The 124,975-nt window shown below is 39.3% G+C and overlaps 5 protein-coding genes and 1 non-coding gene across 7 annotated transcripts; 2 read left to right on the top strand and 4 right to left on the bottom strand.

Annotated features, from left to right (window-relative positions):
• Positions 1-25,887: 25,887 nt before the first annotated feature.
• Positions 25,888-36,165, bottom strand: LOC108882496 (protein-glutamine gamma-glutamyltransferase 2-like). Its single transcript, XM_018675008.2, is given in 16 exon segments — positions 25,888-27,205; positions 29,013-29,152; positions 29,628-29,788; positions 29,990-30,214; positions 30,665-30,724; positions 31,207-31,245; positions 31,476-31,706; positions 31,949-32,052; positions 32,395-32,530; positions 33,486-33,663; positions 33,847-33,975; positions 34,061-34,179; positions 34,301-34,445; positions 34,447-34,538; positions 35,384-35,578; positions 36,050-36,165. Coding segments are annotated over 16 exon segments (2,148 nt in total). The 5' UTR covers positions 36,087-36,165; the 3' UTR covers positions 25,888-27,048.
• Positions 36,166-39,835: 3,670 nt separating this feature from the next.
• On the bottom strand, positions 39,836-46,882 carry e2f1 (E2F transcription factor 1). Its single transcript, XM_018675296.2, has 7 exons — positions 45,456-46,882; positions 45,024-45,123; positions 43,791-44,010; positions 43,400-43,552; positions 42,868-42,982; positions 42,517-42,799; positions 39,836-41,050 (listed from the first exon to the last, which is right to left on the bottom strand). Exons 1-7 carry the CDS (start codon positions 45,705-45,707, stop codon positions 40,809-40,811), a joined length of 1,365 nt encoding a protein of 454 aa, XP_018530812.1. The 5' UTR covers positions 45,708-46,882; the 3' UTR covers positions 39,836-40,808.
• A 556-nt stretch (positions 46,883-47,438) lies between these two features.
• Positions 47,439-55,602, top strand: znf341 (zinc finger protein 341). Of its 2 annotated transcripts, none has more exons than XM_018675298.1 (16): positions 47,439-47,506; positions 48,070-48,180; positions 48,587-48,777; positions 49,315-49,464; positions 49,648-49,965; positions 50,099-50,282; positions 50,525-50,615; positions 50,730-50,820; positions 51,105-51,291; positions 52,078-52,322; positions 52,742-52,950; positions 53,362-53,458; positions 53,664-53,796; positions 54,097-54,208; positions 54,458-54,528; positions 54,653-55,602. In XM_018675298.1, the coding sequence occupies exons 1-16, from the start codon at positions 47,476-47,478 to the stop codon at positions 55,219-55,221; spliced, it is 2,790 nt and encodes a 929-aa protein (XP_018530814.1). In that variant the 5' UTR covers positions 47,439-47,475; the 3' UTR covers positions 55,222-55,602. The 2 variants fall into 2 exon arrangements, with proteins under 2 accessions (XP_018530814.1, XP_018530813.1); XM_018675297.1 differs by having other exon boundaries at positions 50,522-50,615.
• Positions 55,603-57,156: 1,554 nt separating this feature from the next.
• itchb (itchy E3 ubiquitin protein ligase b) lies at positions 57,157-80,444 on the bottom strand. The gene is made up of 24 exons (XM_018675299.2): positions 80,286-80,444; positions 76,295-76,386; positions 75,482-75,623; positions 73,164-73,288; positions 71,638-71,772; positions 71,371-71,419; positions 71,076-71,257; positions 70,410-70,650; positions 69,268-69,363; positions 67,883-68,057; positions 67,557-67,626; positions 66,383-66,467; positions 66,083-66,211; positions 64,768-64,840; positions 63,535-63,606; positions 63,134-63,222; positions 62,541-62,700; positions 62,248-62,381; positions 61,941-62,081; positions 61,631-61,751; positions 61,417-61,521; positions 61,035-61,131; positions 60,303-60,375; positions 57,157-59,972 (listed from the first exon to the last, which is right to left on the bottom strand). The coding sequence occupies exons 2-24, from the start codon at positions 76,362-76,364 to the stop codon at positions 59,873-59,875; spliced, it is 2,664 nt and encodes an 887-aa protein (XP_018530815.1). The 5' UTR covers positions 76,365-76,386; positions 80,286-80,444; the 3' UTR covers positions 57,157-59,872.
• A 1,007-nt stretch (positions 80,445-81,451) lies between these two features.
• calcrl2 (calcitonin receptor-like 2) lies at positions 81,452-105,911 on the top strand. The gene is made up of 13 exons (XM_018675300.2): positions 81,452-81,604; positions 94,610-94,667; positions 94,890-95,058; positions 97,458-97,565; positions 97,883-97,995; positions 99,374-99,465; positions 99,807-99,936; positions 100,151-100,304; positions 100,988-101,048; positions 101,426-101,492; positions 102,057-102,275; positions 102,733-102,774; positions 102,963-105,911. The coding sequence occupies exons 1-13, from the start codon at positions 81,576-81,578 to the stop codon at positions 103,260-103,262; spliced, it is 1,542 nt and encodes a 513-aa protein (XP_018530816.1). The 5' UTR covers positions 81,452-81,575; the 3' UTR covers positions 103,263-105,911.
• A 574-nt stretch (positions 105,912-106,485) lies between these two features.
• Positions 106,486-106,557, bottom strand: trnaq-uug (transfer RNA glutamine (anticodon UUG)). The gene has a single exon. It is a non-coding gene; the product is annotated as a tRNA-Gln (tRNA).
• Between the last annotated feature and the right edge of the window lie 18,418 nt (positions 106,558-124,975).

Raw genomic sequence — 124,975 nt, 5'->3', positions numbered from 1 at the left:
TTTGGATTACAAGAACCATGGTCAAAACCCTGAACACTGTTTGCAGCAGCACATTTGTATTACAGACTAAATCTCCATAGATTAAATCTCCTCATGTCCCAAAAGGCAGCATGTCAGAGAACAGTGGAGGAACTGACTGCAGGTTAAATAAAACTGGTGTAGATAATATGTAATTGTGCAAACATAGTTTAACACAGTATCAAAGGTATTCCTGATATGTTGCACTCTTCGTTGTTAAAGCAGGGACTATACCTGCTATAAATGCTCTGTCATGTCAGACACCTAATATACCAGTTAAACAGCTTCCCAGCAGCACCAGCAGTTGATGGCCTGTAAATTGTTGATCAGTGGCTTGGCACAGGCAGGGTAAATTGATTCCAGGAGAATCCTCCAGGAGCGACGCTGTCTCTACAAAGGCCAAATATACAGCCATGCATCAGAATGAGATGGGGGGAGAGGAGGGCAGAGAGAGGCTCAGTAAAGGTGGAGGGGAAAAGAGAGAGCGAGAGAGAAGGAGAAAAAAGGGTGAAAATGTCAGTGATTCTGTGTGTCAGAGAGGAGATATGCACAAGAGACACAGTGGAGGGCGCAAGAAAGAGGAAGAATAATGGTGACGAATGAAAGCAATTGAGTGTGTGTGTGTGTATGAGTCAGAAGTTGAGCATAGCTGAGAGACAACAGGAGAAAAAATAATTTAAAGAAATAAAGGAAAGGAAAATATGTTGTAACCCACACTAGCAGAAATCCCTCTTTAAGTCAGTATGTCAGTAATATGTTATTTGATTTAAACTGGTATCATGAAGTCAGGATGGTTAGGCTAGCATACACAGAGAAAACAGGGGGAAACAGCTAGCTTGGCTCTGTCCGGTTAGTGATACTCCTGTAATCCCCGTGTTCTGCTGTTCTGTTTTTGTCAGTGGAGTCTGGTAGTAATATGTAGCGATGTTTCTGGTTAAACAAAAATGATCTTACTCTATCTTATTGCTGTTTGTCTCTATGTCAGCCCTGCGATAGAGTGGTGACCTGTCCAGGGTGTACCCTCGCTGACTCCAACCCCCTAATGACCCTCAAAGGATGGATCATACTACTTGATAAAAATGTTTATCTTTGTATGAATCCTATTCAAAAGTTATCCATAACGACACTTATAATAACAATCTGAGTCCATCAGTAGCAAAAACAAGCACTTTAGTGGACATATTTTGCCATGGACGGTTGTCCATCAGATTACATTGCAGCAACTGTTTGCAGTTGCAGGGTTTATTGTTCTTGCTCAATATTATACAGATTTCAAAGAAAATATGAAAATGAGGCCCAGGCTCAAAAATACCGGCGTTATCCTTCAAACCATAACCAAATCTGTTCAGCAATGGTGAACTGGGCAGAGATGTGAGGTGTTGTTTAACCCAAATTTTACATTTCTTTTCATTCACAGATTACAGTAAACAAACAAGCTTCATGTTACTCTATTTCTGCAATCCTCCAAAAGTAGAGAGAGAAGAGGCAGTGGCTTGCTATATTTACTTAATGAATATGATGCTTTTAATTGTCTATATTTTAAATCTACTGCTGATAATGAAAGTATTAATGAAGTCTCTGGTATTCAGAGAAAGAAATCAGAGCAAATCACTGCTGTGGCTGTTGCAGCGAGGCATCAAAGCTTCTCACTTTGCCAGGCCTTTGCAGCCAAGACCCCCATGTTACTTGGCTCCTCACTGTTGCTAACTGTACGTCTGTGGTGCACTTTTACAAAGACTCCTCACTAACATCATGAACATGTTAGCTGGCCGTGACAATGTGGAGCCTGAGGAGCCAAGACTGAGGTTAGCATTTGAAGCCAACGGAGTGTCGGTCCTTCCATTGACCTGTACTGGCTGCTGCAGAAGAATTTGAATGTTGGTGGAATTACTCAGTGGAATTACAAGTTATGTGCTTTGGGCATGGTTTATAGTTGTACGAGACAGCACTGGTCTGGCTTTTTTGAGTATGTATTTGCAACTGAAAAACAATTAAGTCATCAGGAAATAACTGATTGATATTTGCAGACAAAAGTTAACAATCAAACAGCCCAGCACTGTGACACAGTCACTTCATGCTTAATCCTTGTACTTCAATGCTGAACATAATGGCAGTAATATAATACTAATGCTAGATAATGCAGATAGATAGATAGATAGATAGATAGCCAGATAGCTAGATAGCTAGCTAGCTAGCTAGCTAGCTAGATAGATAGATAGATAGATAGATCAGTGTCACAACAGTGTCTCTCCTACACACCTCTGAAAAACCAATTACGATGAAACACACCAATTAAAACCTTGTGAGTTGTGGGACCTCGTTCATTACCTTGCAAAGTTTTGGAACAAAACAGAGACCAAATTCATCAAACAAAAGTTTAGAATGTTATTTCTGCCCCGCCAGTGTAATTTATCACGTTTAGGGAAGCTGTCACGAGTTAAGTGGATTGCCAGTAATTGTGGCTGGCCCACCTCTAAGCAGAACCGACTAAACCAGCTCATCAGGGACAGACTTGTGAAATGGAGGGTAGCCATCTCTTTATCCCTGGGCAGAGAATTGGAGGTGGCAATCTCTCTTTCTCTTAACTTGCCTGTCTCTTCTGTACGGTGTTTTTCTTTATTCTCTTGCTTCTCACTGTGCCTTAATAGCTCGATTCCCTGGATGTAAAACAGATGTATTGCTATGAATTTGTTTGTTTTAACCACAGCAATAAGAGCTGCTGTTGATAATGCTGCAGTGTATTACATTATTTCCTTTTAATGCTGCTTTGGATTCATAATCTTCATATGTTTTACATCAGAGGAAAATATCTTTACAGCTAATTTCACTGCAATAAGCAAATCAGAAAATTCTCCAAATGGCTTTGTTTCACTTAGTTTTTTAAGTAAGTGGTGTTCTGTGGAAATGAGCAGCAGAAATGTGATTTCTACCATTTCTCTGAGGTCTCACAGCTCTTTGTTGTCTGTGTGTTCATACAAACTCAGGATGTTTGTATAAACTCTGATGAAAATTAAGAATCCAAAGCACGTGAATCTCGTCACACAGCAGGTTCTCAGACAGGCAACCGCAGCGCTGGATTTACCCTGAACAAGCGTGTGAAGAGGAACGTCTGCGTGCCTATACTTTAAGCAAACAGATACTGAGCTTCACTCAGGTGTGCTGCCTATTCACCCAACTCAAATTTTACATGAAGCAGCAGCAGTATACAATAAGTACACCCTAATCAGACATTACGCTTAAAATTAAACATTTTTTAAGCATGCATTTTAATTTTAATCTAACACGAACGATAGATTTCCTTTTCAGAAGCAGAACAAGCTGTGAACACAACATTACAGAGAAACATTCTCATTTATTTGAAGTCATGCTTGGGCCACCTGATGACAGTAAGTCAAATATTCATTCTCATTTTAGCTCTGGTTTGGTCTCCTGAGAAAAATATCTGGCTCATTAGCTGCTTAATGCTCTGCTGCATTCACCAGCTTTTTTACTGTAGCTGTATGAGTCATGGACAGATTGATAGTACAGTGGAAACATGTCATGGCGCTCAGTGTGACTGAGGGTTGTCTTTGGGAACTGAGAAAACTGCAAAGCCTGTGTCCACACACACACACACACACACACACACAACCTCACCCCCCCTGGACCACACCAGGTCATTTCATGTCAGGGGTCCACAACAATTTCTCAGAGCCAACTGATTTTTAAGAGAGATAGATGAACTTTAGTCTTATCAGACAGACAGACAGACAGACAGACATGCCACAGAGAACTATGGGTGATTACACTGAATCCACAGCTCCCATCATTCCTGTTACCCCATGTGTGTGTGCAAAAATGGAGGATAAGGAGGAGGGGAACACTTGAAACAGTCGTGTGTCATGACTGATGAATCAATCCAAATGATCATCTCAGTATGAATTTACGCATTAACTAAAAATTCTGTTTTGTATTCTGTAAGCTGTAAGAAGTGTGATCCTCCTCCAGCGATAATCACTGACTTTTGTGTATCTACAGTATGTCCTATACCTGGGGTATATTGGTGTCTCCATACCTACCACATCCCGTTCTTTTTCAGATGTTGAACTGTGTAGAGCACTGTCACCATCTCACCTTCTATCCAAGGTGAATAAACTGGCAAAAGCTTGTGGGGAGAAATAAAGTCAAAATTTCCAGCAGCCAGTGGGTGTTACATTCAGTGGTAAACCATACTGCAGGAGCTGTGATGTGGCCAGGCTTCTTGTCAGCTCCTATTAATAAAAAGCTGACGTGATATAGATGTTGCAGGCCCAATAAAGCTGGTATTTTAATGGGTCATTTTTTAAAAAGTCCTGTCAAAGCTCTGCTCCCTTTTAACCAAAGTATTATTCATTTAATGACCAGCCTTTCTGTACTAATCCAAACCCAGTTTGATCTTGGGGTGGGGGGGTGTACTAAATGAAAAAAAAATCTTCTGTTTGTTGTTGAGACTGACTCTTTCGATTGCAAAAAAGGTACAAGCAGCAGATAGCACATGGCTTTGAGAATTGTTAGTACCAAACTGATGAATGGCGTGAAAATAAACAGTTTACACATAATTTTGCTGCGAAATAATCAGCAGTTAATGTTGTCAAATGGTTATGGATAAAAGAAACAATGCTGACTATTTCACATGGGAATCTCTCATCTCCTGTGAAAGTCTGTGTATTGTTGACCCATCCATCCACCATCCTCCTAGTGTGGACTTTGTCGCTATACTACACTGCCTAACTTCCTCCTTTGCTCCCATCATAATTAGAGGTCTCTAGAGATCGCCCAATAGTAAAACATAAAAGCTATTGGTTGTAATGAGCTGCTTGCACAGATGACCTATGAGCTTGTTCTTTACAGGACTGTCTCCCTGACTTTTACTCTCAAAAATGAAATGGCTGTATCCTACATTTCCCATAATGCATCTCAATAGTATCTTTCATTTGACTCTCTCTACCTGGAGGAAAATCATGTCTTTAAAACTCCTCTCTTCCACTTTGTAAAGCAAAGTGGGTTTTCTGTTATAAATGTTCACTCTCCCGTCTCTACTGTCAGGAAACGAGCATCTTTCAAAACAGTTCTCAAAGCTTGTGTAATGTGAATGTGTACTGTTTATCATTAACAAATGTTGCAGTTTCCTCCAAGACACTGCCTGGGTAGGATTTGTCACCATTTAAACAGCAGTGAACAGACTTTTCTGCTTGCTTTATGGGGGTACGTTGGGCTACTCTCTGTAGGAATGTCTGGTGCAATGTCAGTCACCAGGGTATGGTTTCAGATGGACAAAGGTGGTGAAGAAAATGTTTTCTGTGTGATGTCAAATGCAAACTGCATTTTGAAATTCTGAGACGAACTCTAGGCCAAAAACTGAGCAAGTAAAACGAATTGCTAGCTAGCATAAGGACTAAAAAAACAGCTGTCAGGGGATCAATCCACTGCCAGGTGGAAAGAGGAGAGAGAAAAAAAAATGTTTTGACTCTGTGGTGTCAGATTGAATTCCAGAGTTTGTTGGTTTGTTTTTTGGAGTTAGTGCAGGATGGTAATACCTTACTGCAGCTCTCCAAAGTGATTTAATTCCCTGATGTCATTACGCTGGCATCGAATGTTGATTTGCTTTGTAGTGCTTTGTTCTTGTTCAGAGAGCTGTTTGTTCATCAGTTTCTCTGCAGTCAGTTTTAACAGAAATCTGTTTTCTTTGAGTTTGTGTATAAATGTGTGTGCGTGTGTTTCTTGATGGAGGTTTATGTAAGTTAACGAACGCTAACAAAGTTCTACCAGTTGCAGATGTGAGCAAACTTTGAAGAGGGAAAAGAAAATTGCCATGAAAGACTGTTATACATATCTTGATATATGGTTTATATATGGCAAAAGCCATTTGACACCTCACAATGACATTCTAAAAAATAATTCAAGCTGTAAAATCAATAGATATAGAGGTATAGCTTAGAAAATCATTATAATTTAGGCTTCACCTAAAAATCCCATTGCACATCCATCCATCAATTATCTATACCGCTTATCCATTAAGGGTCTCAGGGGGGCTGGAGCCTATTCCAGCTGTCATTGGGTGAGAAGCCAGTCCATTGCAGGGCCAACACATAGAGAGAAACAACCATTCACACTCACATTCACACCTATGGGCAATTTAGAGTTATCAATTAACCTAAGCTGCATGTCTTTGGACTGTGGGAGGAAGCTGGAGTCCCATTGCACATATACTATATAATAAAAATTACACTCCACTTTAAAAAAGCTAGATATGCAATCACATATATGGCCCTCTCTAGATCACACTGATAAAGAGACAAGGGTTGGCTTTCAGTGGACCCAATATAGTTTGATTTACCTGCGGTCGTTTTAAAAGGGGAGCACAATATTCCCCTTAATGTGAATTGAAAAGCACTGGAGGAGAAAATCATTTCATCACTCTATCTGTGATGGTGTCAGCAGAGGGAGTGAGAATTGACTAGTATATGTGTGTGTGTGTGTGTGTGTGTGTGTGTGTGTGTGTGAGTGTGTGGCAGACAGTCGTTTCAGTGGATCCACAGAGGATAAATGATTACCTCTGTTAAGATGGAGCTTTGAGGTGAAGAGATGTGTGATGCTGTGATATTGAGGACCCGGTGTGAATCCTATCGACCACAGTGCATCACCACCCACTCAGTTTGCATTCATAAAGACCTGCTGGCTACAGTATACACCAAGTGCACAGTGCTACAGCAACACCTTCTTCTTCATTGAGTTGTAGAGCCTTATGCACAATTCATGTTTTTAGGGCTTTGAATCCTCCATTGCATTTGTCTTCATTTGCATCCCCCGTGTCAAAGGAGTGGATTTGAAGGAAATTTCCATCTTTTTAGTATTAGGCCATAATTCCTATGGGTGCATCAAAATCACTACAACGGAGACCAACAGGGCAAAAAACATGTGTTTGAGTGTTTGACAGATTATGATCAAACCCCCAGTTTTACTTCCTTGTTTTAAGAGGAAACAAAAGTAAACATCAAAATAATTACCTAATTACCTGAGTTTATTTTAAACATCATAAAGATTTGAAGACCAACTCCCGGGTCCAACTTTGAACTACCTGTCACAGTTGTAAGGTACATGCACAGTATTTTTTCTTTGCAATGACACAGGGATTTCTGGTGTTCCTGCTGTCAGTCTAAATAAAAGCATCCGATCAACCATCTATATCCCAGTATCTCATCGAGGAACTTGGTGAGTATCCTCTTTACTTTCAGGAATAATGGACAAAACTATGAGAATAAGACATAGACTGTTTCGCACTCTGTATGTGGGAGCAACTTACTGTTTTGGACTTGTACAATATTGTAGATGTGATTCATGGGTACATAGATACTGGGTTGCTTTGCTGTCATGCCAGTCTTCAGTTGCAAAGATGACAGTATAAAAAGAAAAGCCCACAGATCCTTTGGGCAAACAGCTTATTATGACCTGTAGTTAAGTTTCTGAACATTTCTTTCAAATGTGAACCACTGAATAAGTGTCAAATTGACTCAGTCAAATCACAGCTGATGAAATAAAGTGTGATGATGTGTGGTTTGATTCGTCCTTTCTGAGCGTACTGGGGGGATGCACTGTTGATTATAGCTGTCAAATAATTAGGTCATAATTAAATGTCATAAACTGAGAGATACAATAAATGTCAGACCATTTGATTTATAAAGTTACAATTTGAATGTAGGTGTTTCTCCTTTCCTCAGACAGCACTTTAGCTGGGAAGATTGTTCCATGTGTGAAATTTACATTGTAAAGGTAAAACAGCCCAAAATACAATGTGGGAAACACTATTTGATCCCTATAATGTCCGTGGTGGAATAGGAGAGGGGGATGCATTATTCAGCAGGGCTGATTTTGGAGCTGCTGAAATTTGCATCCTGTCTCTTGTTTTTAGAAGATTGTTTAAATGTGTGAACATTAAAGTTTCATAGTATCAGTATCCCATAGGATTTTTTATTTTCTCCTCTGTTTTACTGTGAACATTACTCCCACCACACATGTAGAATACTATATTTTAAACCTGGTACAAGTAATATCAGATTTAGCCATGATGCAAACTATCTATCTATATGTCAGATTCCCAGTATATTCAATTTAAAGTCATTACTCACAGTGGGTCACCTAAGTCCTCAGATCCACAGTGATGGCAGAGGTTCTCCAGTATTTCTATAAAAACTCAAAAGGAATGTTGTTTGATATTCACACTTCCTGTACCTGAAATATCTGTGGAATGAAAAGTTGGTGGTACTGCTGAGTACAAATCCGCCAGCTGTAAGATTAAACTTTTTCATAATTGTTGACAGCACTATACATACACTACACAGTACTTCAAGACACTTAGACAAGAGGTAAATGATAAACTATAAAGGAAACTTACCAGATTCACGGAGGAGGGTGGTGGAAACATCAGCTCTCATGGTGTTTACAGCGATGTGCTTATCTCACAGGTAACAGCCTTTCCCTTGAAAATACACTCAGTGAACTGATGAGAACAGATTATTAGATAAGCATCGAATAATTAGTGTTTGATTAGACAGCAAAAAACACATACCCCTTAAAAACATCAAAACATTCATTAAGAAAATCACCACTCATCAGATGTTACAAACTTTGAAACCATATATTATATACACAATGTGTAATGCTCATTTGGGCCTGCTCAAGGTTAAAAACTTGGCTGTCAGAATGATCAGTTGCTCACTTTCAAAGCAAAGACACCACATGGTATACTGTCTCTCTGACGTCAACATGGAGGAGTGCCACATTCACACCTTGATACATTACATCCTTTCTTCCACATGAATGCCCTTGAAGAAAAAATATACATTGTTACAATAATTCCATAAGGCTGTAATTCCTATGGGTGTGGCAAAATTGCTACAACATGTATTTTTTGAAATGTATATATTTAAATAACTTTAATTTTCATAACTTTCTATACCATTTTTCAATATTTGTAATTGTTTTCTTTAGCTTTTGTCACCTTGTTGTTTCCAGGCACTTTTTCATGTTTGCCTGGGATCCAGAAATGTTCTCTCCTCTGATCAACAGAGCTGCCACTCCTGCTCTGTGGGGAGGAATCAGGGAGGGGGGGGGGGGGGTTGGAAAAAGACTACACATAGAGAAAACTGATTTAGTGAACTGAAGGTCAAAACCAGGCTGAATTAGTTTTATCTTAAATGAACTGATGACATCTTTGAAGCGGTGATGATGTGATAATCACCCATCACTTGGTGATTGTGCAGAGCGTAAGCGGTGGATGCACTTGTTCTGTTATGAGCGACATCTGATCAGTCTTTACTGATTGATTTTATCATTGATTTTCAGCACAGATTCTTGTCTAGTTCCTCAGTGAACATTTCTTGTACGGCTGTTCTGTCAATTTATAACAAATTTATAACATTTTGACATGGTGGCAGCACTTGCTGTGTACATTAAATTGGAGCCTGCAAATAATAAGACAATGTAAAAGCATCACTGAGCCTAGGTGTGTGATAAGACTACATTAGTTTTGGCAAAGTGGTTCTAATAAACCTGCATCCGAGTGTGTACTCAAAAATAGTTCTATGCTTTGTCATAACCTGTTTAGAAATTTACATCTGAAGAGAATCCCCCAAAAAATATTTTCTCGCTGTACTCCAGCACTTGAAAGTATGAGCACACTCACCATCAGAAATGTGACAGAAATATCTGTAAATCTTTTCTACAGATGGAGGAGAAGTAGCCTTACAGTCCATATATTTAGTCTGCACTCTCATCCTTTCAGAAAAGTGCCTCAGGGGATGATCACTTCAAAAGGGCAGTGACCAAACAAGATGCCCAATGTTTCTCTCTACTGATGTTACTATAGCAACCCAGTCCTCTGCAGAGTGTGTGCAAGTGCATTGCTACGTCTCTGTAGTAGTGTGAGTGTACATATTGTATGTAGGCCTATATACAGCACTGCATATGTGCCTTGGTACAGTATTTATACATTACATGTGTGTGTATGTGTGTGTTTTTTGCCATCCTGAAGCCTGGTTCTATATTGAAGGTGCTGTTTGAATGAACATCTCACAGCTGTCTACATTTGGAAGTCACTGATCACTGCTACTCTGACAATTCAAAGGTGTGGAAGAGTGAGGGATTTGTGTGTGCGTGTGTGTAAGCATGACATTTGTGGTGTGTGTGCAAAAGCGTGAATGTCCTACTGTTGCTGCACTGATGCAGCTGAATCCTGCACCATGAGGAAGAAGAGAGAGGAGAATAGTAGTGAGAAGCGACGTGTGCAGGAGGGGAAATGAAGGTACACAGCTCAGATGTGACCCCCTATGTTTACAGTACCACAATTTCCATTCATTTCTCCTTAGATATTTCAAAAATCCTTCTGAATTGGACTGACTACCAGAGCTCACTGCAGTCTGACAGGCCTCATAAGATTTAAAAGGAAAAAAGTACGTGTGTGAGTAGATGCATGGCAGGTTTTTGATGTAGTGGTGTTCAGTGGAAAGTAACAAAGTAGGACATAGATAGTCTAACCCAGAATGACTGGTCCCAGGTGTGCCTGTTCACCATGATGATCCACTCACTTATTACCTGCAATGTAGAACGTAGACAAACAGTCTTTTTGTGACAGTCCCCTGGCCCGATGTTGGTGGCTTAGTGCTATTAAATAGAATAAAATAGCAATGGCTGGATGGATGGTTCTTTAGCTTTAAGTTAGTGTAGTGGACTACTACTGTATGTAATATGACTACTGTAAATATGAGTGTTCCCCCCATCATTTTCGCAATGACAGTTTGTACTAAAGCCCTACTCTGATGTGACAGCATGGTGAACTACATCAGAGGCACATTATTTGTATTAGTGAATGAAAAAAGATTTGTAATAGTACACAAAAGCTGAATGTTCATTTCAGTGTTTTTTTCATTATATGTTTGAAGGTTGAAAGTTGTACTAAAAAGGGGACACTAAAATAGTTTTTTGGAAACCTACTTCTCAGACATGAAATCTGAAACTCTTGGACATTCTCCCCCTGACTCCTGAAACAAATTTGGAAGACTCCAGAATTTGGAGAAGCCAAGATTTTTTTTTACTTAACTTTTAACACCGACCTTTTGCCTATTAGCATTCAGAAGGAACACGCCATTAAAACAGTTTCCCCTCTAGGCTGAAGTAAAATGAAATTACTGATTCAGACACATCTTTAACAAGAACAAACTGCTGAATTGTTATCATCAGAGTAAGTGATGGTGTCCTCCAGCCTATTGTGCAATCACAATGAAAACAGCTACTCCAAAGCAAAGAAACAGACTAACCTAGTCTAAATATTCAACTAGTCTAATATTCACTCTGTGACCTTTTGAATATTAACACGTGTTTAGAGCAGCTGCATTCTTTGATTGAAAGAAGTCATTTTGTGTTTTCTACATGGTGTCCTCTGGGTACTTTTGCTGGAAAATGTAAAACACAGTTAACACTAAACGCTGCTTGTCAGTGTGTCAACCTCCACAGTTCATTTGTTTGCTGGTTTTAAATACTCAGTACAATCAATGCCTGCGCTTCCTTGTCATATAAAGATGTATGTAATTTCAAGCCCTCTGAATTATTTGTATGTGTATGTGTATATTCAGTGCAGCTTGAGTAGTTAAGATATTTGAAAAAGAGACGAGTAGCGAGGGCGACACACACACACAGACTGAAGATGTTGGATGAACAAGACAGAGACCAGTGAGTTGACATTTGTGTATATATGACAATTATCTCTGCTGTAATTGCTTTCTCACTTGTGCATGTAGAACATGTTTCTTCATGCTGGACTTGGTTTATAAAGTCATCCATCATTGTCCACATATCATCACACAGTTTGTAGCACATATTACATTTTAAAATGAGCATGTGGTGAAAATAGATGAACATTCTGTTCTGATGGTCACAGTATTTCCCTGTATGTGTCAAGATAGACAGTGCGTGTGCGTGTGCGTGTGTGTGTGTGTGTGTGTCTGCAATGTGTCTAATTTGCTTGTACTATAAGCACACAGTAATGGGCTGACTGCTGAAGGCCCAGATGTTATCTATAGAATAAAATGTAGCTGCAAAATTAACAGGCTAATCGTGTGTCTTTGCGGCTTTGATCCTGCCTTTCATATCACTGCGTCATTCTGATGAGGTGAACAGTAAGATAGAAAGTGCTTATAAATATTTAATAATAAAAAAATGGTTTAAAAGTCATCAAAGCTTTCCATCAGATGAAAATGAGAATTTTTCAAAAACTTTAAATTGTCTTGTCAAAACAATGTCAGAATCAAAATCATCTATTCCTTCTCCCCCAGTCCATCGCAGGGCCAACACATACAGACAATCACTCACACTCACATTCACACCTACAGGCAATTTAGAGTCACCAGTTAACCTAAGGCATGTCTTTGGACTGTGGGAGGAAGCTGGAGTACCCAGAGAGAACCCAAACAGGCACAGGGAGAACATGCAAACTCTACACAGAAAAGCCCCGGGTGAACCAGGGTTCAATCCTGGAACCCTCTTGCTGTGAGGTGACAGTGCTAACCACTGTACCACCGGTTCTGACATGAAAAGAAAAACACAACTGACATATTCTACAGGAGTGTGTGGCAGTAGTGAGACATTTCATAATTTGCCTGTGACCATGAAACGTAAAAAGGACATAAAGCGAGGTGACCACGTGAAGGTGTAGCTGTGTGTGTAGAGCCGTGCTCTCTGCAGCCTGCTTACGTCTGCTGTGTACATGCATCTCTCACACAGAGCTGCAGAGCAGTGACTCAGCCATCACCATGGTGCAGGCTTCCTGAACAGTCACCATCTTTAGAGCATTTAAAAGCTTATCGGCTCCGTCTAGACTTAGATTTTAAAAAACACAGGGTCAGGGGGTGATCTGAGGATTACATGAGCATTTTGTCTCATACACAAGTTCTTTCAAAAACTCACTGTTGTACTTTTTTTTTTGCTGCACATCTTTTCTTTCTTTCCCTAACTACACTTCTGTCTCATCACTACAGTAGTCACATAAAGACAGTGCTGCTGTATGATAGCCTGTATTGTACTGTAATGCATTTTGTATCATAAGGCCTCTGTAGCTGCTCCTCAGCTCCATAAATAGAAGCAGCTGCTGGCAGGTACGGTAAAGCAGGCAGGAAGTTGCTGAATGCAGAGAGACCTCTGACAGAGCTAGTGAGAGTAGTGGGCTAGATTTTTGCTATTTTGAGGAGGATTTTAGTGGAGAGCTTTTTCTTTTCTTTTCTTTTTTGGTGTTTAGACAAATTACCAAGAGCTTTCTGAAGGCTGACCATGGAGTTTAGAGAAGTTGTGAAAGAAAGAATAGTCAGATGGATGCTCTGTAGTTGACGATATATTTAGAAGTTTCCACTGGGAAAAGAAATTGCCAAATAATTGTTTTTTCTGAGCGTTTCTTCTGTGGCTCTCTCTTCATAACAGCTTGACAATGGAAAGATTAGTGACTATTTTTGCAAAGCTTGTGTAAAAAGACAGCTGTTGTTTGATTAATTTAATTAGCTCCTAATATTTAGTTGGTGATGCTCAGTATTTACTCATGGTTTTACTGACACTGAAAATAACTATAATAACCCAAAAATTGCCATAGAAACACAGACAATACCTATTTCCAGGAAGGCTCAAGTAAAAACCTAGAATACCATATGCAACAAGTGTCACCCAACAGCTTTGTTTTCATTTATTCTCTTGTATTTGAGACATTTTCATGCACACACACACACGCACACACACACAAATGCATACAGTGTATGCCATCTTCTCCTCATCCATCCTAATACTTCTCAGACAATCCCTGCACCTCTGTGTGTAAGAGCTGAGGTGGTAAATGATGACATTATGTATCAGCCCACATGATAAATGAGCTGATGCAGCGACACAAAGCAGCTGTCAAAAGAGAAATACACATTCAAAACCAGTCAACCCTCAGCACAGAGGTACAACAGACGGCCAGCTCCATCAACACAATTCACTTTATACATGACAATGTATTTTCTTGCCAGGCAAGAATCTAAAACTAAAACAAGATTGACTCTGTGTTCAAACGTGAGGTGAATTTTAGTGGCGGAAGTCAACGGAAAGACAGGGATTAGACTGGGAATTGCCTGAAGCGACACAAATTGACGCAAAGATGCTTCTCCACAAGTTCAAAATGTTTCACTTTCGGGGAAAAACTCACATTTACACCCTGGGACTATGAATCTGCTTCATACACAAACAGATGAGAGGAAAAGAGAGAGAAACTGGAGAAAAATAACACTAAGAAGTGGAGTTGTTGCTGAGTTCTGAGATCAGTCGGTGGCTAAGTTGAACACAAACACAGATGTCAAGCTTTCATCCAAATGTAACGCTAATTCTGACTGAATTTCAATAGAAGACATGAATTAATGTGTATTTCAATCAGTTGGATGCATTGACAGAAGGTGGGAGTAGTTCTCCAGTTGGATGCTTAAAGCTTTGCAGAAGAAGAGGGTGCAGTGATTATTATGAGAGCGACAAACCTCAAAATTAGGAAAATGTAATGGAAATGTGACATTTATATTTATTTCATGTATTAATTTGAGAAATGTTACAATCTCCTCAACAGTCCACACATATCTGATGTTTGCACCTGCCGCATTTCTCAGCCGACATTTAAATTACAAATATGTGTATTGATATATATGTATTGATCACTTGCAGGTACACCTTTGCAATGTCACCATAGAGCAGAAGCCATTGTCATTATGCAAAGTCTTTGCACACCACAATGTTTTGTTCTATGTGAATTTACTTTATATATATAAAAAAAAAAAACTTGGAGGTAAACATTTCACATTTAATCACAAGTATATTCTTAAGTGTTTCTCTCTTTGTTCCCCTCATTTCACATAACGTTCTATTACACACAGAGCCTTCACAGCAGCAACAGCATCAACACAGTCATGTCCTGCGCCCATAACCTCTCTTTGACTCTGCTCCCAGCAACAAAATGAAGGAATTTTAAAAGCACTGCAGCACTCTTGATGATCAGCTGCACAAAGCTAAAGACAAACATCAAACACCAAACACTGAAGGAATTAAATTATTTCTAAAACAAAATTCCAATTACCTCCCCTGAATTTACATAACCTCGATATATAAACCATTCCCCCTGTCCTCTTATCTTATTTTCCCTCTCTTCCTCCTTTGTTTGTAAGTATATGAACCTTAATTCTCTTTGGTATGGTGACTTTTGGCAGAAAATTAAACTTCATATTTTCTCTCGCTACCTCTTTGTCTCTCCCTCTCTCCCTGTCCCTCTCTTTTTCCGCCCTCTTGCTGGTATCGAAATGCGTGCAGCGTGAAATTAAAGCCAATGCATTTCTGACTCTGAAATAAATTTGCCCCTCTGATGAGGTTGGAGTTGGTCCAAGGCTCTGCGATGAAAACACTTTTTACACTTATTTTCCTTCATGGTGGAATTATCCCCTGCTCATTATTGTTGGGCATATATGACCCCCTCCTCTGGGACTGTGGCTGCCATGCTGAAAAGAACTCACTGTTTTCTATGACAATTTATTCATTTTTCTGTTCTTGTGTGCAGTTAGTGTCTTGGGGGATCCTTGTTTTTCTTAGAAATTTAACCAGTTTTTCCATGAAGGGGAAGAGAATTTAATCTGAACATGCAGTTTCAAGGCCTTACTGTGGCCTGTACGTAACCAAGGGTTAGGAAGCTATAAGAGTGGATTTGGATTTTAGCCCTTAAATAGAGATTTCATGGGATCTCTAGGTTCTAACCAAGAATGCACACACACACACACACACACACAGCAAACTTAATAAGGGGCAAATGTGCAATTACCACCTCTGTGCAGAGGGGAAAGGGGGGAGCCACCCATTCAACAGTCACACCATGAGGGCTATTGGCAACGTCCAAGAATAAACAAACAACCACGGTTAAAATAAGCTGGGTGACTAATTATAACAAACACCACCAAGTTAAAACCTGGAGATAACCAGTAAAAGAAAACTGCCCATTCACTAATCACAGCACAGCAATAAAACCCAGGCAACAGCTTAAAAAAAAATCAATCATAAAGAGACCAATAATTAAAGGAATTAAACCTGGAGAACCAATTAAAGAAACAACCCAGGCAAAACAACAGTGGCCAATTTCCTAAGTAAATAAGACAAAATAATATTGTTATCTAAACTAATACATTCAAATTAGTGCTACTTATTTTATCTTTTTTTCTGTTTTACCTTTTACTTGCAATATAGCAGTGGCTTCACACCAGGTGAAGTAACACAACTCATTAAAACAACAATAAAATCAAGAAATTAAACCTAAAATACCTTTCTCTGTTGCTCAGTGGATTAAAGCTGATTCACCTGGAGTATGAGAAAATATAAGTCCATCACATGAATCCCAGGTATAATACAAGGCGAAAACAATGCAACATACCTTTTGTGGCTTCTCTCCCCACTATTCTTTTGTATGTTTAAGCATGTGGCCTTTATATGTGCAGCTTATTGCCAAATACTTCCAGGTGAAGGGGCAGCCAGAGGAGGGAAAAGGGATGGGTCTAGGGTCACTTTGGACAGATATACAGCTATAGCAAAATCACTACTAAGGTAAGTTGTGTTCTCCATCTGGGTCTCTCTCTCTGTGTAGCCAGTCAAGAGACTAGATTTCCAGTCTCCTTCCAGCTTAAACACATCTCCCTGTTTTTTAGAAAGCCACAAAAATATACAAAAAATTACAAATTCCATTTGTTTCATTTCATTTGTATTTGATACAATGTGTCCATTACAGAGCTTCAGTTACTTTACCCTCAATTAATGATCAGACCCGCACAACCACACAAGTGTTTTGAGGATTCTGATTGGTCCTCTGCTCACAGTGAAGGTGTGAATGGGGTTAGAGATGAGGAAGATGTCAGTCAAACAGTCTGTACACGCCCACACAGTCTAATCAGTAAAAACAAGTGAAAACACTTGTGTTGGTGAACCATAGCGTCTAAACATTTTATCATAAGAGGTAATGATAGATACAATATATGTGGTGTCTCGTTGAAGCTAATTTGCAGCAACCATCTCTGGTAAAGCTTTTAAAATTTCAAACAGTCAGATTTGACATTTTGACTTGTCATATTAGGAGAAGCACAGTTGTTATTAAAAACATTAACAGAAGCTCTGTTCTATTCAAGTATCTGTGTGAGTCATGACAGTATGAGCAAGCTTGAACAATACGGCAGGCATTAATTTTAATATTCACATATGTGCTTCTCTACTATGATGTATCAAAATGTCTCCCATGAAAAGGTCTACTTGTGCTATGTCCTTGCTGATTCATTATCTTTACAATTTGTCTGTAAACTGACATTATAGGCTTGATACCTGGGAGACCTAGCACCAAACCAAGATATCTGTGATAACATCATGGCACACATTAACTATTAGATTTTTCCCCACCACCAAATGTAGTTCCTTGCTTGGAGTGGGTGGTAGTGATGGTTGCTTGCCATTGTTGCATTTACAATACAAGAGTTTATAATATGCCCTCTGAGCAGAGTTACTTGACAGTGACTCGCTATTGGAAAGTAATGAGACGGGCTAAATCAGTAGAGGAAAAGAAGTGATAGAAATAGAGACAAAACAAGAGTTAACACAGTCGTTGCTTTCCACTGCTTTTAACGAGTAAAAGAATTATGTTTGATGCTGAACTCACAACTTTTTTTTCTAGACCAATAAGTAAATAGCTGTTAATGCTAATGTTAGCTTTGTAGCAATAGCAAAAATGTAAAAATAGCTCTTTCAAGCTACTTTGAGAGATACAGACACCAGCCTGGACGAAAAGGGAAAGACATTTTAACACATGTCTGAGGCATCATTTAGTGACCTGTCATTACAAGAAGCCTTCATTGAGATATGTCCCCGTGGCTATTTTCATGCAACATGCACCAAAAACTGTCTCAGAGAAAAGACAGCTGAGTGAATATAATGGCAGTTCAGCTCTGATGCTGACGCCAAGTGACAGGAATAGAAACATCTGTGTAGGTGTTAAAGGTTTGAGATTAAGAAATTACTCGTGCACTGCAAGGCTTGCTGAAGCAATATTTGGTCCACACAACAACTGTAGTCACTTCTTTCCTTTCTCACGTCTTTTATTCACAGTGTATGCAGTGTGGCTTACATGGCATCAGTATGACTGTAGAATATGAACATCATGGTTTGATGCTAACTTCTTCTAGTTTATATTAGTAGAACAGAAACAGCAGACTGAAATAATTGTTTTAGCACTGCTCCTTAAATGACTCCAGTTCACACAGAGAAGCAATGGATACAATTTCAGCACTATATACAATAACTTTTTTGAAAGGTGAAGAGGTTGGACTAAAGTTCTGGTATTAAATTTTAGTTATTGAATTTCCAGCATTGCTGCCTCTGTAATCAATCAGCTTTGATAGTCTAATAGCACTTTCCAAAACAGTAGCTCAATGATGATATATCCTGGTTCAAAAATGACCAAAAAGGAGCTGAAGTGGAAATGAAAATTACTCTCTCATAAAATATTGATTCTTAAAACATACAGTTCAGTTTTCTTTCACATAAGAGCTGCACAGCCTTTTGGAAGTGTAGAAGGAGAGCGTAAAGAATTACAGCCAGTCCTGTTTTATTCATTATTTTGTTCCTTATAGCCCCAGAGGTATCATTATTGTTCAATTGGCAAATAACTGTCTTTCAACTTCTTTCCTTCTCCACTCATTCAGAAAAATTGCCCATGGATCATCATCCTCAGAAGCTGAGAGCCAGGACCATATTTAAAATTTGAGTTTATTTCCCCTTTAATCTTTGATGATTATAACTCACGCAGCAGTGCTCCAGCACTCCGGCAGTGATTATTCATTCACCGGCCCATTTCTCTCTTGGCTGAGGTTGTTCCCAGTCCAGTCATATTAATCAACCGCCGCTCTAATTGACTGATTAAGTCATGTCTCCAAAAGCCAAAATGGCTGACTGACTCATTAAACTATGACACATATTCTGGTTGCAAAATGGCTGACTGCAATCCAATTTCCCTGACTTTTATGGGAGGTATAATCTTTTTTTCCATCAAATTTGGTGTTGGCACATAAGGAGAGCCGGGTATCTTCTGTTGGACCACACATTAACACATTCCCTCAGAGTGATATTATGAAAAAAGACCCTTAACCTGCAGGCTTCTTATAAAAGCCTGTGCATTTGCTTTTTTAATTGGTTTCCATGGGAAAAAAAACTTGTGGCACAGACGACATGATGTGTTACAAGTTTCTTGTTTCTTAATAACTACTGGGCAGCATGACAATCATCAGTCCTTTTTTTTTCCTTTTTGCCTCATCACCTGAGAATACATGTTGGTCCCCTGCCTTATCCCTGTAGCACCAACAGCAGGTAACAGTTTTCAATTATCCTGTGAAATAGCTCAATATCTTCTTGACAAATTAACACAAAATTTTGAGGAGAAATTCATGGCTCCCAGATGATATACCCTCATGACTTCAGAGATTTCCAACTTTTCCTCTAGCACAACAGTGAGTTTGACAGATTGAGATTGTGTTTTGTGAAATGTCTCAACAACTTTTGAATAGATTGCCATTAATTTGGTGAAGACCATAACTTTTTATAAAGCAACATCATCAGGTCAGTTTTTTTTTTTCTTCAATACTTTGGAATAAATACTGGCAAAACTAAAGACCTTCCTATTAGCCTCAGCTGTACTTTGTGTTTAGAGCTAATTAATGAATGTTAACATTATAGCTTTCAAAACTACCATGGTAATGTTATGTTAGCCTTACCACTGCGCCTGAGTACCACCTCACAATGTGGTTAGCAGCCATTGGCATGACTATTCCACTGAATTTATGCAAAGCTATGTACTAATGAATAAAGAGGTTGTGAGTGACTGACACATGAATAGTGTTGTTGTGTCAGGTCATAGAATAACCCTGCCTGAATGTGCTCTGTAACTCTAATCACTCAGTTGCTCTGTTAGAATTTTATTTTTCCTGCAGGCAACCAGCAACACTAAGCCTCTGATTCATTTCAGATCCAGAACTATGACCATAATACTGACATTTTATTACATTTCACAAGATTTCATTGAAGTCCCTGTCTTCTGTTCACTGGATATAAAATATGAAGAAGCTTAAAATGACCTATGCTTCTATGGTAAAATTAGCGATATGTTTTCATGAGTCTTGGTCCCAGAATGAGGATGGATTTGTCATATGGGTCCCAGGCTGAATTATAAGGCCTACATTAGAGAGAAAATGTGTTATCGGTGGGCTGCCAAGTGCCTGTGCAAGAACCTGCTGGGGCCAATTCATTTATATTAGGATGCCCCATAGGCAGCAATGGCAAGAGTTTGTCTACGGGAAAATGCAGTGACCGGGGACATCCATCTGCACTGAGCTAATGAGGCAGTGCTGGGCTAGTGAATATTGGTCATATTGGAACACACTCACACATTCTTACACATACACTCAGGATAGAGAAACAGGCCAAAATTACGGTGGCCCTGAAGTGCAAAACATAACAGCAATTTACAAATGAAATATTTCTGTCATATGATTGGATTTCCTGAAACGCCTTGTGTTCTCTGAGATGTTAGGTTTTCTGTAATGTTGTGTTTTCTTTAGTCATGTTTTTTAAAATGTCATGTTTCTGAAATGTTTTTCTAAAATGTCTTTTCTATAATGTTGTATATTCTAATGCATGTGATTGCTGAAAGTTATTTTAGGAGATGCTGTTGTCTCTCAAATATTGTATTTTCTGAAACACTGTTCAGAAATATCATGAATATTTCTAAAATGTGTTGTTTCCTTATATGTAGTGTACACACATCTTCTTGCTCATGCACACATGAGCATACACACACACACACAAACAACAACCAAAAAAAAAGACCTTCACACATGTATATAATATAATATAGAGATTTCCATTCACGTGTGTGCAGGCACTCACAATCACACAGGAACACACAGCCTCATTGTCCCTCAGTGGTAATGAAACCCACACTGATCAATGGTGAAAGACGGGCCAGTCAAGTGGCAGTTCAGCTGCTACAGCAAACAAATAGCCTGGCTGACCAGTGCACCTCCGGCAATTGTGGGCTACATCACAAAGCAGCCTTAGCCAGCGCTGCTAATGAGCTATTACACCAGTGACCTTCGGGACAAACTCATTACCAGGTGACAATAGACGGCAGACAGAAGCTAGATTCATTATCATAATTATCAGCGCCGCCTTTATTGCCACTCGCTGGGGTTGCTGGTCGAGGTGTATACTTGTGTGTGTGTGTGTTGGGGGGGGGACGAGAGTGTTACAAGCAGTTATAGACCATTACAATACAGTAAAGAATTATCTCCTTGCCCATTCGATAGCTTGGAGCATTTTGACCAGAATTCTCTCATATGTTATCTGCTGTGATGAGGAGGCCTGCGCTTTCAAATAATATTTGATCATGTGCATTTTTTTGCCCATTGATTCTTGAATGAATCTTTTCTGTTTTGGATTTTTTCTTCTACCAAAACACATCAAGCTCTAGCTCTAAATCTGGTGAACAGGCCCATTACAAATCCTGTCTCAGTTCACTCACATGAGTTTGAGGATGGACGGCCACTTCAGGGCTTTGCAGCTGTTCCATCTGCTCAGTAAAATCCATCAAATGCCCATCTATCAATCTGCTCCTTCGCTTGTTGACTTGCAGCAGGAAGTTTACAAACTTCTGCTTCGCAGGCTGCAAGACAGAGAGGGGAGTGGATTAGCAGCACAGAGCACGTCAAAAATGGAAAACAAACTTTCCACAGAAATGATGTGACATGATGAATTACTCCCTTGGGAGCAGTCATTGCTGTCACTATAAAGCTGTATGTTTGTCACACACACACACACACACACACACATATATACAATATAATAATTCCCCACTTATTTGTAGCCTGAACCTTACTTTAATATTTAATATTTATTATATAATACTTTTAATATTTCTAGTGTTTTTACAGCTTTTTACCTTAGTGCATATGACTTTCTGCTGCCGCTATAGCTGAACTTATCCATGTATATTTATTTCACATGAACACACTTGTAAGTGGATAATAAATCCCACAGTTAACAGAGCTAGTTAATACTGGTTCAGTTTTGTTTGCTTATGGCCAAAGTTTTGGTTTATATCAGTGGTGATTGGTCAGTAGATGTGTTGCACATCACCTGCAACAAAGCTATATTCAGAGTCAGCAAGCTTAATAGATACTAATGAATTTGTCTTAACTTTTTAAGCATTTTAATATAACCTCAGCATGAAATTAACTGTAAAAAATTAGTCTATTTTGTGTTCTATGCAATACACTTGAATTTAACTCCAGCTTCTTCCTGATCCTCCCATCCTCTAATAGAAGTTACTTGCTATAAAAACCCCGTTAAAAAATAATTAATTTTTTTAAATCACCCATTAAAATAATGGGATTCATAAGTGACAGCAGTTCAGTTTCAAGACAGTTTCAAATCATTCAAAATTGTGAGTTCCAAAACTCCGTAAAGGGGCCCTACAAAGAAGCAGAGTTTTTTCTTTTCTTTCTTTCTGTCTATTACAATGTAAGTTGGACTCTCTAAAGCCTGAGGCTGATAGAAAATATAGGCTGCAAGGTCCCTTAGCTATGGAAAGTACTGTATGTTAGCTGTCTGCCTGTAGCCACACACAGGTAACTAATCACCACTGGTCTGTAACATCTAAAATAAGCCTCCAATAGTCTCATGGGCTGAAATAGTCGTGACAAAATCTTCATCCAAAAACCTGTGGGTCTTCACAACTTGTCAAAGTTTACTGTAACTCCTGCACAAAGTATGGACGAATTTGTTGGCTAACTTAGTGAGCAGGAGAGGGCAGAGGATGAAGGGATGAGGAAAAACAGTGAAGAAACAGCAGGTAAGAAGGACGAAGGGATGAAAAGAGGGAGGATGGAGAGCAAGACAATGAAAAGGAAGGAGGGATGAAAAGAGGATACTCAAAAGGTGATCGAGATGAAGGAGGGAACAGTTAATGAAGAGCAGATGGATGGGAGGGAGGAAAATCAGTGAAGTCAAAAAGGAGGCAGGGAGGAGGGAAAGAAGGAGGGAGAGAAGATAGATATGGACTGAAGACAGGAGGAAGGAAGGAGGGTAGAAAAGAGAAGGTGATTGGCACAGAGGAGGAAGGAAGGATAGAGATTTTTAAAAAACGTGAGAAAGAGTCTGAAGAGGAAGAAGAAAGTGAGGAACGAAGTGTGATCAACATGGAGGAGCCGGGAGGGAGGGATGGATGAAGCAGGGGATAGCTGAAAACAGCAAGGGATGACGAGAGGTAGGCCGTGACGGGGAGCCATTAATAATTTATGATAGCCTCAGCTTTTCAAAGCAGCCCAGCGGTCCCGCTCCCTGCTTTCCCCTGACATTTAATTTGTCTGAAAATCAGCGAGCGTGGAGTCTGATTATCGTCTCCGTCTGCCAACGCCTCTGCTTCAATCTCCCTGACACAGAGGTGGGATCACAAGCTGTTCTACACACACGTCAGACTGGAATCCTTCAGGTTAAAACAATCCTCGTCTGTAAACTGCACAGACACTAAGTAAGGGCCCAATCTCACTGTAAAGTATCTCTGAACCTCTCAGAACTCCCTGAAATCAAAAACCTTTATACAGACCTGAGAATTTCTATATTATCCCATTTATAAGGCCATTATATTGACAGAGAAAAGGGTGAAATGTGCAGTTAAGTGCCTTTTTCGGAGTTTGCTGTGTATGGTTCCACAGGTTGTCTGATGAGCCTATTTCTGAACAGAGGGCAGAATATGTTGGTCTCTCACAGTGAGCCAGCTTCTCTTTCAGTGTTTCTCCAACAACAAAATGGCTTTTCAATCTCCATCGATGCCTCCCTCACCATAGAAGAGGGATAAGGTTAGGAAAACGTTGTACTAGAAATGAAGCTTCTCTCACATTAGGGAACCTGCTTCTGGAAACTGATACTGGATCATTGGAGGGTTGGGGTTAACTGATGGTAAATGTCTCTGCGACAAGTAATTGCATTTTTAAGACATTGTGCTCACTCTACAAAATATAGAAGATCAGTGGTGAAAGGTACAGTAATTATCATGACAAAAAACTGCTGATAAAAAACAACACAGTGTTAAATATTAAATTGTTTTGGCTTGTGACTGCTTAAAAAGCCGCATGGGGTTCTTCGTCCTCCCTCACATGTCTGTGGGTTGTCCCAACAAAGACATTTCTCCTCCAAAAGTTTAATTTGAACTGTTTGAAAAACAGTGGAAAGTAAAGATTAGAGAGAAGTCTGGACCCAATTTATTGTTGCAGAATTGTCTTTTTTTTGTTCCTGTCCCATTAATTTTCTCCCTCCAGTTGCTTCCAAAGTCCTGGTTTAAACTAACTGTATCTAAAGAAGTTAAAGCTAACACCACCCCAATCAGCTACAACAGTAAAATACTGTTTACATATTGATGCACAGAATTAATTATGTAGCTTATTATATATATATATTATAATAAGGTATTATAATAAGTTCATTTAACTGAAAATAGGTCTGTACTGTTACTTCAGTATGATTTTAAATGCAGTAATTGAGTGTTTTTATATTGCTGTATTGGTTCTGAATACTTCTTCCACCACTGGTCTCTCAGCATTATATTCTAATAATGCACAAAACAGATGATCTATACTACAGAGAAGAGAATGTGGCATTGTGCACCGATAAATGATTTTTTAGAAAGATTTTGGGGCTGAACTGTATTTATTTCTTGTTATTCACCTAGCTTCTCTGATGGCAGATTAGGAGTAAAGATTTACACAAGTTGGTCCCTGTGGTCCTCTAATTTCCAGATTAACATCACAGATCTGGTAGGGATCAATGACAGAACAATATCTAATAAAAAAAAGAAGAATGAGAGATGAGGCATTTCAGCATTGAAACAGAATTATTTTATGTTTTCTCAGTCTCAGTAGTTAGAGTGACAGAAAACACACAAGTGGATGCTTCAATGCTGCCACCTGATGGTGTTCCTGTGTTACAGCAATGCAGCACAGGCCAACCTGAGCTGTAAAGGGACATTCCAGCAATGTAAAAACACTCAATTACTGCACTGAAAATCATACTGAAGTAAGTAGTACAGACCTGTTTTCAGCTAAATGAACTTGAAGTTTTAAAGGTAAAGTACATAAAATATATAATAAGCTACATAATTAATATTGTGCATCAATATGTAAGCAGTATTTTACTGTTGTAGCTGTAAAGGGACATTCCACCAATTTCACCTGTCAAAGTCATGTGGAGCCTGTGGTGTAGTATCCTCTGAGACTCTGGAAAAGCTTGATAAAGTATAAAGATTACTCAATGACATCACTTGAGTAATCTGCCATTGGGTTGTGTTATGGGAAGTTTTGGGGTTTTGGGTTGGGGACTTTGGGGCAATTCATCATTCAATGGTGGGATATCGTCACTGAAACAACCCCTCAGGACACAAGCTTCTCTGGCTCTCGTAACTTTGACTTGTAAGACAAGGTCACAGGTGTCAACTCACTAACCACACTGGCAGTAAGTCAAAGGCAACAAAGTACATCTGAGGGTGTTGACAGGTCAGGCAGCTGCTTCTGACTCACTAACTGAATGTACTGTGATACTGTGTGTGCCACTGGATGGTGAGAATCTTCACTTTCAAGAAAGACAGGATATGATTATCTGATCAGTGTGATAAGATTTTGTGAGATGTGATTGCGATCATGGGTCACACCAGGCCACTTAAAGAATATACATATAATATACATATAAAAATACATTTTATTTATCATTATATTTATAACAGATTTGTGACCGTTTTCATTCTCAGTTGTCAGAATAATTCCTGGGCAAGTCTCAGGGGATAAGCAGTGGACTTAATTTCTTTTCCAGTCTGGCCCTGGTGTCAACTCACTAACCAGATAAGCAGTAAGTCAAAGGTAACTGTGATGTGGCTCACTGCAGGGCAGAAAACATCACTTGGAAGATTTACAAGAGTCTGCAGACAGTTTTCTTTTTTTAACTTTTAGAATAAAATAAAATAGAAAAACAGAGTGTATTCTTATATAAGCAATCATTATGAAGGCATATACAGTGATCTGCTACCATTAAAACCTCTTGTTGATTACATCAGAAAGAAATCAGACTTTGCCTTTAGTTTCACCCAGAGATGTGACTACTACCAACCAATAATTTGACAAAAATAACTGTAAATGCAAGGTCCACATACCTTTTCCAGAACTTTCAACCTCATCTTACTGCATCAGTGAGAAAAAAATGAAAATGTTGAAAATGTTGAAAATGTTGAATGTTGCTTTTGGTTCTTGCTCATTCCCTGTGTGTATATACCATGTTTGTTTGCAACGCTGTGACATGAGGTAATTTGACTTGTCAAACCAGGAAAACCACAGTGAAACAAGTGTTGTGAATGGGAGGGTCGCAAGAAGCCAGCACACACAATACCAGGGACTTGGAACTCAATAAGGCAACTGCTATGATGTGCCAAAATGTCTGCTATCTAAATATCTATTATCTTGACTCTATCTTGAGGTGTACACTTATCCACTTGATTGTAGAAATATTTATAGGTGTGACTTACTGGTTCAGCGTCATACACCTGAAATCTGTTTGATACCTCTGCACCTACAGAAGGGCCTATTATGACATTATTTCTATTTAAATTTAGCATATTTCAGTGTTGCATTGTATTATTTTAGTCCTCAGTGACTGATTACTATCCACTGATGCAAATATATTAGTTTAATGTATTCACAGAAAATAAAAATACAATACAGTAATTACTTAAAAAAAAACAAAAACACCTTTAATATGTCCCAGTGTGAAGAAATGAATGTGTGTTATTGGTCTAGCTGTACTCAGAAGGTAGTGGTAGGTAAGCGAAGCTAGAGGACAGACTGCCCCCTATTATGCAGCCACGACAGAGACTTTATGGAGGCTCCTGGAAATGACAGTGGGGCTGTTGCTGTGTGAGAATGTGGCCATAAGCACTTTGGTGCCAGGTGAGGTGGCCATGATAGACATCCTCTTCTCTATCTTCTTACCTGGCTGTAGAAGAGGCAGCCTGGGAGACACACACACACACAGAAAGAAACTTAATTTGGTCAATTTTCAACTCTGACAAAGGCATACACACACAGAGAGAGAGAGAGAGAGTGAGAGAGAGAGAGAGAGAGAGAGAGAGAGAGAGAGAGAGAGAGAGAGAGAGAGAGAGAGAGAGAGAGAGAGAGTGAGAGAGAGTGAGAGAGAGAGAGAGAGAGAGAGAGGAGAGAGATCTCCAGAGCAGCCCTGAAACAGTCAGGAGAGCCATTGTTTTGTACAAAAGTAGGTAATAATATTGTACAATGAATAAAAGAGGCAATTGGCAAGAGATCAGCTGCACCACAGCACAAAATGATCATAATATACAGAAAATGTGTGTGTGTGTGTGTGCGTGTCTGTGTGTGTGTGTGTGTGTGTGGTGAGTGTTGATTAATACCACCAATTATACAACCAATCCTTTGCCAGGTGCAGGCTCCCAGAACTCACTTTCTTGCCCCTTTTCAAGCCAAAGAAGTAAATGCCAAATCAGTTTTATTGTTCCAGTATTTAGCATGATGATTTATCACCTCTGTACTAGATAGTTCTGCTGAATCTCTTCTCTTGTTAGCCAGCTTATTCCTCTCTGGGGTGAAACTTTTGCTGCATTGTCTGTGCCAGTAAAAAGCCACCATGGCTCTAGGGGATATGATTAAGAGAGGAAACAGACCAAACCAGGAAACACTGGACTCAGAAGTTTCCACACTTCCATTGACAAAGTCTGTCTAGTTAAAGAGCTGGAGGAGGAGTAAAAGAAGAGGAAGTGGGAGATGAGGATCAAGTCTTCACCACAAACAGGGAAACAACAGCAAAATTCAAATATGGAATATGGACAGTTGTGATGTAGTTGTAGTAATTTGTATGTAAACTTCAGTGTTATTTAGCACTGTAGAGATGAAACCAAGTGGCAGATTAGTGGAAGCAGAAAACATAAACTACCTGAGCCTAACCATTAAGACTGGTCTACACAGTCAAAGCTGGCAACCCAGAGAAAACAGACTAACAGACTAGCCTAAATTCTGCTGACAAGAGGCAGAGACATAGAGAGACTTCCTGCTACACTGTGGCCTGTTGAAACACAGATGAGTCAAGTTCTTCACCAAAATAAAGCTCTAATACCTTGACATGGGGACAAAAAATAAAAATAAAAATGTCCAACTTTGAAAATGCACTCTAGCAAGATGCAGATTAATGTTGCACGACTACATTTGAAACTGTTTTTGCAGAGTGGATTAGATTTGTTGCTAAAAACATGTTTTTAAAATAATAATACACATTTCATTTGAAGGAGGAATGTTTTGAGGTCAGCTGTAGATTTACACACAAACCACCTGTTGTCCTTTTTTTTTCGTACATTCTGAACCACATACATTGTAACTAAAGTACAGCCTGCTTTGCCAATAAAGAAAATTTTGAAGTTGAATTTGAAATAAGCAGAAACAAAGAAGAGGAGATCATTGCATGAATATACGCTGATGGTAAATTTAACTCCCGAGGGTGATGGTTCCTCACTCTCCCCACAGACCTACTCAACCTCATTTGAAAGTAACAACATTATGTTCCAACTGCTGTAAAAACATACCTGACCACATTCCTGAGACGCTTAAACCACAAACCATGTTTTCCTCCCAGCTCAGGCATAAAGGAAAAGTATGTATGACATCACTGGAATGTGACCACACAATAAATTATACACCTCTGTTGTGCCAAGGAGCCATGCAGACAACAACTGGACACATCACTTGAGAATGATGATTTATTGTTTCTTTAAGTCCAAATTTCAACAGACTTACCTAACCTCTTGTTTGCCCTTTAACAAGCCAGATCCTTCCACAGTGAGCACAGCTCCACTCAGAGTTTTGGTGAAGTTGTTGGTGAAGGACACCTGGACTGTGTGCTCCTTCTTCATCTGGATGCTGTCCCCTCCTTCGATCTGCAGAACAGCAGATTACATGATCAGTTACCCAACAGTTAAACCACCCACTCAGTTAACATGTTAATCCACGCTGTGCTGAGTGGTAATGAAACTGTTACACAGCAAATCAAAACTGTTTCACAGCAGCACAGATGACTTTGTGTGAGGTTATATGTCATTTGACACATTTATGTGTCTTGTTTTTATTTGACTTCCACAGGAAGTGAAGGTGGAAGCTCATGTCTGTGTGCGTTCATGCTCTCAGCAGACTGAAACCCTACTGTTCTGGATGACAGGGAACGACAGGACTTAATGTTGAATGTTTCTCTGATATGAGCTCTGTCTTTGCTCTTCATCACACTAATAACAGTGACAACCATGAGAGAGATCAAAGCGAGGAAGATGAAAAATAAAAAGAAAGGAGGACAATGCTACATAATTCATTCATAATACTTTGTGAGCTGAAGAGAAGGGAGGCTGGATGCTGCCGTACCTCTATGGTTATCTGTGGTGAGCTAATGTTGAAATCCTTTGTATCCAGGACTCTTTCTTCAGTCCTCACGTCCTTTATCACCACAGCAAGATTCACAATGTCATCATCTGCCATGACTGACTCATAGTCAGAGGGAGGGATGGTGTGCTTGAGTGTCAAAACTGCAGAGAAGGTGAAGTATGTAGTAAAATTAATGTGAGAGAAAAACAAGCTAATCAGTCAGAAGATACAAATAATTCCTACTGTATGTTTTAAGTTTCTGCAGAGGTTTGATTTATCAAACAGTAATATTAACATGACAGTGCAACAGTGCACGTGAATCATGCATGTCTTTGTGCTCAGAGAGTTACGAGCCTCTTCACCTTCATGCGGCTGTATGTGCACCTCTCTGTGTGTTTTCCAGAAGCTCTTCTGTGGGTCACTGTTGTACTCTTTCAGCTGGGCATTGAGGTATTCCATCAGGACCCTGGGGTTGCTTGACTGATTTGTGACAGTCACACTCATGGAAATGCTCTCACCCACTGTTGGCACCCCATTGATGCTTAGGGACACCTCTAAGCCGGGTGACATTCCTTCTGGAGATGAAACTGAGAAATGTGTACATTGGTTCAAACAGCTACTGGATAAACTGATGGAGACTGCATTTGTGATGTTTTAACAACACGCGGTAACACAAAATGATGATGATTCATAGTTTACTGTCCACTACAGAATAAAGCATTGACGGGGAGTGGTGAATGAATGGATAACAGTGATTTCAGACACAGCATGAATATACAGTGTAAAAAGCTTTCATCCAAAGGTCCATATATGAACACATTAATAATTACTGCTTCTATTATTGATATTACTACAAATGTTATTACGACTAATTAGCATATACATCTTGGGCAGAGATAATCAGTGGGAGTAAAACACAGCTGTGACAGTCTTAGTACATTCAAACACCTAAACATGCCACATTGTGTATTGTGAAAATGAAACTAAAATAGAGACTTGACAAGATTTTTGGCAGTATGAGTAGTATTAAAGCTTACCTTCAGCACCTTCAAGTGTAACTGTGTAGGACTGCATATTAGAAGAGTGTAAAAGCATTGCTGTAAAAGTGAGAGATTTTGTCAGGAAAAGGCAACAGAATCAAATTAAAAAAGTTCATCAAGAGGTATAACTAGACTACATGCTGTGAGCTCACTGTAAAAATTAGCCTTTGTGCATGTAAGTAGGTCATGCAGTTTCATTTATGCAAACACACAGTCTATTCTCATCTCACAATTATTCACTGACTGGATTGTGGATTATAAAGGAGAAATCTGAGGTTTCAAGAACAGCTGGCGAGTTTTTCCAGGTTGGAAATACACAGTCAGTGAGTGGTGCATTTGTCCAGTCAAATGTAGAGGTGGCCCATCTGAGTGATGGAGGGAGCACCATTTTAACTTTTATTTTGGTCTTCCTGGTTCTGCATTGTCTCTCCTGTTATCCACATTAAATGGCAAAATGTATTAAATTTGAAGGTATTTATGCACACATATTTATGTTTGCAAAGGGAAAGGAGGGTGAAGATTGTTACACAGCCACTGACCGTGAGGCTGTTCTCTGTATTGGACTACCTGGTGCCTCCCTGAAAAAAGAACAGAAAATGGAGAAAAATCATAAACACACAATGACAAAACAAACCCTACTTTAGACCTCTCTACATATTGCATTTGCATCATGCTGACTCTTCTCATTACACAAACTGGCTGCTTTTAAAAGAAGATATACTGTATCTGTATCTGTATCTATCTTTTTAACAATCTTTCTGGATCTCTTCCTGGAAAGCCTCACAGACACAGGACCTAATTTTCTTACTCTTATAAGTGGATGTCAAATTCTCTGGACTGTCTGAGCCAATGCTTTTGGTGTAGATCAGCTGCCCCACAGACTCAGTATCCATCCTTCTCCCCACCACCAGGCCGTCACGCACAATTAACTGTACGATGTCAGCATCAACAGAGGCATAGAGAAACGGGGTATCATATGGGACACCAAGGCAGCGTTGCTGGACGGCACCTACTGGGCAAGGGCCACAGCAGAATATCCCTGTAGAGAAACATATGTCCATTGTTACATTTTAGTTATGTAATATTAACACATCAGCCACCCTACCTATTATTTTCCACTGATATAAATGATATCTACGGAGGAAGGAAGCTTTCATGTCACATTCAGTTTTGACCAGGTATGTCCAGTAAAGTCTTTGTTTAGCATTTCTGTCCAAACCTATAAATATAATCCAAATAGATAACAGCACTATATTGAGGCCCACTTGGGGCGGGACCCACCAGCACTCTTCTCCTGGGGTGTTGGGTCCACTATCTGCCAGCCGTCAAACTCTGCACCGAGGTCTAGTCTTCTCATCCAGCACTCCACCCACACATGGAAGTTCCTGCAGGGCATATAGGAATGAATGTGCACACACTCACACTCAGAAAATGAGTATGCAGACACCAATAAACACAGATGAATAACTAACAGGCAAACACACCAAAGTAAAAATACAATTGAAGTGTTGACATCAACCCACAGAAACGTGGACTGCTACACTTTTCATGATTCATTTTTTCATATAAAACATTTATTAAGTTAATTTTAAAACAGATATGCTGGATTAAAATAATAAGGATTCACTGAAAATTCAGTTTGAGTGTACACTGTCAGATCATACTGATAACTAATCCATTAAAATACAGATTGTTATCTTTAGGGTGTGAGATAAAATGACACTAACCAAATGCTGTCCTTCGACAGGTTGAGCTTCTCCCCTGTGCTCGAGTAAAACTCTTCAATTTTTTGGTTGGCATTACCATCATGGGCTGCATTAAAAACTGTCACAACCCTGGAGGGAATCCCCAGCACTCTCATCACTGGAAAAAAACAGTCATTCCTTATTATCACTTTTATAACCAAATCAAGGTATTAAACCTCTTTGTAAAAATATAAAGACATAAATGAAGCAGTTTTATCTTTCTACACATGATGATGATATGTCTAAAATACATAAAACAACAAAAACAACATAAATGCAACTTCTATGTTTTTGTTGTCTACTTCTAATTTAGATTTTTTCTTTTTATTGGAACTTGAACAATCTGTCCCTTAAGTGAATCAACATTTTATGATCTAATAACTTTAACATTTACTATAAACTGAACTAAAACGTGATCAATATAAATCCCACAAAAAGCAGCAAACATAAACAGCCAAATATTGCATAACAAATACGATTGCAAGTTGGTGGACTCTGGGGAGGGAGAAAAAAGTCCCACAATGCAGTTTGACAACTTCTTCTCCTTAGCCCCTCTCTGCCTGTTAACATTGTTATCTATCAAGTACATAACATGGGCTCTGTTATAAATTTGTAGTTTCCAGACTTTAGAAAACTCCTCCAGTGCCACATTGCATCCCTGTTCATGGGCTTAATGCCACATTCATTTTATAGAATATTGGAGTTATCCTAATTGAAAGTTTATAACATATGAAGTAAATAACATTCATGTCAATTACAGAGTTGTAATTATGTCTGGAAGCTGATTTTTGGGAAGTTCTAATACATTCGACTTGGGATTTACTAATACGGCATATCATGAAAACCACACAAACATGCCTCACATCATTCAGTGAAAATTAAACCCACGTGGATGTGGCGTGTATATCATCAGTGCATAGTATCACGAACATCGCAAGAAACTAAAACCTCTGATGACTGTTGGATTATGAATTCTACTGGACTCAAAAGGCCAGTTAAAATCAGATGTAGGGCAACTGTTACACATTAATGTTGGCATAAATACACTCTTGTGCCCCAGTTATTCAAAGTACCTGTGCAGAGGACGGATGCAAATACCCAGCACTGTCCATAGCGTACAGGGCTATAGTTGGATGAGACCCAGTGGTGAAGGATGTCAGCACTGCTGCTCCAATCTGTAGGCTTCACACCATCTTTGTAGCTGCCCTGCCACTTCCCCTCCAGTATACCCAGGTCATCATTACAGTTCACCTTGGACAGGAGGAGACACATTACTGACTTCACTTTCTTTCTTTCTTCACTGTGAAACTGCACAGAAAATTGTTGTTCAATAAATTCCAGTCATGATGTTAGTGGTAATAATAATAGTCACAAATTTGCCACGAGAGGAAATGCATGTGCATGTTTGCAGTGTTTGTGAATGTTCTCTCTCACCATAGCACAGACCACCCTGCTCAGATAGACAGGGTCTGCTCGTCGAATGTAGTCTTTGTCTTTGTCACTGAGGTGCTGTGGGCTGACCTGCAGGAGCCTCAGACATGCCTCTAGGACCCCAGGCTCATACTGCACATACAGAAACATCAGTGTGAATGCACTGTTTCCTCACCTGCAAACCAATTCTGTGATTATACATGGTCTATTCACATACCTGACCATACGACCAGGGACGACTCCTGACGTTTAGATTAGTGCCCATGAACACCAACCCATAATCACTCTTTATATACTCTTGTATTTGAGCATCCAGTGGCATGTAGACTGGATCATCTGAAAAGACAGTGGTGTGGGATGACTTCAAAGGGGAGCACCGCCGTGGGGCTCAGTACATTCACAAGATTATAGCAAAAGCCTGTAGAATATAAGAAGAGTGTTATCGCCATGGACTCACCTTTCAGCCAAGGGTTGCAGAGAAGCACAAATGATCCAACTGCGTAGCTCTTTCTGTTGTATTTGGTCTCTATGTGGACCAGGAGATTGTATACAGCCACAGAAGATAAGACAGGAGAACAGATGTGGACGGTGACTGACTTAGAATGCACAGTCGTCTGGGTAGATTGTGGCTGACCAGTGTTGGAGGTCGGACCACTTGTTACCGAACTGGACTGGGATCCTCTCTGACAGACTGCCTGAATGGTGAATGAAAGTTTACTTAAAGCAGGACTATGTAATGTTTGAATGACAAAATAATAACTCTTAAAAAATGAAAAATTGAATTAATAAATATCACAGAGATAATTAGGTGTCCTGGTGACTACTCTCATTGCCTCTGCTACATAGTATTAACCATTATTACCTAATTGTCAACTGTTCATCCCTCCTGTCCTCCTTATCTCTGTATTGTAGTTTACTTCCCTTCACACTTATGTCTGTGGTCTAAGTACAGAGATGGAGTCAGGACATATTTAGCCTACCATAGCATACAATTTAGAAGATTTTAGAAATCCAGTTTGTGGGTGAGTTACATGTCAGTATTTCATAGGAAACAACAGCTGGACACAGTGACTGTGCACTGTGGCTGGAGATGCTGCGCCAAAGTACAAAAGCACATAACTCTCCTTAAAACCACAAACTGCTGTGCTTTCTGGTTGTGTACAGACTCTGGGAACGTAGATGCTTCCATTGTTTTCCCGTTTCCCCTGTTTATGCTAAGCTATGCTACTTAACACACAGACACAAAAACTGATGTTGATCTTCTCATCTCACTCAAAAGCAGATAAGCAATTTAAATACCAACAGTACAGTGATAATTATTGAAAGTTTGCTAAAATTAGTCACCCTAAACTACTGGTCGTATCATGCCAAGTAAGCCTGAAGCAACAACCACCCTGAGTTTGTTGGATTAAGCAAGGGTGCTTATCATCACATATGAATGTACTTTTCTTTTGAATGAGTGAAGACGGTGTTACGCAATTTTCTTCATAAATTACAGAGCGTTCCTTTAAACATGAGCAAACAATCCTATCCCTGATACCTAGCCAAACCTCCAGGACAAGGCGCTCGGTGTGAGGATTCCACAACCGGCCACAAAACAGCAGAGAGAGTTTGAAGGGTTTCCCTCGTCGCACCACCAGCTGTTTTTCACTAAGCCCCTGTGTCTCATGGGAAGTGTGGTTGTCATGAACTTTAAAGTTGACCAACTTCAGGTGGCAATGGCCATGGTCAGTGCCTAGAAAGACAGATGACACAATATGAAAACTATACAAATCTTAAGACAGAAGGAAAAAATGAGAAAAGCAAAGCAGGAGTTAGAGTAAAAGAGGAGGGAAAGAAGGGGAGTGATGAGTTTTGTAAATAAACATTTTTTAAAAATCCAGTGGTTTCATTTTGATGCCACAATGTTAATGGAATCGTACGATTTCTGGCTGTGGCTGGATAGAACAAAATACAGAAGAATACAACGTTTAGTCCAGGAAAAATACTGGACTGAACAATTGTTATTCCTGTACATATTTTCTGTTGAGAGGTTAGAGGAGGTTAGATATCTGGGTCTTAAATGAGAACCTAGAATCTAAAGAAAGCACATCAACACTATCAAACAAAACTTCATTTTATTTTAAAGCAACCCAAAACCATGTGCATGTCTTTATCTGGAGAAGAAAAAGCTTGAAGTTAAGCATGATTCACAGAGTGAACTCACCACTGATGTTGTGTGTTGTCTGCTGCATGCAGTCCATGGTCTGACAACATGAGTAGCAAGTGACTGAAGGAATGACAAGCGTGCTCCACCTTCCCGCTGATAAATATCTCCCTGTGACCATCCACCATTGCTTTTTAAAAAAAGATATTCTGCCCAAAGTGGGAGTGGCAAACACTTAAAAACCAGGTTAATGAGTAGCAGCAGGCCAAGAGTGATTAGTGTACTCTGTGTCTGACCAGTTGTGTAACTATCCTAAACTGACAATCCTAAATTCATGCTCAAAAGGAATCAAGGTTTAAACTCCCCCCTCTCTTTTTTCATTCTTGACACAACTATTTATGTCACTTATAATGTGAACAACTGAGTCCAATACTATGAATTTCTCCTGGGGGACACTGAAAGTTTGTGCTGTTCTCCCTGTATTCACACAATACTGCATCTTTGATAATAAATCAAAATATTGGACACATTTAAATTTTGACTTGATGATGGTCCTAGATGGTTAAGTTTAAGCCTGGAGGACAGGAGCTGAATGTTTGTATTAAATATGGCTGCAAATCATAAGTTGTAGAATTTCTCTCCTCAAATGTGAAACTCATGGTGACAGCAGAGGAAAGGTCATTAGGATTCATCCTCTGGGGACCAACAATCTTATGAGAATCTATAAAGTAATTAATGAGATATTTCAGTCTTGGTCAAAGTGGTGGACATAAAAAAAACTGAACCAGTGGGACAGACACACCTTTCTCCAGAACGATGACTGATGTACTTCCAAATAAGAATCAGGGCATACACATGTAAACATTGCACACCCCATCATTTCTTAATGCCACTGATTCATGACTAAAACCACTGATTCATGACTAAAACCACTGATTCATGACTAAAACCACTTTTCAGAGAGAACTGGCTCAATTAACTACCGTGTGAATACTGATTGTCAGCTTGTCGTCTTGGGTGAAGGGCTCCCTCTAGCTGCTTAGCTAAGACAACAACATGTATGAGACAATTGACCTCTAAATGTATTTTTTCAGGTTCTTTCAAGCAGTCTCGGTCCTTTGTTTCGATGATTGTTACATAATGTGTAATAATAAATTTTCTACAAAACATTCGATTTTTTTCCACTAACAGTTCAGGTCGGACAGCCACTCAAACAACTACACAGAAACAGAAAATGACTGTAAAGAAATGCAAAACAACTACAAAGAGCCACAAAATGACTACAAAGAGACGGTCTGTGTGGGTCCTCCCCCTATAGCTTATGTGAGTTTCAACACTTTTTTACTCATTTTCAAACTGACCCCATCACTCCCTTTTATATTACAGAAAGATGTGCAAATTGTCAAATCAAAATAGTTAACTTTATTTTTGTCAAAGAAAAAGTGATACAAAAAGGCATATTGCAGCCCATCAACAGTTCACAAGTACAAACCTGTATGTTTTTTAACCCAGAATGTAGCCAGAAATAACATCTGTTATTAAAAAAACGTGATTAATTGTTAAGTTGCTGGATAAGCCACAATTTCCCTTAAAAGCACTTTGAACAGCAATGAAATCAGGGTTGGAGTCAATTCACTTTCGTTCTGTTAAACCAGCTGTTTCATTTCTTGTCAGTCAACTGAGCTTATAGATCTAAACCCCATTTTATAGATATTGATAGTGTTACATAGTTTGGATCAAATGTTATATTTCATGATGAATAAAATACAACTCTGACCCGTTATTTCAGAAAATCCCACTCCTTACACCTGCTTTAATTCCTACAATTCCCAAAGATACATTTATAGAAGATTCTTTTTGGAGTTTTAACTGAAGGTGATTTGATTTCAACCCAGGTGCAAATGTTGTATTGAACAAAACCCCTCAAAAACCTGAAAACACAGCATTCTTTCACCATGACCACACACACACACACACACACACACACACACACACACACACACACACACACACACAAATCCTGATTTGACTATTGATTTATAACACTACCCCAACAAGGCACTGCATTTATCCTGCAGATAACTGAGAACCAAAGCATGACAACTTTCACAAAGGCTGACAAAATGACCTGCTCACATTCTGTGAACAAAGTCCATCAGCTGCTGATGGAAGATGAAGGCTAAGACTGGCCCAAACTCTTCAGATGCTGTTGTAATTGTATGCTGGATTTTAAGGTTTCCACAGAGCTGAGGATACAGAAAAATGCAAGAGAACAAAAGATGGTCACAAGGCTTTCACACTTTCACACGAGAGTCCGAGGCACCCAAAGGCTACACTGATACATGTACAACCTTAGAATAACAATGTTGCCAGCAACTGCAATATTCGTAATCTAAACTGGTGTGACTGGTAAGGCCATGACATGACAAGGGTAAATAATCAAGTCAGACGTTAAGTCAGTTTGACAAATACACTGTATTTGTCATTTTCTCTTGAAATATAGTTTCTGGCATCATTAGCCAAAGCAAAGGTTGGACATGCACAAAAGGTAAGACAGGAAAATCTATTCTCCATGAGGGGAAAAAAGATGGCAAGATATAAATGTACTTACTTCTTTTCACCACTAAAGGGCACATTTAACAATGCACAGATTTACCAAGTAAAAGTCAAGTCCCTTCCTGCCAGAAAAATAAATGAAACATTTTGTACCATTTTTTCTATTCATTTTTTTTAAATAAATATCAAATTTATCAAAACAATTTGTATTTTCCCACACACATACTAAAACCCTATTCTTCAGGAATGCAAAAACATGTTAGCTTACATAACTTAGAACATGAAAAAAGACAAGTCTAACTACAACAATACAGGACAGTTTGTCATCTCACACTGAATACATGATGTGAAAACATCTGTTATTGCTGCTTAAATCAAATGGAAATCAATGTGGTTTCAACAGAAACACAACAAAGGTGTGTAGAGGCATGTGAAGCCTGGTATCACTATAGTAGAAAAACAAGAAGGAACTGATCCTTCTGGGGCTAAGATAACATGTACATACCTTTACTTGGTAAAGGGAATTGATTTAAGGCATGAACATTAACTTTCTCAACTGATCTGATGTGCATATACTGAACAATGACAGGATGTCCCTGTTGAATTCCTTTCAAGAGTTCCTCACTTCCACTTAACCCTTCCTGAAGTCATCACTGCTCTACACTGATTAGATTGGTGAAAGCAAAGATGCAGCAGTGCTTTTATTCATTAATAATGAGAAACAGACCATACTGAATACTTTCAGAAAACATGCATTAAAGAGTGAATGGTTTGTGAGCATCTATTGAACTCCTTTAACCACATTATCAGGGCTCAAGACCTGCTGCCAGCTTCGCCACGTGACCGTAACAGGTGGTTTCGGGAGTGTAAATCTACAGGCATCCGGTAAACTTTTCCCAAGTGAACCCTTGGCTGAAAAAGTTGAATGAAAAAAAACATACACCATCTTTAAGCATACACTAAACCTGTAAAAATCTAATGAATCAACCTACATGTCACCCATGAAATAGATCTAAAACAGTCACTCTCATGTTTGCATCAAAAACATTGATTTAAGACTTGCTCCGCTCCAAACACCTGAGACTATGACTAAATGCCTAGCTAACTAATAGAGAATAAGATATTCAGTATTAGTTGTTACCCGCTACCATAACTGCAGCATCGCCTGGTTTCCTGCACACAACTTTAACTGCTTATTTTAACCTCAAAACCTAATTATTTCTTAGACTGTGGAGTTGTTTTTTTACCATTATCATTTAAAATCGTCTTTTGAAGAAAAAAATGTCATGGTAACCCTTTATGTTATCATTTATTTAAAGAAAGATGAAGTCCAGTTCCCCAAAAGCATCTTAGTTCTTAGTTTGTGTTCACCTCAAGGAAACAGAGTTCAAATTAACTGAAACTGTTTATTACAAACTGTTGTTAATCTTCTGTGGGAGACCGTGGGAAATGTGCAAATCTAGTCTCTGCCTGGGATGTCACTGTCACCAACAGGGAAATCAGAGGATCCAGTTTTTCAGGTTTCCAGTGTTTTAGACACTAATTATTTTTAGGGGTAAGCCTTTTATATTTGTTTTGAGCTTACAATCAAAAAAAAAAAAGAAAAAAAAAGAGAGCGAGCGTGAAACTACACCATACCTCCAAGATGCTTTCAGAAAGCCCTGCCATGAATCTGTACTACTATTACAATAGCTCGAGCTTAAAGGTGTGGGACACAAACTTTTCCCCTGTTGGAGAAAACACTTCAGGATGAGCGGTCTAAGAAACCAGCCTTATAAGTTGTAGCATGCACACTAACCAGTGTTAAGGAAACCAGCCCAATGAGTCCATTCTCTACACACAAACACCTGCACAATCCTCTTAGATAAAACATTATCAATAACAGCAAAAACCTCACTTGATACAAAATATCAAAATAACATTCATATAAATAATTTAAATAGCTATACTAAAGCTAAAGTCTTGGTCTAAAATGTTTAAATGGCCAAAGAGAAGTGCTCATAATGTGCTGTACAATTTGGGGCACGAATCTGGGGAAGATCTTGTAGCTGGGGTGGTATTTTAGGGATAATAAACAATTACTATACAAATCATTTTCCTTCACCCCACAATTTTAAACATTAACTGTGTTTTTTTCTTTTTTTTAAACAAACAGTTGTCCATAAAATGTTGTTTTCCAGTCCTCCTTTAGAATCCACAGGGGATAGAGGGAAAGTACTAAATATAATGATTTTCCTTCGTTACTCCTCACCTCCCTTTTCATCTAAGTGTCCCCCAAAACTTGTGATAGGTCACCAAAGTCACAATCAAACAGTTCACTGATGCCTTCATGGTCCTCCAGTCCGAAGTGGTAGTCATGACTATGAGGGGGAGACAGGTTAATGAAACCGTCCAATGGGAGAGGGAGGCCCTCTCCGTTCAGGAAGTCAGAGGAGGAAAGGGGTGAGAAGTCAAAGTCGGGCATGTCTCCGAGGCTGGAGAACGGATCACCTCCAAGGAGCGACTCTGTCACACAAAGTAAAATGTGATTGAGATGGTCACAGTGGTTTGTGGTTGGTTTTAACTAATTGGCTAAAAACCTATTAATTACTCAGCTGATCGTTCAGTCAGAATCAAAGAGCTGTCAATCTTTGTCCTTTGGTCAGAATGTTTGGGAATTCTGAAAATATTCTTTTTCAAATCATTTTTTCCCACATCATTTTAAAACACAACACAGGTTATTGATTCTCACAGTACACCCAGACATTAGTGAAAAAAAAAAAAAAAAAAAAAGAGAGAGAGAAACACTGATGAAGTGATCACTATGTCCTGAAGTAATTTCATATTTTTGTGAGTGAACGTCACAAAATAATATTAGTAAAACAAGTTTTATAGTGAATAGATTTGAACTGCAATTTTTCCACAGCCATCTGACAATGTAAGCCGTTTGGTTAATCACCAAAACTTTTGTTTGGTTGATTGTCCGGGGACAGCTTGCTTTCCCAGAAGACACTAGTCAGCTAACTGACTTATTGCAGCGAGTCAAGTCCTCTCTCATAAGTATTTTCTCTGAAAGACTCTGAAAGTTAACATTTTTCAAACTTCGACGGAATTCTTGGCTGTTTGACAGATTTTACCCCCGGGTCATTTCTTGTTCTCACTCGTCATTAATTTATTTCCTCTGTAGCAGCAGAACATGTTACAGCAGCCTTCAGAAACTCCTCCAGGTTAAAATAAAACACTTTAAGGACTGACTAACTCTTAACAACACTCTATAAACAGACTGAAAGCAGATGCTAACAAAGCTACAACACTGTAAAATACTGTAGTTACACTGGCACTTGTTCTATTCAAATATCTGTTGTAATGAATTAAGGTGCAACTGTCTCGTCCTGAAATATAAGATGACTGAAATGAAAAGTAATGTAGAGTAGGGATCAGTGCTAATGTTAGCAAGTTAGGATAATTAGCTTCCACTTTCTGAGCGGAATACAAATTTAACAGCACTAGGTCCTCTCAAGTTACAAATGTTCTAAGAGAAAAACATCCTAAATCACTAACTCTTATATAACCGACACTATCATTTTTATTCCTGTGGCCATAATTTAATTCAGAAATCAATAATAAAGCTATAGAATATATAATATAATATAATCCAACTGAGGCTGGATGAGCACACTATCCACACTTTTTGCTTTTTACGCGATAAATTGTTGCCATTGGGTGAGAGCTGCTCTCATTACTGCAGAAGACCCAGCACAAGAGAAGTGGGTTATGCAGCAGGAGAGGCTTAATAAGTCTCTGTTGATTCTGTTTTCCATTGTGACTAACATAAATTCAAGTCGACCTGTTCTGCATAAAGAACAACAGATTTCGCAGCTACAGTGCTTTTAAAGATTTTGGGAAGAGTATCAATTAAACTGCCACTGAAACTTTTAACTGAGGGATTCCGATAAATGTAAATGTATTCACTGACAAATGTGAACACTCACCTGTGTCACCACCTAACACCAGTGATGAGGGCTCCTGCTGGGAGGCTGCTGTCACTGTGGACGATGTCGATGCTGGGGAGGATAAACCCACTTCTAGGGCAGTTGTGGAGGTTTTGGCTTGTGATTGGTCTGTGGGTTGCGTGGGAGGCGGGACCAGGGATGGGTCAGGATTAGGTCTTGAGGGACTACTTCCTGTCACGGGGCTACAGATGCCGGAGCTGTCCTCTGGACAGAGGAAGACATCGATTGGACCCCGCGTGCTCTTCAGTGACACCTGGTAACCCTGAGAGATGAACATGATTTTTAAAAACTTATATATGTATAATATAAACTTATTTTTAAGGCCCATACCTCGCTGGGTTCTGAAACTTGCATCTGGGTCTCTGGTGGAGCTCTGATCACCATCACCAGCTGGTCCGGGGAGTCAAATGACTTCTTCAAGTCCTGGCAGCGCACATACCCAAACGTGATGAACACAACAATTAAGGAACTACAACACAACTGCACTTGTTTCTTGCCAATACTAACAGAGTCCAAGACTGCAATGCTATTGAGTGAAGGTTTTGCTGTCTATGTCAGCTGGCAAAATTAACCAACTGATTTTTGTTTGAGGAGAAATGTGAAAAACAGCACATAAATAGATCAATACAAGAACACAGCCAGTCCCAGATATGTCTTGTCTTGGACAAGAACTTACATATGCTATACATGACCATGACATATGCAATTAGGCCTCACTGGTGCTGCTAGAATCACTTTCAGTGGTCATCATTGTGAGAACATACTACCTCACACATCTGGTGAGTCAAAGCTAATGTTGGTTTGTAACCAGCTTAGGTCTGACAGCAACAGTTAGGCCACCTGATCCTGGTCTAAAAGATATTTCTTGTTCTGCGGGTCCTCTGTGAGCAGTCGAAGCTGCAGGTTGCATTTGGAGATGAGCTCGTCCAGCTGCTCCTCAGCCTCTGTTAGATCACACACCTCCCCCTGCAACTCCTTATGGCGGGAAACCAATGCTGCGTCAAGTCGATTACCGCTGCAGGAGAAAACAGCACAAAAAAAAAAAAGAAAAAAACAGAGTGGAATATAAACATAGTAAGGAACGTTCTGCTTCATGCTTTCAGATTTGTCATTTTCCTTAGCTGTGTTTATTCTGTTTTTTCCCCACACGCCAGTTTGATGTAGACATATTTAGTCTTAGTTTGTACTCTTCTGCTTTGCACCCGTTTCCTCACAGTCATATTATTAAGTCTGGTGAAGCATTTTGAACTCACAGCCATTGGATGTTGTTCTTGGACTTCTTGGAGATGAGCTGGATTCCCTCCAGGACGTTGGTTATGTCGTAGATCCGTCTCTTCTGGACATCCAGGACCTGTGAGGCCCAGTTCAGATCCACCACACCGTCAGCTGACTGCGACAACAGGTTCAGGAAGCGTTTGGTGGTCAGGTTCAAGGAGGTGTCATAACGTGACTTCTCCGCTGTGTTTCGAGGAACTGGAAAGAAAGGGAGAGGGAACATATATGTTTAATTAATTAATATTTCTGCTAATAACCACAGAGGGTTGTTTCTTTACTCATAAAACCACACTTACAGATTTTTATATATGCAAGACCTTCCACTCTATTAGAAAACAGTAGATCTTTAGTGCTTCTTAACACACGGGTGATTCCCATCCTATATAATGCCCTTTGATAACATCATGTTTTGAGGCAGGTTATATTACACATGCATGATTCTTTTACTCTTTACATTTACTCCCAATCTGTTCCAACTGTACCATTTTTGTGTGTGGTGGAACTGCATTTCATGTTACTTTTTTAATGTCATTACAGCACAAATTACAGCTTACTGCATTAGAATTAGCTGAAAAATGAACTCCTCTCCTGGCCCAGTGTGATACTGGGATGTGCTGTGCTGCTCCAGGTGTGTCTCAGTATCAGTTGAGTATTTTAAGCCTTTCCACAGAGGACTGGTATACTGTCTGTCTGTCTGATTTTAATCCTGTGCAGATCTGATAAATTATTGCACTGTCAAATATTCCAGAAATAATATGCCATCATTGTTGAACTGAGCAGAGGTCTCTTGATTTTTCTCTTGACCTGGGAAAGATGTGGAATGTGCAATGGCTACAATGTGTTCTTGTTTTCTTTTTGGTGCATGAAGTGAAGTGTGATTCCCATAAGCAACCATTCAATTTTCCTCCCTTATGCTTTGAACTCCTGCACCACAACAATTGATCAAAGTCAACGGGAAGGAGAAAACAGCATGAATTAATTAATAAATGATAACACCCACTGTCTTCCTGGAAGCTTAAAACGTATGCTTTATCACTTGAACAGACCAATAGTTTTAATTTAGTGTGAATTAGTTCTGCTAGTAGTCAGTCTAGTGAAGACAAAGACAGGTTGGCAGATTGCAGCTACGAGTATGATGGATGGATGGAGCGCTCACTCACAGCTGTGAAAATCAGCAGATTAAGAAGTGAGTATGTTTAGTGTGTGTGTACCTCTGGGAGGGGCAGGTGTGGAGGGTGGTGCTTGGCCTATGGACGGTCGGGTGGTGCTGACATACTGATGATCGCTATCCAGGTCTAACTTTCTTTTTACCTGAGGAAATACAAATGGTTGCAGAAAAAACATTGACTTATAACAAAAAAAAGAAACTACCATAATAATTAAGTACATGCAATTCTATACTCTATGTATTAAGAAGAGGAAATGAAAGTGAACATGACTCAAAAAGAAACCCCCTACTGAACGGAAAGCAACTCTTCCAGCAACAAGTGGATGCTATGCAGGCAGAAGCACGTTCATGTAAACATTTCAAAATATTATGTCAAGGGACAGCTCCTCAGCTAACCACTTCCCTTCTTGCTCTTTCACTTTCTCCCACATCTGTCTCTGGGTCTTCTACCCGCACCACAACCCTCTCTCCTCACCGGGGGTCTTCCCAGAGCTGGTCGTCTCTTGTCCTGGAGCCCCACGTCAGCAGGGCCCTGAGGTGTGGCAAAAAGCAGGATTTCCCCAGTGCTGGTGGGGGCGGCAGCTGGGTGGAGTCCCTCATTGCTGGGGCTGGTGATGATCACTATCTGGTGGTCCTCGCCCAGGTCAATACTCCCAGAGTTCAGCAGAGTCTCAAAGTCGGCCAACAGATCCTCCGATGTCTGCCCCGTTATCAGAGTCTCTGACATTGCAGTGTGTCACTGAGTATCCCTTTCCTCGACTTTGGGGGTTTTGGGGGGGTGGGGTCACAAACTAAGATGCTGCGGTCAGACAGAGGATCAACGCCTACTTGCATTTGCTGTACTCAGTGAATTTACGGAACAATGGTGAAACCTCCTGAAAGTTTTCTTGCAGGTGTTCACAGGCAGCTCTAACATCTCCATACAACGTCTCTCTTTCTCTGTTATCTTTCTTTTCATATATAATCAAGTAAATACACATATTTTAACTGACAATATAACTTTAACAGATAACTATTGCAAACGACGCGCTAAACCAATTTTAGATTTATAGTGAAACGGCAAGACAGGATGTTCTGCCAAACAGGAAATTTGGCAAATAAAATAATATTGCTAAATGCATACCAACTCGGCGCCTTGAGGCTCAGTCGCTGATATGTTATCAAAGAAAGTCATACATTGACCGTGGCAGTAATAAACGTTTTAGGTTAGCGAGCTAGCACAAGAGCGAGCTAATCTTTTGTTTTCATCTCTCCTGTCAGTACAGTAGAGCCGCGAGGCCTGGCCACACTGCCCTCAACACAGCTACCGACCCTGCTAACGAGCTAGCTTCTGTCCTAACAACACAGACTGACACAAGTTCACAAACAACCCGGTGCAGCCGCTGAACTAGCTATTTGCGGCTATAAAACTGTATTATTTACCCTTACGCCTGAGATGGGGCGTAGTTAAAAGGCTATTAAAACTTTATAGCAGCTTTCCAGAAGTAAGCTATCGAAATAAAATATCCACTATTCAAGAGGCATCTTCATAACTGACAAGCATCTTTGAGACTACACGTATGAAAGCGACACTTAGGTCAGCGGAGTATACACGGAAATCGTTTAATATGAAAATATATAGCAGATTAGCATGCTAGCTAAGTTATTAGCCGCAGTTCTTCAACCCCCTCGTTTTGTTGGGGCACGCAGGAAGCAGTCCGACAAAACTGGAAATAAAAGGAAATAAAGCGGTGAAATACACACGCATCCTTTAAATGAGAGGCTCCTGGTCCTTTGGTTGTTCACATCGGGAGTGGTCCGCGTATAAAAACGCCGTCCCGACCCCGTTATCGGCTGTTATTGTTGTTATTGTCCCAGCTGATCTACATCTAAACAAGGCTTGGACGGTTTTCGCGCGAAATCTTTTTTGCCGCGAAAGGGGCACGTGCGCCAATTCGACGGTTACCATTGGTCGAGAAGCTTCACTTTCCGCAGGGCGGGACTGGCGGACTCTGATTGGTGCAAGAGATTGTCTGTCATATTACCGAGCGTAGATTCGTCGATCGGAAGGTGTGTTCAAGTTCCACGGAGAAAAACATAAACTTACTGCCATCGCTTTCACTTTGTTTTATTACTTAAAATTAAGTGACTAAAATTAAGGATTGTTTATACTTGTTGTTCCCAGTTCAAAATACAGTTTTGTGACATTACTGAATTAAAAAATTACACTTGTCAAGTTTTATGTTTTTTGTGTTTCATGTAGGAAAATGGTTATTGGATAAATTAAAACCTCAACTAGCACGCTTTGAGGCCACAGACAAACAAGCTGTACTCCCAGCCAGTTTATATTATTTTTACCATCGGCAGTGTATTGTAAACATGAATTAGGCACATGTCTGCCTCAGCTCTTCAGTTTAAGAGTTTTTAAGCATCTTTTCTAAATATTTGAAGGGAGCGGACCTTAACAGGCAGCCTCTATTAATCGAGCGACTATCGCGCAGCAGGAGAGCTACAAGATGGCGCAGGCAATATTTGAAGTGCTTGAAGGTATGAATACTTTGTTATTGATCGCGTTATTACAACTAGAATAAAATGTGGATGTGTATTTTAAGCAACGCCAATATACCGGGCCTATTTCGATGTACAGAAAATGTAAATGTAAATGCGTATATTCCTCATGACAATCAAAACATCCCACAGAAGGGAGAGTGCCTGTGACTGTAAACAAACAAAAACAGACAGATTTTTGTTTACACCTTATGGACAGCTTATGACTGTAAGTTGTTCACATCATATTGTAGTCAGGCAGTTAAATGATGTGGGCCTCCTCCTGCTATTCAGACTGTATGTTACATCTTTGTAGCAGGCCCCTTTGATGAAAACACATTGTAGTATTTCTGCAGTATACCTGAAAGGATTAATAGTGTCTCTGTGATCATTCCTCTGTAGAAATGTCCTTCCCTCTTTACCTTGAACCCCAAAGAGACTTAAAAACAACATTCATGTTTTCAGATTTCAGTGAAGCATACAACCACAGAGTACCCAGAATTCAATGGTGCTTGTGACTTATTACACTGTTTCTCCACCATCCTCTTCTTCTTCCACTTGAGGCATGGACAACCAGACAGTGTTGGCGGTCCAGTCTCTGCTGGATGGCCAAGGCGGAGTTCCTGACCCAAACAACCAGAATGTCTCTGGGACGCCCACTATCCAGTCTATGGGTATGTACAAGAAATACAGTACAGCTAAGTCATAACAAAACAAACAGAAGAATAAAAAGCTTGGAATCTGAGAAGTATCCTTGCTTTATGTAACCAAGTAGAACCACAAAATATACAATGGTATTTGAAGTGGGTTTGTAAAGGAATACCATCTTTAGCTCAGTATCAGTTTAACACAAAAATATAATGATGGCACTGCTTTGTTTCGCAGCATAAAATGCATCATCTTCACTTGTACAGCAAAACTAGCAATACATTATGTGAACACAGTAATGTCATGAAAATAGATATTGTTTGTATGAAAATGGTCATGACTGCGGTGTACAGCAGACTAGACGTCTTATTTCTTCTCTCCATTGTTTTCTGCTGCTGTCGCCTCAAATGTCCATGTTTGTCCTTCCTCCAGACGACGAGGACGTGTTCCTGTGTGGGAAGTGTAAAAAACAGTTCAATTCTTTGCCAGCCTTCATGACACACAAGAGGGAGCAGTGCCAGTCTAGCGCCCCCTCCCTGTCTACGGTGTCCTTGGCCTCCACTAATGCCTACACACCGGTCCCGTCAATCAGTTCTGGACCACAGACTCCTGCCAACAGACAGGTGAGGGCAGAGATGTTCTTTTATGTGGGTGGCTACTAAAATGTTAGATGTTCTTTGCTCTTTAATAGTGAATCAACAAGTAAAGAAAGAATTTGTTTTAGGTTAGATCATACATTTTGTGGTTACACTTACAGTATATAAAGGCTTATACAGGTTTATAATGAACAGAGAACAAGCTGGTCAAATAATTGGTACTGAAAACAAATAGATGACAAAAATAAGCAGTAAAACATAAAAAAACTGAATAAATACATTTTGCAGATACTTGGAAGTGACAGAAAGATTATAAAAACAACTGTAAAAAAAGAATTTCTAATCAAAAAGGTCTAGCTGCAGCTGCTTAAAGAAATTGAAATTGCATTGAAAATAAAAATGAAGACAGTGCAGTAACTTAAATTCTGTCTTTTGAGGCCAAGAACAATAGTTATGATGAATAACTGTGATGACAGTCATGCATTTTCTGATTGTTTCTGGATCAAGACTGCAAATACCAACTTATATTTTACATTTGTGTATTACTCTGCTCTGATACACCAGGTGTCCACCTACATCACAGTCCCTCCCTCCCCTCTGACACACACTCTGGTCCAAGGCAACGTGCTGGTCAGTGACGACGTTCTCATGTCTGCTATCTCAGCCTTCACCTCCATCGACCAGCCCATGGCCACCATGCAGACGCCTATACAGGTAAACTTAAGTCATAATCTCTAGCATTTTCATCCAAAAAAAATCAATTTTCATATCATTATTGTCTTCACAAATTATATTGTATTGCCACTTTTGGCATACAGGATGTGATGATGAACTTAAAGTCATCAAAATAACCAATTGTGTCGCTCTGTTATCATATCTGTTTGTTTTGTATTGCAGAGTAACTTGAGCATGCACACAGCTGGTGTATCCTACCTTCAGCACCATCACCACCACCACCACCACCATCATCATCAACAGCAACAGCCACAATCCACCCACTCACTGCCCTCAGGCCAAACACCGGCCCACCCCCTCCCTGCTGGCCAGCCTGCCCAGCAGCCACTCTCCTCTCAAGTCCCAGCGAGCCACAGCAACTCAGTAGTCCAGGTGTACAGCACACTGCCCCACATGGCAGGGGTTGGTGGTGGCGGCGGCGGCGGCGGTGGTGGTGCAGAGATCCACACCCTGGGTCTGCAGCCGTTTCATCCTGTACAAGTGAGTAAAGGTTGTTGCTTGATTACAATCTCAGTGTCAAATATGTCAAACACTGTTTAATTCCCAGTAGTTATATGCACAGAAGAAAAGCAGTCTTAAGACAAATAGCACTGAGCTTGAATGTGTCTCTCAGGTGCCCAGTCAGTGTGTGGAGAGCCAGTCATTCACTACCCCCCCTGTCTACAGCCCCGGGAAACAGGGCACCAAAACAAAGACCTGCAGTATCACCACCAACCTGACAGAGCTGGGCGATTTTGAAAAGGTCATCATTCCCAAACGACCAAGGAGTAGCAAAAAGAGCCCTGATGGAGCAACAGGTCTGTCGCTCTGTAATAGAAACACTACACTTCTCTGTTCTAAAACTCTACCAAGGATATTGTGTACATGCATACTTCTGTTAGGTCTATTTAATATGAACAAATACTGATTAGTTTTAAAACTCATTAGCTACAGTCATAAGTAATGAGACTGCACACGATAACATAATGACCGTGGATGCGAAGTGTGTGATGGTGATCATAGGATAAATATTCATCCACTGAATTTCACTCCACAGCAGAGCAGCTGAAAGGAAAAGGTCCAAAGCTGAAGTGTAATTACTGTGACAAAATCTTCTCAAAAAACTTTGATCTTCAGCAGCACATTAGAAGGTGAGTTAGCAGCCAGCACGGAAGACTGTACTCATCCATAAATATCCAGTGGAAAGTAACCCAGGTTACTTCCAGTCATGACTTAATGACTCATATCCATTTTTCCTTTTACAGCCACACAGGAGAGAAACCCTTTCAGTGTATTGTCTGTGGCCGGGCCTTTGCCCAGAAGTCCAACGTGAAGAAACACATGCAGACACACAAGGTTCACACAACCCTCTACAGCTTTTTCATCCTAATGTTCTAGTTCTGAATGGTCCAAAAATACCTGTAGTAGTTTATAATGTTTTGAGTTATATAGTAATTTTAAATGGAATGAATTATCATGATGCAGCTATTGACTGGGATTTCAGATAATGGATTTCTGATTTGTTGTAGAACATAACTGAAAGTGTTTCAGGAAGCACCTCCACTTTGAACCGTGAAGTGATTACTTGCATAACACGTGAACGCAATATAAAAGTAACAATCAGTGTCTTTATCATAAAGGTATGGCCTATGGGTGTAGCCAGCACAGTGTCAAGATTACCAGTCACAGTTAAGGTGGTCCCAGTGTCATCCAACGAGGAGGAGGGGGGCAGGGAGCAGCAGCAGCAGCAGCAGGGTGAACATGAGGAGGAGGGGCCTCAGCAACAGACCAGTCAAACACAAGCAGAGGAAGAGGTAGCTCAATCAGGTAATGTCTGTGAAATAATGCACCATGTAAATCATATTGATCGCATTATGACCACAAGAAGTCTCAAAGCTTTGAACATAATTCCAGCAGTTGTCAGTGCTCCGCAGCTTTTTAGCATGGTCACACAGATAGCTTTTGATGATGATGAGTAGGAAGAGGCCTTAAACATACAGTTTCATAATTTTATAAAACACTGAAAAATGTTTGCAGGTAGCAGATGATAGCTGTAGCTGACTGTCTCTCATCTGTACTTCCACTTTCCCGCTTGCAGTAAGTAAAACCATAACAATGAATTCAAATGCTAAGAATGCCTGCAGTGCTGAGGGGAGCTACAGATCTGGGTGATAACCTTCTGAGGCAGCTCTGCTCACATTACTCATAGTTATTTGAGTTATTTTGAATATGATGTTTTTGATTAGAGCAGCTTTAATTGGCAATCAGAAAAATAGGCAATGTTCACAAAACGTAACAAAACATTCATAATAAACAGACCTCAGTCATTTTTTGTTTATATTGTAGGTTAAAGTCTGCAGGTGAAATAATATAATGTGAAGTTTCCAGTTGTAACTAATGAACCAGTTATCATTATGTAGCGGTGTGCTCATGCTTTCCTGTCTCATGGCCAGCAGTCCGCCAACAGTTTTAATGGTTTCAGTGGTGGTCACATTCTCATGAGTTTAAGGTCACCATTAATGCTGATCACAGCTGTAAAAGTACAAATGGTTACTGATCCAGAATCAGATTTATGGCTCCAACCCTTATAGTAAATACAATACTTGATTACAGAAGCTGGAGGGGATTTGGAGGAGAGTGTGATGGAGGTTCAGGCTGATCCGGAGGGCAGTCAGGGTGAAGCCGTGCAGAACGGGCATCCTCAGGCACAGATACACTCCAACCAGAGCCAACAGTGCCAGGCTCAGACCAAACAGATTGTTGTGATTGACAGCTCCTACCAGTGCCAGTTCTGCGCCAGCAAGTTCAAGACATACTTCCAGCTCAAGTCCCACCTGACCCAGCACAAAGGGGAGCAGGTGAGTACACGTGGGGTGTGCATGCATGGGTGGCTCGCTTAGAGGGCACAGAGACTGCCCTTGTTTATGATAGTCGTGTGTGATATGTCTGAAGAAGGGTTTCTGTTTCCTTTGTGGGACACTATTACAATAAAAATGTTAAATACATCAAAATATGTAACAGTGACCACTGTACTTTGTTTTTATTAGAGCTTTTCTGCTGTTTGACAATGTAGCTCAAAGAACAGATTATTATTACAAGAAGCTTTTGACAAAAATAAAATGGGGATGGTGCTCACAGTCATGAATTACCTTTCTTAAAGGTCTGATATGCAAGATTTGAAAACCCTACAAGTAATAATATGTCTGTAAGTTTCTGTACACTCAAGAATAAACAGGGATAAAACATCTATGAAAACTGGATATCTGCTTCCCTGCAGGTTTATAAGTGTGTGCTGAAGTCCTGCTCCCAGACTTTCCAGAAGCTGGATCAGTTTTTGGAGCATATCAGGACGCACCAGGAGCAGCTGACCTACCGCTGCCACCTCTGCAGTAAGGTGTTCCCCTCGCTGTTTGAACTGGGGGTCCACCAGTACTCCCACAGCTTCTGCCCACAGCAGAACACACGCAAAGAAACCACCATCTACAGGTTAGCTCAACCACTCGTTCTTGTGTATTGATTACATATTAGTTCTAGCAAAACACAGGGAAAATAGTCTCCAGTAAATGCACTATTTACTCCTGTTAATGTAACATGTGCTAAAAACTATAGCACTAACCTTATCCTTCAAAATTCTGGCAATGGGGAAAGTCAAAACAAGTGTCTTGTAATGTTTGAATTAAGCTGAGCATGAAGGACATAAAAGGTTACATATGTTTTCTTCTTCTTCTCTGCTGCTCATATCATAGAAACAAACATCATCGTCCCTGCATTTTGTCCTCATTCTATGTTCATACTTGTCTGGTATGACTGGTATGTTATTGGTCGGTTGGTACAGTAAGTCATACGCACTTGAAGCAAAAACCACCACTTTTTGTTTTTTCTGACTTTTCACCTCAGGTGTGTGAAGTGTCAGAGCAGATATTCTACCCAGGAGGCACTGGAACAACATCTTCTGACTGCCTCACACAACTTTCCCTGCCCACACTGTCAAAAGGTACAATACACACTACACACAACTACACACCTCTGGAATCTGTAAAGGTGTCTTCATGTAAAGAGCCAGCGTGGTCAGCTATTACTGTGGTGATACTTGGACCGTAGTAGCCACGTGTAGTTCACTAGTTCAGGTTTGAGATGTTTGGTTTTCATGTCACATGTTAAGGCGTCGGTGTCTGATCTTATGTCTGTCTGGCCGTCAGGTGTTTCCATGTGAAAGGTACTTTAGACGCCACCTCCCCACTCATGGAGCTGGAGGGAGGTTCAAGTGTCAGATCTGTAAGAAGGCCTTCAAGACTGAGCACTACCTCAAACTCCACACACGTATTCACTCAGGTCTGAAAAACTTATTTTGCAGGAAAACTGTTCTGTTCATGATGTTTGAGTTTTTGTGGGGAGCACACTGGGGCTGTCACAGCTCAAGCTAATAACCCAGTTCTGGTCTGCCACACTAGAAACTGGGACCTAATGTTAAAATAAAGAGTAAACTCTGAGCTCACTGATTAATGGTAATTAATGTAAAATTGATGTTAATGAATCTCAAACGTGTTAGCACTTGAATGCTTTGGAAGGCGATGCGATCACAATATTTCTGCCAGAGCAAAGTGAAGCTTTGATGCTGATTCCATTCCCCAGGTGAAAAGCCGTATAAATGCTCCCTCTGTGAGGCGACATTCAACAGGAAGGACAAAGTGAAGCGGCACATGCTCATCCATGAACCTTTTAAGAAATACAAGTGTCCCTTCAGGTGAGGCTCTCCAATGGAAAAGCCCTGTTAGCTCAAGTCACTGAAATAGTCCCTCTCATTTCACCCATTCTTCTTCACTTCGCTGTTTGATTAACTCACTCAACTTTTACCTTTTCCCTCTCACTTGTGCTTCTATGTCACCTTTATTTTGGTTTTGTTTTTTCTTTCGATTCTTTCCTTTCAGACTCGTAATTTTCAATGTAAAGTTTTTCATTTCATTTTATGATAACTGTTGTGTTTTTTCATCAGGACACATGTAGGCTGCACCAAAGAATTTAACAGACCAGACAAACTCAAAGCTCACATCCTGTCACATTCTGGTGAGTAAATAATGGCAGTAATAATTTGTATACAAACAAAGGTGACAGAATATTGTTTGTGATGATTTGATAAGTCATAAATGGCATTATTACATCAATTGTTCTAATCTCCTCTATCCTCCAGGTATCAAACCCTACAAGTGTCTATTTTGTCAGAAGGCGTTCAGCCGCAGGGCTCACATGCTCGAGCATCAGCAGTCCCACACAGACAACTACCGCTTCAGATGCTCCACCTGCAACAAGGGATTCACCAGACAGAGCTATTATAGAGACCACAAATGTCCCGCAGCAGGGAATGGGACAGGAACTGAAGGAGGAGAGGCTGGAGAGGCAGAGGAAGATGAGGTTGTAGGAGTATCAATGGTAGAGGAGAAGGATGGAGAGGATGACGGGAGAAGAGGCAGGTTCACAAGAGAAGCAACAAGCCTGGGGACTGGGAGAGATGACAGAGAGGAGGACGAAAGGTTGAAGGGCAGCCACGAGCAGGTGGACAGACACAGGGAGGAGGAGGGGATGGAGGAGGAGGGGGAGCAGAGGAGGACTGATGAGGGATGTCGGGCTGCAATGTCCATCACCATCATTGAAGGGCAGACGGGAAGAGAGGAGGAGGAGGACGGGGTGGAGCATGGCAGCGGGGCACTGGAGCAGATTCAGAGCAATGACCAAAACTGTTTGCAGCAGCCATGTTTGTAGTTTTAAGTATAATCTTTGTATGAATGTTTCCTAGACATGGATCAGCTAACAAACTCAGTTATCTACAGTGAGAGTCTGGGAAATTATTTCATTATTTGTTTTAAATTAAAACACTATTTATATTATATACAGTCATTTTACTTCATTTTCTGTTAATGAAAATGATTTGTGGGATATGTTACCTGGTAGATCTACACTGCAGAGATAACCAGCGAACCATTTCCATGTTCTTTAGTACAAGTTTTGTGCAACTTAAACCACAGTGCTCAAATGGCAACATTTTCTCTACTTTCATGTAGCAAAAAGTAAATTATTTTAAGTTTGCTCATGTCTCAAAGAATATTTGTGTCCTTTGAGTAAAATTCCACCTCCAAAACTTTACTATTGTGTATTATCAGTTGTTCAGTTTCTGCTTTAGTGTCATATCACAGTAGGTGATAGCTGTCTGAGACTACTTAAGTGGGATCACCCAAAGAAGAGCTATATGCATATGATGACAACAACACAGGGAGCCTAATTGTATTAAAATGTGTATGGCTGTAATGAGGTTTGATATTGCGCTCCTATATTTAGTATTAGTACCAATGTTTTCATCCAACAAAGAAAAACTCTTATAGACGTCAGGCTCTTTACAGCACAGAAGTTCTATGTGAGTCTAAGTGCACAGCATCAACACACTGAAATATCCATCCATCCATCCATTATCTATACTGCTTATCCATTAAGGGTTGTTGGGGGGGCTGGAACCTATCCCAGCTGTCATTGGGCGAGAGGTGGGGTACAGCCTGTACAGAGCCAGTCCATCAGTCCACCATTGTGTGAACAACCATTCACACTCACATTCACACCTACAGGCAATTTAGAGTTATCAATTATCCTAAGCTTCATGTCTTTGGGAGGAAGCCGGAGTACCTGGAGAGGCACAGGAAGAACATGCAAACTCCACACAGAAAACCGAACCGGGAACCTTCTTGCTGTGAGGCGACAGTGCTAACCACTGTACCACTGTGCCGCACCCACACTGAAATAAATATATTTAATTAATAAATAATCAATAGAAGTTTACACCAATTAATAATGAAATGAAAAAATAATATTTAAATAGATGTTTAGAATTAATAGCAAAAATAAATGATTGTCATATTATTTCTACATTTATTCAATTCTCTATTTCTGTGTCTGTCTATTAATAAGGCAGTGGTACTAACTTTTAACTGTCATGTAGCATTGGTGAACCAGGCAAACCAGGGAGCTCACAACTAGCTGTTGCAGTTGTGAGTGAACCAGGCAGCTCAGCTTCATGCATCACATACAGGGCAGAAATAATAAGAGCTACCTGTGAGCAGTCATGTTTTACAGTTAGGTTAACACCACCTGACATAAAGATGTAGAAATAAATAAAATCTGTGAAATGCATAAATTAAAAAAAGAAGAAATGCAGCTTTAATTATGCATTGACTTAAGATTTTATCGTATTATTATTGTCTGTATTACTTAAAAATATATTTGTGTATTTATATATTGACAAATGAGTATGATAGTCCTCCATAGTTAGGTTTTGTATGACATTTCATATCAATGCTTCAAAATCATGTTCTGCATTATTTTCATAAATACTTTAAAGGCTTTCAGTGACACTTTATCTTTGTATGTGGCTTTAGCTCTGACATAGCCTCTACAATTGTCACATTCACAACAATTCAAGGGTTAATTACTATGTTAAATGACCACAGTGAACATTTCAGTCTTAATGTGTCGTTGCATGTCCCTGTGTAAAATGATCGACAGTTTAAAAAGATCTTTATGTGATTACTCTCAACCTGACTGAGCCACTCAGATAAGAAATTTTGCAGGGACTAAAAGACATTGACACACAGCATCTTTTACACTGACTGATTCTTTTGTTCTTCCAAGGCACACACACACACACACACACACATTTCTGATTTAATTTATTAAGGTGACAATTTCTATATTACACATCTTTCATGTACATCAGAAATTAAACACAGAAAAGAAAATATAGTGTTACCATAAACCTCTTATTAAAACCATTCTTTTACAAAAGAAAATTTGTTATTGACACCATTTACAACTTGTTTTCATATACAGGAGAGTGACAGTGGTTTAGTTGTACATGGAGGATTCTGGAAAACAAATGGACAAACAAAATGAATTTGATATTTACATATTTGCTTAGTTACTATATCCCCGGGATTTTATTATGTGATCGACCCAGAACAAGATTAAAACAACACTCTGCATTAGAAGTAACAATCTGAGGCAAAAATGTAAATAGGCAACTTAACCAATCAACTATTCATGTTACATTTGTTATATTACACTGACTTTGTCTCAGTATTTGTTATTCCAGCTGAAGTCACGCTTAGCCATCAGTTCAGGTCTCACAGCTTTTTCCTCATTGGTGCAGTTTCTTCATAAGAATTTCAAAACTTCAAACTCCTCTTGGTCTAGTTACTTCTCCACAGCAGGAGGACTAAGCAGAGCCAGCATCCAGAGAATTCCATTAACTATAAAGCCTGCATGATCGATCATCTCTGCTGACATCAAGCTGCTAAAAAGGATACCAGATGCCTGAGGGAGGAAATAAGGCTACCTGAAGGCTAATGACAAACACCAAAGACCACCTCGACAAGCATGTGAAATCAAAAAGCCTGGTGTTACTAACCGAGACTGGAGGTCCCACATGCTGTCAGAAAAAGTGGAGGGACGTTTTTTTAAAAGTGCGGTGCTTCGTCAGACAAACAACACCTGAATCCAAAGTTCATCAGTAACCAAATCTGTCTTTTTGGTGAGTTTAATAAATAATTCAAAAGGACACTCCAAAATGAGAAACCACACTACCTGGTCTTTTTATTTCAGATAGATAAATGAGATAAATCATCTGTTACTGTTGAATAGATGCTGTGTAACGTCAGCCAAACCAAACCAAACAACAATTTGCAGTTATATGATGAGGACTATTTCTGTACACACCTAATGCTGGATTCTACATTGGTAAAGCAGTTGGAGTTGTCTTTGAGCACTTGCACATCTGTATATCAAAGAGCAAAAATCAGCTCTTCTTGGGATCCAAAAGTCATAGTAAGTATCTTTACCTAAAATAACACATCTTCACAAATGAAAGCATAATCACATGAATTGTTTCTCTGTAGCAGTATCTTGGAAATGACATGAGAGGAATTCTGACTGTTAGGAGGTGAAAATACTCAGAGGTAAAATGTTCCTTCAAGTCAAAAATGGAAGACAAAAGTTTTAAATACCACCAACCGCACCACAAATTTTATAAATTTTTCCTACTTGTTTTGTGGTTTTCTACGGGGGTTCAGATAAGATAGCAGCTCTATCACTAACATTCAGGTGCTACATGTGTATGAAGAGCTACACAAAGTTTCTCACAGGATTTCAAAATGTCAAATTTGATTTGGTTTGACTTGATTTTGGTGAATACACACCATCTTAAAATACTTTCTTCATCCTCATCAGATTTCCTCGGGATCGTGTCTTCGACGGGACTGCTCCACAAATCAACAGAAGGAAGGTGTAAAATGTCTGGAGCTGATATTAAGATGAAAAAACTACAAGATTCTCAGAATACTCTAAAAACTATGATGTCCCATCCAGTATAGTCTCTGACCCTATAAAACTAGGGTCAGTTTAACTTCTACTGAAGTCTTTTGCATTTTCCACCACTATAAATTATGGAGGTTACAACACTTTTCACAATCATTAAGTCATTCACAGATCAAATACTATAACAGAAGCAGGAACACAAAACTGTTTCTCTCTTGTTAATTAGATTAGACATGTCTCCCAAATCTCTGAAGCACTAAGATTGTCTGTTATTTAAGCGTTAATTTGGAGCACTACTTTTTAGAAGTTCACAGAGTCAGAGTTATCATCTATTAAAATCATGTGTTACTGTTCAAAAAGATCTACTTTAGTCATGAGAGATGCAGATAAAAATGTGAGGGATTTAAGGGCATGATGGGAAATCAGAATGATGGGGTTGATGCTCAAAGTGGGCCAAACTCTTTTCTTATGCAAAAAAAAAAACAAACAAAAAAAAAAACAATCTTAGAGCAACAAAGTTTACTTTTTGGTGAAACATAACCCTGTTTTAAAATAAGTGCACCCTCTGCAACTTAATGAGAAGAAATCTGTGACCTTTCTGATTATGAGATTTTGACTGTAGCTCCAAGGTCACCCTGATGCATGCCGTTACATGATCACATGTGGGGAAGAAAAACTACTGCAGTCTTATTAAACAGATGTCATTGAGGGTGAGTTTTCAGGACCCCATGCATAATTTGGTGCACATTCTGAGACAGGATCAGCTTCTGTGTTTTGGTTTAAAAGAATACAAAATTATTCACGTACCAGTCAGGCATTGAGAGGCCTGCTGAGAGCACGGCGTGCACAGTAGACGCCAGTTCCCAAATCCCTGCTCCTTTGCAATGACATATAGTCTCGCACATGCACCCATAGAAGTACCATACAGGTGCAAACATGCATGGATACTAACGCACAAAATACCCCCCCTATTCTGAAGAGGCTCCCTGATTTGAACACTGGTGGTCTTCGTTCCTTCAGACTCCTGCACCCATTACTCAACCTCTCCTGGTTTCTCTCACTCCTGTCCGAAGCCCTCTGTCTCCTCGATGGCGAACATCAGCTTCTCCTTTAGCTGCTCGTAGCTCTTGTAGGGCGGCAAGTCCAGTCTGTTAAAGCTGGGAAAGAAACATAAAAATAGATTTCAGGTCAACGTTGGACTTATTTTCCTTTGGTGTTTATTCTATGTTAGACTTCTTTTACAACCAGATGAGCATCAAACAAACTTTCCCCTTATATCCTAGTGCTTTGAGATCTGTTCTTATGGCTGGATAAGTCCTGACTTATGACAACTAGCCAAAAAACACACTAAGTTAGGAAACACTACAGCTTCCTGCAATAAACTTCTACAAACAGGCTTGGTCAGACCACAGCTTAGTTAGTTAAGTAAATATGTCAACCACACTGAGTCGGTGCTGTGGGTTCTACAGTAGTTCACATGAACTCACCATGTGTGACTTCTGGGAAGCCAGTTTTCTTTTCCCACCTTCTCAATACAGAACTTCTGAGGACCATTGCTTCCTGTAAGGTGAAGCACAGGTCAGAAGGAGCATAAATCACTGTGGTTTGTTCAACACATCATGATCAGTGTGACATGTTATAGTTAAAATTTCCTAGCCAAGATGCTAAGGACTGGAAATGGTTTAATATTAGTATATACAGTACTGTGGTTTTAGGCACTAGATGTTTTTACTCGTATCCTTCATCAGTAGCATCAGGGCAATGAGTCCAAACACACAGTCAGCATCATAACAAACTGTCCTCAGAGACAAGAGGAACAAGGAGTCCTGCAACAGATGGTCTGACCCCCACAGAGCCCTGATCTGAGGCAACTTCTCCAAGATGCTGGAACAAACTACCTAAGTACAGGTGTACTGAGGAGAACTGCAGCTGTTTTAAAGCCAGTGGGAGGACGGGGGTCAGAGGAAATACTGATCTGATTCAGGTTTTTTTTAGTTTACTGCACTTTGCATGAGGCTAATTGATGAATACAAATTAATCATGGGATTATTTTTGACAACATCCTCACTTTACCTTTAGTGCTTAAAACTTTTGCACAGTATTGTAAATGAAGAGCAGGTTTACACTAAATCAAAACAGAACAGAGCATTATCCAGACGCTAGCCTCAATGCACATTTCAGCTCCATTAAATGCCAATTTAAATTGCTGTAATTATTACCCATAAGGTCAGCAAAGCCTCCTACAGGCAGGCGACAGGTGCCAGTGACAAACTGCAGCAGCCTCATCCTCTTCTCATTATCCATCTCCTTTATGAACTGCAGGGAAAAGTGGCAAGTTGTTTGAAACACTTAAATGTCACCTATAGCTCATACAAGTCTTTAAAATAATCATGGGTGAGGTAAATGGTATCACTCTAACTAAAGAACTATGAGCTGGGTAAGATGTTAAAGTAATGATTTCTTTTTTAATCTAACCAATAATGTAAACACATATTTAACAAAATAATAGTAGAACAATAATAGTAGAACATTATACCACAAAAAAAAAGAAAAGTGGAAAAGTTTAATTTAAACAGGCCACTGCTTCTGCTGCACACTGACCTGCCAGAACCAGATGATCTGTTTGCTGCTGCGAGCATAATGTCTGTAGATAGTGTTCCTTTGCCAATCTGCAAGGTCAATCTCCTGCATACCACACAGCATTACCTGTAACAGGACACAAGTTATTCATGTAAGTTATAAGTGTCTTTTTATTAATCTAGAAAAGCTTTCACAGCTAAGTATATACAATCCAGAGTTTCTGGTTCATCCACACCTCCAGCTCTTTGGCATCAAAGTACTGCAGGTACTGCTGAGGGAGGACCTCATTGAAGCCTTCAAAGAAAGCCTGTGTCTGCTCTTCTACTCCTCTGGACAGCCTCCACTCTGCTACCAGCCTGGGGGGGGGGGCAAATGCAAACACACGCACAGATATTACACTCCTACCTCGTTAAACTCAAAAAAACAAAAACAGCACAGTAACACAGAGTTTCTCTGTGTGCTAAAGTCTAACCTTAGAGACGTGTAACTGACCTGACCATGTGATTTATGAATGAAGCTTAAGAATCATATGCAATAAAACCCACCTGATGTACTCCTCCTTGTTCTCCTCAGTGACTTGGATGTCTCCTCCTCCTGGTTTCAGCTCATGGGTGGTGATTTCCCCAAGGATCTCTTTGTCAACAGAGAAGAACATCTCCAGCCCGCACTCCTCAATGTCATTATCCCTGAAGAGCAGCACAGACAATTACACCACTAACTTCTCACTGTTGGTCCAGTTACACACTTAATACAATACATTTAGCACATTTAAAAACTAGTCAAGGGCGTCCGACACTTATTGAACGAAATAAAAGATCTTTATGGCAACTGCGACACCACATCTCTACTCACTTGATCCAAATGAGGGAGTTGTAAAACTCAGGGTCTATTGACTCCAGATCTTTGAGGGCCAAGGGCTTGTTAAGGATGCGCTTGTAAAATGGCAGTGAGAAACCAGTGTCGATGAACTTGCCATGGAAAAGAGCCTAAGGAACAGAAGCAAATGTTGTTCCACTGTTAAGTTTCTTTCATAAGTCTCAATGTAAGAATTCTTCTCTGTGCAATACAAAACCCTAAAACTAGTGTCACAATGATCTTTCTTGCTTTACTACAGTAAAAATCCAGTGCACGATAAAGTGACTAACCATGGCGATGAAGCGTCCTATGAACTTGAAATACTTGAGATGGTCAGGGTTGATGTAGGAGGCAGGGTTGATCTGGAGACAGTAGTTATCTTTACCGGCATATTCAAACAGGCAGTACATGGGGTTCAAGACCTCATGGGACAAAAGGAAGAACCACTCCCTGAAGAAGAGTACACAGAGTAACAGAAATGAGAAAAAGATGGGACCATGTGACTTACTAGCTAACACCTAGCTAACATATGAAAGAGTAGGGAGCTTTCCATTTGTTGTAGATATAGTATAGGAACAGACATCAACGTCTAGGTCAGTCTCTTGTAAGCCAAAGTAGGAGCAAATTTCAGAGAAATTATGTTACAAAAACAAAAATCATCATGGAAATGTAAAAAGGAGACTTCTGCTGCAGAGTTTGTGCTAAAGGCAAAAATTGCAGGTGAATTTAGAAGCAAAAACTCTAAATGATTATTCTGAGGAGTGAGTGATGGACCAAAGCGCCTGCAATAAATATAAAAAAATGATGAAACACATGCTCACACCTTTTCCATGCAACATGTGAGCACACATTTACAACCATTTATATTCAGCTGTTTTCTAACCTGGCAACCCCTCCATAATCGAGGCCCTCCTCTCCAGGGAAGATGATCCATAGTCTCCTTCGCAAATCTTGAGCATTAAAGCTCATTATCTGAAACCAAGAGAATGTATTCATATATTGGTGGTGTCATAACTGTATTACACAATAGTAACTAAGCAAGGGATATCACATTTTTTCTCAATTGCTTAAGCTCATTTTGTGAAACACTGCTGCAGATCTCAGAACATTAAAATCAAAACCACACCATTTTATATTGAGTAGCTAAAGTAAATAACTTCATCACTCTGAGAAACTGAAACCAGAGGTTGAGTAAATGATGCACATTTCCTGACCAGCAAACAAAGGCTCAGAGTAAAAGCACATCTTCCTGGAGTTCAGTTTGACTGGAGTGAGTCACCTTACCTGTTGGAAGGAGTCCTCAAACAGGGTTTTTCTGGATACAGTGATCTTGATGTGTTGAGGCAGTGACAGTTGCTGGAGGAAAGAGAAAATGTCAGAAGCAGTTAGCCATCAGGTGCGCTTTCAGTTCCTGACATGACAACACCTGCCAGTTCATGGGTCATTCAAGATGCAGCTAACACGCTTAGTTACTTTGAAAGACATACAACATTATAATCATAGCTTGTACATTAAGTCATTATGGTATATACTTTCTCTGCATATTTTATGGTGATTAGTATATGATATATTATTACATAAATATAAAAATGACAGGCTGTATCAAAATTCTGACAGGGTGAGAAATTTAGGACCAAACTTCCTTCACTCAGCGTAACCTCTGCTATAACTCCTGTTTAACAAGGAACCAATCAAATATGACATGAAATAGTACAGAACACACAGGAGAGCGAGTGTAATAATAATGCTAAAACACATACTTATCTCCTCCTACTCTCGTTCCTTCCTCTTCTCTTTTACTATATGGCCAAATCTTGTGTATAATTTTCCAGCACAGATGGACGACAGCACAGACTGATGCCTCGTGTCTCTTATGCATATTTTTTGTTTTCTAGCTGCATTAAAGTGCTATGATTCATCAGCCATTTATCACACAACCCGACTTGACTCAAAGTTGATATGTACAGTCGGACACAGATTCATTAGATTTATTGAGTGCATCGGGTGGGTGATATAAAATGAGCTTGCAAGATTATTATCTCAAACTATATAGCACCCATGATGTGAGTAGATTAAGCAAATGTGTGCTGAAACTCCTCAATTTTGCTTTGTGGTTCATGGAGTGCCAATCAGTGAAATCACATACTAGAGTCCTGCCAATGGCACATAATGCTAATGCTAATAATAATAATAAAAATAATAATAATAATAACTTAAATTAATATAGCGCCTTACACAAGACCCATGGACGCTTTACATAGACAATGTCCACACAAAAAACAAACAAAAAAGACTAAGTGCCAAAGGCCTGGGTGAATAAGTGACTTTTCAGAGCAGACATGATTACTGATTCCTTCCATATAATATCAAACAATTTAAAACATCTCCTTCTAAATAAAGTATACATTGAAGCAGTCTACTGATGCTTATGGGACATCTTCTGACTGAGGAAAGAAACATGCTTTACTTTAGAGTAAGTAACCAGTAATGTGCACACTGATACACAGTAACTCCTACCTGGCACCAGAATCTGAAGTACTGTACTTTGGCTTTGAAGTCTCGGACATAGGTGATCTGAGGTCCGTTTTCCCTGTGGACAAACACACAGATTCTTGGTATGTTTCAGCATTTTAAAGAATTTTAAGTGTTCCTTTACATGTTTCTGTTTTTTTATGTCTCATCTGAAGATGATATTAGTTGCTGTTTTCATTGGTTGTTATTATGTCTTCTGTGTTGCTGCTGCCATTATTCCCAACACAAATATACTTCAAGAGGCAATAAAATGATCTTATTTTGAAGTTCAGTTTTAAGGATACCTGGCCCATATGTTACAGCTCGTGCTAGTTCAGACATTCTTATCCCCATTCACCAAACTGGTTTTTCCACCACTGTAACCAGACCAAAGTAATTACTCTCAACTTGTGTTAAGCTCACAGGTTATCATCATGAGTCATATGAGGTGTGAGACTGTCGGAATGAAGGCATGAGAGACTTAGTGACACACTAGTCACATCAATATAATACGTCATAAGTTCTAAATATATGGAGGGATTTCCAAAGCAATGACTCATATGGTTATAAATCTGCTGAAATAAGTCTGTAAAGCCTACGAAACTAAGGAATAATTTGGGTTGAAGAAAAATACCAGCTTTATTAGTTCATTTAATGAGTTAATTCTTACAATTATGACCCTCTGTGGTATTCTCTGGCTGGAAAACACACATCACATGTTCATTTTGTGGCATGCAGAAGTGCTGGAAAGACTGAAGCCAGAATGTTAGTGACAGTAGCTCCAGCAAACATGTATCTCAGGTAGAGCTGTTACTAGTATATGTGTTATAATACTTTTTGTTTATTTACCCTCTTCCCCTAAACTGGGTTCATCTGCTTCAACCTGTGGGTGACTTCCTAATTTCTCAGAATGTCCGTTAAGAACAGGAATGTTTTTTTTGTTTTCATGTTTGTAGAAATACTATGGTGCTTATAAGTGAGTTTTTGCTTCTTCCGTAAAAATGGTTAAATGCCTAAAGGCCTTGGTCGAAAGACATGAAAAAAATCTTACAAAACAGTATTATTATAGTTAATTGTATGGTGATACACTTTCTCATGATTAGTTGTTGATTATCTGCACTAGTTTGCTAGCTTGTTCGTGTCTGAAAATTAAAAAAAAGTTGTGTTAGTTGTGTTTTTTTATTTTTTTGAATTCCAGTACATTAGTAACCAGAATCAACAAAGATCAGATTACTTGATGCCTCTAAAATGATAAAGTTATGTGATTTTCAAAAATAAGAAGATTTTAAGTAAGTGGAGAACAGTATGGTGGAGGACATACAGTGAGGACTTTCCAGTGCGAGGGTCGATGTAAGTGGTGGTTCTCCTGTTGTGGTCTACAAAGTAGGGAATACCATCAACTGTGAACCTCATCTCCCAGCCCTCTGGAAGTGGCTTCTCATTGAGCAACCTAAAAAATAAAAACAGATCAATAGTCAGTGATGGATTAATTCAAAAGAAGTGAAAATGAGGTAGCAAACAAATATATGTCATATACAGGTACAGTGCATTCAAAGTTTCCTCTGATATGCATGTTATCTGAAGTGACAGCAGCAGAATATGCAAACAAGCAGAAACCAACCCCTGTGTTCGCGGGTCCTCCCACTGTGTTGACCGTGTAGGGTGGTGTACAAAATAAACTCTGCCATTGGTGTCCGTTCTCTTCTCTGAAAGACACAGTAACAATTCAAGCTGAGCACAAATTTTAAAAACTTTTAAGTACTTTATGTGAATACTACTGAGATATTGGAGGTATAGGGTGACTGTATTACTGCAAACAGACCATCCACAGTGGCCTTAAACTATGTAGTTAAAACTCCATATAAAACCATCTTTTCTGTATGAAAATTCAGTAGTTCCTGTGGTATGTTTGTTGTATAGCAAGTAAATGACTCAATCTTAAACAAAAACAAGGACTCATGCATATACCTAGAGTTTAACAAACTGATATTCAGTAGTGCGGAATGAGTTCTGCGGTAAACCTCAGGAAGTACCAGAGGTTTCCCACAGGACTCATTTGCACTGTTGATGAGTCTGACTATGAGACAAAGAGCCTGCTCAGATATGAACGGGTAACACGTTACTGATAACAAGCACTTCCTGAGGTAGATCAAGATCCAGTGTTGGCCAGAGGGTCTCAGAAAAACATAATGAAACTGGGTAATAATCAGATTGCTTCAAAGATCAAGCAACAAATGCAGTAAATCTTTAGAGTTGTGGCCAAAATTGGAAAAAAATGACTAACTATGAAGCATTTGGCTGTTTGTTCATGGTGCAAAGGAAGAAGTATTAGAAAAAGCTTTCCTGTTCAGTACAAAGACATGCCATCTCTCTTCTGGACAGTGTTCACATATTGTATTTAACCACTGTGTATATGACATTGCACCCTGGTTTACATGGAAGTTTTTGTAGGATCACTGTGATGTTAATGATTACGAAAGCCTTCTTTTTTCACCAAAGGCCAAGTGGACTGCCTGATCAAAAAGGTATCCAGCTACAACTATGAATCACGCAGGTGCTGGAAGTCAGTGTTGAAAACTACACATCTTAACAAACAACGGCCTTCTCAAGAAAACCTTCATAAGACCAGTAACATGGGAGTACTTCAACACGCATTAATACATGTGAATAAAATCTCAATGCTGGTGTGCTAAATATATCTCAGCTATGAAATGAATGGTGAATGTTTACTGTTACAAGTTAAATTATGTCTCAAAAGCCTGTGTAATGAAATTGAAAAGCCTTTATGATCTTACCCCATCCATGTGGCAGAGGCCCGAGAGGATCAAACTCCTTATTCTGAGTGGCTGAGACCTGGTCTTGTAGCTACAGAGCAGATAATCAGAATAGCTCTTAAGAATAAAATATGGCTGTTTGAGAAGCAATAGTGTCATCAACATTAATATCACAAACATAAACAGGTTAGTGACTATGTCTGAAGTGTAACCTTGATTTGCCTATTAACAGTAACTGAGTTACAGTTACACACTCACAGCAGTAAATGTATTGAAGTGTCAGCATTAGGAGAAGATCATCACACACATCACCACAGTAGGATTACTTTATAGGGAGGAAGTCTCACCCCGAATATGAACCTCTGGTTGAACTGCTGCATGGCGCCCTGCAGCTGGCTTCGCTGGTGTTGCCACTGCTCGTAGTTACGCACCGTCTCCATTGTGGGGCGCTGCCACGTGGTGGTTCGTGTGATGTGGTCAACAAAGTAGACACGCCCCATCTGGTCAACACGGCGCTCCCAGCTGAGGACAAATGAAATGAGAGAAGACAATGGGATTTATGCACTATTTATTTCATTTGTAACAGTGATTTGAAATATAGATGGAGTACTGTCTTTCAAAAATCTATACTTTGAATAACACTGGGTAAAACTGTATAATAACCAGCCATGTCAATAAAGCCCTAGACAGAGGGTCCACATTACCCTGCCCTATCAGTTCAAACAGGGAAGTGGAAAAAGCCTGGATAAGTAAATGCGTCAAAGCTCAAGAGTAAACTAAATTATCAGTGTTATAAATGAAGGAGGCGCAGGATGTAGCCGCATGCTGCTCTCAGCAAATTACAAGAGACAGTCCAGCCAAAAACAAAGAGAGAATAATCCAGAGGCATTAGTAACCTGCAGTCAGTGTGCAGAGTTCATATCTCACTCCTATGTAGAATTTGAAAAGACTGACTTAACAGGACAAACAGAAACACTGGCAACCTGTCTGTGAAAATACAACAAACTTCATGATGATACACCTACAGTTTACAGTAACACCCCCTTTCCCACAGGGATCTGCAGAGCAAGATTCCTTTGTCAGTTTAAACAATCAAGCAACATCATTTGCAACTGTGAATTATGCACTGAACTACTGAAGGCAGTTAAAAGGTAACCTGCAGAGTTTTCTTCTATGTTTATATTCATTCTTCTTCTACATTGTGTGTATCATTCAGGCCAGAAAAATATGTTATCTCATAAATATTTGCAAAGCCATTTTTTTTATTATTTTGAAACCTTCCATGTTTACCCGCAAACAGTAGCATGATACCATCATCACACAGGTTCGTCCCTGTGCAAGTGCCAATAGAACATGAGATACAAACAAAATGGGAACTATTAATGGTCAAAACACCACAGGTTACATTTATAGTAGTTACTGTTAAAACTCAGTGCTATCTTCTTCAAATATCTTCACCAACGAAGTCTGACAATGATCATCTGCAGGTGTAGCTAACACAGCTGCTAGCTAGAGGATTTGAATTAGAAAATTGGTGGAACAGTGGACAGCAGCTATTCCATCTACTGTACCAGTATCCAGCAACCATATCTTTTAAGATGGAGAGGCGGTCTTATTGTATCTACTATGCTACTACTACTACTTCATAATCCTATAAACCTTAAAGAAAAAAAGAAATATCTACTACTATTGCATCTGAGAAGAGAAAGATCAAATGAGAAGGATGTTTTACCCAGGAGGCAATGGTTCAGGGCGTTCCCATGTTGTCCTCTTTTCCACATGGTCGACAAAATAGACCCTGCCGTTCTGATCCACTCTCTGTTCCCACCTAGATGAAACATCAACAATAAAATTTAGGACATTGGGTAATGGTGCATGGCTCCAGCCTCTTAGGTTAGGTATAGATTTAAAATAGCTATAAAGATATGAGTCATCGCTCTGCAAAAGCAGCCAGTGAAGGTCATGACGTTTCCACAATGACAAAACTATAACGGCTCAAAAGGGGTGTTTAAGGAATTACAGACAGAAACCAAATAGACAGACAAGAGGAAAAAAATAGTGATGATAATGGGTTGTTTTGGTTACAAGCCCAATTAAAATCTTGCACAGATGTAATCAGTATTCATACACGTTGTTTTCTAAGGGTAAACAAAAAACACATCACTCTTTTCTGTTAATAGTGATATGCTAGCAGTTGAAAAACATTTATATACCTTCACATTTGTAACTCATGCCTGCATGCATAGCTGCTCTCTGTGTGTCTGTGTGTTTTCTTTATGTCTTCATATGGATTTCAGTGAAGGTTTAATGCACTCTAAACTAGATCAGCCAGTAATCCCACTTTACCACTGTCCTCACATTTCCTTGTGCTCTTAATGTGCACACACTTCCACTTCCATTCCTACAAATTGCTTCAGGATTGAAGAAATTCTAAGCTTTACTAAACCTCATTGCTGTATTTTTTTTAGCTGGAGTAAATGTTATCTCAGAGTCTGAGAGACTCTTATTTTAGCTCAAAGATGACAATATTTCTTTGAAACACACTAATCCTCCTCTGAGTCAATCGATTTCTTTCTTTCTGAACTTTCTACTGATGTAGGTGAGGTGTTTTTGTAGCTTGTGCTCCATCTTTGTTCCATTCCCTTTGTCTCAGTTTATGATACGGATCAGCAAAACATATAAACAGCTGTTTGCCTTGGGCACTGTAATATTATTATCACTCAGTGGGACAATGGGAGATCAGATAATACTTGTCACTGTTTGATGTTAATGACATAATAAACCTGTATTAGTGACAGGAACAGTGGACAACACTCTATGTACTATACTATACCATTAGCTGATCTATGCAAAAATGGAAAAAAAAGTGCTAACCCAGGGGGTAACGGCCCAGCGTTGACAGCAGGGACCCTGGGAGTGACCACAGGGGTGATGGTTGGCTGTCTGGTTGCTGTAGCTCCAGAGCTGGAGGCCGGTGTGGAGTTTCTGTCTGAGCCTGCTGACGGACTTGAGTCTGGGGTTGATGAGGGTCCTGAGGCCGGTGTTCGTACAGGTGTATCAGAACCTGACTGCCCATCACTGCCATCAGCTGGTGCAGAGCCGTTGCTGGAAGATGCTGAGGAAAGAATCCAACATCATGGAGAGTTAGCCGTAGATTCTCAGACCAGGACAGGATGATTACAGATAAAGAAACAGGAGTAGGACACATTACTGTTTCATTTTATCAAGGCAGACTGGCTTTGCAGGTTGAGTTGGCAAAGAAACAGTAGTTTCACACACTTAATTAAACATTGTTAATCTTCACAGATGTAACATTGACACATTTTGGCCTGAATATGGCTCATATTTAAGTAAAGTGACCGTACAAACAATGTCATTCAGTCGAGCATTGGTCAAACCCCAAGTATGGCCTTAGGGTTAAATTACATTTGTGACATCAATGAGATTGTGACAGAGTACACAGTCAGTGTGTAGTTTCTCTCCTTGTCTCCTGTGTCTAAAACAGATCAGCTCAAGACCAAACTTCAGAAAATGTCTGACCTGGTGAAGAGGTGGGTCTGCGGGGGGTTGGAGGAGGAGGTCTGGAGGGCCTAGGTGGTCGGAGAGGCTTCGAGACCCCTAATGACACTATGGGAGACCCAGTGCTGTTCACCGACCTCAAGCCACTGGGAGAAGACTTATGATCCACACCATCCACAGCTGGAGAGCTGTCTCGACTGTGCCTGTGAGGAGCGAGAGTGGATGGACAAGTATATCAGGGAAGAAAAGCAGAAAAGCACAAACTAGAAACGTGACACTCATGAAACTCGACTGCAGATGGGAAAAGGAACTGTACTTTGGCATGGCATGATCTCCATTAGGCTGTGATTCCCCATTTGATGTACCTGAAATAAAAGCACACAAGATAAATGTTGATTACTATGCCATATCTTTGAACTTCAAGGAACTATGATTTGTTACTTCTAGTAACTACCAGTGAGCCATTTATAAATGTGCACATTTCCTGTGACTAGATAAGTGATTCCATCAACTGTGTCTTTTAAACATGTAATGATAAATAAACTTTAACTTAGCAATATTCAAACAGGCTTCTTAGACTCACTGTGATGGTCAGCCTTGGCCATGGCAAACATCTCAGGGTCAACGGTCATGCCGTCCAGGCAGACAGACAGATCTCCCACCACATCTGACTGATCTCTGTCTGCACACAGCTGTAAGGTCTGCACCACCTCAGAGACTAAATCAAAACAACAGAAACACATGATGGTCAGAGTATAACAACGATAACTGAAAAATACTACCTGCTATTAATGATGCAGTCATATTAATCAGTAACAAGATGCATTGACCACTCATTCAGAAGTTATAGTTTTGCCTATGAACGTCACCACACCAGCCATCTTTCACCTGACTCAGTATGAAGAGACCTGACCATATAAATTACAACAAATTATCTAAATAAATGGAAGGAACAAGACAAGACTGTTTGGTCTGCTGTTCCTGTTCAGGCTGAATGCTCTTGCTAGGGCTCATTTGTAACATAAACAAAACATGTTCATATCTACAAGTGATTTCAATTACAGAGTTACAGGGATCGGTGTATACGTTCCTGCTCTGACATGGAACATCAATCAGTTCTCAAAATGTGATTCATTCTAAGAGTTTTCCATCATTAGCACTGCTGGACAGGGTCCACACATTAAAAATAACCCAGCAGGGAAAAGTCTGGTAAATCACATCTGTAACAGCTTTAGAGTAATTTAGGGTTGCCTGATTTTTTTGTAGAGGCTTAAATAGCAAACAGTTAAAATAACCTTTTTTAATTTCCACATTATTTTTTGTCTACTGTGAAACAGCACCACAACAAATAGGTATTCACCAAAACCACCACAGGGTTTAGTGAATACCTTCTGATGCATTTCACATTTCTGGCAGCTGCAACAGTGGTTTGAAATAAATAAAAGAAGAACAGTTGTAGCAGTAATAGCCAGAACTGCTGACCAGACAAAAAGATCCACTATCAAAAAAGACAAAAAAGGAACAGGAAAACCAAGGAAATATCCCCATACCACCAGAAAAACCAACACATGTACTGCTAAGCCAAGATATTGACACCAAAAAAAAGGGAAAAGAAAGAAAGAAAAAGAGTCATTTTACAATTCCATGTAGAAAATGAAAATCATGTAGAATCATGTTTGGTGTAAGAACCATAAAGGAACCCCAGCCCTGAGCCACACAAGGTACTGATCTACCTACACCATTTCATGATGACATTTTTACAATCTTTACGTGACACCATGCCTTTGTAAGCACTGTGGGCCTCTAAGATCAAACAGAGGTTGACTGGTAGTGAGCTATGCTTGTGCCACTAATCTCAGTTTGGTTTTCAGTGGAGAGGAGTCAGTATGGATGTGTTAGTCTTAACATCTATGCACTTCACTGCAAAGACAGTTAGTTGAAACTGCCCCACAATCAAATTAAAGATAATACCAAGTGTCTGTTTGTCAATAAAAAGTTTTCTGCAGCACAGGGACTTTGCTTGAATTATTGTAAAAAAGTGAAGTCAGGAGGTCCAGAAATTAAAAAGAATATATAGAACAGCTGTGTGTGTCTGTATCACATACTCACTTTTCATGTCATTAGCCTTGAGCGTGTCACTGATGTCCAGCGTGGCCATGCCCAGCAACACGTCCGACTTTAGGGTCTGGTGGCTCCACACGCGAAACGAGAGTTTGCTGAATGGAGTCACGATCCTAACGAAACAAACAGCTCAGTTCATACATGCAACGCATTTGTACTTCTGAAAGAAAGAGTGATGCCTTGCTTCACCAACATTTTATTAATCACAGTTTGAAACTCAGCAGCCTTTCAGTGACACAGCTTCCTCTTTGCAGATAATCTGCTACTCCCTGACATTTGCATCAAAATTTATGAGCATTAGTCTAAATGATACAGTGACATTAATTGGCACCAAGAATAAGTAATTCACACAGACATCACTGTCTTAACCAATAAATGCTGATCATTTATATCACTGGTAGCTGTTTCAGAGGTTGTAAAGAAAACCTAATTTAGCTGGTAAAGAAGTGAAAGCCATTGTGCCTATGTGAGCAGCAATAGTCTTTTTCTTGTTGTGAAAGCAACCCATAGACAATGAAGTTCAGAAGCTATTCAGGGACAACAAGTGTCTGTAACCATCACTATGACAGTTGTTTGAGCTGGTTTCCCTCAGTGCCCCAAGGAAAAGACATTTGTGGACACATGGGCTAAGGTCCGATTACATCCCATAGTAAACACTTGTTATATAATATTCTAACCCCTTGGGTGCAAGAGAAACTGTAGGAGAGCTCTATATTAAGAAGGTCACTGTGCGCAGCAGAATATCCTGGACAGGCTAAAATTAAGAGGACACCTGATGTGTGAATATGTTGGACTGCAGGAAGTGAAGCGGTGTGAGCGCACTAAATGTACAATACATATATAGAAACAGGATTCCTGTTAATGGAGTGGACACACACTCTCACCACTGTGTGGCATTTTACGTATAAGTGCAGCCTGTTCCATCGACATGGAGATAGCATATCTTTTCTTTATGCTGCACTCACACCATTAACTCAGAACTACACTACAGAAAAAATCCTCCCCAAACTGAGCCATGGTGACTCATTTAGGACGAATGCTGCTGCAGGAAAAAAAAACATCTTGATCAAGATCATATCTTACACTAGCAATTTTACACAACTTTAAGGAAGTCTTTTTTTAAATGCTTACAAGAAACTCTTCAAAGTTTGAACAGTTTTCTGAGGAAACTATGATGTGCAATACTGCAGTCAGCAGTCATTTTCCATGATATGCTTCCTCCTCCACTTTTTTCATTAATCACTTAATTCAAACTCTGGGGAATTAGAACAAGTTGTACTCATTTCACTCAGTGGCACAGACACTGATTGCTACTGTATGTGCCAAGTACTGTTGTATATTTTCTTTATAAGCTTCTGAACAAATTTTAAATAAGTTGATGAGCAACTTTAAGCTGCTTCTTCTGATAAAACTTTTCCCAAGGAACCTTCAGTATTTCTTGTACTGCATCAGTAATGGCTAATCACCAAAAGGCAATAGTTTTAGATGCCTGTGCAATCTGCAATTCAAGTGCTCTACCAGGATTTTAACAAGAAGTGACAAGTGCTAAGGCTTCCTTACAAACCCTTGAAGTAAAACTTAGATTTAAATACTCAATATTATTACTGATGTGTCCTCATTAAACCTTAATGTCTCTGTTCATCATCTGGGATGTGAAAACATCAGATTTCCACACAGTCAGAGAAACTAAAAGTTGGAGTCTTGGTTATAGCTCAGTTATGAAATTGTACCATAGCGCTTAGTGTCTCTCCTGCTGAGCTGCTGACAGCGCTGTCAGCTGGACACTGGAGCTGAGACTATCTGAGCAGCCAACAGACACAATTCGGACTGTCCTGCCTAGCACAATCTGTGTTGCCTTCCCTCCATTTACATCACCTGTCTCTACCTCCATAGTAGTTAGATTTGTGGTTTGGTCATTTTAAGACAAGATTCAATTTGTAAAGTTTAAAGCGAATTGTTCGAGTTCGAGTGAATTGTCGGACAGTTAAAAGAAAGTGTGGTGAGTCAGTTCAAAAAATGCAATATATAGTCAGCCATATTAGGATGGAATTAGGTTAATGTGTCCAAAGCTCAGTAAACTGATGCTTGTTATCTTCTGTGAAGATTAGCATTCACCCTGTGTTTCCTATACAAATAAAATCCCATGCCGGCTGCACAACAGACTTTTTCATTTCAAATAGAATTTGACACAGGTCTTGCTGGAATACTCTATTTTAAGAGTAGCAACAGCATGGTAAAGTTCTGATTATCATAAATATCAAATGTCATATGGGTGTGGTCAAGAGACTGAAGAGACTTTGACTCACACAGTGAGCGGCTGCTTCCACTTGGGGCTGTGGGTGTTGTTGCATTTCTCTGTTTTCTTGGACTGGCCTTCGACTGTCACTTCCACATAAGGACTGGGACCAAACCAGTTTTTCTTGTTCTCTTTCAGTTTTGCTGAGAGCACTGAAACAGGAAGAAGAGACCGCATAGTGGACAGTCAGTCACAATGGAGCCAGACAAAGAAAGACATGGTTGCTGGAAATAAATAGTAAGACAGCAATAATCCAGACAAATTGAGATATACTGTGTGGGGTATACCTTTTTCACTGTTAACATGGTATAGCAGGGTAACCAGGATTTTAAAGCTACACACTACAAGAATTGCAAAATTTATTTTAGTGAAGTGGTGCATTTACTATCTCCAATAAATTTCCCTAATTTAGGGGGACTAAATTCCAACTCATTTAAACCGCATAATGACAGATGTACATCACTGTATGATTTAACATGTGGAAATGAAGATAAGATAATTCAAGTTCTCAAAATCTTTTTCACATACAACATTTTAAATTGTTTTAGTAAAACAAACACAGGTGTTACTTATAACATTAATGATTGCTCTGTTCTATTCAAGTATCCCAGTAAGCCATGACAGTGACAGTGAGTCAACATGCACATACTGAGACCTGAAACTGAAGATGCTAAACAGAATTCAACCATCTGTATTTTTTTATTATTTAACTGTATTTTTCCTGCTGTAATATGTCAAAACATCTTGTTCATAAAACAATGCACAATTATAAAAGACCTGGTATTTTTTGTGAACACTGGGTCCATGTTGACTGAGGACGTACCAATGATTTGCAGTTGTGCCTTCATAGGGTAGCCATTGGAGGTACCCGACCTGGTGACTCCACTGGCCATGACATAGGGCTGGGATGAAGGCCTGCAGCACAGAGAACACATCATTGAAATAGGTGACAAATCGCTTCTTGTATGCTGCAAATTTGCAGCATACAAGAAAGATGTGACCCTTCAGATGAAGTATACTTAGCCCACATTATGAAAGACCTCCAAAAATTACATTTCAAACTATTAATGAGTAAAAAAATAAGCAAACCAAAAAAACCTCCACACACATAGCACAACATTACCTTAGTAATACCTGCTTGAAGCATGAACCAATTTCAAACCATAAAATAAAGCTGTATTTTCCTGGCTGTTTCCACGGTACAGGAAAAACAAGAAAGACAGTCAATTATCTAGTCTCAACCAGGTCAAACACAACTCACTGAGCCTCGATAACATCCCATACAGGTCTCAGTCAAATGAAGTATCACTAAGGCATGTGCAAGTTTTGATGACATCTCTCTCTTTTTCCTTTGGAGGTTACATGCATTTACTGTAAAGACAACAGTGCCAGCCAAACGAATATAATGGAATGAAATGTAATAATGCTCATCTGGGCTGTAAGCTCTACTTGGGTGGCCTGAACCATTAAGACAGAGAAAATCACTTGGTTTCAACTAAGGTCAATCTTACATTAGAACAGCTGTTTTCAAACCAACTAATTTTTGAGCAAATTGTGTGTTGCCACATTTTTGGAAACACACAGGTTTCTTCTAATACATGTTAGGGGCGTTTCTGTCTTTATTTTTTGACAATGATAGTAGAGATAGACAGAAAAGGCCGGGGGGGCAAAGGATACACACAGCACACAGCAAAGGGCACAGGATGCTATGTCAAAGACTCCATTGGCATACCAGTGTGCCCCTGGCCACATACCTGTTTGAGCTGTGTGGGCTGCAGTAACTGAGTAGGGACTAGGAGCTGGAGAGGGGCCCTCACTCAGCTGATTGTCAACTGGGGCTGACTAGTCCTAGAGTATATAAGGAAAAGACCAGACCAGTCTCTCCCCTTTTTTGTTGCTCCACATGGCTGGCCCCCAGACCCCTTAAACACATGTGCCTCACTCACCCAACCACACACCACACTACTGCCACTTGTAACACATATAACAAGGTAGATAAAGTCAAACACGCTCACCACTCTGTCAGAGTTACCTGTCAGACTGTCTTGTGAAACACAGAAAGTGCACCATCATTCAGGGTAATAAACGAAGACTAAGGTCAGGCCTGCAGTCTGTGAAATACTGCAGTCATTCTAGCATGCTCAGTTTAAAACTGATTCCAAAATACAACCTATGCCTAAGTATCTGCTCTGTGTCTGAAGGACACATAAGGCTGACTGCAGACAGAGCCACACAAGCATCTGCACAATTGTAAATAACTGATGCATAAAGGTTATACCATGTGCAGGGTCATTGGGGCCTATCCTACCTTTTTATCTACTTATCATCATTATCATTTATTTTCCAGGATGCTTCTTGGCAACATACTATTAAGATCCATAAATCTGCCACTATAATGTGCTAATTAAGTAATGTGTCAGCACTGAGAAGTGCTTACAATCATGGCTGCTACATGTATTTAAAGCCCAATACTGAAGATGAAACTTACTGAGAAATATGTATGTGTGTTGTATGTTTGCCTTTTCTTTGATTGTTCTCCAGATAAAATTTTAGAAACAGTGTTGTCAACTAGCAGCAAAGAAGCTTTGAAGGACTGTCACTGAGACCTGATGTTATGCTTTCAGTTTTAGATAACTGGAACATTTTCATCAATTTCACTGGGATGGAAACATCATTACAGGAAACACTGACAACAGCATTACATTGTTCTGGAGAAAATTTTCCATTTTAGATAAACACTGGCCAAATAATGTCTACTTGACAGAATATCACTGTGATATAACTGTGAACTCTGATATGAAAATCTACTGACTACTAAGATACACCACTGACAAATGTGTCAATCAAAAGGAGAGAAGGGAAAAGGAAACGCTTGCACAGGAAATCAGTTCCTGTGATCTTTCCTAGAATCTGGTCTGATGCGTCATTGAATAATGCATGTGCCCAAGTCTATCTCGTCCTGTATGCACACGGCAGAGCAGGAGAAAGTGAGGAGCTCCTGGGTAAACTTTCACTTTGGCTACTGCGTTAGTCTCTGTCAATAATTCATTGCAACTGCTGACTTTGCAGTCTCATAAGCAGGCTGACCATGTTTTGTAGATGACGGTATTCGCTGAATATTAAACTCAACCTGCTTGACTTGGATTTTTTTAACCATGCCAGTAAATTGTGTTTGGTGCGTTTGTGAGGCATTTTGTAATGGATTTGAGTTCTTATTGCTCCATTTCTTTGGCCATAGAGCTCTGTATAGGGTTTTGCGCACCTCAACAGCCCATTTTGAACAATATTACCAAAACCTCTCTTAAGATCAGCCATATCAACTACAGGCTAAACTTGTATAGTCCGGACTGTTAACTCCTTTTTAACTTATAAACATACATTGTTTACACAATGACTCAGGATAGAAAACCATGGTGCATATTTCCAAAACATAACTTCACAGTGACCAAACTTAATATGAGTGTAAGATAAAAGGACAAACAGGTTTTCCTGTTATGATTCTGTATGGAAACAACTCAAGAGTCCATTTGATATTAAGTGTTCATCTGTAAAGTTGTTGTTTGTGCTTAACATGTGAAACATGCACTCTATAAGCTAAAATCATAATTTAGGAGTTGTTTCTAATAATCCACCAGTGTACATGTCATGAACTAGGAAATAAAATAATACAAACTAGGTCCCCACTGAAAATTAAACATCATTTATGTCATTCAACCCAGGAGACCACGTTAGATACACTGTGACAGATTATTAATAGTAGTAATATTTCACACAACAGGAGGGCCACCCAAGAAAACAGACATAAAAACAACAGCCAGCTTCCCTGTTCAGTCCCCAGAAGAATAAACACTTGATACTGCCTGTGGAGAACAGTGGCAGACGAGAACACAAAACAGCACAATCAAACTTGCCATGATGCGGATGACTAATAACTGTTACAAAACAAATCATTGTCTATTCCCCTCTATACTTATCTGTCTCCCACATAACTACAATTATGCAAGGAGACAAAACTATGCAGTCAAAACAGCTGCTGGTAGATGACAGTGATAAGCAGGAAACTCAATAAAGAAGTTTGACAGATGCTTGCTGGATATACAAACACTGCATACATCAAAGTTTTCTTACAACTGGGCCACCCAACTCACCTGAAGAATCTTCAATACATAGATGAAATTATTACTGATTAACGTCTTGTATAGGATGTAGCACGTCATATAATATTTTTCAAATGTCTCATATTCTGGGTTGTATAAATCATGTTGGCGACCTTAAACCACCAGATCTTAAATGGAGTTTGGTGTCCTGTTCTTTCCATATGACAACACGTAGCTAAAGTAACTCTAACTACTTGAATGCCAACTCTGCTAGCCAGCATGTCAATTAATTATTGACAAAGATCACTTATTTGTAATCATTATCCCTCAATATTCCCTTACTGGTAAAAAAAAAAAAAAAAAAAAAGATAACAAACGTTAGCAAAGATTATATAATTTAATACAACTAGCAATGGATAACGAGCTAACGCTACCTGAGTTAGCCGTACAGTAAAGCACAGTTTGTCCTCATTAGCTGACAAACTACACTAAAATGGAACATTTTGTATATTAACAGTGGCGGTGAGGTAACAGGACTTGCTAAGTACGTGTTGAATGTCAGTTGTGACAGCCTGCTGCCATCCCAGACCGGCTAACCGCTAGCCTAACTAGCTCATGTCATCATCATGGCTGGCTGGAAATCCCAAAGTCCAACGGCTATTAAAAAACACGACCACCGCTGGTAAGAAACAGCAGTAGCTGTCTCGTATCACTTACCCGGATCCCAAGGGACGATGTTAAACTGGTAAAGGTGCAGTGAACTCCCAGCCCTCGGTCAGCGGGATGTTTGGGTTTCAGTCGGGGCTTTCACTTCAAGGAAGAAGAAACTTCCACCATCTTCGTAAGCTCACGTCATGTGACCGAAACAAGGTGGGGCGCATGCTACTCCCCCATCGTGCTGTGATTGGACCAGAGTTAGAGCGAGATGAACCAATGAACGGTCAGTAAACATGCTGGTGCATTTAAGGTGCCTGCAAACTCGTACAACCGACATGAAATCTCCTGAGTTATTTTTTTGCATCGAAAATATGTTTGTTCTATTTAAAATTAAAATATACATACACTATATACATGCGCTAATCGGTTAAACTATATTACGGTTGGAATTAACTGTATATGCATTAGAGATTCACCTGTTATGGCGTCTGTGATTAACCACGCCAAGACATGTAAAACCTCTTAAAGTTCCCCAAAATTACCCGATCAGCAACGTGTCTTGGTCTTTTCATGTGTCTGCAATGCTGTGGCACACCGTGGGCCATTAAAAAGCAGCGATCTTTACATCCGTGGTGCCTTCATTTTTTTCCCTGCTGTTCTTAGATACAAAGTTTAACGAAATCCAGCACTGAGTAAACCCCACTAATCTAATTTTAGCGGGTGATGCCCCAAATGCAAACAACCATAAACAGCAGATGGCACTGTTGTACTTTTTCAGGTGGCTGCTGCAGACCATCAAGTAAATCAGTTACTGCTTTCTCCTCTCAGGTGCTATTGGCAACTTCAACCCTTTCCTGCCTGTGTGTTATTGTTTGTAAATATTAGAACAAAAATATATTTTAAAAATACATTTTTATGTCCACACTATTGTGTGACATAATCAGACTTTCTCAAAAATGCATTGACTAGGAAATTGAATCAGACAATTGGCGAAGATAGACAGTGGGAAAACTTCAAAAAATCGGTGACTAAAAATAGCACAGGACTGGAAGAAGTTTACCATTTTACAAAAACTGTTCGGAAGAATAAAAAATCAAATTGAAATTATTTCGTTCATCTGAGAGTAGAAGTACGAAATATTTTCCCTCGGTTCTTATTAAAACGAACAAAAATATTAGAGCAGTTCCCCAGTGCTTTATTTTGGAAGTGGTGACAGGAAATTGTGTATTTGGTATTATGTGAGCTTGACTGGTGAAGCTGAGTGGTCGGGGTTGGTCAGTGTTGACAGAGGGGCAGCATGAGACACTTCTCTGGTCGGATCATGCAAGCATTGGAATACTTGGAGGAAAAATGAGTTTGATAGCTCACTCACCGAAAAAGTAAGTCACAACATTTTTGTTTTTACTCGAAAGTCTGGTTTCCAGAGACTTAGACCAGTCCAGACATGACTTATTGTAGTGATTTTATGAGGTGTCACCTGAATTCGGTCGTGTGTAATTTATCCCCATCCATACAATTCAGGATGTTATGCTATTTAATGAAAATGAAAAAAAAAAAAATAGTTATGAAAAACACAAGAAAATGGAGTGACTGTGGGAATGTTGTTTTAAATGTAAATCCAATTATATTAAACAACTTTAAGATGTCTGTAAATTTATTGTTAATCTCCGTCGATACACCGAAAGCTCCCAACCGAAATATTATAGGACTGTGTATCACCATTAAGCAAAACAGCGTCCCTGTAGAATAACAATTTACAGCTTCAGATACACTTAAGATTCTAATAGCACAATATTAAAGTGTTTTTTCTGTGTGGGGTAAAATGTATCATTGAGGATGAATGCAGGTTGAAGGAAGGTCACTCCCTGAACTGGCTTGTTGCCTGCTTCTACAGTTGCAATTCTAAATAGCATATGAATAGAAATAGAAACAGAAGTAGAATAGAATGGAGTGTTGCTGTGATTATCTCTACTAATATGAAAGAGGGGATGACCATAGAGTCCTTGGTCAACACCGAGAGTGAGTCAACAGAGTTAAGTGTCTGTGACAGTAAGGATGGACTGGAAATATTACAGTCATTTAGCCATTTACTGGACTGGCAGTGTTTCCTGTCATTTGCAGAGCTGTGATGCTCAGCCAAGTTACAATCAGCCTCTAATTCAGCAGCTTTTTAAAGCAGGAATTGTGTCAGAGTATTTGAGCTATTGAGGTGCAATAGTTCTGCACATGCTAAGATGAAGATCAAGGTTTTTAGCTTTAATTGAAACCACTCAAAATGATGTACAATTTAAAAGATGCTGAAACATATCTCTCTTCAGATGAACTAAAAAAACAGTGCAAATTAAAATGCAGACCTAACCTTCTCCATTTGACATTCAGTCCACTTTCGAAACACCAACACAGAGACAATGTAGGGTGCATGGAGGTATAGACACACAACTCTACCTTGAACCTGTCCCCAGCAGGCTGGATACACTGGCATGTGCTTTGTTATTTTCTCTGAAGGATTTGCATTTCTCCTGGGTGATTTTCATTCACTTTTACATGCACATTAGCAATGACCAGTAAACCCTGCAGACAGGAGTGGCTCCCTTGATAGAGGTAATTTCTTGTCTTGTTCCTGATCCATACAGAAAAAGAAACCTATATATGCTGTTTATCTGGATATTTCTTATAAGTCCTTAGTTGTCACTCTGTATAATAGATTGATTGTCACTGTTAATGTTCAGATGCCATCCTCAGCCTTGTACTTGTGTCTGCAAAATTTGCAGGGCAGCTTTTATTTCTCTAGCAAAGGCTATTTCCACATTTGCTTTGTGTGTTTCTGTCTATATTTAGCTCCATTTGAGTGGAGTGTCTTCAGGAATACCCTTTACCCCGTCCACTTAGTGTTGCCAAGTTGTAATCCTTGCACCCAAGACATCGATCCCAGAGCAGCTCCTTACTTGACTTTTGAATTCCTCAGAATGATTCCTGGACTGTACAATCTGACCGTACATCTGCCCGTGGGAAACATTCACCCCCACCTCACCAGTGTCCCAGTGTCTTTGACTGGAACAGCCTGCTCTTGCCAGGCAGCTATCAGTGTATTAATAGGTGTTTTGGCTGCTACTTTGGTCCCAAACCCCAACTTGCTCTCCAGTCCCCCCCCCACCCTTTCATAACACAAACAAGCCAACAAGCCCCCCCCCACCAACCTCCAAGTACCAGAAAAAAACTTGGGCTTATTTTAGGCTCAGTGGTAGATGACTGACATGTCAGGGTTGCATACTGTATGTAAATAATAGGTGAAGGGGCTGTAGTTGTAGGAATCATCTTGCATTTTTTTCCTCAAAATTTAAACCAGAACTCTCATCACATGTTTAAATGAACTGTTATCATGATTAAAACCAACTCCTTACGTTTATTTTACGCTGCAACGTTATAAAAAAATCTTTCATGTTGCTCCTTTAAACATTTGCTGAGCAGCCGCTGCAGTCACAACCGGTAAATTTGTATTGATTCATTCTGTTTGGCTTCTGGAAATGCTGCCTCTGTAACAAACACATCAAATTCTGTTTCAAACTGTTGCTATTTTAAAAGTTTACACTGTGAATATTGGAGACAAACACTGTTTTTAATGACTTTTTAATTGTTCTACAGTTTGGCATTACTCTTGAACTTGCTGGGCCTGATTCGGGCAGTTTAAGCCGTTGATTATCGCTCAGTTACACACTTCTCGTGGGAGACTGTACTCACTTACCAAAGTTACAAAGAGCGAGAACAGGTGTTCGGGGTGGGAATGACAGAGGCACCATTCTCTCTATTGCAAGTCAGTGTACCATCAAGATGATTTTGAAGCTGTTATTTTTAAGGTACAGTAGTCACATAATGTTGCTCTAAGGGATTCAGAACTTTTAACAACGGGAACCATTTTGTGGATGGAAAATAGCAATTGCATCAGATTTTTTAATAGTGAGGAAATGTGGGCCATTTTTGTGACCATTCAAGAAAGTGAAATAAATACAGAGCACAACAGGGTTTGTTTACTCTCTGGGGGAAACTGAGGAAAGACCTCACTGAGATGAAATGAAATGAGATGAAAAAAGAATCAGTGTGGATTCTTTGGTGGTGAACGTGATGTCAGGCTGACCATATCTGAGAACTGCGTCAGGGTGTGCTGACTCCCACACTGACTGATAGGTGGGGGAGACGTCGAAGGCTGACACGGTTATTGCTGTACTGGTGATGATATTCATCTTCCCCACCACAATCTACAGGTTTCAATAGTCAGCTGTCTGATGAAAAAGACTGTGCTGGAAAAAGAAGCTAAGAAGATAGGGAGGTTGACCTTATCAAGGTTTGACCATAGTGTAGAGGGACTTTTGCCTTTATTCACTAGTCTGTACTGTCTGTGCAGCATTTACCACGACAGGGACAAAAAATACAAATGAAAAATAATGAGGCACCACATGGCACAGCTCCAAGCTGCAGGAGCTATTTTTGGTCCAGCTATGGGAAAATAACTAAGTCCATAATCACTCATACACGGACAGCTCAGTCGCTGTAAACCCTGGTGCTGCTGGTGTGCAGAGTCTCGTAAGTGATTTACAGGATCAGACGGTGTTAAAAGCCCACTTTCCACAGAACTTGTGAGAACGCTTGGCTCTAACAGCGGGGACAGAAGATGTGCGCTTATTTGTGGCAGAAAACGGGAATAGAGCCGCAGAACTAAATGGAGGATGTGCAGAAATGTAACACTATATCCTCTGAAGATCAACTAAACATTTGTTCGTAGAAGGAGCAGTGCATCCCTTTTCATTCAGTCACCCCCTGCCTGCCGGTTAAAGTACCTTGTTTGACCCGTAACTGAACCTCTTTGTGGTTATTGCATAACACGACCTTGTGTGTTGACTGGTTTTTGCCTCTCATTGTTCTTCATACTCAGTTTGCACACATTTTTTCATGTATTCAAAATAGCTGCCTGTAAAGATGCATCATCTACCTTTACCTCGACCCTAGTGAGGAAGCGACAGAGATGCATCACCCAACTCTGAGAGTCTACAGTACTTTTTAAACATCTTTAAGTCTCTAGAGGTCTGGATTTTACAGCATATTTAATGCATGTGTGTCTCATGGCTCTCATTAATCTCAAATCAGCTGATTTTAACAAAAGTCTTGCTGTTGAAGAAAGTCAAACATGAAGAGAAGCAATCTGAAGACCCAGATATTTCTATCAGAGGTTATTGGAGTTCAAACCAGACTTAAAACAAGAATTATTGAAATGAACACTTATGTTGCTCTTGGATGTGCAAATAAGCAGTTGTTTGCTCAAAGCCTCAACACAGTGCTTGTCAGTCTCTGACAGTGGAATTGTTGATGTCCTGCCCATGCAGCAATTTTTGTAATTCTCAAAGACAGACAATCCCGCTGTCATGCCCCTGGTATGACACTCTGTGACTGGTCAGGTGTATGGAGGTGCAAAAGTAAGACGGGATCTGACTTTCTTCCTCAAATGCTGTTTTTTGAGTGAGAATGCCTTTGAGGAGAGACCGACTGAATGTGTACACTGTTGTCCGTGTTTGTCCAGTTCACAGCGTTGAGACAACAAAGGTATGTCTCACCTTTGCATGTGGCCATTCACAACAAATGCAAACAATTCAGCCTTTACACAATGTGTCATTTCAAGCATACTAAAACCTTGACATATCAGCCATCACATAAATGGACTAGCTGTCTGTCTGTTTGCTTTGGAGTTTGTCTGTGACAACTTATCAAGGTAAAACTAATGGAGGTATAGAAATCTCGTCCTATGATCAGACATCATGATGAAATTGTTTTGTGGTGGCACAAAAGAATGCTAAATCTGCACAGCTTTGCTTCAGATATAAAAGCCTTTCATCTGCAAGCTAATTATTTTCCCTTCCTGACGTTATAGTGACAGCCAATCAGCTTTAAGTATACTCTTATCTAGTTGCCTATAAATCCCTCCCCCCAGCAAGAAAAAATACTTACCAGGCACCAGCAGCAGTTTTCTTTGCTTCATGTTGCCTCTTTTGTGTCAGCTGGTGTCTTCACATCACTTCTCCTTGTGTGTCGTTACTGCCTGTATTTCTAATGAAAGGCCATGAGCCATGAGCGATAATATTTGACCTTGTATGTATGTTATTATTGTTTACACTGGACTATTGAATGTTGCTTCAATAGACCTTTCTCACAGCAGACTGGTCAAAACACAGGTGTAACCAATAATCTTAATGATGGCTGAATTCCATTTAGGTGCTCCAGGTTTATAATGTAATATAATAGATCAGTGCTCACGTGGTTTTATGTTGCCCTCTGGGCTTTAAAACAGTATGTAAACAGTACAGTAAACGCTAACTCAGAGATTTCAGAGTTAGCGTCCTCTGATTAGAGCTGTGATGATTAGTCGATTAATCAAATGTGGCAAGAATTAACTGGTTCCTTCTTCTCAAATGTGAAAACTACATTTTTTAAAATTCTGTAATAATGAACCTGCTCACCTTTAAATGTCTAACAGTGACTTTGTGTTTTCATTTTAAAAGGCTATAAGGGTGGTAGCTGTGTCCCCTCACAATGAAAGTCCCTTCCATGTCCCTTTGTGTACGTGTGACAATGGCTTATTTTTAACCTGTTGGGCTGTTAAAAGTGTAGAGGGGAATGAAGGGAGGAAGTGTTCGCAGGATGACGGAGGAAGATAATAGCGTCCTCCTCGACCTTCATCCTTCCTCCGCCCTCTCTTATACACATACACGTTGCCTCTCTGTGATTCTCTGGAATCCCCGCTGGAATACAAATAAACAGAAGTAATGTGTGAGAAGATGCACACACACACACACATGTTGACAGACACGCACACACACACTTCCCTGCTCCTTGGATAACTACAAGAGGGAGCTCTGACAGTTTGACCTATAAGACAGAGCAGCTTATTAGGGGGAACTGAAGTGTCAGTGTCAGCGCTGAGTTTTAAAGTAAGTTCAACTGAGCTAAATGAGAAATCACTGAGCAGATGAGAAATGCAAAAAAGGTGAAGCTGAATGAGCCAAAATTACTTTACTTAGCTGCTTCATCTGAAATGTGATATGATATTAGCACTGAGAGAAAGAAATGAACTAGTTTTTATGTATTTACACCACCTCTTGAAGCGCTCATACTTAAGCAAATTTACAGTAAAGGTGACACTTTTGGCTTGTGACATAGTGTCATTTCAATGTTTTAGAGTTGTTAGCGGTTCCACCAAAGAGTATTTTCCCCCACTGGACGTCTCAGATGATTTATTTGTACAAGTATTTTAGGCCCAAATAAATGTCAAATTATCCCAAATTTCCCAAAAAGCAAGGATTCAGTCCAAACTCCATAAATACAAAATTTAGCAGCATAAAAAGCATTTATGTTTTTTCTTCTTTCCAAGCCCATTAATCATCTTGCTCCCCCCCCCCCCAGATTTATCTCATTTATCTCAGATTAGTAGATATACAGAAAATTAATCAGCAACAATTTTGAGTCATCAATTCAAGATTAACATTTTTCAATCCAAAAGGCAAAGCAACTCTGGTTCTAGCTTCTCAAATGTGAATATTTGGTGGTAGTGGTTGATGGTCTGCATTGATAATAAACTAAATATCTTTGTTAGTCAGACAAAACAAGCAATCGGAAGTCACCCTTTGAATTATTATCAGCAGAGGATAATGAAAATAGTCACTAGATGCAGCCTTAGTTTGTGTGGGTCTGCAGAGGTCTGACATGTTTATTTTTCCTTTCAACAGTGGCTGTTTACCATGTGATAATAACCACCTCAAGGTTTTAATTTACCCATCCTTTCTCTGCATCACCCTGAGCAATTCCAAAGAGACTAAACTCTGCATATAAATGAAGGTTAAGCCACTGTTTCTCAGTCTTGGCCAGCTCTGGAGTAATTGGCTGTGTATTTTTGCACCCTCTGGTTCTCCATGGTGTTGTGTTTCTGGTACTTTATCTTATTTCTGTGAAACACTCCTATCTGTAGCACAACACTCTGTGATTGTTCCTTTGAGTCATATTTGTTTGGGTTATCTTAAAAGAACATAATTTAATTATAAAATTACATTTTCTCTTTTGTTGTTGACAGCAGCAGAATAATTCCTGTCAGCTATGTGCTCTTTAATTATTTCATGCTACACAATTTTCCCCCTCATTTAAGCTTTTGGTCCAGGCTTTTGTTCTGTGTGTGGATTTTGTCAGATTAAGTGCAGTACATTAAATTGCTAGATTTGTTAAGACAAACGTATGTTGCCCAAAAACTAATATCAAGTATTCTGTCTGAACATGGTAAGAACTCTGCAGTGGTAACTCACACGTTCATAGTTTGAGGTTTTCAATAGGAAAGGTCTTCTTTCTTTCTGCTGCTCATACCTCAAGAAATAACTAGGGTCGGGGTAATATCCTGTTTTACATCACAGCAGCATCTGCAATCCATTACACTGGGTGCAAGGGCCAATAAACCTAAATCTGGTGTAGCAAAACAACAATATTTGGATTTCCCATCATCCCATCTGATGACCCATGATCCCATGAGAGCGGCATGACTCTCACAGAGAGGTTTATAGATGTGGAGTTCTGCCATTCTCTAAAGGAACTGGGATCAAGAAGACCAGGTTTTAAAATGTTGCCAGCTGTTATCAGTTTTACACATTTAGAAGTGTTCGGGTGTACTGTGCCATCCATCTGACAAATCACAAATTATGATTCTTTGTAAGTGATCCAAAGGCATTCTGGGAATTGTATGAGATCATAGATGTTTCAGAGGAAGAGGCAGGAGAAGCAAAGTGAGAATAGAAAAAAAAATACAGCCATTCATCAATAAATAATTCCACAAATGGAGAAAATATTACAGAGTGATGATATTTAAACAGTGAAAGAAGATGAAAGTGTGGGGTGCTGGCCAAGACAACACTGCAGGATTGTTGTTTTAAATAGATACCTCAGAGTCAGGAAAGCTATTTCTAAATTGTTGTGTGTTGCCAGGTGTGGCTAGTCTACTGTATGTCCGATTACATCTTAAAATGCCTCAGATGAGTTATTGAGAAGTACAGTTTCTATCAGATAACATATATGTTAGTAAATGTTATAGTTATAGGACATTAGACATATGTATGTTCTTCTCAGCAAGAACACACAGCTCTAAGAAAGGGTGAAATTACATTCTATATTTAGAACATCTAGCTTATCAACAAATCCTAAGAAATATATTTGTTGTAGGAGAAGTCCCTCCATAATACCGATGACATTGATTTGTCCTTAGATCTTAAGGCATCGAATGAATTCTTGGCTCAGGAAATGTGTGTTTAATTTCCTCAGTTGAGGTTTGTCTCCATTGGAATGTTTCTAAATATAAATAAAGGACTCTGAGGCTCAAACACAACCTTTCATATTCTTTGTTTCTGGTGTGCAGAAGTTAAGAAGCACCATTACAGTTTATAAATATTAAGCCTACCTCCTCTTTCCATTAAATAGGCAGACATTTAAATTATTTGTGTCAGAATTTCTGCTTCCTTACCATAAATCTTTGTGAAGTTGCCCAGCCACAGGAAGCTGTTTTTTTTCTGTTTATACACAGCTTGGCAGCATTTTAGGTGAAACTAATAGGACTGTTCCACCACTGTAAGATGTATGATTCATTCATACAAAAGACACATCCATTACAAACATCACTTACCTTGAGCAGCTTGATTGCCAAGAGACACCTCTGCAGTCTGATGTGGGTTTTTGGAGGTTCAATATATGTTAGTATTTTTTCTGATTAAAGCTGCTAATAACTGATGACTTTGTTCTGTTTTCTGTTGTGTTATTATGAGTTTGAGTCTCGTACACACGGTGTAATCGTGGCCTAGCGTTGTTTCTACAGCTGTTACCAGACAAGCAAACCACGCATTCCAGTTTGACAATGACTGCTCTCAGACCATCTAAACATCACAGTGGAGAAAGAAATCAGAACTCCTTTAAAGGAATACACTGAGCTATTGGAAGATTTATCAACTAACACAGACAGCCAACAATTACCCATGCATCATTTGTAGATCATTGGCTGTGGTGCTATTATATATTGTTATAGTGAGATAGGGAGAAAACTTTTACAGCCTCTGCAACATGGGTTTAAACAGAAAATACAAGAGAGAAATACTAAACCTACATACTTAGTTTTCAGTATACATTCTTTTTTTTTGTTGCTGTCAACACATCCCATGAAAAGACCAGTTAGTTTGTCTCTCATTATTTTCTGTCTTCCCTTATCCGTGGCATTCAGCCCCAAACCCTTTCATTCCCACTGAACACGTAAATTCTGAAAAATGAGTCACAAATACATGCATTATTTTTTACAGCTTCTGTAATTTCCTAAAACAACTAGACGTTGTAGTTTTTTAGGAAATTTTGCATTTTTGTGGACTATTATTTTCAATGGATTTGGTTCACTTGAGAATATTTTACAGCTGCAGAACAGTGTATGTGGAACTGAATCAAAACTACAACTGAACTACAGTGCCTATGTTCATTGCAATGAAAGAACATGTGTCAGTGCAACAGTGTGGCTCATTAATGTGTTTTCAATCAACTGTGGGTAACAGTGGAGCTCCTTGGCACAGAAAAATAAAAAGCGTTAGATACACAGGTAATACTTGTAAGATGGATTAATTCATTGTGGGTTTGGTCTTTTCATGGGTTTTGTTGATAAGAAAAAATATTGAATATCACCAATAATGGAAAGGTGCGTGCGAAAGCTTTTATTCTACCTTAAAGTGAATACACTTTCATCCTCTTAGGTAAATTTGGCTACGTCAGATATCTCACCTGTTGCATTTCTATAGACTACAATAGAAACAGCTGTCTTAAAGGTCATTGTCCTGAGCTGACCAACAGGACAATCTCAGCAAATCCTGATATTTTTCCTTTACTAAAAGCCAGTGTGGCTGAGAAGTGTAAAGGACACACACAGACTGTGAGACAGAGTGACTCAGATAAATGTTGACAGATGACAGTGTAGGAAGAGAAGAAACAGAAGAGGCAGAGAGAGGTTGGGAGGGAAAGACTGTCAAGGAGCAGGAATGAGAGGAACACAAGAGACAACAAAAGAGGAGAAAAAAGGGAGTGGAGGGGAATATGTGTGTATGTGTGTGTGTGTTTGACCCGTTTTTAAACTCCTCTTTTCCTCATGACCCTCTACGAGAGAGAATGTCTGGACACAAAAAAGTAGCTTATCCAGCAGAGTAATGAAAACACAGATACATTTCTCAACATGGAGTAAAGTGAGTTTAAATACAGACCATAAACAGATCCCTACAATTCAACTCACACAAATACGAACATAAATGAAGTCTGTGTAAAGCTGGCTTTATTTTATTGACATTTAAAGCTCAAATATTACCATGGTTAGAATTGTTTGCAAGACATTTTTGTGAGTGTCTCTGTACCTTCCTCACTTGATATTGTCAGTGTGCTTGTGTTTTTTTTTTTTTTTAAATAATATTCTTTTGCATAATGTCTGGTGCTTTCGACCAACTCGATTAAAAATTAGAGGTGATGACCCTGGAGGAAATAAGGGACAAAAAGACAAGGACAAAGGAAGTGACAAAGGCAACAGCCTTTCAGTTTGTATTGTACCACAAAGCAAAAAACCCAAACTACTCTGCAACAGCTCACAGACAGACTGTACGCAGTGTTCGTTGGCGACAATGGGACACAGCGAGCACTGCCAAGGTATTATGAGAGTGTGTGTATCCTTGGATTTACAATGTCCTGATTGGGAACAATGCATTGCTAGAGGCAACTGTGTACATAACAGATAGAAAGACATTCATTGTTTGGTTCCTATTGAATGGAATTGTAATTATAAATGAATGTCTGTCTGCGGGTGTTTGTGAGTGTCTCTGGGTATGGCTGTCATCGCCTACAGAAATGACAGACCAAAGCAAAAGATGCCACGGTATTGTGTGAAATGCAAAAATCAGTGATGAACGCTCAGCAGGAGAGATGGGAACAATAGAAAAAATAACACCTTTTGCTCTTTGAGGGAGCTCTCAGAACACTGCGTAATCCCCACAGCATAAACACTCAAACTCTGTTCAGATGTCAATGTCAATTCAGAGATAGCTAAATACGCATGAACGCTAGATCTACTTTGACATTTTGGGAGGCTTATTTGCTTTTTGGCAGCAAGTTAGATGAGAAGATAGGATTACACTCCTGTGTCTGACTGTTAAATATCAAGCTGCTGCCAGAGCTTAGCTTTGCACAAAGACTGGAAATGGGGGTAAAATTAGCCTAGCACTACAAGATAACAAGCCCCACTTCACAGCACTTCTAAAGTTCAATAATTTGTTTAATCCATACAAAAACATCAGTGTAAAATCAACTATCTGCCATTTTTCAGGGGGGTTGTGCGATATTGTACAGATTAAATGAAGCTACAACATGTTAATTGGAAAGTTTCAGAGGGGCTGTTGGTCAGATTTAGCTTTTTTTGGGACTGAGGCAGGTTCCTGTTTCCCCCTGTTTCAAGTCTTTATGTTGCTGGCTGTAGGTTGGTCAGATATGAGAGTGGAGTTGATCTTCTCATCAACTCTCCACCAGAAAGCAAATGAGCCTGTTTCTCAAAATGTCAGAATACCTTTTTAACATGATCGATATTGCAGTGTAATGGTATGTGTAATACTGAGAAGTGTAAAGTTATAAACACCACCCTGCTGTATAGCCATCTTCACCGTCTTCTCATTTACGTGTTTAACATGGTAGTTAGCAATGCACAAACCTGATCATCTTTGGTTTGTTCTTTGTCCATTGTTAGTCAGTAAATTGCTGTAGCACGTAAGCTAACAGCTTAAACCACAATCTATGCCTTTTAATTTTTTTTACGCATGTTAATATTTCAGGTTTGCTGTTGTTAAATGCATGTTTGGCAGAACAAGGTTTAGCTGTTTTCTCCAGCTTCCAACGTTAGGCTAAACATGTTGGGAGCTACAGTCTCTGATATACAAATCTTCTTCTTATCTTGGTAAGACAGCAAAAAACACATTTCCTGAAGTGTAGAGCATTCTTTCAAGCTTTTTAAACGACTTTTAGCTCCATATTGTGTTTTATATCTGAAATTTCTGCGCCCTTCCAGCATTAAAGCACAAGTCTGAATGACTACTGACAAGTTAGGTACACATAAATATTAAATTGTTGAACACTGAGAAGTTATTTACTGCAAATGTTTTAATAATTACGTTTGTGTCTGGGGGTGAGTGAAAAGAGCTTACTTCTGTACAACCTTTGCACATCGCTCCCTTTGTTTGAGCCATTACACAAAATCACTGAACATTATGCTTTCAATTTAGCTTAAAATGCTCAGTGAAACATAATTAATTAAAATGCTGTCTTGTTTTTTCCTCTTTGAGCTTGTCATCAGTCATCTTTCTGTATGAAGTAGAGCTGGTAAAAAGGAAAAAAAAAAAGGTCCAGAGGAAGAGTGAAGAATAGTTTTCATATTATTCAAAGCACTGGTTCCTGAAGCCTTCACACCACTGACGCATAACATTTCCCACATTTCTTCCTCCTTTATGTCTCCATCTCTCTTTCCTGTACTCTCCAAATGTTTTCATCACTCTGGCCACAGAGAAGAGCTTCTTGGCATGAATTTGAACTGTAACTGCTTTTAACACTCAAACTTTAACCATTCAAACTCTTATGTTTCTGATATTCCATTCAGTTCCCCCTCACAGTTATACCTCCATCTGGACTATATCACTCATTAATCAATTTTCAGACCTTTTATCACTTACATCTACAGAAATTAAAGAACACAGAGGAATGCTGAGGATATTATGTTATGTCATGCTGGCCATTAAAATACACTGTAGCTAGCTCCCTTCCTTGTTGATAAAGCCCATTATGTTTTTACCACTTTTTTGCGCGTCTCTACCACTGTCACTTCTCTGTCTTACGTGCCCCTACGCAGAGTACTTCTTTCACCCTTGTTTTGCTCATTAAAGAGGAAACACTAACGGGAACTTGCTGCCCTTTTGCCCAAAAATAATAATAAACATACATCTGTTTCTGTGACCCTGTCTGGACAGTGGAGAGGAATGACTGCTGGAGCATGAACTTCCTGTCCTGATAGATAAGAAAATACACATACCATAAATAAACACATACATACAAACATAAGCATAAAACCGTGCAGTTACACACGCACACTGGAATCCAAATGTCAACTGTAATACTGTATTTTATACTTATTGCTCCCAGATCCCTCTTCAGTTTTGGAATAAATTTCTTTTTTTTTTCTTTTTTTTTTTTACATGTAATGACATATGATTGCTTGGCGAATTGGCATAAATGTACTGTCCTTGTTCTTGTTTTCCTTTTAGAGACATGTGGAGGACCCTAACACTCTCACTGGTAGTTGCACTGGTGCTGGGCACAGAGGCGAGTAAAACTGTATATGTCTGCAGATGCATAGTCTTCTCCTTATCACACATTAATAGTTGGGAGTGTTATTTAATGTAATCTAAAATAATATTTGAGTCTAACAAGAAAAAGATCAATTACATGTGCATTGATTTAATCATAGGTATTTGTGGAATCATTTTCCAATTGTAATATCTCTAATTTACCTTATCTGTATTTTTGGCTGACTAAACTACCCAGGTGTCCCAGTCTGAGGATGTGGGGTCCATGGCGGCTGTGGAAATGGTAGTGCAGCTGGACAATTTCAGCGACATTTCTACTGTACTAGGAACGTCCCGATATCAGATTCTGGCTGCTCAGTTTGAGTGTTACCTGAAGATAATCCATGATCCACCACACACAGAAGAAGGTGATAACATTGTACCTATTGTTCCATTTGTTCACAGTTGAGCTGATAACAGCTGTCCAACTGGCACTAAAGCCTGTCATTACCGGGTTTTGTTTCTGGCGGATGGCAGATAAATGTTAAACACTTTGCATCTGAGTTGTAATGCTGAGGTAGTTAGATGGATTCCCATCTGTAAATATAATCACATATAATAATAAAGTGAAAAAATGTAATTACAGGATATCCTTTTAAAACTAATCAATTTTCATTGTGCTTAGATGATCTCACCATTAATTTTATGGGTTCCTAGTTTAGCACTACTGTCATGCTGGGATCCACAAAGATATGAATAAAACGGAGAAAAGGTGTGATCTTCATGAAGAAAACAGCAAAAACATTCTTTAGAACATTTAATATTTTGTGCAAAATCCCTTCTATTGTGGAAAATGACTTCTGTCAGCAGTGAACCAATAAAATGGCAGTGTGACAGTTCCATTGGCAGCCACAACAGATCTGTACTGTTTGACAGATGATGTCCTTTGGTTTCCATTTTGAGGTACATTTTTTGTATCATCAGCCCAAAGATCTTAATTTATATTTTATTTTAGAGATACATATTGTAAAAAAGAAATGATAAGTAGGAAAAAAAGACAAACACTTTTACTGAATCAGTAAGATACTACTTACTACAATAATCAAGTAATCACATTAAAGGTTTATGTCAACCCCAAAGCCACTATGTATAGAATTCTTAGCCATCAATGTCAGTCTGTTGATCAGTGATTTCAGCTTGAAATCTGTGTAATCTACCTCAGCTACTATTCAGACATTCATGCACTAAAGACAGGTATTTGAAATTTTCATCTTGGAAGTTTTTTCTCATGTAAAATTAAAAACACAGTTTGGAAACACTTTTTTTAAACCATAAATCTCACCTTTGCTGCTGTTCTCACCAACCTTCAGGCACCAGTGAGTGTTTTCTAGCTTTGGGGCCCAGTAATGAGCACAGTACAGTTTGGTGCACCACAATGAAGTAAAAAACGATGCCGCACTAGAAAACTTACTTGGACAAACAACAGAATTTTTTGATTTTACAAGAGAAAAGACTTGAAGATTGAAGAACATAAACTATATAAAATCTGTACATGTTTTTAAATAAAGCATGTCCATAACTTTTTGCAGATTTAGACGTATGTATTACTGGTTTTGCTGCCTATTAACAATTTCCAGTATGTGCACACACTAAGAGAGAGAGACAGTGAGAGAGAGGAAGTGGGTCTGAAAGAAAGGAAACTTGCCCTTTGTCTCTTTACCAGTGCCTGTTACTCCCGCTCAGTACCTCACTGCCTTTGAAATGTTATTTTGTGCTCCATTTCCCAACACTGTGCAACCTGCTACCGCCAAGTTTCCGTCTATTGTTGACCCTCTTTGTGCAGGCGAGCTGTGGTTAGACACATAGTTTATATAAGTGTAACACCATTTATGTTGAATAGATAATTTATGATTCTTTCAGTCAGGGAGTTTATTAAAAATTTAAAAAGTTTCCTACCTTTATCATTCTCTGTGGACATGTGGGCCACTGAAAGAACAGAATCATTTAACAGATGTTATGGTTATGTTTTGAGTGATAAGACATTTCAGTAGACTCCAGTTCTCGGATAGACTGTTTCTCAAATGTTCTTTTGAAATGTAGTCCAAACCCAAATGAAATACTACAATATAGTCTTGATTTTTAGGATTACTAAGACAAGCTGAACGTTAGTCTGGATATATGTTGCTGAAAATAACCTGATCTGCAATACCCTTATCTTTAATAATAAAACAGCACTGAGAGAGGAGAAAATGAACATACATACATATATATATATATATATATATATATATATATATATATATATATATATGTGTATATAAAGACAAATCTGTTGTTTCTATTTTACACACCTCCTCACTTCAGATATCAGTGTATCAGTGTATGTAACAATATTTCAAGTCAAATGCTGCCCCTAATCATTTAAAAGTAATAATAATATAATAATAATAACAGTAGTATGTAGTATGTACAGGACATCTTGCCTTTTAATGCTATTGTGGCCTCAATTATTGATCAGAGAAACAGCACCACCTACATAAACTTCAACAAAAAAATGCATGTGACCAGGTGCCTCGCTCATGCATTCATCATTTTGAAATTAGAGGTGGAGGAGGGTTAAACAGCACTCTTTATTTCTAATCTTCTACCTGTTTGGGATGTCAGATAATAGAGTAGTTTTATATTTAAAGGCTGTGCTTGTACCAAGCAGTGTTACTTTAAAGTTCTGTTTAAAAAGACAAGGCAAGAGCCAGAGGGCTTCATAATTGAAAAATCTTGTTTGTGCTATAATCATTGTTCACTGTCATGTCTGTGCTGCCTCCTGTAGGCGCTCACTGTAACCGTACATGGGACGGCTGGCTGTGCTGGGGGGATACAGCTCCAGGCACTGTCATGCAGATGTGTCCAGCATACTTTCAAGACTTTGACCCTGCTGGTGAGGCCTTAACACAAACATGCAGACACATACACAGTCTAGCCCATTACATATTTTCTGATCTTTGGGTTCTGTACTTCATTACATTCAATTTAAAATAAAATAGTGGATACCACATTGAAGTGCCAAGTTTCACCTAATACTTATGGTCTGTACAGTTTGAATTGATATGCATTTTTGCTTATATTTTGTATTGTATTCATAATTTGGGGGGTTATCCACCATAAGCCTACAGCATCTTAACTTCTACTGTCAACATTTTGACACTTTTCTAAATCAAACCATATTTGTGTAATTGATAACACTGTCTTCAACAGAGAAGGTTACCAAAGTGTGTAATCCTGATGGTCAGTGGTTCCATCACCCAGAGAGCAACAGAGTCTGGACAAATTACACCCAGTGTCAGGCCTACACCAAAGACAAACGCAAGGTAAAACACAACGCGGTGACAGCACTGTGTATGAGAGAGTTGGAAAGGTTTAACCATGTTTGAAACTATTCATTAAGTCTCTGTCAGTCTGACTCCTCTGACTCTTGACCAAATTAGAGTGATGTCATTGATGTCATTCACTGGAATCAGAAAACCAAAAGATAAGGCTCTTTCAAATGGACTGATGTATAGTAATCATAAAACACAGTTAGGCACAGCAGTGTTTGTTAAAAATTCCAGGATTAATGGCTGTTTTTTCACAACATTGCTTGATGTGCACTAAACCCTATACTGTGAACTATTTGGCATGATTTGCAAATGTAAGCTGAACTAACTACAGGAAATAACACCAGAAGGATTTATGACATCTGATAGTCAGAAGCTACACGTGTTTGAACAGCTGAGCATAATAACATGACCTGACTGCACCCACTGACACATGTGCTCTGAACTGGCATGAACACTGAAGACTGTAAACTACAGCGAACGAGCTGGGTCCACCATGCTTACAGTAGCTAAAGTAACAGTTCAGCTAGTGGAGACAGATTTCTTTAAAATTTTCAGACTTTAAAAATCTCTACAGGATCGAGGGTTAGCATGTGACTTTGATCCATACACCCTGATTCACCTGTAACTTGGCAGTGTCATTGTATCACTATGAAGAGAGATGAGATGATCAAAGTGCAATGTTCAAAATACTGCTGCTAACTATGATTTGAGTGCTATTTCTGTAAAATTCTGATACAGGGTTACATTTGGAGATGCTAAATGTAACTGTAAGCGTCACAGGACTCCTGAACATTTTGAAACAGATATTGAAATTCACACACATCCCGTTTTACATCTTTGGAATTCAATCTCAATGCCTAGCACACAGCCCTGTGTCTCAGTGAAGTTCTGATTTAAATGTAAATGTACTGTGACCTCTACTTTTTAATCTAGGATTGTTTTAATCCACCTCATGTCTATGAGAACAACCTTTAATCATCTAAACATGCATTCATGTAGGATTTGTTCCACTCAGGATGGTGAAGTTCATGGCCCCCTGCAAGTATTTCTGTAGGAATTGACACTATAAAGACTGTCTGAACCCCTGGACATTTTTTTCAAGAATCTCAATCAATCAATTATTTTCCTTGACATTTGGCCAACAGTGATAGTTTATATCTATATTCATGGCCATTCAGGAAACACTTGGCCAGGTCTACAGATCTTTCCTTTGTTTACTTCTTTGCTTTTGACAGTGTACTGTATAGAGACTATGATAACACTGTAACTGCTTTCTGTGCTGGTTTACAATTTAAATTTTAAATATAACTGTTCTTAATAAGTGGTGAATTCTGTATTTCACATAATTAAACCAGTTTTTCCCCTGCAGTTTGCCATCAGTCTCTACTGCCTGGCCATGGTGGGTCATGGTCTGTCTATTGTCTCCCTGGTTATCTGCCTGATCATCTTCTCCTACTTCAAGTGAGTCATGGGAGAGTTTTCTTCTATCTGGTCTGATTGAACACTTATGTGTGGATTTATTTACTTTTTCTTTCCTATTTGTTTCCTGTAGAGATTCACTGTGTATAAGATGGCTTTAAAATGGTAGAAGCTGCTAGTATATCGGTCTAATTCCACACGCATCTATGTATATATCAATATGTCATATGCAAACTTTTTATTAGTCATGCTGATAGCAGATGAAAATGATATAGTCAGATTTCATTTGATATTTAATAACGGTCAAAGAATCGTACAAGCATTTAAAAATCTGGACCTGATAAAGTATTCATTCTCTCTCTCTCTGTCTCTCTATCTTTTAGGAGCCTTAGCTGCCAGAGAATCTCCCTCCACAAGAACATGTTTCTCTCCTTCATCTTAAACTCCATTGTCACTATAATGTGGCTCTCATTCAATATAGCCAGTGACCAAGCCATGAATACCGGCAACCCTGTGAGCCACTGAGTTCATTTCATCTCATTACACTAATGAGTTTCAGTTCACTTGCTTAATTTCTCCATGTCCTAAAAAATGTCCTACACTTAACTTAATGATGTGTTCAGTAGGCATTATAATTAGCTTTGTGCATTACTCAGACTCTGTACTAACCATATTATGCTTCTAATTCATCACAATACATTTTTCTTTACTATTTCCTGTTCATCAGGTGAGCTGTAAGGCCCTGGCTGTGCTGACTCTGTACACATCTACTTCCAATTACTTCTGGATGCTGTGTCAGGGCATCTACCTCCACACTCTCATCATAGTGGCGGTGTTCGTCGGGGAACAGCAGCTCTTCTGGTACTATGTCCTGGGATGGGGTGAGTCAGGAGGATCTGAACTTTCACTGTCACTTACAACTCTTTCCTTGTGATGTTTCAGTCAAAGCTGCTTCCACCTTGTCATCTCTGCTGCAGAAGGCCAGGCAGATTCAAACAATGTCTGCAGAGACAACATTTTATTTACCATACAGCATGAAGCACTTGGCCTGTTGGCACAGCTGCAGTCAACCAGGTCTTATGCATCAAAAATGGATTCTTTTTTATCTCTCGAAGGCTGACATCTTTTGGCATGGCACATGTCCTATATGTCACCTCTACTTTTAACTCCCTGCTGTTGGTACTGTAACTGAAAACTTTGTGGCTTCAGTTTTCTCCAGCTGAAAATATATACAGCAACTTGTTGACCAAGATGGCAACCTGTTAGCTTAGATTAGTGCAAAGAATGAAAACAGGCTGAACAGTTAACCTGGATCTGAATATAACAAAACCCATGTAATGACACCTCTAAAGCTCACTGATTATATCTTGTTTGTTTAATCTGTTTAATCAAAACTGAAGTGTAAAATTCACAATTTACCAGTTGACCCAGTGTAAAAACAATAGTGTGTTGTTTTAGGTTTCAGATTGTGTTTAAATCTTGTGATGCTACTGCAGAAACCTCTGTAGAGATTTCAGGGTGTCAGTCTGATGTTGCTGTCTGTGTTTATGTCCTTTATCCTAAGGTTTTCCCATTGTTCCTGCTTTGATATATGCTGTGGCTCGCGGGCTCTTCTTTAACGACAAGTAAGATGCAGCTACCACGATAATGATCTATTCAGATGTCACCAGTTTAGTTAGTCTAGGCTACTGAAGCACAAGTCCAGATCAAGACCAAGAATGTGTACAGCCTTCTGTAACATGTAACTACAGGTGAGGGTCTCTCCCCCTCCTCCCTCCTGTGATCTTCTTTTACTCTGTTTGATCACTTCCAGCTGAGTGGAATTGAAAGATACTGATTTGTCTCAACAAGAGGAATTTCTGTGAGCCCTTTTTTTTTGCTGAGTCTACTAATGATGAATGAGTCAGGCTTTCACTAAACTCTCAGGCCTTTTTATTTCGCTGTGCATGTGAACAGGAGCGGTGTCAGGAATTTCAGTTCCTGTTTTCTATGTTTGTTTCAGGTGTTGGATCAGCTCACACACTCAGCTGGTCTACATCATCCATGGGCCTATCCAAGTTGCACTGTTGGTGAGTAATTAATGACAGTATATTTTATGTACGTATAGAGACACATAAGGTATTCACTTACTTCACATAAGATTATTATTAAATTGTCAGATGACCTTCAAAATTGCTTTTAAAATACTTAGTGATGAGAAAAAGTAAACTCCACATGCAGTTGCACACTATCATACAGATACAAGTACACAGTCAGTTGATAGATCCTTAAGTACACTGCTGTCAGTCTAGCTTTATTGGCAGGTTTTCACTCAGCATAAAACATTAATGTAATGTTTCATTTTTGGTGCATCAGCCTTCATCTGGAATTTCTGGAAATGTGTTTTTGACAGAGATATTCAATATGCTATTCTTGACTTCAAGTGGTTAAATTCATAGTTATTGCCAGAGAAATGACAACAAAAACTTAATACCATATAGAGTGACGAGCATAGAGTTTAAAAGAGAGACCTGTGTTGTTAAAGTGCCACCATCGGGCCAGTGTCTGACCTTCAAGTTTCAGTCAAACACTTCAGGAATATTAACAGATTTCTGTCTCTGCCTCTCTCACCCACCCACCATCAATTTGTCCAGGTGAACTTTTTCTTTCTCCTGAACATCGTCCGAGTTCTGATCACCAAGCTGAAGGAGACCCACTGTACTGAGTCCACGGCCTACATGAAGGCAGTGAGAGCCACTCTCATCCTCATCCCCCTGCTGGGAATCCAGTACATCCTTTTTCCCTGGAGGCCGGAGGGACACATCAGCTGCATCATCTATGATTTCTTTGTAAATATCTTCAGCCACTTCCAGGTACAGTCAATAATAAACTGCACATTAGAGTTTGAACAAAGTGCCACTAAAATCCACTTAAACCATGGATGTATTAAACAAACTCCTATGATAAAGTTAACTGCAGCCAAATTTTTAACACCATTAACCTGCAAGTTTTTCTTCTGAATATAAAATTTTACTCCAAACACAGCTGGTGTTTGGAACAAAAGCTCTTCAGAGTATTAAGTACCATTAAACCCATTTCATTAAGCAACAACATCAAACTAAAGAGCACTTTTGAACAATTTTCACCACACACCAGAACATGACAGAGCCATTCTCTGCTCTTGAATTTGAATGCAGCTATTTGGTTTCTTGCCGTTCAAATTCACAGGAGTTACAGAGGAAGATGCTACACCACATCCATGGTTTATTAAATACGCTTTAATTTTTTATATCATTCTGATTATTTAATCTATGTCGCATCGCTTTGCAGGGATTCCTGGTGGCAATTATATTCTGTTTCTGCAATGCTGAGGTACGTTAGAACTATCACATTGCATGTTTCAAAGATATTATAAACCATTATATGTTATATACAAGATACATGTAATATCATGTAAATTCCAAACCTTGAGCAAAATTTTAATGACATCCATTTAGAAAAAAATAAACTATTGATAATTTAACTTAAATACTCCCTTGACTGTCACTGTTGACGTCCAGGCCCAGGCAGCAGTGCAAAGGAAGTGGGCTCAGTGGAAGTTTGCTTGGGGCAGACCTGGCAGTGGAGAAACACCCATTACCAACAACCACTTTAACTACCACACCAACTCCTCCATCACCGAAACTAGCCGTGCCACCATCAGCTTGGAGCAGCCTGCTTCTGCACCTTTTGACCATCAGGAAAACAGCCACATCCTGTCCAGGGTGCAGCAGAAAGCCAACGGGCAGCAAAAGAACAACAATACTTGCAGCAATGGGGAGGTAGATATGCTCAACAAGTTGGAGACCACTGACATCTGACTGGATAAAGCACAGAGGTGATGCAGAAACACTGTGGTTGTGGGAAACAGACAGGTTGCAGGTAAATTTTGATCATTAAGGCTAACTGATTGGGCAATGTATTTATGTACATAATGTCTGAAGAGCACTTAAAAAGCATGTGGTGTTCACGCACACACATACACACATTTTTACAGCAACATCTCCAGGCTTTTGGACTTGGGAAAGACTGATGGGAAAATGTATTTCAGTTACTGTTTGTGGTTTTATAATATATTTTCTGTCCAAATGGAGAAAGTTGCAAATCCCAAACCTGCCATCTTGACATCACAGATGCAGAGCTATATGTTTGTGTAATCTGTTGCCTTATGGAGCCTCTGAACACTTCACCCATACACCACTGTGACCAATGAATGTCATAGCCCACTGATGTGATCACATAATATTCTTTCACATGCTTTTAAAGACTATCATCACTGGCACATGGAAAGCCAGCATCCCCACACCAACTATATACTACAAAACTACAGCACACTGAGAGCCATTGTGTTAACAGGCTGAAACAACAAAACCAACATAATAATAGTTCATATTTTGATTCAGATTTCCTGTTGACGTGTAACAGAATTAAGATTTACTCTCAGCCAGAGGAAGTGTGCAGTTGCCAAAGTGCTTAAAGTTTTGAACATACACTACTTCATTTGAGTATTATAGACTAATTTGTCAACTGAGTAAATACCAGAATCTGACTTTCTGACATTTGTTTACCGTATAATAATGTGTAATACTATACTACTAGGGTGAAACAGAAAATGGAGATAATAACCAAACTGTAATGACTACACAACACAGTAGCTGGAGCAAAAGAGCTGCTAAGTTACAGCTGGACGTGGCTAATTGGAATTTTATAATTCACTAATTTTTTATCAGCCCTGTTATTGAAAAATATCAATTTTTGGTAAGTAGATATTGCATCTCCCTCTGTATTCTGTGAAAATTACAGGTATTACAGGAGTATTACAGGTTCTATGGCAATAAATCTTTGGGGTAAAACAACATGATCATAACATGAAGGCAACATGAACTTTCTATCTCTTACACAGTTTTCTGGCCAACCTAAAAACATGAAACTTTTTTTTTCAACCTCACTGCTTCTGTAGTTACTGTTCTTTGTCTTTGTTGGGCACTAATGTTGAAGACAGAAAAAAAACAGAGCTTTGGTTGGTTTTTAGCAAGTAAATATTAAGTTTGGACACTGAACAGAGGAAAGGCTTTATTAACACATTATTGCCGCAGAGTAAGTCTTGTGAAGTTTATGGTCACTGTTTGCTTAAACAAATCGTCATTAACTTTTATGTCAGATAAACAGACCTCATTTGAATGTGGAATGTGCTACGTTGAAAGGGCTTCTGACTGTGATGGTTCATACTCTTTACACAGCTCATGTTGAGTAGGCATACTAATTTACCTCCTGGAAATAGACTATGTGCTGAACATTATGGATTATAACTCTTCTAACTCACACTAGGAGCTGAGCTATGAGTACAGGAGAATTACTGGTGCAGAGGTAATGGAACACTGGAGTGAAGCAGTAATTTCACTCATGTTGAATCTCAGTCATTCTCCTCACTCACTCCATTAACAACATCAAGGGGTAGAGCATTACGGCAAAAACATAGTAGAGCAGATTCAGAAACACCATGGTGTGTCAAATAGTGTATGTAAGCAGTGTGTGCACATGTGCTTTTCACAAAAAGTCCCTCCAACGTTGTTACTGTCACATTATCACTTTGTATCATAACATTCATTTTATTGTAATATGACAGGAAATCTAAATCTGATATGAAGCTGTATTACACTGAAAATATAGAGCTACACATTTAGAATTTCATCATGAAATGTTTCTGTCATGAATACAGCTTTTGCAGACATAACAAGACTGTGCCAAATTAGTGTATAAATTGTTAAAAGTAAGTGTTTTTCTATCTCTTATAAGCGCCACAGTTCCAAAGATTTGTCATGTCTTTATTATGATAGTGTTCTTGTTGCTTTGTAAATTCTATATTATTATAGTGGCTGTTAAAATTGACTGTTTTAGTTTTTCTGAATGTTTGTATAACTATTTCAATATGCTATTTTTCCAAATGTACAAATATAATTTACTGCCACTTCACTAATTTAATAGTTCTTCCATTGCACATGTACTGTGCTGTATGTACACTGGCAGGCTACAGTACCAGCACCATTTCAATTTCCACTAGAATACTGAGCAAGTGTTATGTGTGAGCTCGCAGCACATGTATTTTGGTGTTCTTCCAGGATGCCTCCACGCACAACATACTGGGAATACTAATGCTCCAGTGTGGATACAGCCGGGTACACTGATGCATGAGGAATAAACAACAATTGCGAAAGAAAACAGCTGAGTATGGGAGGGCTCTGTTAAAGAGCAGTGGTTCTCATCTTATTGTGCACAGTGGCCCAGCCTTGTACACTTCTGCCAGTGCAGCCCAGTAGAGAAACAGCTGTCATGGACATAATTATTTGCAAAGAAATTTGAGAAACATTCCAATAAAATGTCAAACGAAATGTTCAATTCAAAGTATATTACTGTGTATATATATTTTAACACTGCCATTTATGTGTGGAAATAAAGTTGTTTGAACATAAGCCTGTGGTATTCAGTGAGTTTTATTTTATAGTGGAATTTATCTAATCTGTGGCACAGTGTGACTGTTTATTCTCCAAGACTGATAAATGACTTTGTCGCAGTTCTCTGCTGCACTTCAGTAAAAGTACAGTTTGGGGGTACTTTCCACTTCACATCTACTTATACTTCATCTGAGAGATTGTTTGTCTCATGCTAGTTGCTTTACAGTTACTTTTCATACAAAGTATGAGTTGCATCATATTGTATAACTTGTGATGCCATGTCAGAAATTAAACAAACTAACAGTGTTAAGCAATAAAATGAGATGTGGGGCATGGCCCATTGTCAGGTGCAATGTCTGTATACAGTGTAAAGACAATAGGGCATCTTGTGAGGAAAACGGTTGAGCCAGGAAAAAAAACAAAACAAAAACAAAGGCAAAACAGTAGTCCACTGCAGCCTGACTGGAGGACGATTATGTGCTTGTTGTTGGTTGTTCGGCTGTTGTTTAGCTGGCTTCAGACACACAGCTGCTGTTTATTAGTCTAAACTACATGGTGTTAGTGTATCTATCACATGTGGAAGAAAAGGATGAGGTCCCACCGAGATTTGAACTCGGATCGCTGGATTCAAAGTCCAGAGTGCTAACCATTACACCATGGGACCGGATGGTACCGCCATGTTGGCTCGTCGACTTATGAAACTTAGGAGAAGCATATGGTTTATTGTATCTGTGGTTGTTTTTTTTAATCGAACCATATTACAATGACACAGCTGCAAACATAACAAAACATAACGGTGAATTAGCAGGCCGATGTTTCATAGCGAACAGATGTAGCGTAGGTGCAGCTTGCTGCTCGGCGGGTTTGAAGTAAAGCGGAAATCTCATCTAACGCTACACCCAAGCTAATTTAAAGACACATAAGCTTAAATGACTAATACTGATATCGCACACCTTATGGTATGAATGAATTATAACGTTACACCACAGTAAATCACATAATACTTTGAGAGTATGTCAGCACGACGAGATCTTACGCCTCATTAGAAACGTTGAAATGAAGCACTTACTCCAACTACAGCCGGTGCTGCAAATGTATTATCAACGATAGGAAAAGGGTGTAGATAAAGTACTTAATGTACAAAGTATTGCGTTAGTTAGGTGCCATCTTTACCACTTAATGCAAAAGTGCTGGTTCTTATTCAGCTATGGAGTGATGATGAATTATGTTTTAAATCATCGTCTTTTTCTTTAAAGTGGCCTACGCATAATATAGTATCCTGAGATTTAAAATAAAATCTTAAGATACTACTCTCCATCTATAGGTTGTAATGGCGTATGACCTATCTTGACACTTGTGTATCTTTGGTTGCAGCAAGTGGTCACACACATTTTAACATTTTAAAAGAACTGGACGATTGAATTATGGTTAAGAGTTTGATTCCAGGAGCACATCTTTTTTTAATGGCATGTAAATGTCAAAAAGAAATATGTATTTTGGTGTTGTTGCTGAGTTTTAATGACACCACATGGGGGCAGCAGAGGATCTATCTATCTATCTATCTATCTATCGATCGATCTATCTGTCTATCTATCTATCTATCTATCTATCTATCTATCTATCCTCATTAAGACACTGATAAGGTGATAAGATCATGGTTACTACTGTGTCTTCACACTCATGTTGGTTACCCTGCTTAACATCCCCCAACCTGCTTTTCTTTAATATACTGTGAAATAAATTCAGATTGCCACAGTCACTGATCTCACGCTTACAGCACATGAAGTGTGATTGGTTTTGCCCCCCTGCTGAGCAGACCTGGATAAATACAGAGCACAGTGGCTCAGTCCCTCTGTCTGTCTATACGGCTATAAGCCTGGCCCATACAGTTCTATCCACCCATAGCTTAACATAGAGGTGCTGTGAGGATACGGTACCCTGATGTCCTAAAGCTTAGGCTATACCAACAGCTTAATGCACACACACTCAGCTCTGTCATCACAATCCCTAACACGTGAGCAGACCACTCCCACTTGGCCTGCTGCTTCTTTAGCCCCATTAAAGACCAGCACACACACACATACACATGCACAGATTCACACCGACATTTCACCAGCTAAGAAGGATTGGTGGTTAATCAATGTGGTGCTGGACTTTGGATGCAGGAATGTGAATGAGATCAATCTGCTAGGATGCAAATCTGTCTGACTTTACAGAATGTCATTACTGGTTCAACCTCTACACCATACGCTGGAAGTAGGTCAACCACGCAGAAAGAAATGAATATTGAATGACTATTTGTTTTCAGTCTCCCTGCCAGGGAACAGCTATGTGACTTATAATTTCACACAATGATCTGAAATAATCAGTCCTGTATAAGAAGATGATAACAGCAAATCATCTTACCTCTTTGTTTGTTTGTTTGTTTTTCTGAGTAAAGATTCTTTACTTTTACATCTGCCTCCTGAGGAATGCTCTCTGATTACTTTTCTGGGCACTGTGACAATTGTATGGTTTGGACAGAAATGATATGAAACCTCTATGGTGTGAATATATCATATAGATAAACACTATGCAGGCTGTATAGGCAGTCACACGCAGGAGAAGATGGGCCTTTGTTTTCTTCTGCCCTCCACAATCACAGTCTGTCTAATTTGGTCTTAATTCCTATTTTAGTGATCTCAATATTTTCCTAATTGGAGGAAAAGATGGATTGTGTGGAATGCTTGTGTTGTGGTATAGTAGATCCTCATCATGTAGTATTATACTTCTATAAAAAGTCATTTATCTATACTGCATCTGCTATTGTACCTCTGCTACTGTTACACTTCTGTATTGGCTCAGGGTCACTGCTACAAAGGTTTCCAGAGCCTGACCAGGACACAGTCCAAACAACCCACTGGTCAGTGGGTCACTGGGAGTCAGTGGATTTACCTCTGAACATTCTGTTGACTTAAAATGTTTTAATCAGTTAACAGGTCAAATGTATGAGACACAATCTATCTATCAATATATTTTAAATTGACTTTATTAACATCAAAAAATCAAATCTGATGACCACAGATTTATGCAGATTAGATAAGAAGACACATTCCTTTTCCCTTCTGAACTTAACTGAAAATTACAGCAACACTAAAACAAATACATGAGTGAAAAAAAAAACACAACAGCAGCTAAACATACTGATATGAAACAGAGATTTATCTGGTTTCAAAAATCAAAGTAGAGACTGAGCATCAACATTTGAAAGAGATGTATGCCAGCTAGATCCTTACAAGAAAGTCATCAAGTTTATGCTTGAAAGAGACATGCTAGTCATTTTTCAACCCCTTTAATCAAAGACTGGAACATTTAAGATGATAGCACCAGTCTGACCATTACTGCTTGAGACAATTACTCTGAAAAAAGAAATGGAGAAAGGCAACAAAAGAAATGGGATTTTAGGCATTGCATACAGTATGATAAGATCTGACAGCTATTAACGGGTTTAAAAGCTTGTTAAATGCATTGGGTGAATCAGTTCAGGACGTTCTCTTCTTAACACATTTGGATTTCTCAGGTCAAATTGGCTGAAATTAAGACACCAGAGAACTTTTCAGATACACAATTGTTTAAATTGTAGATGACTTATACCAGTAATGCCAAAAGATATGTTTCAGCTTCAGTGGGAATAAACAGACACCCAGCCAATAATACATCAAAAGGAGCATCCTTGTCGTGTTTATTCTGTTTTTTTTTTTTTTTTTTAAAGTTGTTTGCTCTACAGCCATTACATTTATAAAGATGTTACAGACAGGTACAACATCCTTTAAGGTTAATAATATTAGTGGAAGTAACGAATAAATTAAACAAGACTACAAATCTGCAGCCATGCTAGCTGCAACCATGTTTAGCATCCTTTCATGTTAGCATGCTGACATTTGCTAATGAGCACTAAATACAAAGTGTAGCCAAAGTCATTATGATTTTCTCACCAGCGACCGTGAATGTTTACACCAAACTTCAGGGAAATCCATCCAGTAGGTGTTACAGTATTTCAAGCTGTAGACTGATCAAACAGCATGTGGCAATAAGTATCTTCATGCTGTTAATATGACTCAACAGTAACCAACCTGAGGCTTTTGCATTCTTCTTGGATAGTATTTAGGCCTATATAGAACTGGACGGTGTCAGTGGGTTTTCTTATGATGGCACTTGAAACATGCCTGTGATTTCCCCAATATTATGAAAAATATATAGAATTTTTTATTTTTTTTTAATCATATAGTTAAAATAAATTAGAACAAATGTTTTCAACCCTGTAAGGCTGAAACTGTGCAATTATAGTTTTCACAAAGTTAACAAGAGAACAGTAGCTTTACCTTCCATTTAATTTTACAGGCTATAACCGGCAGAAGCGTCTTGCTGTGGTTTGCCTGGTTTGGTTTCAGCAGGATGAGATTGACAGGCGGTGGTTCCTGAGTTAACCGCTGAGAATGTTTGTTATTGGTTGAAAGATTTATTTTGGAGATGAAAACTGGACACAGAGTGTATCGGAAACTTTAGCTTTAGCTTGTTTTATTTACCCCTCTGGTCTTTTCTCAGCTTACAGTGTTCCCAAACGTTTGCTTCAAAATGAACTGGTGAATGGAACTTTTTAGAAAATATGTTTACAGCCAGCTATCAGTGTCAGTAGAGTGAGGAGTCTATTTAAGGGCCAGGGGTCAAAAAAAAGGAGGGCACATTTGTTGAACACAGGGTTAAGTTTAGATTTACATAAAGGTTTCATCTTTGTGCTAACGTCTCAATAGGGTGGCACTTCAGCTGACCTCAGGCCTCTCAAGTGTCACACTGGGCTAGCATGAAGCATGGAAGGGCCCCATTAGGGCGGTGGCTTAGTCTGAGTCAACAAAGAGTTTTTTTTGTTTTTTTTGAATCACACCAAATAGAAAAAGAACAGAGGCTTTGCTGAACAAAATGATATCTAGCATGTGTAGTGAAAATATTACAGAAGGGAGGCAGTGAGGCAGACATTGTCCTCATCTGAACTTTACACAGCTTGGAAAATACCCCCATTACTATGTCCAGGTGCACTTTACAGTGTCCCCTGAGGTTTTTCTTCCAACTACTTTATAACAGGGCAGCCTCAGTCCTGAAATGATAATACACTCACCCCCTCTTTGGCATTATAAGTGAAGTGTGTCCAAATCCATGCCATCATGCATTTTATCCAAGACCTGATTGTGTGTGGCTCCAGCACTGCTGGTACTGCAGGTGCAACATAGAGGAGGAAATGCTGGCAGTGTCCTTTTAGTCACACATGAGTAAGACTGTTTGCACAAAATGTTTTAAGGGTCAATCAGATGCACTTCTGTGAAATAGTGTACAGACATTCATAGCGGATGGAGCATACTGACTTTGGAGATCCCCTGACTCCTCTTGCTCCTTTAAAATTTGAGGTTTTACACGTCTCAGCAGCTACAAGATGGGTTGGAATGTAACATTAACTGTAATAACCCTGGTGGTCCCTTACTGTTCCATCGAATATCTTTGTCAGTTTTAGTGTTTCCAAAGTAAGGACCTTCCCATCAGCCTCAGCTGTACTTTGTGTAAAGTGCTATTTAGCAAAGTGTTAGCATGCTAAAATGCCAAAACTAAGATATCCTGCTAAATATCCACATTAGTATTGTCATGTTAGATATCAGTTTTGTATCATCAGTGGCTTCTTGTCTTGGCAAAAATGTCACTGACAAATTTTTTTCATCAAATTAATCACCAAAATATACTGACCAAAAGCAAGTCAAGAAACCCAACCCTAATGTGGTTTTCAGAAGACCAGCTAATCCCGTTGATCATACATAAACATATGTGAGCACTTTACAACAAAGGGGCTCTGCTATTAGAGAGGAAGTCTAAAGAATCATTTCCTATCCTTATGGTGAGTCTTTGTTGTTAAAATCACCCCAGTGAATATTACTGGTGTCTCCTTTTGCTGTGTCTCTTCTTGGCTGTACAAAGTAGCCTGGCTGTGACTGTGACCTCTCATGCCCTGATTGGATCCTGCAACCTGACTTCAACCTGGCAGGGAAGCAGGAATAGCATTTATGTAACACGCACAGCCTTAGATTAGCACATTTAGACCCCTACCCCCTTCTCAGCCTTGGTCTTACTCTATAATCTCTCTTGATCTCATTTTGACACCTCTCTCACTCTCTCTTGTTCCAGTGGGCAGGATGTGGACTCAGTGGAATCCACGTCTAATGATTTTTTTTTTTCACTCTGACGCACTGCATGCTGGTCACTTACATTTTCTTATTTCTTCTTATCTAATATTATGATGCTTTCTTTTGGCGATATACAGTATATGAGCAAACTCCAACCCCCCTTCCTTGATTTTTCCTCAGTCCCCCCCCCCCCAGGCTGTGACTGGCCTTTTTTCTCAGTGTCTCCACATCTCCTCCTTGTTCTTTGTTCCCTTCATCATCTCACCCTCCTGCCTTCCTCTCCCTCACTGCTGGTTGACATGCAAAGTTCCCTCACTGCTGATCTGTCACATGTTATCTACTCACTCAGTGTCCTCACTTCACGCCTGCCTAGTCGTGGTGAGAGTCACCCTGTCTGACTTCCGCAGAGGTGACAGCAGCAATGTAAAGAACAAGAACAGTAGGGTGACATCCTCAGCTCTGGTAGACTGAGGTTGTGGTGGATGTCACTGCAACAACACACTGTTTACCATTATTATGAGATATCTATGATCACTAGAAAACATTTTGTGGTATATGAATACATTTTTATTCACAGATAACAAGCGTAAATTATGAGTGTGAGCAACACTAAAATGTGATTTGTTAGCGTAACGGAGCCCTGACACATGCTCTATTCAGACAAAATGAGTGCGTAATGTGAGTCTTACTGAATATTGCTTCTTTGTGTGATATTTCACTTTCCGACTCTGTGTTGTGATTCATGTGAAGACTTTTGTTTTGTTACCATCAATTAAATGTGTTCCAAATGTTATTTTGTCCTTGTTTTATTGTCGTATCATCTCCATCTCTCTACATGACTGCAATTTTGCTGAGAGGACCCCACCAAGGTTTTATCTAATAATCTAATAAAAACATGATACTGGAAACACAACAGTTCACTAGATTTCCCAATACATACTCCCTTCATCACTGTGTTTAATTTGTCCCAGGACTGTCCTTGGTTTCTGCCTGAGTGCTGCACCACTGTCCTGCCTCTTTGCCCTCTTTTGTTACAACTGTCTCATATATTTACTTTCTGTGCTGTAATCAATGTCCAGAATATAAGGTGCAGTGGTACTTGATAAGGATCATTATTAACCTACCCTGACACTTTTCTTTGTGAGTATCAGGGCCTGAAATGAACCTCTGCCACATCAGCTGTTACTATTAAACCAAGTTTCTAAATGGAATTGTAAGACATAGCAACATGTGATACATGAGAACTTACAAATCAAAACAAAAATAGTAAATGCCTCATTAGCTTATTTTGCAGGTTGCCCTCTTTTTTTATTCAAAGCATGCATGTGTACATAAAGGATAAAGCAGCCATTGGGGTCATTATCAGATTATGGTACAGTGTGCGACATTCCTTCTAAGTTTCTCACTGCATACACAGGCTGAGAAGGTTTTTCATGCCTCCACATTTATGGGCCCATTACGGATCCACAAGCCTTTCTGGAGCTAATGGCTCAAAATGTAATAATACAAAGAGTGATTGTGGAGAGGCTGTGACACTTTGAAAAGTGTATTTATTGTTTAACTGCCATTTCTTTTGTAATTGTCTATGGGAAAAATTTTTCTCAGGCCCTGTGGCATGCACCTGACCTGCAATTCAGATCACTGTGATCACTGGGCCAAAATTTCCTCACAGCAGCTGTGGCTCCATGTACTTCATTATACCCAGCACATAACAACAATAGCACAAGAACAGAAAATGCTTAATGTCAGGAAATTGATAGTTACATCTAACCAACATTCAGTGTACGTTTGCTAACTCTAGCTAACAATTGCAACCAGCCATACCCAATTGAAGACCCCTAAACATATTTTATTACTTATCAATTCAATTATGAATTTCTTGTGCAAAGAATTGTAAAATATGACTACTATGTACTGAATGCTCTCATGATGAATATGCTTTACATTTTGCTACCTCTCCATGTGACAATACTACTGACGCTAATAACTATGTGTGAATAGTTGTTTGACAGTTCTCCATCATAATACACACATCAACAATGATACAATAGAAGGTATGTACTAGCATATTTATAGTCACTTTATTTCATGTGTGTGTGTAATAAGAGCATTGTGTTTATCATAAACATAATGCAATATGTAACAATATACTGTATCCAGTTAATGCCATAACATAAGTATAAATATAATCATGTGTCATTGCACTGTAAAGTGAGGTAAAGGCCTACAGTCTGTAATGTTTTACATAGCTCACACACAGTAAATTGTAACCATATGTAATATTATCAAATGATTTAAAAGTTTAATACACAGTATATATGGATATATTAAATTCTACCCATGTGTTAAAAAGGATAAATAATCCACACAAGGTGAATTTTTTATGAGCTACCTGCTTTAAATTTGGTTTCAGTCTTAGTCAGCCTGACTAAATTTAATCTGAGTCACATACCAGGTCCAGAAACAGGCCTGTGACCTATTCTGGATCCTGAACTGTATTTTAAGAAGACATACTGTTCTGCAACACAGACAGCTGCTGAACTCATGGAGTTTCTCTGCAGATATTTTTATTTTTATTTTTTTTACAATTGAGTAGACTGTTTATGGGAGGTACATTCTTTGACTGGGGTCACAGACTATTTAACAAAAACATTAGATAAAATATCATTAAAAGAATCTGCACAAATCAGTGTCTATCCTGCTAATTTTTTTGTCAGTTCTGTGTGTTGGCATTTTACAGATGCAAGACTTTTATCCAACAGCATCATTATGCATCCTCACACTCCAGGAGCCACTTACCAATGGGAGGCTCACTCCAAAAAGAGCACTATTCAAACACCACACAACACAAACAGTGCTCATTCATTCCTGCGGAGCAGAAAGAGCTCTAAATCTGTCTGAAGCTGTGTTTTTGCTCCCAGACTCCCTCCAGGTGGGACGCCTCTGATAAAACCCACAGACTGCATACTGTACCAAGGAGAACTCCCACAGACAGGCTTATACTGTAAGCAAGACTGTGTGTGTGTGTGTGTGTGTGTGTGTGTGTGTGTGTGTGTGTGAAGGAGGAATAGCAAGACTTGAGACAAATAAAACTCAGACATAAGGAAAGGCATCTAGGGCAAAAAAACAACCTTCACTGACTCAGTTTAATGAAGTAGTGTTACATTCTCAGAAACAAGAAACAAAAATTTATATATGTACTACTAAATAAACTTGTGCAGAGACATTTCTTGATTTGGTTATGTGTTGGTAGAGATGGAGGACTTTGCTGTGTTTTAAAACCTCTTTCAGTTGTTTGAAGAAAACAGCTGCTGATGACACAGGATAAATGATGAGCGTAAGATCTGGTCAAATGGGAGATTGCTCTGAAGGGTTCAGTGACAGAAGTCAGCTAGTGTGAACAGTTGATATTGGTTCGTCATTGGTCAGTTTAGTTTCTGGGTAAGGGAAGCCAGTCAATGTTGCCCCCTCCCCCCACTGTGTACCCAAACCATCATCAGTGTGTATACTACTGCCTGCTAATTGCAACAGCCAGGGTTGTGGTGAGTTGAAGCATATTGGACTTTTTCTGTGCAAATAATAAATTTGGATGTACAGTATGTGATGCAGAGAGGCTGCAGACCACTGGGCATGAGGGCGCTGTGTTATGCCCAACTATTTGTGAGTGCATTGAGAATGCATGGCATGAAGCGCTCATGTCGCATTTAGACTTAATTGCATAGAAATGTATTCCTTCTTAGATTAAATGAAACAAACAAAGGCAAACACCCAAAGTATGTCACAGTAGTTTGAAATAAAATCTGTATCTGACTAAAGGAAGAGGAAGAGTGCAGGTGAAACCATTGTGGTTACAGATTGCTCAGTTCCATTAACTGTTTCAGTATGCCATGCCTGTGAGCCAGTGTGCACAATATTAGTGGCCTGAAACAAGCTCACCTGGATGGAATGTAGCCGTCTCTGATGTTATCAGTTACACCTGCGTTGCTCCTGCGATGACAAGCCAACACATTGGAAAGGTCTACAGTGCTGCTACATTTACTCACTTTCTTGCACAGATAGATGTAAAGATCATTGTCTGTATGGTAAATGTATTTATTTGCATAAATAAAAAGAGAATACAAAACTCATTCTATTTCATCAATACCAGTCATAGTAATAATTTAGTAATTTAGGTCACAGCATGGCAATACAGTTTCACAGGGCTTCTTACCTGGATGAAACGCTGGTGTAACAACTCCTCCCTCTTGTCTGATTGGCTTAGAAAGTCTTGGGCAGTAATCCATTCCAGGTTAGGGAAGGTTAAGTGGTTTGCTAACAGAAGATCAGTGTTAATGGTCTCATTTTAGCACTTTAAGACTTGTGCGACCACAAACTGGACTTCATGCTCTCGATTTGCAAGAGATCCTCGTACAAGTCTGTGGTGACTAAAAAGCCCCTGAGTAATGTCAGAATCTCAACCAAGATGAAAGATTTTCTATTTTTATGCTCCCAAATTACAAGAAGTCAGTGTTTCCTGCCGGTGTGGAAAAGCCTCTGGTGCAGCAGCATGTAGACCATCATGAGACATTAACTTTCCACTGAAACCCAGACTAATGAGGTTTCTTTGAGGTCGGCAGCTTCTTAAGACTGGGTGGGTGACCCCCTGCAACCACTCAAAGGAAGGGAAACTATGGGATACTAGATTACTAACTAATTACTAAGTAGACTAAGTCTTGTTTCATTATTTATAATCTAAGGCAGCAGTGATGACTGCCAGCTGAACTACATTCTACATGTGAGTAAGATTACTGTTTGTGTATCAGGGGTTTGGAGCTGCTTTTGCTCGTGAGCCAGTGTCACAGGTTGTATGTGTATGAGCTGAAAACAGTGCAGCTGTAGAGGGATTTCTGCTGATCCCCTTGAAGAGGTAAAATGATACAGTATTTCACATAAAAGCACAGTTTTGTGTAGACACCTGTGTTTCTATTCAAAAGCAGAAACAGAAAATATTTCTGTTTTCAGGATGATCAATTACTTTTTGCACTCTTTGTGTGTTTCTTACTTTGTTTCAGTGAGTATTTCATTTTCACATTTTCTTCTCTTGCTGTTGTTACTTAATTATTTTATTTGCTTTGTCAGCTTATGCATTTCGTCCCAGACGTCACTGCAGTAAATGAAAATGCATTGCTGTTCCATCAGCAAGCAAGTAAGATGGTTAGTCTGTTGCTGACAGGACTTTCCTGTTAAGATTTACTGTACTGACTAATGATTATTAATATATGAGTACAGTAAGTATGTAAATACTTAACTAACAAACTAAGAAAGCACAAAACTAATAAAGTGGGTATGTAGAGTATGTGGAGTGAGTACATAATCTATGTATGTAAATGAATACAAACATGAGCACTCAGTCACTTAAGTACATACAATAAGTGAGCAATACATTAAATAAATAAGTAAGTAAATAAATACATAATAGAGTGAGTGTGTAGTGAGGGCTGGTAAGTACATACAGGAGTGATTATGTAAATAAAAAAACCCACACAAGTAGACATACAGTAAGTGATCACACCCTAGTGAATAGGAGCAGTACAGCTACAGATGATATAATTACATAGGCATCTGGAAAAAGTTCAGTTCAGGTTAATTCTGTGCGTGCTTAACCCCGTGTCTGATTTCTAAGTGACAACAGCGTCTCCTCCCCCTCCTCAGGCCTCCTCTGCACACTAGCTTGCAACAAATACGACAAGCAGGGACACTCTTAGTCAAACATTTACCCAAGGCAGGTCAGGGAGCTAAGAGTGCTGTCTAGGGGGGCCCTCACCAGCCCCGTTCCTGTTCTCCCTCCCAAGACGAATTGTTTGACCACACACTCAAAATGTAAGCTAAATTAGTTTGCATCAAACATTTACATGCAGGAGTTTATACTGTTGCTTATTTCTTTCTCAGCTCTGAATTGCTTTTACCTAAACTTGACTATCTAAAGAACGCCAAAAACATTTACTCACAGACTGACCAAAGCTTGTTTTATTCTGACCTCGCTGTCACTCATGCACGCATGCACACACACAAACAACTCCCTTTCCCCATCTCACATGAAAGATTTAACTTGAGCATGTCAGGGAGCTTATTGCTTTGCCCGAAGAACTCCAACAATACTGCTTCTGCTACTTTTACCTCCAAGGCTTTTTTAAACTCAGTGTTGTAAAAAATTAAAATCGAGTCAGCTTTCGTTTCACAGCAGTTGCGTGGTTACTTAGCAGCAGCAGAAATGCATCAGAGGTGTAAATATGAAGCCAGGATGTAAAGGGCAAACTGCTGCCTGTGCTGATTGTTTGAGTGTCATGTTTTTATGTGTGTGACTGCATACTTTATGTACTTTCTGTGTGGAATATATCTGTGTTTGTGTGTGTCTCTTTGTATGCTGGCGTTGCAGGCTTGAGTCAGGAGGGGTTGGCACGGCAGTGTGTAATTTTCTATGTATAACCCTGGCTCTGAGGCATTACAGTCAGGGTCTTTTTTTTTCTGAAAATGAGACATAAACACACATGACACACAACACAAAAATATGCAGATTATTGCAAGATGCATATATACATGGATACAAACATATATCCTCGCTTGACCTTAGGGAACACATACACACTGTATAGTTTCCTCCAGCATGCAGCTGGAGAAAACCGACACTTTTTCAAGTCTTCCCTTCCTCTTAAAACCCTCCCCCTCTCTCTTTCGCCCTCTGGGGAAATTATGCAGGATAATGCAGAAAGCAGTTGAGCTTATACAGATTTGCACCTGTTGTCTTGGAAGGAGAACAAAACATTTAAAACAGCTTGCACTTTACTGGGGTATACCCAAAATGAGAGAGGAAATAATGTCAGGACAGCAGGGAAAACCTATAGGGAGATCACAGCAGTGTACAGCCACACAGACATCCTACAGAACCATTCATCCATCCAAGTGTATAGACATGCAGCTGCCATCTGCTTGCACACACAAGCAGAGGCTGAAGAGAGGAGAGGACAAAGTTGGTGGGTATAATAAAAATGGCTGCATGTTGTGATTATTCATTTGATTTTTTTTTATTATTAAAAATCAGAATAATGGGGAAAATTCTTTTCGCAGAGACCAAGGTGACTTCTTCAAATTGTTTGTTTTTTCCGGACATTTTCAATTTACAATAATATGACACAGACAAAAGCATCCTCACATTAGCGAAGCTGGGACCAAAGAATGTTTGGCTTTTATGCTTGACAAATTTTAAACTACTCAATGACAATAGTAACTGTGTGTTTCCTTCCGTTAAATGTCTTATGCATCTCGTTTCGCGTGATAAATTTGTGACAGTTTCAAGGTAAAACTTGATTTTAGATAAAAAATTCCAGCAGTACCATACAAAATGAAACATTTTGGCAAAACAACCCAGTATTAACACAAACTGCATTGATTTTTAACCCAGTTTTTAGTGTGAAGCTCATTTTCAGAGTTGCTGTTGTGTCAGCTATAATGAGATTTTAGATTTCTTGAGGGCCTTTTTTTTACTGAACTGCTGTGCATAATGTAGTGAGCAAAACAGCCCCAAAGCATGTGCAATTACTGTGGAATCTCAACTCAGGACAGTGAAGTTAAATTTAATTCAGTTCAGTTCACTTAAATTCTATTCAATTTAGATAAATTTGGATCACTTAAATTCAATTCAGACTTAATGGAAAAGAACCAAAAGCTTTTTTACCTATGGAGTTAGAGCAGCACAATTAATATGTTAATGACCAATCGCCACAAGTAGTATAATATCATGGATACAGATTCAATAGCAACCCTCGTGTTTTCTTATTCTCATGTATGATCCTACAGTCACATGCTCTGTGCTCCCTTTAACCCCTAGAGCTTAGCATGTGCTTTGGGATGTTGTGATCTGTGTCACATGCGTCTGCTTATGAATGGTCTAATGTTCATGCTAGAAAACAGAGCCATGCATGACGAACAGGGGTGGGGGGTGGTTTGTGCACGGAAATGTCCATATGGTTGAACTGAAACTGTCTCAGTGAGGAGAACTTGTTTGTGCACTCGTCTGAAAAGTTTTCTGGCCACAGTGAAATAGAAAATCTTTTAACAATTCTGCAGAAAACAGCAAGGTCATCAAAACAACTTTGCATATGGGTTGTTTGGGACTAAGTCTGTGGTATAATGTGTTTACTTTGGGGTCTTTGGACAAAAACAAATAAAAATGGAAAGAAGAAGTCAGGATGAGAAAACGAGAAAATGAGAAGTCCTTAAAATATCAATGGGGTGAGACTTTTCAGTTCGTTTGGAGCAAGAAAACAGATGAGAATATAAGTACTCGGAATTAGGATGAAGACAATGTTGACAACACACAACCTGCAGTGGAAGGAAATGCCAACCAACCCAAGGCTCAGTGTCAACAAAAAATAAAATAACCAACAATAGTAGGTTGAGGACTGACTGGTTGAAGAGAGAATGGGCACTATTCTGTTATTCACAACCTGCTGCCAGTTTCCAGCTGTGGGGAGCAAGTGTGGGATGTGTGGTATACTACATAAAAAGAGAAATCTTTGTGGTAGGAAATTGCCAGTATGGAGTGAAAGTGTATGATTTCATAGTTCACTGAAATGGAATCAAAAAGGGACAAAAATGCCACAAAAAAAATCCAAAATAAGGGCCAAGAAATGCACTCAGAAAAAAAGCCTTACCCTGTTGGGCAGCTCTGCTCGCTGAGTGTTATAAAAAGGCACTCCTCATCTTTTATACATGAAGTTTATATTATAGCAGCAGTTGCTGAGCTCGTTCTGGCTGGGGATCCTCATGAGAAAGTGTGTCGTCTGCATACGCTTCTAGCGCTGGCACCCCTGTCATGTGAGGATCCATTTTGGGTTCTGACACAACGCGGGAGGAGCATTACATTACACTGTTGTGTGAAAGATAGAGGTTGTGTGGTTAATAAAGGGCAAGATTGAGACATTTATGTGAAGAAAAGGTGCCAATCAGACTGGGATTTAAACAGTGTTTTTAGAGCTCTGTCGGCTGTGGGCGGGGCTCTTCGGTGTTTCCAAACACAGGCAGATTCATTTGAAGCTGTGATTCGGGCTTCCTCCTCGCCACTCGTGATGAATCCCACTAGGGCAGAGGTCACGAGGGACTGGAGGGATAGGGAGGGGTGGCAGGAATGAAAACAGCAAGTCTACAGAGAAGGGAGACCCTGCATTGTCATTTCTCTTTAAATCTTTACCCAAATGAGAAAAAGAGAGTGAAATAAATGATTCTGTAGCAGGATCAGACATGCAGAGCACACTATAGACAACTGGAAGCAATTTGAATATTGATGAAATGATCCATTTAAGATTTTTTGAATCATTCTGTCCTTATTACCGTCACATTGTGGCTGCTTTTTCCCGCTGCTTCAAAACAATCACTTTTGCTGTGTGGACTGAGCAGAGCCAGAATCTGAGAAAGCATGCAGGGCAGCAAGAAATGAAGCAAGAAGGGAGGACAAAAGCAGAGGGGGGTTTGGTGTGTTGTGCAACAGTTTGACATTGATCGGGGTTGTCGAATGATGACGCGGCAGTCTATTGTCTCATCCGTCTGCAGTGTGCAGCCTCTCCCTCTCTTCTGTCTTTTCCTTCGTCCAGCCTGTCAACTCTCCCCGCCCGGAAACATTTCTGTTTATATTTGTTTACACATTTTAGCTGCAGAATCAATAAAAATTCAAGACTGTGGTGGCCAGAAAAGGAACATATGTCAGCAGTCTGTGTTACTGTTGTAACAAACTGGGTTTATTTTCCTTCGTGCAGCTAATTGAACACATATGCCTCGTTGTATACAGTATATTTTATTGTAAAGTGTGGTAAATAATTCCAGTGAAATGAATTTTGAGGACTATTAAAAATTCAATACTTGCTGCTGAGATTTAACTTGTAGATATGAATAAACAAATAAAAACAAATAAAAACACATGTTCATACATACCAAGATGAATCTAAATCTGAGGAAAGCTGTAGTGGAATGTTTTGCTACTTTATCTACGATAGTTCCACCACACATTCAACGGAAATAATTTTCTTAATACACCACTATATTTATATTGACAGTTACAGTCATTTTTTTTGACTAAGATTTTACACACAAAATAGTTTTATTTGTAGCTAAGTTTATAAAATACAATGCGTTTTTATTTTTGATCTTAAAACGGGGATTCCCTGTCTTTTCGGCATGTGACACTTGACAAAACTATTCTGTCTATCTTTGGCTCCTTGTTGCATGTTTCACAAATCCATATGTTGTTAGCAATTACACCAAAAAAATGATTTCCTCTATAAACTTCTCAGATCATTTGTCTCATCAAAAACAGCTTGAGGCACAAAATGGTAAAAAAAAATAAATAATGAATCAATAAAAAAAATGTAAGTTTGTGTTGCTGATCTTTTTTTCTCTCTTCTGTTTTCTTCTTTTCTTTCCCACTAGAGGGGCCCAGCCCTTAAATTGGACCACTGGACTAAACCACCTAATTCTATAAAAAGTAGTTAAAATCAGTTACATCGAAACAACAGCCACAACATTAAAATGCACTCACAGATTCAGGATTCACCTTAAATTTAATAATGTAACATGAAATAACAGTCACAGAGGACATTTTTTTCTTCATGCAGTTTAGTGCAACTCAAAGTGATTTACATACGATTGACAAGCTAATAATAATAAGACAGTTCAAATGTAAATAGTAAAATAATTTTAGATTGATACATATGTGTAAGAGTATAAGTAAAACCCAGAAAACGTTTTTAAAATAATGATAACTTCTAAAAATAATGAATGAATACAGTTAAATAAAACTGGTTAAAATAGATAAAAGACCATTATATGTGTTGCCTACTCTGGACAAATGTCTGCCACGTAGGTCTGTGAAAGACCATGAAGACCTTTAAAATCAGTCACTGAAACTGATGAAACACCAATTTAACAATTTAAAAATAGGCATACTATAAAAAGTACCTCTACTTTTGATATTTTAAATGCATTTTACCTGCAATGATTCTGTGTTTTTACTTAAGTAGAATTTTGAATGAAGTAATTTGACTTGTAATGGAATATTTTATATTGTAATATTACTTTTTTTTTATTCAAGGAAAGGATCTGGAATTTTTAATAAATGTATTATAGTGCTATATGTCAGCAATGAAGGAACGCAAATATGCCTTTATTCTGAAAATAAAGAAAAGGAGCATATATTCTTCCATTTTTTCTTTTCAGAAATAAAACCTGTTTTCTCCTATTCATTTCTAGGGACACTGTACTGAAAGTATTTTGGCTGACACTTGCTATACACAGGTGGTGTGTTATGATAGAGCTAATTTATGACTGTAGCTGTGTGCAGTGGGCTGCACTCAGTCTGTCTGAAAGTGTCGGTGCTGGGTGTGTATCCTCTCCAACCCAGCCACTTCACATTAAACGCTTCCTGAAGAGCTGAAATGAGTGGAAATAATCCATCAAATACATTTCCCCCTTCGCCTAGTGGATATAAAACAAAACATATGATGGTATTTACTCAGATTTTAATATAGTTCATCAAATATTTCGATTTTATTATGGCAAAGAAAAAGTGGAATTCTCATAAATGCAACAGCAAGTGTTTTGAACTGCTCAGAGGATGCACAAATATAATGAGTTTTAGAGGCACGGTGACCACACAGCATATTGTGTACAGTTGATGCATTTCAAGCTGCATCACTTCCTCAGGAAATGTCACATGTACAGAGTTATTTGCCCCAAGAAACAGGAAAGACATAAGACTGACATTAGGCATGTGACTTTTGCATTTAATAAACAGAAAGAAAACAAGTACAGGACGTAACAGAGAAGATGCAGTTAATTTGTGCTGAGGTACAACAGGACGAGCGCAAGACTGCACAAGCTCAATACTCCTTTGTTTATATTACATTTAAGTGAATTAATGGACTGTGCATACTTACTAAGTTACATCCCTAATGTATCCACATTCCTGACCAAAAATTTAATTCCTGTGCCTTTTGGATGTATTCCCTCTTGTAGGAACACATACAGGGCAGAAGAACTGAGTTGGGTGGAGGACCAGTCTTCTAAGAATTTGGGAAGTTATGATGCAAACAACTGAAAATGTATAATATCAACCAGAATGGTTTTCTCAACAATTTTAGATGTCACATCTATTTAGTTTTGCATCTAGTTTTTAACTGTTTTTCATGACCAAATGAGGTTAAAAAAATAAAACAACAAAAGCAGTCCATAATTTGTTATTGCATTCAGTTTCATATAAATGTGTGTATATGTAGTCCATACTGGAACACTCTTCATAATATCGCAATGTGAAATCTTATGGGTTTTAATCAAAGGGGACTGTGTCAGCTGAAAACAGGGCTTCCTGTAGGTACAGTGTACTGCATTTCCTGACTTACTGATCCCATGTTCCAGTTTTGCTCCGCTATCAAATTCCCTCATTTATTGATGTTGGAAGCTGATAATGACATTGTTAAGGAGTTGGAAGATGAAGCAGAGCTGAGGAGCTTGCATGTTTAAAATCGGGACAGAGGAAAGGCCTGTTTGTGACTGAGACAGCACCCTCCCTGGACTGTGTGATCCTCTGTGTGGCCGTAGCTGCCAAAATATCCTTGAGAAACTTGTGGCACACAAGGATGACACTGCTACCAATCTTCTTGCCGCACACTGCAAAGTGGATCAAAGAGTGTGTTTGCCAACTGCTGCAGCATTCCTTTAGGTTTGTGCAATTGCGCCATTCCTTGTGCTTTTTTGACTGCAGCTGAAAAGCCAGTGTGAGGACTGCATTCATCCAAGTAAAGGTCCAGTCATTTGTGAGAGCCAGTGGGCCAGAGCTCGGCCTGCTTGTGACTA

This window comes from Lates calcarifer, linkage group LG6 (genome assembly GCF_001640805.2).
Source record: "Lates calcarifer isolate ASB-BC8 linkage group LG6, TLL_Latcal_v3, whole genome shotgun sequence".
Classification (NCBI taxonomy): domain Eukaryota; kingdom Metazoa; phylum Chordata; class Actinopteri; family Centropomidae; genus Lates; species Lates calcarifer.
The sequence above is the reverse complement of the archived record's forward strand: the minus strand, read 5'-3'. Positions and strand labels throughout refer to the sequence as shown.

Coding starts and splice junctions, on each gene's coding strand:
- e2f1 (XM_018675296.2), bottom strand. CDS start 45,707: ATGTCAGAGACTCTGATAACGGGGCAGACATCGGAGGATCTGTTGGCC. Junction 43,553..43,790: donor AAGAACAACATCCAATGGCT/GTGAGTTCAAAA, acceptor TTTCTCCTGCAG/CGGTAATCGACTTGACGCAG. Junction 42,800..42,867: donor AAGTTTCAGAACCCAGCGAG/GTATGGGCCTTA, acceptor TTCATCTCTCAG/GGTTACCAGGTGTCACTGAA.
- znf341 (XM_018675297.1), top strand. CDS start 47,476: ATGGCGCAGGCAATATTTGAAGTGCTTGAAG. Junction 49,465..49,647: donor CCATGCAGACGCCTATACAG/GTAAACTTAAGT, acceptor TTTGTATTGCAG/AGTAACTTGAGCATGCACAC. Junction 53,459..53,663: donor CCTGCCCACACTGTCAAAAG/GTACAATACACA, acceptor TCTGGCCGTCAG/GTGTTTCCATGTGAAAGGTA.
- calcrl2 (XM_018675300.2), top strand. CDS start 81,576: ATGAGTTTGATAGCTCACTCACCGAAAAA. Junction 94,668..94,889: donor CACTGGTGCTGGGCACAGAG/GCGAGTAAAACT, acceptor TAAACTACCCAG/GTGTCCCAGTCTGAGGATGT. Junction 102,276..102,732: donor ATATCTTCAGCCACTTCCAG/GTACAGTCAATA, acceptor ATCGCTTTGCAG/GGATTCCTGGTGGCAATTAT.
- itchb (XM_018675299.2), bottom strand. CDS start 76,364: ATGGCCAGTGGAGTCACCAGGTCGGGTACCTCCAATGGCTACCCTATG. Junction 70,651..71,075: donor CAGACCCACCTCTTCACCAG/GTCAGACATTTT, acceptor TTCTTTCCTCAG/CATCTTCCAGCAACGGCTCT. Junction 61,522..61,630: donor TTGATGCCAAAGAGCTGGAG/GTGTGGATGAAC, acceptor GTCCTGTTACAG/GTAATGCTGTGTGGTATGCA.